The following is a 132,699-nucleotide window of genomic DNA, read 5'->3' as shown; positions in this document are numbered from 1 at the left end:
AAAGTTTAGGAAATGATATTTTTTCATCAGAAGTGTATTAAATGTAGCATTAAGATTAATTTAATTACTTTAGATATTTGTAATGACGATCCGATTACATATGTTGTCGGCCTGAAGAGTTATAAGGCAATGAAACGAAGCAAAAGACGGAAAACCTATTTTCTGTATTTTATCACTAACAATAAATGAGTAACAATAATTTTACAAGTTCCGAAATGACACTTGCTATGCAATATGACGCCTTATCAGCAATCGCACAGTTAGTCTTTATATATCTATGGACGTGGTTTCAATATTAACTGAATGCTTACCGTCTCTTTCTTTTTACTTGTTGATCCATTGTACTATAAAAGATTTAAGCTTTGTGTCAGATTTTTTACATTGATTGGAACAACAAATGTGCTACACATGTACGCCATTAATCTACAAACTTACCGTCAAAATTTGTTGTTAATTGTAGATAGTTTGGAACCTAAAGTACTCAAGGAGAATCATCGAAAAATTAAACGAATATTGATTAATACATGCATTATATACAATAATGATTTTAATTATTCAAAACTAAGTCAAAGTAAATCATCATATAGAGCAGAGACAGAAAAGATTAAAGTACAATGGAACAAGAACAATTGCCTTTGTATATTGGAGCTTTATTTACAACCAAAGCCAGAAAAGAATCGTCGACTACTTTTAAGCATAAAATCTCAATCTAAACTTTGCTAAAAGGATAACATGCTCGCCTAATTATCAGGTGCCTGTTGTATAAAGCTCTTAACTATTTTTGACTACACTATTTGCAGATAAAGGTAGTTAAATTTAACCACGCCAGTTAAGTCTGTTTGTATAAAAACTAATTGGCGTAACAGCAGTTAAAGGTAGTTAAAGTTAACATCCTATGGAGCATACTTAACTTTTGAAAACACAGTTAATTATGGCGGCTTAGCTTTGAACATGATGGTAACGATGCATTAACATGTCCTGTGTTGTTCACATCTAACTCATGCACTTTTGTACAACTCCGCCGCATAAAAGCCATAAAGACAGCTATAATACACATACACTAGTTCTTCTCAAAGCGATTTAAAATTGGTTCATTTAACCAAATCTTTCCCCAGTCAATCCTGGAATCAACACTCTCATGTAATGTGAAGAGAAGTAAAAAGATGCCTAAAGTCACTTTAAATATATTCACCTTGCTTTGATGAGCAAAACACATAAAAATACAGGATGTTCAAAATAACTCAAAACTAATTCAATGGAAGTTAGTTGCCTTAAAACATGGATAAAACTATCGCTTACCAGCACCAATGAAACAGGTTGGTATACACAGTTTCATGTAATATCAGATATATAAACATAAATACCAGCTCTGCATAAGAAGCAATATATTTATATTTCAGAATATTTTCAGTTACGTAAATTAAATTATTTGAAGCAAATAAAGCGCTCAATATCAGAGTTGAGCGTATATGACTAAATAAATAACAATTCTTAAAATGTTCTTACTCGAGTCTCATGCCAAAGCAATGAAAAAGCAATTTCAAACTTCATCTGAAGATTGCTTTGGCATAAAACTCCGAGTAGCGACTTTCTAATAATTGTAATTTATTTAATCTTTATATTTCAGATTATGTTTGATTAATATGGACAAATTTCTGTCACTTCAACAACCTAAAACATTAATGCAGCAAAACCTATGCACATTGGAGGCTAGAGCTATGGCACATATAAAATTCCGTAGTTTTATGAAACATTGAAATAATGCAAACTTCTAAAAACTATCTTGTGCCCATGGAGGGGAGCACTAAAAAGCATGAGCGACAATTACGTACAAAGAACAACATAAAATAAATACAAGAAATGTGGCAAAGCAATGCTTCATCTGGAAATTTGTAACTAAAATAATAAAATTCGTACCTCAAAGCCGTGAATTATAACAATTACAGGCAAGTATGTAACTTTTAGCGGTCATATCTCGGCTGACATGATCCGTTTATTATCGTTGTCACCAAAAAGCAATGATATAAACCTTGGCTTTCTGAGCAAGTATAAAATATTGCTTGATTAAAATGATTGAAGAATCTTCATTTCACCTACTATCGTTTTTCATCGCATTCCGAACGTTTACATTCTTATGCGCAGTCTAAAGAAAGTATCCGTTTAAAATGAGTTTGTCGTGAGACTTTCCACTTTCCACACGCTTAAAGTCAAGTAAGTTTAACCAATCACGGCAACGAAAGTCAAAGCCTTTGTAGTAGTCCGACCACTTAAGCCCGAAGTAAGTCCTGAGTCCTGACCAATTAAAATGCCAGAATAGATCACCCAGATCTGCGAATTTTAGTATTTAACAGTTATAGTAATTATTCTTTCTTACATGGCAAGCGTCACTTTCGGCAAACTTGCGCTTTGATTGGCTCAAGAACGGCCATTATTCTCGAAATGGACCACAGACCACATTTCAAAAGCTTAATTTTACAATACAAAACGAATTATTCTTGTACAAGAATTACTCGTGTGAGTTACTCGACTCACTAAATCCCTCCCTGGTTTCTAATGATGGGATCTATTCTCTCATGAGACGTCGAAGAAAGTATTGCTGCATAATTTTGTTCTCTGTAAAATATTTCACCAAAGTTTAGCCGGTACAGATACGACACATTAGCACCGAAGATTACCATCAAAATGAAAATCTTCATTTCAATTTCTCAAAACTTCGCCATCTTCGCTTTTTAACTTGTTTTTGGATCACGTCACATATACGACATACTTGGATATTTCGAAAAAATTCTGAATGATTTGGCAAGCTGTTCTTTCTTCTTACTATGATCATCGAGCAGTTTTTTTTTCTTGGGTAGTGTGTACGAGCTTGAAGAGCTCAACAAAAAGGATGAAGATAGATTCGTTAGTAAAAATTTTAACTCCCATGCAAGAAGTCAAAGTGAAATTTTACCTGTTCGAGCATTTCTACAGATAATTCGCCATCTTTATCTATGGTGAGAACAGCTCGCGCTAACTGTTTGTTAGAAGTATTTAGTTTGATAACAAAATTTGACAGTTCTAAACAAAGCAAGATCTCAATGAAAATTTTAATGCAACAACCACTTCTCAACTCAACATGTTTGATAGCATCACCGAACCTGGTCTTTCCTACTATCTATGATGTATGTTAAGCTTCCCAAGCCTCTGTCGCAATTCTTCAATTCTAAAATGCGACACATGTACCGAAGATTACCATCAAAATGAATATCTTCATTTCAATTTCTCAAACCTTCTTCATCTTCGCTTTGAACTGACATTTGTTGCATAACTAAATCCGCCAGTCCACAAATTTTTCTAATTTCTCTATTTTCGCCTAAATATATAGTTTACAGTGTTAAAGGTAAAGCTTTTAAATTCAAAAGACTCGTTTCCTTACTAAACCATCAAAGGCAGATAGATATAATAAATTATCAACTGCCTTCTTGTTAAAATATTCAACAAAGGTCAGTGGTGTAGCGGAGAAAAATGGGGCACTTGAAGTAACAAAACTTAACATACCCTACACCACCACGAAAAGATCACATGAATTCACTAAATACTTGGAAAATGAAGCAAATGTTGAAGAATTGATTGAAAATGCGGATATGCTTCAGTATGACTGATCCTGCTTTGGATCATCTCCATCATTTTCCCACAACTTTACAAGTCAATCGTTTGCTAAAAGAGAAATGATCAATTATCATATCGCTAACTTGATAAGAGCAAAGGTCTGTATGATAATATATGAAACCTCGCTTTCGCCCAGACAATTCCTTGCCTTAACAGAGCTTTAATTTAACTGTCAGATTATTCAACTCAAAAATGAGTTACTGTTGACCGTATACTAGAAATAATATGATTACCTGTAAATAGTTACTGTAAATGTTACACGTTTAAGAAACATATTACGAGTTACCGTGCGTAACTTGTATAGGTACATGTATGCTTTTGAAATTAGTTACTTTTGCAATAGTAACTTACAACATTTACCATATAAACTCTCTGAACAAGCTATGTTGTTTAACTAATCACTTTTGTAACAGTAACTTACAACATTTTACCATACAAACTCACTGAACAAGTGATGTTTATAGTGAATTAGTTCATTTTGACGACAATAAAGATACTTCAAAACTAACTACATCCCCATTACATCATCTGATATTTCTGTATTAAGGAAAACTGCTTTGATAAATCATTATTAAAATAATTACCTCTTCCTCTCTTTGTTCTTCATTTACATTACTGTTTTTCTCCTAAATTAGAGATGAAAGTAATAAGTTATACGTATTGGACAACATCGTCAGTGATTATGTTTTAAGATTAGGTAACAAAAGTAACTTGTTAAATCAGAACATCAGCCGGAAATGTTTTATCTACATCATACGCTCGTGTAACATATTCCATTTCGTCGCTGTATGAATTAATACCTTTAATTTGAATAACATTTAACAAGGACAATACACTAATTACACTAATTCTTAGTAAACTATTATTTTTAAAGAAAGATCTTTGGTAATTTGCCAGAATAAATAAAAAACATGCACATTTCTATTTTAAATTTAGCTTGTATATCAATAAATATTTTTCTGCGCTTTCACCGCAAGCAACAAACAAACACATCCATAAAACACAGAATGTTTAAGTGCTTTAAGAACACTATAGTTTTCATATTTGAAAAATTTGATTAGTTTCTGTGGCTTAGTCAGAGTGCAAGTTTTAGTACTGTCGTTCTGATATGTAAATTTTATGTTTTCACTGTCTGTTAGTATATGAGTAAATTGTTCTTTCTTCACTAGTGAATACAAAACAATTTATGTTGAAAGATAAAATTGCTTGGATAGCTAAAACATTGAAAATATACAAATAGCAGAGGCCAGAGCTAGCGCGGCAGCTTTGAATAACTCTAAAACATTGACGTGAGTGAAGATAAATATATATTCAAATCGCCTTGATATGACCAGTTAAAGGAGAATATGTTAATATAATTTTAATTCATTACAAAAGCTGTTTAAATTACTGGACTAGCTACAACTACTAATCTGAAAATAGACTTGATATAGTTTATTATATATACAAAATTCCTTAATGGTTACCCGGAGATATAAAAATTGCTAGAAATATAAACGTATTAAACATAGGTATATACATCTATAAGTAGCAGAAATAAGATTAAAAGATATATATATAAAATTATGTTATGAAAATGAATTTTTGTAGTTTTGCAAACTTATTGTTTGTAAGTTTCTCAATCAACATTTGTTAGAAAAACAAACATACAGCAATAATTTTGAGCATAAATTTGTGTGAATTCGTTGACATGACGGGAATTTGTGTAAAATTAGTCACTTGGTCAAATTCATCAATTTATTGCTAAAATTATCTGTTATGTTAACATCTAGCTGGTTGAACTTCATTTTGTGTATCATGATATGAAAATAGAACAATTAAAAATTTTACTGGTTGGTTGGCTGCTTTATTTTAACACGATTACGTGCATGGAAGTATTTAATAGGCATTACAGCAGTTTTTTAGAAGTAGTATAATGCTTGAATATGAGATTTTTACTTTTACTTCCATTATGTTCTAAAATGCCATATAAAATGTCAAATATATATTCATCAAATTTTATTAGAGATAATAGAAGTGAACAAAAATAACTTGTAGCTATAAACTGCAAAGCTGAAAGCAAAACACGAATCTTTTTTGTTTCTATTTGGCAAAAACAAATTTTAAAATAATTTACTATTAAATTATTATTAGTGTGTTTACGTGAACATTACAAACTTACTTTAAGAAAAACACAATTTTCAGTGTCTACAAACTTACACAAAACTTTGTTTTACATGATAAGGAAAATAATACCGTCACATGTTATATAAATTAATGAAGCAAAGAGATTCTTTCAAAGCGTTTAATTTTTAAGTCTTCACCTAAATTTTTTTAACCTTTCATGATGTCCAGGTAAATTACCGTTGTTGATTACATACGTTCAACCCTATTTCAAATATCAATTTTGTACAAAATCTAATAGTTTCTGTTAAAAAGTTTACGTACAAAGCCTATAATGTTCCAAGGAGAAACTCATGTAAATTATTGAATAGATCCAACTGAATTTTTTTGAAATAAACTCGTACTTGCTGCAATGTTTCAGATGTAAACAAATGAATGATGTCACTCTTTTTTACAGTATTCATGGTTAATATTTTCCATTTCAAAAAACGTATTCAATAGTAAGCTTATTAAAGACTGAATAAAGATCAGCCCCATTACCTTTAATGCAAAACACTTTTCTACTATAATTCTTTCTCTGAACAAAATCAATTTAATCATAAAAAGACTCGGCATAAACGTATTTACTAGTAAAGTCTCGTGTACTGTATATGTTTGCGCGAGTGATATACGTTCTTTCCCTCAGACACGCTGTTCTGTTGGTCATAATTGGCTAAGTCAATGAATTATTACGCTTTTATATTACAGGCAGCCTTCCATGTATTATGTAGTTCAATAGAAAATATCTCAATTTTGTAATATAATGACCTTTTTAGTCATCTTAAGCATAAATCATTGATGAAAAAAGTTATATAAATCAATTTGACAACAAAAGTTATCCGAATATCTTTAAAATACCGCATTTATGTTCAAATGCAAATTGCTCGTACAAGAATAGAATTTGCCCCATCGTTGCTAAGGCAAGATACTTCACAGCTAGGCTACCAGTTCAAAGGTTAAAAGTAACATTTTCCTTTTTAATTGCACTGCTTGCTCACATTGATTCTGTTGAATAAACCTGCATATTGAGTTCTCCTTTCAATTTTTGTAAATTATTTATACTTTTTGAAAGGTTTGCCAATGTTTCAAGAATTATAAATGTTTTAATTTTAAATTACATTAAGGATGGGATGATGAAATATTGCGACTCTTCAAAATTGAATTCTCTTTTAATCTTAACCTGTACACGTATATCTGAATATTTGTTGTTGTATTACTGGTTCATGGCCTACTCAAATTACACGGCCTGATATCTTGCCTGTAAAGGTCAAAATGCAAAGGCCATTGAATTTTCCGGCAGTGCTCTTCGAAATTTTGATCTTCTTCCTTCAAAATTGTTCATTGGCCTTACTTTGTGGTATAATGTTTTGGCTAAAGTCTAGCGATCATTTCAAGAGTTTATTGGCTGAAAATTGGTTCATTTTTCGCCGAAATCAAGTTTATAAATTGGTGCGATCGGCGGTTGTTTTGTTGATCGCGCGCTCGTCTTCGTTCGAAATTTTGGCTCTTAAATCTATCATTGGATTATCTATATTTGGTATCTACGTGTTCCTGGTAACCTCATCTACATTTCTAAAAGATTTTTTGGAGTCGAATTGTATACATTTTTCTTTTTATTTACGAAAATCTTCAAACCCATAATTAAAGCGATTTTGCTTCCTATTTTCAACGGTGTCCTTCCTACTCCAACTACGCTAAGAAAATTTAATGAATCAAACGATTTCATTTGGTAAATAATACTATCCCTTACTTTTTCAAGCTTCCTCATTAATTGGAAATCTTGGTATTGGTTCTTCTCCATCCTGGGACATCAATATAAACACTAAATCGATCAAACTTAAAAATAGAATGGTATGTTGAAAGAACAATAACAGTTCATGACGTTCCTAAATCTCTACTTAACATGCTATCAGCCTACAACCTTGTACAACACCTGGTCCTCCTCCTTTGCTGAAGAAACTGTCTTTCAAGTTTGAATAGAAACTACTCTCTGATGCTACTAACGCAACCTGAACAAGTTAAAACTCCATCTACTAACTTACCTTTCCATACTCCTGACTTTGGCTATACATCAACATCTAAATCTTATGTATATTCACACCCAATCCTCAACTCACAAACTCTTCCACAATCATGCTGCTTTCACTTTAATCCTCTCTCATACCCTTTACCATCAAGGTACTTTTCAGGTTAATAAAGTCCTGAAAGGACTGTTTTGTTGTTGTTGACTGACGTTTCGACAACCTTAGCGGTAGTCATCTTCAGAGTCAAACGAGGAGTAAACGTCAGGTTATACATAGAGTCACCGGGTTGTGGCTTAGAGAACCATGTGGAGAGGAGAGGCATACTGACTGCTGGAAAGAAGCGGATGATTCCAGATCAAGCATTTGTTGGAATTCTTTTTTGGCAATGTGTAAACGATCAGGTGGGAGACGGCATGGACGTGGAGAGCATGGGGGACCTTTCGGTAATAATGTGGTGTACTACTTGATGTTTCACTGGTGTTTCTTTGGTGGTGGGTTGAGTGATCTCTGGGAAGTCTTGTAATACTGTTGAAAAAGGTGTGGAGGATTGTGTAGCATGAACAAGAGAAGAATTGATGTGGCGATTCCATTGACTCGATGTGTGTTTCTGCATCAATGAGACTTCCTGAGCGAAGGTCGACGAGGAGGTTGAAATGGCGTAAAAATCAGCGCCAATGATTGCCTGGCGGACTTCAGCAATGGTGAAGATCCATTGAAATGGGGTCGGCGGAGTCAAAGTTGAGGGTGATTGACCTTTTGCCGTAGGTAGCAATTGTAGGAATTGGCTGCCTGGAGGTCATAAGCAGCGTTGTCGTCGATCTGCGGAAAGTGGTGGGATGACGCTAACTTCGGCACCTGTATCGATGAGAAATCGTCGTTTGGTGGTCTGATCGGTAATGAAGAACAAGCGGCTTTGTGTGGAAACGCCAGACGATGTACCCATGATCTATTGTCTGGCGTTGTAGTTTGACCGTAGCGATGTATGGAAATGTGCAAGGGTGAACACATTTGCGGGCAGTGGCGCCGAATTTGGCGTGATACCAGCAATAACCATTGGATGGTCTGTGAGTGGGATCATTCGGTTGCCGATTACGAGAGCGAGATGAACGGTTATTGACATCGGACGATGAAGGAAACGAAGATTGAGAGCCTGTGACGCAGCAAGATCAGAAATGGTCTTGCAAAGTTGATAAAGCTTCCCAGTATGGTGGAAGTTTGATGCTGATCATAGAAGCGGTTGGTGTGACAGATGAAGAATCTGTCCTGAAGAAGCGTTAGGTTCATCAGTTGTAGCCATTTCGCCAGTCAAGAATATCTTTCCAGGGTCACCAATTTGGTGGTATATATAATATCGTATGAGCTCCGTGAGTTCAATGTACTAGAACGCTGTTAAATTTTGTGATTATTTTATTCACTACGAAGAGTTATTTACAGCAATCGTGAGTGTTCTATCAGTTACAATTTATTTACAGGCTATTTTATATTTGGCTAAACAAGGTGCAGTTGTTACAAGGCGGATAATGTACTTGAAATTTGGAGTAGTTTTACGTAATTATAAAGTAAATGCGTTTTTGTAAGTACGTTGAGTAAAGTGTAGGTTAGCTATTTCCTCTATTGCTAATACACAAATCCTAGATAGAATAATATACGCGCGTTATGTGCGTCACTACAAGCGTAATCCAATGACAACAGAAAAAATTTTATGTCAAATTCCGAACAATAACTAGTTGCTGCATTTGTAAGACCAAAATCATCATAAAACAAAATATTTAGGAAAAGAGTGCTGGATCACGATCCAAGTCAAGCAATTAAATGTATTTTTGTTAACATATATTTTTTGAAAACAGTACTTTATCTACAGTGTTACAATGCTGGACTTAAAACGTGGATTCGCTTTGGTATCAAATGTCTAAAACATTTTTATTTTTTGAAGGGGTTAACCGTCCATTAAACTGATTACTTTGCTTGCAAAATATTAACCTGACCTACTTTATCAAAGTCGTACACAACAAAGGAAATGCCGAAGGTGTAAAATCCGCAGCTTATCAGATCACGCTTGCACAAAAATTAAGACAAAATAAAGATTGAAAATTTACACTTTTCTATGTGGAAACTTTCAATACAAGTGTAAGTAAGAGATGATGACATTTACATTCAATATATCTTCAACACTATAGACAAACACATATTACTTATATAAAACATGAAATTTCAAAACAAAATGAAAACAATAAAACTTTCTTAGATTAAAAACACACTTAAACTAAACAGTAATAACTCTGATTTCAAATAAGAAATAAGCGAAAGAAAGAAACAAAAGGCATTTTGTTTTCGCCTGGGGTGAAACCAAAGTTTAGATTAATTATGAAAGAAAGCAGGTGGCTTAAAGGCCGTGTCGAAGAGTTGAAATCAAATTTTCGAAAATGGATGTGGTTATACGGCGTGAGTCTTCTGAAAGGAACTACATCCACATGGTTATTCAACACAAATAAGATTAAGTTTTTTTCACGCTTACGTACATGTTTAAACAAACCTTATTTGCCGAAAATATTACTTGAGTGTGTCCCCCATACACACTGTCCTTCGTAACGGCCTGCGGTTAACTATAAATATAACTATACACTAAACAAAATTTACGTACATTTTACATGCATGCCTATATGGTTTGTTGTTGTGTTTTAATATCCTAACTGCAAACTGTACGAGAGCTTTAAAAGCTGTCACAGAAACTTAAAATTGATGTGGAAGTAGCTGTAACTATTTATGCAACATGGTTTTCAGATCTCTTACAGTGTGATCGAACAAGACATTTCTATAACATTTCACAAAATTTAACGCAAATGTTCGAAAGTATTTGGTCCTTAGGTAACCTGCTGGATTGAAGCAGGGTAAGATTCGAAAGTAAATGCACAAATTATTTTTTAAGTTTTGGCAAAATCAGGTCACATTATTTTTCAGAACTTAGCTACGTTGCTGCGCTACTTATCATAGTATCATCAAAAACAACACAAAATTGCCGAATATGTTAGCGAAATTAGTTTTCGTTTCCTTTGAGTATGGGTGTGATAACATTATGAGAATCTTCAATTTATGAAATTTTTCGTGGATAATGACACGTTGATGTAAGGCTTTAGCATTTAACGATAAAGCTAAACGTTCGGATGGACAAAGGAGTGCTGAAGACAAGAAGACAATACTAAACGTTCAGGATCGACAGAAGTGCAAGACAAGACAATCGCTAAACGTTCAGGATCGACAAAGTGCTGAAGACAAAGACAATAAGCCGTTCAGGATCGACAGAAGAGTGCTGAACAGAAGACGATAAAGCTAAACGTTCAGAAGGATCGACGAAGTGCAAAGACAAAGAAGGTATACGCTCGATCAGGATCGATAGAAAGTGCTAAGAACAAAGACAATCCATCAACGTTCAGGATCGAACAAAGTCACTGAACAAAGAAATAAACGTTAGGATCGACAAAGTGCTAAAAGACAAAGGCAATAAGGCTAGAACGTTCAGGATCGACAGAAAGTGCTGAAGACAGAAGACGATAAAGCTAAACGTTCAGGATCGACAGAAAGTGCTGAAGACAGAAGACGATAAAGCTAAACGTTCGGGATGGACGAAAGTGCTGAAGACGAAGACGATAAACCTAAACGTTCAGGATCGACAGAAAGTGCTGAAGACAGAAGACGATACCTACTTTGTTAACTAAAGCAAATTTCTTGTACAATTTAAAAGTTTTCCTCATAGTCGCTTTAAAATTTTACATTCATTTACATTTAAAACATTTAACCAGGGATAAAACAATGTACAAGATCGCTGTATATGAAATGGAACGTAATCAATATTTTTTCTTATGAAATCATTCTTACAGTTTACATACACCAAATCATATTGTGTTAAACCTTTATGGAAAAATAAAAAACAATTACAAGCATAAAATAAAGTAAAATTCGAGTTACCTAATGCGTAAAGAAACCAATCTCAGAACGCCAATTAATTTCACTGGTAACTGCTAATGTAAAAAAGTTTAACGATTGCCTTACGCTTTGAGGTGAAAAAAACGAATAAACAAAATCTGCCTGGTGATAGTTTTTCAAAATAATTGATATAAGAACTTTCCATGTCAATTTGGTATGTTTATTGTTTAAAAGTTGAAATATTTTTAAATATTTTCGTCCTGACTAACATTTCTTTCAACAGGGTTATTCAAGAAACATGAAAAAGATGATAAATGAAAGGTAAAAGCAAACTAGATACTTGAAATATTATGGGCTTTCAGTGAGGAAAACCTTCTTGATAACAATGATAGGGTTAAAGGCCATAGAAGCATCACTTTATCATGTTGCTTGAACTGTTTTATTTTTCCATAAAGTTTAACACATATGATTTGGTGTATGTAAACTGTAAGAATGATTTCATAAAGAAAAATATTGATTACGTTCATTTCATATCCAGCGATCTTGTACATTGTTTTATCCCTGGTTAAATGTTTTGAATGTAAATGAATGTAGTTTTAAAGCGACTATGAGAAACTTTTTAAATTGTACAAGAGAATTTGCTTTAGTTAACAAGTAGAGTATCGTCTTCTGTCTTCAGCACTTTCTGTCGATCCCGAACGTTTAGGTTTATCGTCTTCTGTCTTCAGCTTTCCGTCCATCCCGAACGTTGCTTTATCGTCTTCTGTCTTCAGCACTTTCTGTCGATCCCGAACGTTTAGCTTTATCGTCTTCTATCTTCAGCACTTTCTGTCGATCCCGAACGTTTAGCTTATCGTCTTCTGTCTTCAGCACTCTGTCGATCCCGAACGTTTGGCTTTATCGTCTTCCTTTCTATCGATCCAGACGTTTAGCTTTATCGTCTTCTGTCTTCAGCACTTTCCGTCGATCAGACGTTTAGCTTTATCGTTTTCTGTCTTCAGCACTTTCTGTCGATCCCGACGTTTAGCTTTATCGTCTTCTGTCTTCCAGCACTCTGTCGATCCAGACGTTTGGCTTTATCGTCTTCTGTCTTCAGCACTTTCTGTCGATCCCGAACGTTTGGCTTTATCGTCTTCTGTCTTCAGCACTTTCTGTCGATCCCGAACGTTTAGCTTTATCGTCTTCTGTCTTCAGCACTTTCTGTCCATCCAGACGTTTAGCTTTATCGTTAAATGCTAAAGCTACCATCAACGTGTCATTATCCACGTGAAAAAATTTCATAAATTGAAGATTCTCATAATGTTATCACACCCATACTCAAAGGAAATCGAAAAACTAATTCTCGCTACATATTCGGCAATTTTTGTTGTTTTTGATGATACTATGATAAATGGCGCAGCAACGTAGCTAAGTTCTGAAAAATAATGTGACCGATTTTGCCAAAACTTAAAATAATTTGTGCATTTACTTTCAGATCTTACCCACTTTCAATCCAGCAGGTTACCTAAGGACCGAAAATACTTTTCGAACATTTGCGTTAAATTTTGTGAAATGTTATAGAAATGTCTTGTTCGAAGATCACACTGTAAGAGATCTGAAAACCATGTTGCATAAATAGTTACAGCTACTTCCACATCAATTTTAAGTTTCTTGACAGCTTTTAAAGCTCTCGTACAGTTTGGTAAAGTTGTGGATATTAAAACACAACAACAAACCATATAGGCATGTGCATGTAAAATGTACGTAAATTTTGTTTAGTGTATAGTTATATTATAGTTAACCGCAGGCCGTTACGAGAAGGACAGTGTGTGCGGGCAGGGAGACACCTCAAGTAATATTTTCGGCTAAATAAGGCTTGTTTAAACATGTACGTAAGCGTGAAAAAACTTAATCTTATTTGTGTTGAATAACCATGTGGATGTAGTTCCTTTCAGAAGACCACGCCGTATAACCACATCCATTTTCGAAAATTTGATTTCAACTCTTCGACACGCCTTTGGTTAAGTCATCTCAAGCTTTCGTATTTCATAATTAATCTAAACTTTGGTTTCTCACTCCCAGGCGAAAACAAAATGCCTTTGTTTCTTTCTTTCCTTATTTCTTATTTGAAATCAGAGTTATTACTGTTTAGTTTAAGTGTGTTTTTTTAATCTAAGAAAGTTTTATTGTTTTCATTTTGTTTTGAAATTTCATGTTTTATATAAGTAATATGTGTTTGTCTATAGTGTTGAAGATATATTGAATGTAAATGTCATCATCTCTTACTTGCATTGAAATTTCCAATAATGAAAAGTGTAAATTTTCAATCTTTATTTGTCTTAATTTTTTGTGCAACGTGGATTCGATAAGCTGCGTGATTTTACACCTTTCGGCATTTGCTTTGTATGTACGACTTTGATAAAGTAGGTCAGGTTAATATTTTTGTCAAGTAAAGTAATCAGTTTAATGGACAGTTAACCCCAAAATAAAATGTTTTAGACATTTGATACCAAAGCGAATCCACGTTTTAAGTCCAGCATTGTAACACTGTAGATAAAGTACTGTTTTCAAAAATATATGTTAACAAAATACATTTAATTGTGACTTGGATCGTGATCCAGCACTCTTTTCCTAAATATTTTGTTTTGATGATGATTTTGGTCTTACATGCAGCAACTAGTTATTCGGAATTTGACATAAATTTTTCTGTTGTCATGGATTACGCTTGTAGTGACGTACATAACGTGCGTATATTCATCTAGATTTATTGTATGCAATAGAGAAACTAATCCTTACTCAAACGCGCTACTTAAACTTACGCACTTTACTTTATAATTCGTAAACTACTCAAATTTCAAATACATTATCCGCCTTGTAACAACTGCACCTTGTTTAGCCAAATATATAAAGCCTGTAAATGGTTGTGATAGACCTCACGATTGTTGTAAATAACTTCTTCGCTAGTGAATAAAATAATCACAAATTTAACAGCGTTTCTAGTACATTAGACTCACGTTCGGAGCTCATACGAAGACATATATAACACTAAATTGGTGACCCCGAAGATATTCTTGACTGGCAGAAATGCTACAACTGATGACCTAACTTCTTCAAGGACAGATTCTTCATCTGTCCACCAAGCCACTTCTATGATCAGCATCAAACTTCCACCATACTGGGAAGCTTCATCAACTTTGCAAGACCATTTCTGAATCGCTGCGTCAATTCTGAGCTCTCAATCTTCGTTTCTTGCTTCATCGTCCGATGTCAATATACCGTTCATCTCGCTCTCGTAATCAGCAACCGAAGATCCACTCACAGACCATCCAATAATGGTTATTGCTGGTATCACGCCAAATTCGGCGCCACTGCCCATAAATGTGTTCACCCTTGCGCATTTCCATACATCGCTACGGTCAAGCTACAACGCCAGACAATAGACGCGGCAACATCGTCTGGCGTTTACTCCGCTTGTTCTTCATTACCGATCAGACCGCAGAACGACGATTTCTCATCGATACAGGTGCCGAGATTAGCGTCATCCTTTCCGCAGATCGACAAAACAACGCCAAGCTTATGACCTCCAGGCAGCCAATTCCTCTACAATTGCTACCTACGGCAAAGGTCAATCACCCTCAACTTTGGATCCGCCGACCCCATTTTCAATGGATCTTCACCATTGCGAAGTCCGCCAGGCAATCGGTGGCGCTGATTTTTTTGCCATTTCAACCTCCTCGTCGACCTTCGCTCGGATCTCATTGATGCAGAAACACACATTCGAGTCAGTGGAATCGCCGCCACTATTCTTTCTCTTGTTCATGCTACACAATCCTCCACACATCTTTTCAACAGTATTACAAGACTTCCAGAGATCACTCAGCCCACCACCAAAGAACACCAGTGAAACATCAGTAGTACACCACATTATTACCGAAAGGTCCCCATGCTCTCCACGTCCATGCCGTCTCCCGCGATCGTTTACATTGCCAAGGAATTCCAACAAATGCTTGATCTTGGAATCATCCGCCCTTCCAGCAGTCAGTATGCCTCTCCTCTCCATGGTTCCCAAGCCACAGCGGTGACTCTATGTATAACCTGACGTTTACTCCTCGTTTGACTCGAAGATGACTACCGCTAAGGTTGTCGAAACGTCAGTCAACAACAAAAACAGTCCTTCTCAGGACTTTATTAACCTGAAAAGTACCTTGATGGTAAGGAGTGTATGGAGGTGAGAGGATTTAGAAAAGCAGCAGCATGATTGTGGAAGAGTTTGGTAGGAGTTGTGAGATTGGGTGGTGAATATACATACGATTTAGATGTTGATGTATAGCCAAAGTCAGGAGTATGGAAAGGTAAGTTAGTAGATGGAGTTTGCTTGTTCAGGTTGGTTAGCATCAGAGAGTATTTCTATTCAAACTTGAAAGACAGTTTCTCTTCAGCAAAGGAGGAGGACCAGGTAGGTTGTACAAGGTTGTAGGCTGATAGCATGTTAGTAGAGATTTAGGGAATTCATGAGAACTGTTATTGTTCTTTTCAACATACCATTCTATTTTAAGTTTGATCGATTTAGTGTTTATATTGATGTCCCAGGATGGAGAGAACCAATACCAAGATTTCCAATTAATGAGGAAGCTTGAAAAAGTAAGGATAGTATTATTTACCAATGAAATCGTTTGGATTCGATGAAATTTTCTTAGGCGTAGTTGGAGTAGGAAGGACACCGTTGAAAATAGGAAGCAAAATCGCTTTAATTATGGGTTTGAAGATTTTCGTAAATAAAAGAAAAATGTATACAATTCGACTCCAAAATCTTTTAGAAATGTAGATGAGTTACCAGGAACACGTAGATACCAAATATAGATAATCCACGATAGATTTAAGAGCTAAAATTTTCGAACGAAGACGAGCGCGTGATCAACAAAACAACCGCCGATCGCACCAATTTATAAACTTTGATTTCTCGGCGAAAAAATAGACCAATTTCAGCCAATAAACTCTTGAAATGATCGCTAGACTTTAGCTAAAACATTATACCAAAGTAAGGCCAATGAACAATTTTGAAGGAAGAAGATCAAAATTTCGAAGAGCACCGCCGGAAAATTCAATGGCCTTGCATTTTGACCTTGCTATGGCAAGATATCAGGCCGTGTAGAGTAGGCCATGAACTAGTAATACAACAACAAATATTCAGATATACGTTACAGGTTAAGATTAAAAGAGAATTCAATTTTTTGAAGAGTCGCAATATTTCATCATCCATCCTTAATGTAATTTAAAATTAAAACATTTATAATTCTTGAAACATTAAACCTTTCAAAAGTACAAATAACTTACAAAATCTTGAAAGGAGAACTCAATATGCAGGTTTATTCAACAGAATCAGCCTGTGAGCAAGCAGTAATTAAAAGGAAAATGTTATTTTTAACCTTTGAACTGGTAGCCTAGCTGTGAAGTATCTTGCCTTAGCAACGATGGGGCAAATTCTATTCTTGTACGAGCAATTTGCATTTGAACATAAATGCGGTATTTAAAGATATTCGGATAATTTTGTTGTCAAATTGATTTACGTAACTTTTTTCATCAATGACGTATGCTTAAGATGACCAAAAAAGGTCATTATATTACAAAATTGAGATTTTTTCTATTGAACTACATAATACATGGAAGGTTGCCTGTAATATAAAAGCGTAATAATTCATTGACTTGAAGCCAATTATGACCAACAGAACAGCGTGTCTGGAGGGGAAAGAACGTATATCACTCGCGCAAACATATACAGTACACGAGACTTACTAGTAAATACGTTTATGCCGAGTCTTTTATGATTAAATTGATTTTGTTCAGAAGAATTATAGTAGAAAAGTGTTTTGGCATTAAAAATGGGGCTGGATCTTTATTCAGTCTTTAAGAAGCTTACTATTGAATACGTTTTAGAAATGGAAAATATTAACCATGAATACTGTAAAAAAGTGACATCATTCATTTGTTTACATCTGAAACATTGCAGCAAGTACGAGTTTATTTCAAAAATTCAGTTGGATCTATTCAATAATTTACATGAGTTTCTCCTTGGAACATTATAGGCTTTGTACGTAAACTTTTAACAGAAACTATTAGATTTTGTACAAAATTGATATTTGAAATAGGGTTGAACGTATGTGTAACTTCAACAACAGTAATTTACCTGGACATCATGAAAGGTTAAAAAATTTAGGTGAAGACTTAAAAATTAAACGCTTTGAAGAATTTCCTGCCTTCATTAATTTATATAACATGTGACGGGTATTATTTTCCTTATCATGTAAAACAAAGTTTTGTGTAAGTTTGTAGACACTGAAAATTGTGTTTCTCAAAGTAAGTTGTACGTTCACGTAAACACACTAATAATAATTTAATAGTAAATTATTTTTAAAATTTGTTTTTGCCAAAATAGAAACAAGGATTCGTGTTTTGGTTTCGAAGCTTTGCAGTTTATAGCTACAAGTTATTTTTGTTCTTCTATTATCTTCAATAAAAATTTGATGAATATATATTTGACATTTTATATGGCATTTTAGAACATAATGGAAGTAAAAGTAAAAAAATCTCATATTCAAGCACATTATACTACTTAAAAAATCGCTGTAATGCCTATTAAATACTTCATGCACGTAATCGTGTTAAAATAAAGCAGTCAAATCAACCAGTAAAATTTTTTAATTGTTCTATTTTCATATCATGATACACAAAATGAAGTTCAACCAGCTAGATGTTAACATAACAGATAATTTTTAGCAATAAATTGATGAATTTGACCAAGTGACTAATTTACACAAATTCCCGTCATGTCAACGAATTCACACAAATTTATGCTCAAAATTATTGCTGTATGTTTGTTTTCTAACAAATGTTGATTGGAGAAACTTACAAAACAATAAGTTTGCAAAAACTACAAAATTCATTTTCATAACATAATTTTATATATATATCTTTTACCTCTTATTTCGCTACTTATAGATGTATATACCTATGTTTAATACGTTTATATTTCTGAAGCAATTTTATATCTCGGGTAACCATTAAGGAATTTTGCATATATAATAAACTATATCAAGTCTATTTTCAGATTAGTAGTTGTAGCTAGTCCAGTCAATTTAAACAGCTTTTGTAATGAATTAAAATTATATTAACATATTCCCTCTTTAACTGGTCATATCAAGTGCGATTTGAATATATATTTATCTTCACTCTCACGTCAATGTTTTAGAGTTATTCAGGCCGCGCTAGCTCTGCCTCTGCTATTTGTATATTTTCAATGTTTTAGCTATCCAAGCAATTTTATCCTTCAACATAAAATTGTTTTGTATTCACTAGTGAAAGAAGAACAATTTACCATATACTAACAGACAGTGAAAACATAAAATTTACATATCAGAACGACAATGCTAAAGCACTCTGACTGAAGCCACAGAAACTAATCAAATTTTTCAAATATGAAAAACTATAGTGTTAAAGCACTTAAACATTCTGTGTTTATGGATGTGTTTGCTTGTTGCTTGCGGTGAAAGCTGAAAATATTTGATGATAACAAGCAATTTAAAATAGAAATGCATGTTTTATTTATTCTGGCAAATTACAAGATCTTTCTTTAAAAATAATAGTTTACTAAAATTAGTGTATTAGTGTATTGTCCTTGTTAAATGTTATTCAAATTAAAGGGTATTAATTCATACAGCGTGAAATGGAATATATTTTGAGGTATGATGTGAGGATAAACATTTCCGGCTGATGTTCTGATTTAACAAGTTACTCTTTGTTACTAATCTTAAAACATAATCACTGACGATGTTGTCCAATACGTATAACTTATTACTTTCATTCTTAATTCAGGAGAAAACAGTAATGTAAATGAAGAACAAAGAGAGGAAGAAGTTAATTATTTTAATAATGATTTATCAAAGCAGTTTTCTTTCCTTAATACAGAAATATCAGATGATGTAATGGGGGATGTAGTTAGTTTTGAAATATCTTTATTGTCGTCAAAATGAACCACCACTATAAACATCCACTTGTTCAGTGAGTTTGTATGGTAAAATGTTATGAAAGTTACTGTTACAAAAGTGATTAGTTAAAACAACATAGCTTGTTCAGAGAGTTTATATGGTAAAATGTTGTAAGTTACTATTGCAAAAGTAACTAATTTCAAAATATTTACGTACCTATACAAGTTACGTTAACGGTAACTCGTAATATGTTTCTTAAACGTGTAACATTTACAGTAACTATTTACAGGTAATCATATTATTTCTAGTATACAGTCAGCAGTAACTCATTTTTAGGTTGAATAATTCGACAGTTAAATTAAAGCTCTGTTAAGGCGATTGTCTGGGCGAAAGCGAGGTTTCATATATTATCATACAGACCTTTGCTCTTATCAAGTTAGCGATATGATAATTGATCATTTCTCTTTTAGCAAAAGATTGACTTGCAAAGTTGTGGAAAATGATGGAGATGATCCAAGCAGGATCAGTCATACAGAAGCATATCCGCATTTTCAATCAATTCTTCAACATTTGCTTCATTTTCCAAGTATTTAGTCAGATTCATGTGGATCTTTTCATGAGTGGTGTAGGGTATGTTAAGTTTTGTTACTAAAGTGCCCCATTTTCTCCTTCACCACTGACCTTTTATTTTAGATATTTTAACAAGAAGGCAGTTGATAATTTATTATATCTATCTGCCTTTGATGGTTTAGTAAGTTAGAAACGAGTCTTTTTGAATTTAAAGTTTACCTTTAACACTGTAAACTATATATTTAGGCGAAAATAGAAATTAGAAAAATTTGTGGACTGGCGGTTTAGTTATCCAACAAATGTCAGTTCAAAGCGAGAGATGAAAGGTTTGAAAATTGAAATGAAGATATTCATTTTGATGGTAATCTTCGGTATTAATGTTCGTGCATTTGAATTGGAAGAATTGCGACAGAGGCTTGGGAAGCTTAACATCATCAGATAGTAGGAAAGACCAGGTTCGGTGATGCTATCAAATATGTTGAGTTGAGAAGTGGTTGTTGCATTAAAATTTTCATTGAGATCTTGTTTTTTTAGAACTGTCAAATTTTGTTATCAAACTAAATACTTCCTAACAAACAGTTGGCATGAGCTGTTCTCACCATAGATAAAGATGGCGAATTATCTGTAGAAATGCTCGAACAGGTAAATTTCCTTTGACTTCTTGCATGGGAGTTAAAATTTTTACTAACGAATCTATCTTCATCCTTTTGTTTAGCTCTTCAAGCTCGTACACACTACCAAGAAAAAACTGCTCGATGATCATAGTAAGAAGAAAAGAACAGCTTGCCAAATCATTCCAGAATTTTTTTCAAAATATCCAAGTATATCGTATATGTGATCAAAAATGACAGTTAAAAGCGAAGATGGCGAAGTTTTGAAATTGAAATGAAGATTTTCATTTTGATGGTAATCTTCAGTGCTAATGTGTCGTGTATCTGTACCGGCTAACCTTGGTGAAATATTTTACAGAGAACAAAATTATGCAGCAATACTTTCTTCGACGTCTCATGAGAGAATAGATCCATCATTAGAAACCAGGGCGGATTTAGTGTAGGTCAGGTAACTCACACGAGAAGTCAAAACGTTTGTACAAGAATAATTCGTTTTTGTATTGTAAAGAAAAGCTTTTTGAAATGTGGTCTGTGGTCCATTTCGAGAATAATGGCCCAAAAATGCTTCTGAGCCAATCAAAGCGCGCAAGTTTGCCGAAAGTGACGCTTGCCATGTAAGAAAGAATAATTACTATAAACTGTTAAATACTAAAATTCGCAGATTCGGGTGATCTATTCTGGCATTTGGTTGGTCAGGACTCAGGACTTACTTCGGGCTTAAGTGGTCGGACTACTACAAAGGCTTTGACTTTCGTTTCCATGTGATTGGTTAAACTTACTTGACTTTAAGCGTGTGAAAGGTGGAAAGTCTCGACAAACTCATTTTAAACGGGATACCACTTAGACTGCGCATAGAATGTAAACGTTCGGAATGCGATGAAAAACGATAGTAGGTGAATGTGAAGATTCTTCAATCATTTCTAATCAAGCAATATTTTGATACTTGCTCAGAGCCAAAGTTTATATCATTGCTTTTGATGACAACGATAATAAACGGATCATGTCAGCCGAGATATGACCGCTAAAAATTACATACTTGCCTGTAATTGTTATAATTCACGGCTTTGAGGTACGAATTTTATTATTTTAGTTACAAATTTCCAGATGAAGCATTGCTTTTGCCACATTTCTTGTATTTATTTTATGTTGTTCTTTGTACGTAATTGTCGCTCATGCTTTTTTTAGTGCTCCCTCCATGGGCACAAGATAGTTTTTAGAAGTTTGCATTATTTCAATGTTTCATAAAACTACGGAATTTATATGTGCCATAGCTCTAGCCTCCAATGTGCATAGGTTTTGCTGCGCATTAATGTTTTAGGTTGTTGAAGTGACAGAAATTTGTCCATATTAATCAAACATAATCTGAAATATAAAGAATTAAATAAATTACAATTATTAGAAAGTCGCTACTCAGGTTTTATGCCAAAGCAATCTTCAGATGAAGTTTGAAATTGCTTTTTCATTGCTTTGGCATGAGACTTCAGTAAATGAACACAAATTGTTATTTATTAGTCATATACATCAACTCTGATATTGAGCGCTTTTATTTTGCTTCAAATAATTTAATTTACGTAACTGAAAAATATTCTGAAATATAAATATGTTGCTTCTTATGCAGAGCTGGTATTTATGTTTATATATCTGATATTACATGAAACTGTGTATACCAACCTGTTTCATTGGTGCTGATAGTAGTTATGATAGTTTTATCCATGTTTTAAGGCAACTAACTTCCATTGAATTAGTTTTGAGTTATTTTGAACATCCTGTATTTTTATGTGTTTTGCTCATCAACAAGGTGAATATATTTAAAAGTGACTTTAGGCATCTTTTACTTCTCTTCACATTACATGAGAGTGTTGATTCAGGATTGACTGGGAAAGATTTGGTTAAAATGAACCAATTTTAAATCCTTTGAGAGAGAACTAGTGTATATGTGTATAAGCTGTCTTTTATGGCTTTTATGCGGCGAGTTGTACAAAGTGCATGAGTTAGATGTGAACAACACAGGACATGTTAATGCACGTTACCATCATGTTCAAAGAAGCTAAGCCGCCATAATTAACTGTGTTTTCAAAAGTTAAGTATGCTCCATAGGATAGTTAACTTTAACTACCTTTTAACTGCTGTTAGCGCCAATTAGTTTTTATACAACAGACTTAACCGCGTGGTTGCTTCTTTTATCTGCAAATAGTGTAGTCAAAAATAGTTAAGAGCTTTATACAGCAGGCACCTGATAATTAAGGCGAGCATGTTATCCTTTAGCAGTTAAGCCTAGATTGAGATTTTGCTTAAAGTAGTCGACGATTCTTTTCTGGCTTCAAGTTGTAAATAAAGCTCCAATATACAAAGGCAATTGTTCTTGTTCCATTGTACTTTAATCTTTTCGTTCTGCTCTATATGATGATTTACTTTGACTTAGTTTTGAATAATTAAAATCATCATTGTGTATATAATGCATGTATTAATCAATATTCGTTTAATTTTCGATGATTCTCCTTGGTACTTTAGTTCCAAACTATCTACAATTAACAACAAATTTTGACGGTAAGTTTGTAGATTAATGGCGTACATGCGTAGCATTTGTTGTTCCAATCAATGTAAAAATCTGACACAAAGCTTAAATCTTTTATAGTACAATGGATCAACAAGTAAAAAAGAGACAGTAAGCATTCAGTTAATATTGAAACCACGTCCATAGATATATAAAGACTAACTGTGCGATTGCTGATAAGCCGTCATATTGCGTAGCAAGTGTCATTTCGGAACTTGCAAAATTATTGTTACTCATTTACTGTTAGTGATAAAATACAGACAATAGGTTTTCCGTCTTTGCTTCGTTTCATTGCCTTATAACTCTTCAGGCCGACAACATATGTAATCGGATCGTCATTACAAATATCTAAAGTAATTAAATTAATCTTAATGCTACATTTAATATAATTCTGATGAAAATATCATTTCCTAAACTTTATGTTAATTGAAAACTTGGTAATTTTGGTGCGTATGCCCACCAATATGATGATTTTATTGGCATTTATCAATCATGAAACATATTACTTTAATGGATAAAGCATTTACAAAAAGTTGAAGATATATTACATAAAAACTTAGTACTTCCTACAATGCCCACACATTTTATAAAACCTAAAATGCCAAATTGATATTGTAGTTAAGAATGCAATCACTAATTTCTGGTAAAAGACATAATATACTTTTCAATATATGGCATGTAATTATAATGTTGAGTCTAATTGTGAAGCTTAAGTACATTATAAGTAAAAGTTGACATTGATGTAGAAAAGGGTAGTTAATTCTTCATGGTTTACTAACAACTAATCAAGCAAGAGACAATGCTGCAGGTTTGGCTAATGATATTTCTTCATTTTTTACTTATAGTACTATCAGTGGCATATCTATCAAATATTTTTTCGTTCAGGTCTTGTATACAAAGACCCATGCCATAAAATCATGATTTTCAATCATACGTAAAGTAAGACATAAGTACTTTATTGAAGTTTCATTTACAAATTGTAAATTAGAAACAAAAATTATAAAGGTTTCTAAGAAGTCAAAATAAAAATTACTGTCTTAGTTTTAGATATCAACTTTATAATAAAACCGTAACTTAGTAATACAACAACAAATATTCAGATACGTACAGGTTAAGATTAAAAGAGAATTCAATTTTTTAAGAGTCGCAATATTTCGTCATCCCATCCTTTATGTAACTTAAAATTAAAACATTTATAATTCTTGAAACATTGGCAAACCTTTCAAAAAGTACAAATAACTTACAAAAAATCTTGACAGGTGAACTTAAGATGCAGGTTTATTCAACAGAATCAGCCTGTGAGCCAAGCACAAAATGATAAGGAAAATGTTATTTTTTAACAACAATGCTATACCACTATTTAAATGAGCAGACATAAGGACAATATCAAAAGTTCTTACAATAAGACATCAACTCAGCTGTTTCTGTCGAAACTAGCATGCACAAATGAAAACTGTCATTAAGTTTCAACACCTTTAAATAGGACAAATACAAACAAATTATTCTTTATGGCTGCTTCAGTGAACTCCAAGTAACTAAAAAAAACTACAATTATCCATCACATATAAAAACTCCTTGTAACATCATGTTTAGTCCATCAATTAATTTATTTCGAAAGATGGGAAAGATTCCAGTTAACTGTCTATAATTTTCAAATAATCGTATAAGCCAAGCAACCACATTTTGAGAAAGTGAAACTTTGCACAATATCAAGAAATCCACAAAACTTTCCTTTATGAAAGCTATCATAAGACTCATCATGCACTTTGTATGCAAACTCTTGTCCAGACTGTAAATTGAATAAGCATTTTTATCATTATATCATACCTTTAATTACAAGCTTAAACCACTGATATGTATATTACACTGTATAACGCACCATGTATAAAATCATAGTTAAAACAAACATAGATTGCTGACGTGTATACAATTTATACGTAGCCACGTAGCTAATTGAATATTCCAAGATGGCGGCTCAAGCGAGCAAAAGGACTATAATTTCTATTACGAAAATGAGATTTTTGCATTTTAAGTCGTTGTACCCTTTGCATCATAAATATAGCCACTTTTTCGAAATGGGAAGACACGGAGTTTTTGGGATGTAACCTTGATGCATCAAAGGAATAACACGACAAATATTGCTTCGTGAAATTGTTAACGAATTGTCACCTGAGACCCATGATAGCACTTTTTAAGTCTAGATTTATTCCAAGTATTTTATGAGAAGGAAATAACTAAAAGTTAAAAATATTGGTGTGTGCTATTTGGACTTCTGATTTAATTGTTAACATACACCAAAAATGGCAGAAACATCCAAAGACCTTAATAGTCAAAACACTTGAGGCTGAGGCGGCTGCTAAGGAAGTACTAAGTTTTTATGTCAACAGTTATGAGGTTTGACCCATATATTAGTCTCACAGGAGAAGATGGATAATAATAAATGAGAATCAATGATCTGAAATTGGCTAAAATGCTTTTCAATTGATTTGGTAAAAGTTTACAAAACAAAGTCATCATTTATATTATTACATATTAGTCAAGATATATGAAAGCAGGAATAAATACTGAGACAAATGGATTCAATTCATAATGACAACACAATTACTTGTTTATGTTCATTTTGATACCATTCTTGATAATTAATTACATATGAAAATTTAAACTTTAACATTTCTGCTTGTCATCATCAATGATTTAGAAGTCATTGGATCCATGAAACATTGCTTATTTGCTCGTTTGGTTTTGTCCTTCATTATAAATCACCTTACAGAAGTTCACATTAAATGAAACTCGGTATTTCTTAAATTTTAATGCTCGATGGGATTAACATGACCACTTGGCACAAATTTGAAGAAGATATTTGTCGTGTTATTCCTTTGATGCATTCAAATTTACATTGCGTAATGAAATGTAGCATAAACAAGGTGAAATACCATAAACATTACATGTCACACGATTTCAACTTCAAGACAAATGTCGGTTGTGCGATGTTGCCATGTCCTAATCAGACAACAAATGTTGAAGTGGCTGTTTGCGTTCATGATGCTAAAGTACCAGAAATACACCAAACACGACAAGTAAAACATAACTTGCTTTGAAAGGTACAATAGAGTCAAGTGAAAATTTCTTTCTCAAGAAATGACAGTATAGACCTGTACAATAAATCACCAATGTGTTTGGGCTTAAAATAATGGATTTTTCGTCGTATTATCGAATGGAAAAAAAAGGGACCTTCATGGAGCCATAGCTAAAAAATTTCGCCTCTACTTCAGAATTTTAAGTAAAATACTTCTGAGAGTTTGCGAATCCTTTATAAATATATGACGTATATGGTATACCTACTTTTCTTTTCCCAATTTTGTAAAATGAGTATATGAGTAAATGCTCAGAATATGTGTGTTTGAACATGCTCAGATGTCATTTGCCAAGCAGTTAGAAATATTTTTCCACAAAATATATTGTATGGTATTGTATTGTCGACATATTGAGAGACCGATATAAGTTGCGAAAAGCGTTGAACCGACATTGTTGCTACGCATCTGCTCCCTGCTCACTATATTTGAGTGATCTCACTGATATGTATATTACACTGGATAAGGCATCCCGTGTATAAATATAGCACGAAAATTAAATTCGGAAGTTGGCTTATTTGCTTATGACCTTCGTTCCCACTTTATTAGAATTTTCTATTACAAAATCACAGTTTTTGTGTATTTATCCGTTCTACAAACTTTTGATTCCAGCAAAATTTTTATGAAAGGGACAGAATGACCGGCAAAGATATGCAATCCTAAAAATTTTGTCTTCTTGCCTTTTTTAATGTCAGAAAATTGACATGGTACAAAGTCGACCTGCATTGTTTTAAACCAAACTGGCGATTATATGATTCTGTGCGTCTAAAATGTGGAAGTATTACAGAATCCTAATAGTACCACCAAAATATTATCTGTAGTGACGTTCATGGAAGGTTGCTACAAATTACATATTTAACAACACGTTGTATCATGTTGTTATCACAAACATTATAATATATTCAAATTACGTAGTTGCAAAGCCAAGAAAACGGAGTTTTATGGTTAAAACACTCTATCTGTTTTCCTTTACATCTCATGAAAATTTTTCCTTTATCAGAAATTTTTAAATTGAAAAAAACGCGAAAACTGTGATTTTGTATTAAAAAAGTATATTAAATTGGGAAAAATTGGTAAAACATCCAATACGTTTTACAAAAGTTCGAGTGAATGGGACTGCTTTGGACATTTAGTCCATGTATTAGATTTGAGATCAGGAGGCTTTCATGGATCATTAGGTCTGGAGTGTAGGGTGAAGATGAGATGATAGTAAAGTCGTCAAAGGCAGCTGTGTGACCTGATATGTTGATGTGTGATAAGATGCTGGATGTTACAGAGCATTAAGCTGTTTTACTGTCAGGGGCGAAATCCCCAGTTGCTCTGAGATTCTAATGTAAAGATGGCGTGTGGTTTGACCAACATACGACGCGTTGCAGCGTCGACACTTAAAGAGATAAACAATACCAGATTTCAGGAACTTGGGAATATTATCCTTGAAGAGAAAAAAATAGGAAATTTGTGTAAAAGGACGGAAAACAAATATAATCCTTATGTGAGGGAAGACAGCTTTGCAGAGGCGGTTAAGTTGGGTGTGTATTTTGGAGAGACTGTATGCCTGTGTAGGGAAGGAGAAATAGACGAGGTTCTTGAGCATGGTGATAATAGGTGGTTTGGGGAAAAATAACACGTTTATTTATTATTACATTCTTATTGTTCTTATTGTTTTGATTTTTCTTTATTGTTATCATTATTATTAACATGCTCATTTTCTTTATTATTTTATTCTTTTAAAACACGCATTTTACAACACCAAGTTTTAAATTCTAAGAGATAGTATCAAAACCTATAATCAATGGTCCCCTCTGGTTGTTACTATTATCATTGTATAAATTATTATCATTATTATTTTTATTATTAATATTTGTTATCTTTCGCTGACTTAATACCGATTTTACGACAAAGAAACAAGTCATAACTAATGGCTAAAGTTTCTTTGCTTTTTGCTCTGCATGGAGGCGATTTAAACGTTAATTAACGAGGTAAACGCCTTTCATACAACCTGGCCCAGTTAGATAAACGCAACGCTAAACGGCGTGCATGCATCGCAGTTTTAACCATCGTTTTACTATCTGTCGGATTTAGAATATACACGTTGGATGACGGCTAAACGTCGTTTATTGTAAACGGCTTTCGTACAACCAGCCCCAGAAGTATCTAAGTTATATTAATAAATACAAACTTAAATTAACGTGATTTATGCAGTTGACTTCTGTATGGCTATGCTAAAATTTTCTTACTTCTTTATCTCACTGACCTAAGACTTGTTGATTTAATCTGCAAAGACAATTTCTTAGTAAAGTGACGGCGCCACGAATTTGACCCCGGGGGCGGCGCTACGGGACGGATTACATGAAATGAAAAATCACCACGGACATTGTATTATTTCCTTGGGAAGACGATTACATGGAACAAAAAAATCAACCTAGTCAATGCACATTTTTTAATGCATCTATGGTTTTTGTTACTTATTCATTTTGAATGATCATTTATTCACACGATTGTTTGGTGTTAAATAACTATTTAAGTATTCAATTATTTAGCAAATTGTTACGATCATAAATGGTGTTAAAAACTAATTTATATTTTTAAGGTTTTACACAAAAGAGGAAGATATGAAGTTGTTGTCGTACACAAAACAACATCAAAGAAAAGTGTACGGCAACGACTTTTGAAAAAATGGCAGAAGAAAATGTAATGCATTTACGATTATTTCGTAAAATGGGATCAGCACTTTGATATCATTTGTCTGATCTAAATTTTCTAGATTATTGAAGAAAGATCATGGAAGAGCCTACGAAACAGGTTCAACAATTATTTAAGTAAGTCAATTAATAAACACATGTTTCCTTTCAGTTGAGTAAATGTCAAAAAGATATAATAATTACATGTGAAGAAGATAAATATTTGTTTTCTATGGACTATTGAAGCTTAAGTTTGATTTTGATATCAAGAAACACACATTTAGGCTTTCTTTTTGTCTATTTCTTGATTACAGAAAACACGACTGAAGATAAGCAGTCGACTCAACTTTTGAAAGAGCCATCATGTAAGTTTTTTATGATTTTAAGAGGTCAATTACATGGAGCAATTTCAAACCGAGCTTAGTTTTAGCCCTGTTTGTCGTGCTGAAATTTCAGCCAGGTCCTGTTACAATATCATATGAAAATAGCTTGAAAACGATGGATAAAACCACAGCTTGAAATATTCACGTATGCGTAATTTCCTACCTATTGTTTATGATGACGACAACAAATTAACGACAACTGTTCAAGTCAATTATTAACAAACTTTAACACAAATACAATCTAACTAGTTCATCCAATGATTTCTCTCAATCTCCAACCATCAACCAAAATGTATCCAAATTTTGGATACCTTATCAAGGCTTACAAGGAACAAAAATTATTTATAAATTTCTTAAAAAAACTTTGTAAATATCTCATCAAACCACTTTAATTTATTATTATTTTGAAACAAAAAGTCGCTTTTTACTTCCAACAAAGACAAAATCTCACCACTGTCACGTTTCAATGTCGTATGACAAGTTACTTCCCGGTTGTAACAAATCTTACATTGCTAAAACTGAGAGATGCCATAAAACACGACTTTATGAGCATACCACACAACATGAAACAAGCGCTATTGTACAGAAGTTCTTAGAAACCAAAAGGACTGAACATTACATATCACAACAACGGCACACTTGATCATAAAAAATTTTTTGAAAAACCTAATTCAAACATTACCTAACTCGTACTTAACAACTATAAAATATTTTCTTCGTTACTTACTTTAACAGAAACCGACTCTTACTAATGAAAGCAATCTTTATTAAATAACACAAAGCAAAACTTAATAATGGAATTAAAGCCAGCAAAGAGCTGTCACTATTTGCTTTCACTGCCTCAATCAACTAATCATTCCCATCCAACACACATTCCCGACCTTCCGCTTAAATGACTTAACCTACATATAAGTAGAGCTTCTGTTGGCTTGTAAATATAGTCTGAATTTGTAACAATATCGAAATATTACTTTTCACATAAAATCCCTTTTTTCTTTCTCAAATATTGAGTTAAGCATGGGTCTTTTATTCGGAGTATGTTTCATATTATATTACCCAATCTTAAAACGTAATTAACTTTCATCACTGACCATTATATCTAATGATTACATTGTATTACTTTCAGTTTCAACTGCATTCAGCAGTACAAGAAATGATGTATTGGAAGAGGTAATTATTTATAAAATGATTTATCAATATAGAATGATTTATCAATATGATTTCTGCAATGCTGTACGTCTTGATAAATTTGTATATGCAATATCCACGACATCACACACATTATTAGTGTTTTCTGTCTGCTGCTTTTTGCAACTTGACTTTCGCATTTTGTCATAAAATTTTCGTAAAATAACTAAAAAGCTCTGCTGCTTGAGTTCAAATTAGCAACGAGACTGAGAATTTAACAGTTTTACATGTATTGCGGCTATTGCCTGTGATAAATCACCATTGAGCGTCTGGACACAGCGAATGATGTTAGGAATTCATTGTAATCGAGGAGCAAAGAGGATTTGGTTTCGTCTGTAAACAAGTTCTATGGTTTTGGTTTCCCATGTGTAGAATTGTTCTCTAAACACAAAAAAATCAAATGAATTGACTCAATGACTGGAGTTATTTTTTACTGGTGCATGTTTATTATTGCCTGTTATGTTTGTATAAATTATTTCCCAGTACAGCACTGATTTGTTACAAGTACCGCACTATATTCGTTATATATAACCGTACGTCTTGTTTCCCAAGTGCAGGAGTCACCATTGCACTGTGGTGATAGCCGGGAGGGCATGTTGTATATACACTTTGTATATACATATAGAGAAGTGTATAAAAAATTTTGTCTTTGCTGTGCCAAGGTTGCTTAAATTCGCGTGTATGTTTAGTCTGTGCGCGTCCGACTACTTCAGTTTCTGTCCAGTGAAATGTGCGGTTGTTTCCGTGGGTATGTTCTGCCGGTAGTGAGTTCGGACCTCGTCGTTTTATGGCGTTTTTGTGTGCTGGGAGTCTTTTTTTGATTTTCTTCAATGTTTGTCCTATGTATTGTTTTGAGCTGTCTTTACATAGTGTCATGTAGATCACGTCGGTTGTATTATGGATTGTTACAAGTATTAAATTTCAACAGCAATCATCCAACACAACACAAAATAAGCTGCGTTCGAACACTTTTTAACAGGATAAACAGTCATTGTAACACCGAAGAAGCCAAGAAATCCGAACGCACCTACTTACACTCCACATTTATTAAAAATATTTACGCTAGAAACTTTATAAACAAAACTATAAGCAAACTACAAGACAAAACACAAACCGACAAAGCAACAAGAACACGGACGAAACAGTAAAATCGTCACATTACCATACATAAACGGAACATCAAAATGACTGCCAGACTTCTTCGACCAAATATTATTAACTACGCCCTCAAACCTACAAAAAACTCAAATCATGTTTTACCAAACATAAAGACAAAACAACAATTCATTATACAACTGACGCGATCTACATGATACCATGTAAAGACGGTTCAAAGCAATACATAGGACAAACATCTAAGAAAATTGAAACAAGACTCACAGAACAGAATAACGTCATAAAACGACGAGATCCAAACTAACTACCGGCAGAGCATACCTATGGAAACAACCACACATTTCACTGGACAGTAACTGAAGTACTCGGACGCGCACGAACTAAACATGCACGCGAATTTAAAGAAGCTTGGTACACTAAAGACAACGACACAATAAACAGACATATCGACATACGCATCCTATACTCACAACTAAAGAATGGATTACCAATTTTAAAACTTATATATATATATATCTATATAGGAAGTTTTCATTTATTTGAATCTCCGTTATTACAGTGCTCGATACTTAGAGCAGAGCATAAATATTGATAGAAGAAGAAAATACACAAAAACTACAATTTCATCCCAACAAGCCTGTTTCGTGATTTCTCACTCTTCAGATGATAATATTAAATAAATACAAAAGCACGTGCTAACTATATATATATGAGGAAGTTAGGATAAAAATTAAGGTAGAATTACATAAAAAGCTAGGTGTACAATTACAAATTAGATAAAAGTGCCTTGTGTCCATGGCGACAAGAGGAGACAAGTTCGTTACGTTTGTTGAGTATATATATGTGTAAATATCCAAGGATTGCCTGTTAGACGGCATGACTGTTAGTGGAGCATTAATTTAATGGGGGACTCATGTATTCAGATGTGTTTGATTGATTTCTTTTAAAACTAAATTTCTTTAAAACAATCGGTTTCATGCAACAGAATATATGGGTAAACACCCAATACCCAAATTAGCGTTAAATAATGCGTCTATAAACAACTAGTCCATGATGTAATGCTAATTTTTCATTTAGATGTAAATTCTTATATAAAAAGCAAACTATGTTTCAATGATTTTGTTAAAGCGAGGATAGATATCAATTTTTTAAAATCATTTCTAAAAAAAGATTTGCATATACAGTGCATTGTCACATAAGTTAAGCAAGTTAGCCCCCCGTCATAGACATTATTCCTTCTTTCGGGGAATTCTTGTCGCCAAACTGGTAGTATGGTAAAAATTCCATTTTAATCATTTTCTTCATTTTTACGTAACAGGAAACAAAAATGGAAGTAGTTGATATGACCGAAACATATTGTGAATACGGTAAGTATAGCAGAAATGTTTACTTTATAGTTTTATATAGGGAAGTGTTGTTAGAGAGTAACACTAGGGCGTTTCTAGTATGTGCTAATTAAAGTCTTACTGCTTTTTTCTGTTTCATTTGAACATCTGTTGTAATAAATTAAAATATGATAACATATTCCCTCATAAACTGTCCAAATCAAGTGTGCTTTAAATATTCGTTTATCTTTATTCTCAAGTCAACGTGTATGAGTTATTTGTATATTTTTTCAGTGTTTTAGCTAACCAAGAAATTTTATCCTGCAATATAAATTGTTTTGTGTTCACTCAGTGCAGTAAGAACAATCTACTAAACAATCAAAGAAATAAAAATGTTCTAAAATTTACATAGCAGTACGGCAGTTCTAAAATTTGCCTGACTGAGCAGGCCACAGCTTTTTCTTGCTCACGCTTAGCGACTTTAAAGATTGAAAGTAATCAAGTTTTGTGAAAAATAAAAATCTAGAGTGCTCTAAAAGCATCTAATCATTCTATGTTAATGCTGACTTTTAATCCATCAGGATTCATTGTTTTATGCATTATGTGACTATAATATTTTATTTAGGGCCCATTCACACTAACACTTTAAATCGATTCGAAATCAATTCGAGTCCATATGAGGGCTAAAGTGAACACTTGTAAGTGATGCGGAAACAAATTCGATCCGAACTATTTTGGGCCACTTGAGAAGTTGGTCTCTAATCGGATTAGTTTAGTCTGCATGATAATGTGAACATGCAACACGAAAAGAATCGGATCAATCTTGATCAATTACGTGTTTTTAGCTTTGTTACCCAACTTTTCATGCGATCACACATATCACGTGATTCTTTCTACTGTGTTTGCTTGCAGCAATATTTTACAATTCAAAAAGTAACGCGATGCGACGCTTTGCATTCTTTTGTAAGTATTGCAGCATTTTTTGTATTATACTTGATCTTTTTGCTGATTTTTTACGTTCTTTTGGTATTCCCGTAAAAGTATGCCCATTGCAGTAATCTCCGCCATTTGTTTTCGTTAAATATTGTTATTATCAAAGATTCAAAGATGGTCTAGGAAAGGCGCCAAATTTTATGTCGATCATGTGAAGCAAATGCAAATAGTAATTTTATAAAAAATATAGATGCTAAAGTATGTACCCACAATACCCTATAATTTGACTAAAATACCTGCTAATTAATATCTATCCTATTGAGTTTCTTATGATACTATGTTATCAAGCGAAAAATAATGCGGATAAAACTTTAACTGTGAACACTTGTGTTTTTTTCCTTTTAAAAAGAATCGAATTCGAAACAACTAATTTGAGTAGCAAACTAATTAAGTGCGAATTACCATTAGTCCTAGGATGAGGGTTACTTAAAAATATATTTTTTGTATATATCATTGAACTAAAGTACATGGAACGCAACCTCAAGCAAATAATTAAAGACATATCTTACGCCAGACACGCGAGATTTTACCCCAGACACGCGTGTTTTGTGTTTCGAGATTCTCTCTCGGAGTATTACATGATTGACTACAAACGCGTGTCTGGGGTAAAATCACGGCTTAAAAAAATTATAATGGTTTTGTATTACAGGTAGTGATCCCTGTATTTTAGTTCAATGGGATATATTAATGTTGTTACCAGGTTTTTGTGATATTTTTTTACATGCTTAATTTTTTTATTGTGTAACCAACATATAAATTTTTGCGACAAATATTTGAATAAGGTAAATTACGGTAATCATACGTAGTTCACAACAATTTTGATTAAAGTGGCAAATTAACAAAGATCATTCAATAAGAATAATAATTTAACTAAGAATTAGTGTAATGTCCTAGTTAATTGCTAGTCAAATAAAAGGACTTCATGCAGCAAAACCATGGAATATGTCACACGAACGTATGATGTAAAGAGACATTGTTATGTATAGTAATATAAAGAATGTCGTGTGATGTTCTGATTTAACAAGTTACTCTTTGTTACCTAATCTTAAAAAAATCAGTGACTATTTTGTTCAATGCGTATAACCAATTTCTTTCAATCATAATTCAGGAGAAGGAGGAGGAGGTGATGAAGAGGAGGTAATTTTTTTATTACTGATTTATCAAAGCAGCCTGCTTTCTGTAGTAGTGAAATTTAAGACGATTTAAATTTTTTAATCGCTCAATTTAACTTTTGCGATAATGTAGGTCTTGTTATGATTTAATTTATATACGTATATATATCACAAGTCTTTTCTATGTTGGTATACGAATCAGTCATTTTCTTCCATAAACTGATATAAAAGTTTCATGTATAATATCATCATAAACTTTGCATGTTGTTGCAAAAAGAAAACATTCCACTATATGATAAAAGCAAAAAATGTAGAAATTTTACACACAAATCTGTTTATAAAATAATAAGTGGAAAATATTTGCAAAAAGTGTAATGAAATTATTATTGTACGCGTAGTTTACTATATCTTTACAGGATCAACAAAAAATCGTTCGTGCAATAAATAATGTTTTAAATTTTTGTTAGTTCATAATTTTTCTTGCAAGACCGAATGCAGCGTTTTGTATCTACTAATTTTCTTATTATTGAAGTTAAACGAGCATAGTTTTAAGTATTATTGCACAAATTGATGCATTAATTATTTTTATAATTCTTTACGTAACAGGCCACAAATAATATGCGCCATGTGATGGACATGGACATGACGAATTGTGATGGTAAAAAATCTATTTTAATCATTTTCTCCATTTTTCCTGCAGGCTACAAATAATAAAACGGTCGATATGATCGAAACATTTTGTGAATACGGTAAGTATAGCAAACATGTTCACTTTATAGTTGTAATAAGCAAGCTGTATTGTAGAGTATTTTATTTATATTTAACATTAAAGTGATGTCATGTTTTCAACGATTAGCTCGTTTCTAGTAATGTGCTATAGTTTTACCGTTTTTTTCCATATAAGTTAATCACTCGTTGTAATGAATTCGAATACATTGATATATTCCGTCTTAAAATCTCTTATCAATTGTAATTTTTTGAATATACATTTATGTTAACTCTCATGACTACGTCTCTGAGTTATTTGTATTGTTTTTAGTGTTGTAGCCATTGATCTGATAATAGACTTTATATAGCTTCTATATGTACCAAAAGTAAAGCCTAATTATATATGCGGAATTCGTTTCTGTTTACCCATTTGAGATACAATTGCTGTAGAAATATATGGCTGATAACGTTTACAAACAAATATTTTAAAATATTCAAGACATTTCGCGACCTTGTTCTTATGTCAAATATACGTCATAGATGAAACAAGTTATGTAAATCAATGTGACATCAAAATAATCCCGATATGTGAAAAATACCGGCCTTCGTAATCATTTGAAAATTGCTCGTCCAGGAAGACATGAATTTGACCCCTCATTGCCAAGATATGACAATTCACAGCTAGGTTGCTAAGTTCAGAGGCAGTAATGATCTAGAATAATATTCAATGCTTAAAATAATATTAATATTATGCATACACAGACATAAAATTGTCTGTGTATGAGTGCTGAATGCGGATGTTTTTTAATAATCAGTGATTCAATAACCGAGGAATAATCATTTTCATGTTATTCTTCGGTTGTAATGTGCCGTGTATTTTAGATTTGGAAGAAATGCGATATAAGTTAGATAAACTTGAAATAACCATTGAATCGACGTCACAAGAAAAGGTCCCTTTTTTTATTTTTTTTTTTACGTTATTTTTGTATAATTCCCATTAAACGTCTTGTTTTTTGTTAAAGGACGATGTATATGAAGAGATGGAAAAACTAAAAATTGAATTAGAACGTGAGACTGCAGAGAAGAACGAGGCATATAAAAGAATACAGGAGCTTGACGGCAAAGTTAACAGTGCTGCCATTCTTGTAAAGCAATTGTTAATGTTTTATGATATCATATTTTTGTTTCATGTGGAGATTTTTTTATTTACTAGCTTGAAGCTCACAAAAAAGTCTTGGAAAAACTTAAAGAGATCGTCGAAAAATCTGGTGGGAAGATTCCTGAAGACTGTAATGTTGAGCATTTTGTCAAGAATAGTACAAGTGCCCCACCGGAAATTCCTAATCTTGAAGCACATGCTGGTCCGCCTCCCCCTTCTCCGTTAGCTGGATTACTTACTTCTGGAGTACCACCACCTCCTAGCGGACCATCACCACCACAACCTTTATCAGGAGTGCCACCATCACCTCCACCTTTCGGGGGTGCAATACCAGGTGACATTTTTATTTGCGTAAAATAATTTTGATTATTGTGATGTTCTGAACTGAACAACTATCATTTGCTCTCTCTTGTTTTTCAAGGTCCACTACCTCCCCCAGGTGCCCCTGGCCTACCAGGCGCATTACAGGGAAAGGGAAAGAGAAATGTACCAAAGCCTTCGCAACCTTTGAAATCATTTAACTGGTCAAAACTGCCTGATGTAAGTGAAGTGTTATGTTAGGCATTGACATTGTCAGCGATGTCATTCAGTAACAATGTATATTGCCATGCATGTCTCTTTATGTACAAAATTTTCATTTCTAGACCAAAATAAAAGGAACAGTTTGGACGGTAATAGACGACTCGAAGGTACCGATTTTTTGTTCAGTTTCGAATGTTTTCAAAGCAATACTTTCTTGAAGGTTTTCATTCAATTTATTTAATTTTTGCTTGATCAGATTCATGAAATCATGGATTTTAACGACTTTGATCGCATGTTCTCGGCATATCAAAAATCTAAAAATGACCAGGTACATTTTGTGTTCGTTTTACACTTTCTTCAATGGTCTATATCCTTTGTTGAGAGCAATTTTAATTGTTCATTTTAGAAAGACGGTGGTGCAGAAGCTTGTGTGGCTCCGGAAACAAATGGCAAAGAATTGTCATTCGTAGATAGTAGAAAAGCCGAGGTTCCATGATGCTATCAAATATGTTGAGTTGAGAAGTTGTTTTTGCATTCAAATTTGCATCGAGATCTTGTTTTTGTTTAGAACTGTCAAATTTTGTTATCAAAACTGAAAACTTCTAACGAACAGTTTGCGCGAGCTGTTCTCACCATGGATAGGGATGGCGAATTATCTGTTGAAATGCTTGAACAGGTAAAATTTCACTTCGACTTCTTACATAGGAATTAAACATTTTTACTAACGAATCTATCTTCATCCTCTTTGTTTAGCTCTTAAAGCTCGTACCCACTACCCAAGAAAAAAATCTGCTCGATGATCATAGTAAGGAGAAAGAACAGTTTGCCAAAGCAGACAGATTTTTATACGAAATGTCCAAGTATGTCGTATATGTGAAGTGACTGCTTTAATTTCGTGTACCAAACGTACAAATCTTTTTTGCTTTTAGAATCAACCGTTACGAACAACGATTGGCAACTTTGTTTTACGTCAAACGTTTCCCAGAACGAATGGGCGATATAAAACAAAAGTTAAAGGTAAAAGATCATAGATTTTTGGGAGGAATTCCAATCTCCATACTTACATAAATAATAGCAAACGCAATTAGAATTTGTTTTAGATGCAGCAAACTTTCAAAGAAATTATCTCCAATTATGAAGTAGGAGTAAAATAGTTTAAAAAAATAAATCTGACATGACACGGTGACATCCTCAAAGCACCTTTTGAAATCTTATCCGAACGATAACAAGCCGTGCATTTCTTGAAAAGATGTCATTTTATTGTTTGAAGTAAATGTCTGTTGTACGTGACTACAATACCTTTATTTCAACAGCTGTGATAGAAGCGTCTAAGCAAGTGTTCCGCAGCAGAAAATTCCGTGATTTACTGGAAGTTGTATTGGCCTTTGGGAATTATATGAATCGTGGAGAAAGAGGAAACGCTACAGCGTTTAAAATTGCCAGTATCAATAAGATCATGGACACAAAATCGAGTTCGAACAGCAAAATTAATCTTTTAGATTACTTGGTCATGCTTTTGGATCAAAAGGTTAGTGTGGAAGAATTTATACTTTAGATTCACTTTAGATTCACATTAAAAAATTAGTTTTGATTGTCTCGTCTTGGGTTCTTGCAGTTTCCGGCCGTACTGCAGCTTGAGGAAGAAATGGGAGATGTTAGGACAGCTGCTAATGTCAGGTGAGGATAGAATGGGATCATAAATTATGGATTACCATCATTGATAGGAAAGATTGCTTGCTCCAACGACATTTTTTCCAGTCTTCTAGAGTTACAAAAAGACGTAAAGAAATTCAAAATAGAACTCAAAACAGTTGAAAAGGTTTGTAATTTGTCCTTAAAAAAATGTAAATGTCTTTAACTTACAACTGCTCCAATTTTTCTTACAGGAGTATGATTATCAGTGTAAAAATAAGGATAAATTATCTGGTGATAATTTCGTTAAAGAAACTGGAACTTTTCTCACAGCTGCACGAGCGTCGTTCAATGAACTTGATGATTCCTTGAAGGAGATGAAAACAAGAGTGAGAATTTTCATTTAGTTTAACCTTCGGCCATGAAAAAGGACACATTAAATATGTTTCTACTTTTAGTACGAGAAATCTGTTTCGGCGTTTGGTGAACAACCGAAGACCATTACCTCGAAAAATTTCTTTGGCATTTTTTACACGTTTTTAGTATCTTTTGCCGTAAGTCTCTTTTTGTTGTTTTAGTTCTGTTCAACGCATGCGCAGTAGATATAAAATAACGTTAAATTGACAGAACTGAGGCGAAGAATGAGAATGAAAAACGAAAGAAAAAGAAACTAGAGGAGGAAAAAAAAGCGAAAGATGAAGCTTAGGTTAGAAACAGTGGAAGTGTCCTTTTATACATTGAAGAGGGAGCTATCATAACGATTTCAGGGTAGACATGGGCGTCATTCCTGCAATAATAGGGAGGGACCATATTCATATATTCGGTTGTGCCAGGCTCATTTCTTTTGAAAATGAAATTGTTTTGAAAAGAACTTAGACAAGCATAGCAGAATATATGAATATGGTCCACCCTTCAATTAAGACAGGATTGACGCCCATGAGGGTGGATGATTTTGTCATGTGTTTTCAAGCTATAGTCTCTGGCCATAGGTCTGACATACTGTATTTTGTGGCTTACAACCGACGATTTGGTTTGATTCAATAATTAGAAATGTTAAAGAACAACTTTGAAAACATCGCATTTTCAGTACATGTTGGTACACGTTGTGATTGTACATGCAGACTTGCGCAGTCCTAAAAAAGGACTTGTAATGTTGGTATTAACTTCCGTTTCAATGTCTTAGTGTTAAACATCGCTGGTCATTTTGACTCTGAAAGACTGCACTAACTACACTAACTCTCGCTTGTCTCACTTGTCTCACTTCCGTTCCACTCATGTTTTCTATATTGTTCCTTATCGTCCCCGACGTACTCGAATGTACAATTGAAACCCAGGTTGGCTCAGCAAACTGAGTCATGAATAAATATCTATTTTTGTAATTTAGGACCTTGAGCAAGTTGCCTTAACTTTGTTAAAAACTGAAATGAAATTCATAAAGGTCTGATGCTTATAAATTCAAATATTTAGAGTAATCTCTGCTTTGTTTATCGTAAAATCATTCCCAAAATTCCCAACGTGAAAAAATCATATTAGTGAGTTGCTTCTTTTTTAAGGAACAAATACTATTTATGCCACTTTAGCAGTCTAAGCTTGTTATTAAAATTACATAAAAAAGGCAGTTACAGTATTTTTCACAATGTACTTGCTTTTTAAAGCATTTTATAGTGTATATGTTTGTAAATATTGAGCATTTTCATTTAGATATGTTTACGCAGAACTTTGTTCTTAGGTCTGAGAGAGTAAATATCGAACAACAACCTCGTTTTGCTCTAAAATTGCAAAATACTGTTTTTCTCCAGATTGTGACTTTGATACCTAAATTAGCGTATTTATGGAAAGCTGTGTATGGTTTGCTTTCATTCAAATACAAAAGTTACTGGTACCAGTTACATATGAAAGTTATTTGACCTAGAAAATGTGAAAAATCACTGTGTGATTTTTAACATGTGAAAAAACATCTTAAAATCTGTCTTTGTGCAAATACACAAAGTAAATGTAAGAATTCATTGTGTGTAAAAGATATCGAGCTCAAATCAGCTTGATAAAGGCGTTATTTGATCTATAGATTAATTGTACATTACATCATTTTATTTGGCAAAAAAGTTATTCCATTATCTTAGGAAGAAAAGTATGTTCAGAATCTTTTTTATCTCTAATTGTCGGAAATTATGTAAATAAATTATGATTGTTATTTGAGACTAGGAACTTATCGTTAAAGCGGAATAAGGAACTTATGATTATTGAGTATTTTATAAGGGTCAAATTAAGACGGCATTGTCTTTTGTTGATGCCTGTGAACAAGTAAGGAGCATGAATTGGAATTGACGTATAACTTTGACTAGAAATTTAAATTGATGACATTTGAGAGTTGTTTTTGACTGCGCGCTAGCTTTAGATAGTATACAGTCCCATAGAGAACCGGCGGACGCATAACTGCTTTGTGCTAACGTGCAAAGGAGAAATTTGCTACACCAAGAACTAAGGTACCTGTACGTACATCGCTGCTTTTTATCACAGAAACATATTTTGCAATTGTCAGTACAAATTTTAAAAAACTCAGTCTGCAGTTTATTCAGTTGAAAAAATAGTAAATTGGATATGTGTCCAACTTTACGGAATCAAAACTTTGAAATAAATTGTAGAATCCCAAGATAAAGAACAATGAAAAATACATCAATTTATGAAAAAGATATCGCGTGTACTTTTAAGTTGTCATGTCTTTTATGAAAAGAATTTTTGTAAAGGAAAAAGCCACAAATTGACAACAAAAAATCCCGTTTTCGGTCCATGCCTCGCGAGACCCCGAGATAATTGAGAACTAGACGTTAATTAAGGGAAATAGATAATCGTTGTTTTCCATGAGGCCCATGGATGGTTTGCTCGTGATACATGAGAAACAGTAAGTATAAAACGTTTAAGGTCTTCTTAACTTATAAGTGCCAAAAACGGCACAGTGTCAAAAGAAGTTAATTGAAACGTTGCTTGATTTATTTAATAAGAAGAACTTTTGTAAACAAAAAGATAGAACTCAAAAGCAAAAACCCCCGTTTTCGGTCCATGCTTCCCGATACCTTCTTAAGCGTAAGGCACTAGAACGCTGCATGTTAACGTTTCGGTAGAAGATTTCGGCCCCTTCCACGCTATCCTACTTGGGGATGTCAATAGCAAGCTTCCGCCCATCAGACCCCGAGATCACCTGCGATAGGCTTTGCTCGGGGTACGCAGGGAGAGTGCGGTCGCGACCCGAAACGTCTGGACCCCTAAGCCACTGCATACATATCGCACCCAGCTTCCACTGCTAGTTGACATATATTAAACATATATTTAGCTTTATATTTATATACATAAATTCAAAGCCTTACGATAGTTGTGGTATTATTGAAGTCACTACTGCGCATGCCCTGACGATTTCTTTAATAATTTGCGACTAAGTGAGCTAAATGCCACAACTTTAGTGCAAGTACATATGGTTAGTCGTTGCCATGACTATAAACAGTTAGTGGAGTGTACTGCGCATGCGCTAAAGCACTGCGGATGATTTCTTTATTAATTTGTTAGTAAGCATGCTATTTACGTCAAAATCGGTGCTAGTTGATGGAGTGTGGATGCAGTTGGTCGTTGCCATGACCATCAACTTGGGCAGTTGGTCAGGTTGAGTGCGCATGCGCAGCTGATTCATCTGAAAATTTGTGACTGAGCGAGCTAATCCTCGATAGTTGGTACTGGTACATACAGTTAGTCGCTGCTATGAACATGAACATGTCGTGGTCTTGTCGAATTTTTCACTAGTGGTTTAAAAAATTGTCTTTCGTTAAAGCGGTTTGCGAGTTCTCAACCGATTTAGCCAATAATTTACTTAAACTAAGACCTCGTTTACATTGCACCGGATTGTTACCAAGGAAGGTTTAATTTTCTATGTGTTAAAAGTCGGTGATAACGTCCAATATCAGAGACACAATTAAATAGATTGAATCTATCAACTCAATAAGAATTTAATCCAACCAGTTACCCTTTAAAGCAAATGAAGATGTTGTGATGAGCAAATCCGGTATAGCGCAAACGCAGCTTAAATGAAAGAAGGCAACTGCGTGTCTGAAAAATATAGTGACGACTGTTTGCATTGAAAGACAGTTTAATGAATAAACACTCATATATAAACATTTTGTGATTAAACTGTTACAATTCGACTTACAGCTAAAATTATTCAACGTGGAATTATATCCCTCGTCATATTTATCATTTTTTTAACAGTTCATCATCGATTCACACATTATACAGGCAAGCATAAAAACAATCGCGTCATCCTTAGCCAAAGTCTCCAGTCCTTACAAATAATGAAAACTAATGAAACAGATTGAGAAAAGGACAAAATGATAAGGATCTGGAACTTACATTAATGTGCTATTTCTGCACTGGTTTTCAGATGACATAATTTGTTGTGATTTGAGTAAGTTCCTTTGTGGCAAGTAATCAGTAAAATGCTGTTTTAGTTGGCTGGAAGTGTTTCAAATCTGGTTTTTAAAAGAATTCGGCAATCGTATCATCCATAAAAACCAATTTATTGATAATCATGATTTGTGTTTTCATACTGCACAACAATGAAACACAACAAACTACGACAAAGTATGTCATGTGAAAACAAGACCTATCGCATGTTTCTCTGTTGTGCATAAACATTGGATTCGTCTACAACAATTTGTGGGGTTCTTCAGTTTATCCTAAAGAGTCATGAAAGGTGATGATCTTTCCGCTGATTCCGTAGATGAATACTCTGTTTTATTATCCTCAAGTCTATCAGCATCTCTCATAACAAAATCATGTGGCGTAAACATATTTCCTTGAAAGTTTGTGTGCTTTGAAAATTCACGGGAAATTTCATCTTCATTTTGTTGCCTAGATAATATGACAAATTCGTCATGTAAGCCTGACTCAAGGCGCCCAAACAGAACCCATCCTATCCATCAGGGGCGGATCCAGGCTGGTGCAACTCATGCGAGTGCATCAATCATAAAATTGAATAGTTAATCTTTCACAACATATTATAACTTACAATCAATACGAGCAAAATGCAAGAAATATATCAGATTGGAACGTTTATAGTTTCTAAATGCTTCAAATACCTTAACACTGACAATATATTGACAACAAATGTACATTGATGATTGAGAAATATTGTTAAAAACCTTCGTCGATTGTTTACATGTGAGTATCCTTTTGATTACAGCCGCATTATTAAAAAATGCGTCGCTAAATATGGCGTTTTTATTTGTCGAAATTTTTAGCGAAAATTTGTTTCATCATCCAGCTACACTGAGCTGAATTTGTATTACTACGTTACGGTGGCTGGATAGTGAATCACTACGTCACGGTGCGGAAAAAGTGCAATAGTCCCGAGTCTCGAATTGTGGCCGAGTGATCCACCTAAACGTCACGAATTTCATTGTTTTTTAGCTCACATGGATATTGTGCTTTCAAAGTTACTTAATATACATAAAAAAATAAGAGCTAATAATTTAATATTACATTACTTCAGGATATTTCATAGATATTTAAATATTCCAGTAATATGTTGTAATATGTGCTCAATGTGACAGACAGAGAGGGCACATATTTCATACATTTTGCTTCTTTATAAATACTAACTTTCTGAGCTATGCAATGTGTTGAATGTAAGAGCTATGCTGGACCAACCATGTTATTCATTAGAGTTTTTCATTTTCATATCGCATGCCTAATGTTGTCAATTCCCTGAAATTTAGCAAAGCAAACTGTAATTACATATTATTTCAGCCACAACAATTCCTTATTATTTCTTCCACACCTAGCTTGATAATGACTTTCATATGAAGTTGAAATATTGCTTTGAATCTTCTCTGTTGCTGTTATAACTGGAATCTTGAGTTTACAAGATGATGTTTTTTTTAATTGTTTGCTCTCATTTACAATCATGCACAGTGTGCCAAATTTCTAAATTTACCATAAAACATTATGATCACAAAAGGGTGGGTACACAGCAAAGCATTTCATTTACATAGATTTCATGTTACTGTATTGTCTTTACATGATTATTATTATCTCAAAATTACCCACTATACATAAAGATACTAGATCAACAGTTCTATATTGTAATTCTTTAACATATTTCATTGTATATTACATCACCATATTTTATTATTGCATATGTGCATATGTGTATCCTGAGCCTTATGTATAAAAGTCCTCACCATTGCTATTTGATTAGAGCTAGGAGGGCACATAGTATTAGCTATTAGGTACGTATTTATATTCCCCTTGAAAGCTGGTCTCATGACTTTGGTTGGGAAAGTATAGCACTGGCATTATCATGCTTAGATTTAATTATCTAAAAAAATATCTATGGATTATTAAAGGCAATCCAAAAAATTACACTTTAAGGCTTGATGAATGTTCCCCTAAAAGGCTTTTCTTTATCAACATAGAGTCAATAGTGATTTTATTCGATAGACTTTGTAATTTTTATTGCTTGTGTAAAACTAGAGGTGATGGTAACTGCATGAACATTTCTTTGCTATATCTACGTATCTTTTTCTGCTGTTTGAGGCGTGATATTATCAATGAAAGAAGAATAACATTTATCATTACTTGTTGCCTGCCTTTGGTACGATGATTACATCGTGAACATTTCTTTGCTATGTCTACGTATGTTTTTCTCCTGTTGGAAGAGTGATATTATCAATGAAAGAAGAATAACATTTATCATTACTTGTTGCCTGCCTTTGGTACGATGATTACATCGTGAACATTTCTTTGCTATGTCTACGTATCTTTTTCTGCTGTTGGAATAGTGATATTATCAATGAAAGAAGAAGAATAACATTTATCATTACTTGTTGCCTGCCTTTGGTACGATGATTACATCGTGAACATTTCTTTGCTATGTCTACGTATGTTTTTCTCCTGTTGGAAGAGTGATATTATCAATGAAAGAAGAAGAATAACATTTATCATTACTTGTTGCCTGCCTTTGGTACGATGATTACATCGTGAACATTTCTTTGCTATGTCTACGTATCTTTTTCTGCTGTTGGAATAGTGATATTATCAATGAAAGAAGAAGAATAACATTTATCATTACTTGTTGCCTGCCTTTGGTACGATGATTACATCGTGAACATTTCTTTGCTATGTCTACGTATGTTTTTCTCCTGTTGGAAGAGTGATATTATCAATGAAAGAAGAAGAATAACATTTATCATTACTTGTTGCCTGCCTTTGGTACGATGATTACATCGTGAACATTTCTTTGCTATGTCTACGTATCTTTTTCTGCTGTTGGAATAGTGATATTATCAATGAAAGAAGAAGAATAACATTTATCATTACTTGTTGCCTGCCTTTGGTACGATGATTACATCGTGAACATTTCTTTGCTATATCTACGTATCTTTTTCTGTTGTTGGACGAGTGGTATTATCAATGAAAGAAGAAGAATAACATTTATCATTACTTGTTGCCTGTCTTTGGTACGATGATTACATCGTGAACATTTCTTTGCTATATCTACGTATCTTTTTCTGTTGTTGGACGAGTGATATTATCAATGAAAGAAGAAAAATAACATTTATCATTACTTGTTGCCTGCCTTTGGTACGATGATTACATCGTGAACATTTCTTTGCTATATCTACGTATCTTTTTCTGCTGTGGGACGAGTGGTATTAAGTGTGATTAATGGTTAAAAACTTGTGCTTCATTTGTGAGATATAAAAGGTTTCTTTGCGTTTCACGACAAAAAATATGCCAAGCTTCTGCCTTTTTAAAATCACTCGTGGATTGGAATGATACCTTACTGATTGTAAGTTTTGGCGAAAGTATGAAACTTGATAAATCTCATAATGGTAATGAAGATGTTAAAAGTTTAGTGGAATTTTAGATTTTATATCATTGAAATTTGCGAAAAGTTTACAAACTAAGTAAAGCCAAGTTTTTTTAAATTCTTTTGTCAAAACGCAGGAAATCACATTTCCGATGGTTTAAAATATAAAAATTTCCGGGGGGCATCCTCCCAGACCCCCTACAGAGCTAGCGCTTTTGGCGCTCGCAGTGGTGCATCAGTCACGAAAATTGCTGGATCCGCCCCTGAATACATGCCTGCTTTAGACAAGTGGAAAAAAAAGATTTCTGATTCAGCAATCAACTGTAGCACCATTCATAAACTCATACAACACGTACATCGTTTTTTGTTGACTCTCCAGTTTCTACATAATGCCACTTATAAGCACATATTGTCAATCTCAGATAATTTTCTTATCTTTCTACATTTTGAAATACAAATCATTTTAAAGTACAAATCAAACGAATAATTGCAACTTTATCCACAACACTGACCATAATGCATCGCAGACGCATAAATGTTTCCAGTTTTCTCCAGGCACCTTAGTGCCTCAGATCATAACATACCAGGTCGTACCAGAAATTTCGATGTTTCTTTTTATATAGAATTCTCACAAACATCTTTTGTTAAGCAAACTTTTTAGAACATCCGGTCATAGTGTTACAAGTACAACTGTCTTTCGCTACGTCTTTCTGTTTCTTCCGTGGATAATCGTAATAAGTCGCGATGCTTTCTCGTCAAAAGTTGATCAAGTGCTGTTATTTCGTTGCATTTATGGTAAGTTATAGGAAAGTAGTTTATTATAAGACATTCATTTACTAATTTTTCATTTTCTACGATATGTAAATTGATTGTGGTCGCGTTTCAGAATTATTCGGCAATTGAAACGAAACGGGGGATAAAGCTAGTCTCGTTTATGAGAATGTATTATATATTTTCTTTTTTAAAGGATTTGTTCGCAGTTGGTATGTTGCCACCATTGTTCAACCGTCGTGGTCGTGAACTTGAAGGGTCTCCTTCGATGATTGATCTCGTAGGTTAGAAACAGCCTTCTGTTGTATTTTATGGCCTTTTCTTCATCTACCAAACAATTTTCTTGTAAAATTTTACATTTGGTTACGTTCCAGGATCCATTTATGGCTGTTTACAGTTCTTGTCAAGCCCAATAATGGTATTTATATATTTATATACATAAAATTACATTTGGTAGTAAATATAGAATACTCTGCCACATACTAAACTACCTGCATGCCTGATCTGAATGCTAATCCTTCCCTTCTCATCACTGAGCTTGATTGTTGTGTGCAATCTTTGTGCCAATGTATTCTATACATGTTTGTAAATGTAGATTGTTCAGGTTGTATAGTCCTGAGAAGGACTGTTTTTGTTGTTGTTGACTGATGTTTCGACAACCTTAGCGGTAGTCAACTTCAGAGTTAATCTTTTGATCGTCGATCGTTATACCAACCTAGATGATCTACATTTACAAACATATATAAGGCAAGGCAAGTGATGTTTGGAGTCGGAAATCGGTCTTGCTTCTTAGCTTTATTGGTTGTTTCATTGGAAATTTATACATGGGTTTGGCAAGCACAATTCTCATGTATGCTCTGGCTCGATTACCTACAGGTTTGATAGTTTATAATGTACAGATCTTTGAACTTGTTTCCAAACTAGTTCATATATTAACATCAAAGAAAGTACTCCACCCACTGAACCCAGTTAAAAGAAGCAAATTGTACAATAAATGGACATGAAATTATTTCGAGAATGAGAAGAGAAAATTGTAAAAAATCTTTAGTTTGATTACTTTCTTTTTAATACTTCTTTTTAATGAAGCAATTTCAATAGCAAAATTTTTGTTTTATACGCTTTTAAACTCTATCACTCCAGGCAAAAAGCGTAAACTAAATGGTCACTTTTCTTTATGAAAGTAAGTTTAAAATCACCCAACAATTCTCAAAAAAATTTTTTTACGTCATTCAATATTGCATAACACATCTTATTTTTAAGGCATGCTGTCTCATGTATGTTCATAGTGTATATAGTTTTTAACTTATAATATGTTAAAGTTTTATTTTAGATACATGCTATTCGGCTGTTATGTAGTTCTTATAAAAAGCATCTTATCTACCAATTTTTAACATCTTATAGGCCTTTTAAAACATAGTCAGTCATCAGCAAAAGCTTATTTATCAGACATCAAATTACCTGAAGAAAGATCAGGTGTATTTGGTTGGTTCAATGCATTTGGAAGTTTTGGTTTCATAATCTCGCCCATTATTTGTGCTACTGTTGCTATGCACGATAATGGATACTTCAAGGTTTCACTTTTGAGCTGTAGTGTGTATTTTTCGCTATAATATTTGTGTGGCTTGTCTTAAATAAAATAAAGTAAAGTTGGAAAATAAAATAAAGTAGGAAAACTCCTACATGGATAAAACAGTTGTGGAAGTGTTGGAGGGTGATGAGAAGGTCAATATGAATCTTAACAGACGTAAAAAGTTTAAAATGGAAAGTGACTTGGTTAATGACAAACAGAATGACAAAGAGAAATCATTTTTCTCCAGAATCGTCAATGTTGTTGCTGTTTCATCAACTGTGAGCGTTTTTGACTTGTTGCTGATTCGTATCATTATGGCTTTAGATATGTTAATATATCGCAGTAATTTTACTGCTATGTTGGATTATCGTTATGGTGTAAATGCTAAAACAACAGGCTACATTATATCCTATGGTAGTATTGCTGGAGCAATATCTGGTATGTCATTGGGCTCTATATATAGCTACATACAAAGTGATGTAAATATGATGTCAATTGGTGGAAGTTTGATGATGTCATCTTTTTTGGGATAGCGATGTAACCAAATATTTATACAGTACTCATATGTATGATACTCTTCGTCACCATGACAAAGGCTCTGTTTTACAAATGATAGATTTTTAATATGAATCAGAGGTTTAGAAATAAAAATCGAGACATCCTTAAGTAGTCGTGAGGGTATTCCATCGAGACCTGTACCTTTGTTGTATTTCCAATTTTTCATTAAGTGTTTAAAAACTATGGAGTCTGATACGTGATGCAAAGTAAATTCACAACCAAAATCAAATTTATCTGGAATGGGTTGACTCCAGATGCAATCTTTTATCTTAAAGTATTTTACTTTTGAAAAACATGCAATTGTTGAAAAAATATCAGCAAACTCACTAACAATCGGGTGTTTATGGCCTGTCGTTTTTCCTTTATTTGAAATGATGTACAGGTACTTGTATTGGGGTTCTTTGACCGCATTTCTTCTCCTTTCAACCATCAACTGAAATCTGCTGAAAACTCCTACTTTAAAAATCTACTTGATGAGAATGCGTCATCTACGGAGAATTTCTGTACGTGCATCAAACAATTGTTTCCATCAAAGAACCCCAATCCAAGTATCTGTACAAAGTGTACATTGTTTAAAATAAACTTAATATAACAAGAAGAAGAAATAGGTAGCAAAGTCCTTTTGACACAAGTGTGTCTTGTTAAAATTTTGCACGCAATACTATAACTGAAACAAAAGAAACATCAACACAAAATGTGCTCTGTTAATGTGACGCTGTTGTGATAGCAAGATAAACATCGTACTAGATACAGAAATTAATAATCATTAATAGCATTCTGCGCTTTTTACTGACACATAAGTTAAAAATTTTAATGAAATATATACGTTTGCGGTTTAATAAAAAACATCGAAGGAATTCTTCCTATTTTTTTGCAAAATTGAAGTTTTTTTTGCCAGTGTTGCATAGGAAAAGAAAGCTCACAAAATGTGTCTTACTTTACAACTATACAACAACATTTTATGTTTGTTTTCAAAATATTACAAACGTTACAAGAAACTAAACTGAAGCCAGCTCGATTTTATTCATGCATTTAAAATATTTATATAGCTTTTTAAAAAACTTGCATTGTGTAGTTTCTAGTGAAAATTCGGCAGTCGAACTCTGTTACTCTGTATTGCTTTGTTACTCTCTATCGCTTCAGCATAGCCTCGTAAGGCACCCAAATTCATCCAAAAAACAGTATTTGCTTTTTTGTTTTTATTCTTTACCAGTATGAACAAGTACTCAATGATTTATTTTAGATTTCAATCACTCAGGAGATATCTATTACTGCTTTTAATATGAATTGCGGTCTACTATGTAATATGCTATAGATAGCTATATAATTAAATGAAATATAATTAAAAATTAGAAGATGTTTTAGCTACAATCAAACATCATTCGCACATTCATGGAAACAGCCACAGTTCTCTTCACCAAATAAATTTTCCAATGCAATATCTAGTTTGAAGCATAAGGCGTACTCATACTCAGGGTCGCAGATCTTTTCGTAATAATACGCACCAACACCATAACAAAAAGGAATTCTTTTACCATCTTCATCATGGAAAAATACCAGCACACCTGACTCACCCCTTTCAAGGAAAGTTTCATTGCACTGCACCAAAACAGCATCATCAATATCAATCTTGTTTTCAGGATCATGACAGGAATAAGAATCATTAACAATTTCTCCTTTCAAACGCCTATTGTCATATTTTTTCACTTCAACTAGCTCACGTGCTATGTTAACTCGTTCGTGCAGCTCCTCCCATACACTATTCCAAGTTGGGTTTTGTATTCCTTTTCGTCTACAATCCACTGTTTTGACAACATATCCATGGACTTCTATTGACAAAATGTCCGTATTCTTTTCTAAATTATAGCTGTTGAAATGCCCTAATGGACTTGTAGGCGATGTGTAGTGGTATTGATTTGAATTTAAATGTAATCTGAAATTATTTGGGTCATTTCTGTTCTGATTTAGCATTTCATATAATGTTTCATCACCATCTCCGTTGTAACAAACGTGACAACATGTCAACGCGTAATGTTTCCCGTTGTGACAACAGAACATTGTTAATGTGCCTCTTGAAACTTTCCCATTGTTACTTCCTACTTCAATATTTGATAGCAGTTGAAGCTTCGGTCTCGTTAATGGTTTCGGACGAAATTCAAAATACCTCAAAGCATAAGGTTCAAAATTCTTATTTATTTCATTTTTCAATAATTCTTCATTAAAATCTCCATTCTCATAATCAACTGTGATAAACAAATGTAAATATGGTATTTTCTCGTTTGGACCGACTTTTCCATACTCTCCCCGCATCCAAGGTAAACTGTAAAATAAAAAAGTGAAATGTTCAGCAAATAGCAATCATGTATGTGTAATCGAATTGTAAAAGTGAACATTGGGGGAGGGAGAGAACGTAATCAATTCTTGTTGATCGTACTTGTGTTAAATTTTACGGTAAAATACGTAATATTATTGATAACATGGCTGCGTCGAGATCTTCAGTTATCACAGGGACAGCTACTGATGTATTATCCCCTTAAACATACGATGAGGGACGTTTAGACTAAATATCCCCCATCAATATTAAAGCCAGTGATCCTTGTTTCCACATTTTATTCTCATTGCCTGTAGAATATATGCTGCTCCGCATTTTACGTCGTTGAGTGGTAACAGATGCTTGTCTTTTCTTTGCATTGGCAACTTCCTTGTCACTTATTTATGAAAACCGGTGATAAACCATAAACTACTTTGCTGGACAAAAATTAAAAACTGCTACAGAAGATTTAGTTTCAAGTTGTTTATCGAGGCTATGATTGAATTCATCCTTATGTATCAACTGTAGTCTTTTTAGACTTAAATAACTGTAGAGAAAAGTTCACCTTTTGAGCTTCATACGCACATCTTTTCGAATGGCAAATCTTTTATCAAGAAACATTTCTTCAAATAAACGATCATCATTGGATTTATGACGAGAGTACTTCTTTGACGTACTATAACCAGGGTTAACATCGATGGAATTTTCTTCGTTATAATCGTCTTTAAAACTGGCATTGTGATCAGGAAGACCTTAAAAAACATAATATATAACTTAAAATAATTAAAGTACTGAATTTGTAAACATATTCGTTGGTTCTGGCGAACCATGGTACGGATTGCTCAATTGACAATCTGAACAAACGTACATCAACACATGCTTTATGTACAACACAATTTAACAAAAGATGGAGTCGCATGATCTTGCCCACGAAGTCACAAAATACATTGTGACGCAACGACGCTTTATCTATTCCTTTATCTCTTTGAGTTCTTACAAAATATAAGATTTGTTACCAGATCGTCACCGTTTTAACGTGTCGAAGCGTATTGTTTCTTATCTTTGTTACAAAACATTGCGAAAGTACCTTTTGCCTTTGTTTCACATTCATCTTCAATATTCCCTCTCGTGGGATTTGGATCTTTCTCCCTTTTTATGACTTCTATGTCTGGTGACCAACGAAATTTCGATTTCTCTAGTGGCTCCGGTACAAATTCAAAGTATTGAGAAGCTTTCCATCCAAAAGTTTCATCAATTTCTTTTCTTAATGCTTCTTCGTCATTTTGTGTTTCTGCTGCTACAGTCACAAACAAAGAAAGACGAGGTTTCCACCGTACACCATATCCACCACAAATCCAAGAAAAACTATAAAACATTATTTTAAAAGTCAAAAAAATATTGAAAACAATTAATCTTAATACATAATCCACCATGTTAAAAGAATATTAATTTCATATTCATGATACAATAACTCAAAGTAGTGTCGTTCAGAGGTTACTATAGCGTTGGACAATTTTGGTACTGATATTATAGCAGTAAACTTAATTCAACAAGTCGCTTATAGAGACTCTGTATAATAAACAGAGTATCTTTACCGCTTAATTTGGTACGTCTTTTGTACAGCTAATAATTTTTAAAAATGCAAAATGTTTTACCAGTGAAAATACCGTTGTTAAAAGTCCTTCAACACAGGCTTTGTGCACGAAAAATTTATCGGAGAACAATTTAATCACCTTGAGTACAAATATTGACTGTTTAGCACAAACTATCAAAATTTTAAGCAATTTGGGACAAGCGCTGGCCATCGCGAGTTCTTTACAACATTTCCTCGACTGTTTTTCAGTTTTTCAACCTATTTTCATTCATATTTATGAGTTCAAAGCCAAAAAAATTCAAAATATTTACAGGGGAAGATATTCGGTGGGTTTGGGGGTTAGCAATCATATATGTGTAATCGAATTGTAAATAGTGAATATCGAATGGAGGGGGGGAGAGTGATCAACTCTTAATTTTAAGTTAAAATACGTAATATTATTAGTAACATGGTTCCTCGAGATCTTCTGTTATCACAGGGACAGCTACTGATGTAATATATTATCATATCAAACATCATCCGAAATCCACATGACAATACAAGCTTTTTGCCGAGGATTAAGAGACTATATATACATACAATATGTAGACTAACGAATCCAAAAAGGTCAATTTACAATATGAGTTCAATAAAAACCGCTACTATTTAGTCTAAAACATTAAAGTAAAACCCGTCAATAGTTAATTGCTTACGAAATTAATATGTTAATCTAGGGTTAAGAAATTTAATGTACCTAGCGAGTAGTGTTAAAGTTAATCCTTGTTTTAACACTAACCGAAGTTTGAGAAATGCAAATTAAACCAAGATAAACCTACTTGTCTATCAAGTGGTAGTGAGTTTTTCGAGTTTGCAAAGTTTTTGTTTTCAATAACAACCGATGATGTCATCAACAATAAAACTTAAATTTCTGCTTAGTGTGCGCACTTATCTTAACGAAATATTAAATTTAGAGGAAGTGTAAAAACGATTTCTCGAGACTTACCTGTTTAATTTGTCAAGAATCTCATCTCGAATAACGTTATGTTCGTCAAGAAAATTTTTAATAAAGAAATCATCATTGTTCTTTACATCATCAATGGGAGGTACATAATGCTTCTTCACGGTATCAACTGTGAGATCTAAATCTTTTGTTGTTTTTATGGAAAATCCCATGTCTAAAACAACAATTGTAATTGATTGTAATGATTGTAAAAAATTTAAAAGGTTATCTAATCAGTTAAGTAGAGATGTCAAATATGCATACATGGTTTTGCATACATGACGAATTAAGGTTCAAGTTAATTTGAAAAATAAAATTTGCTACGTTGATAATGTCTGCGTTAAACACTGAATGTTTTACGCATATTCAAAACGATCATCAAAAATTTCAAAACGGGAAAATGGAAACAGTGGGTTGATTTTAATCGTGAGTAACTTGTACATTCATCTCAATTAAAAAAAAGAAGAATACACAGGGTGTATCAAAAAAACTGAACATTGTAGAAAACATCACTAAAGTCATCAGTGCGCAAGATTTGCAAGAATCTTTGGAGAGAACAGTTAGTTGGACTTTCAACGGTTAATCTGAAAGTAAAATTTTTGCAAGTAGCTAATAACCATTATTAGAGTGAAAATTGTGTTATTAAGAACCATATATGAAATGGCTTACGCACAAAAATGAAACAGCTTAAAAAGCAATTGAAACACATAGGTGAAAATTTTGCACATGTTGCTAAAGCTAACAACATTTTAGGAAATTTGACTGATGCGTATGCGAACACTTAGCTTTCAAATAGCGGATTATTTTAAATTTTTCGTTTCCGCTATTATATTAAAATCCTCATCAATTATGCGTAAATTTAAGGGATTAGGAATTAGGTACACATTACCAAGATTGTTTAATGACGCAGCGACATCAACATGATTTGGACCTAACGATTTTTTTTTAATTTCCAGAGCTTTTTCATAATATTCTATAGCTTTGTCGTAGTTTCCAATTTCATATAACACCGCACCAAGATTGTTTAAAGACGTAGCGACATCAACATGATTTGGACCTAACGATTGTTTTTTAATTTCCAGAGCTTTTTCATAATACTCTATAGCTTTATCGTAGTTTCCAATTTCATATAACACCGCACCAAGATTGTTTAAAGACGTAGCGACAGCAACATGATTTGGACCTAACGATTGTTTTCGAATTTCCAGAGCTTTTTCATGAAACTCCATAGCTTTGTCGTAGTTTCCAGTATCTCTATACACATTACCAAGATTGTTTAAAGACGCAGCAACATCAACATGATTTGGACCTAACGATTGTTTTTGAATTTCCAGAGCTTTTTCGTGAAACTCTATAGCTTTGTCGTAGTTTCCAGTTTCATTAAACACATTACCAAGATTGTTTAAAGACGCAGCAACATCAACATGATTTGGACCTAACGATTGTTTTTGAATTTCCAGAGCTTTTTCGTGAAACTCTATAGCTTTGTCGTAGTTTCCAGTTTCATTAAACACATTACCAAGATTGTTTAAAGACTTAGCGACATCAACATGATTTGGACCTAACGATTGTTTTTTAATTTCCAGAGCTTTTTCGTGAAACTCTATAGCTTTGTCGTAGTTTCCAGTATCACTATACACCACACCAAGATTGTTTAAAGACATAGCGACATCAACATGATTTGGACCTAACGATTGTTTTTGAATTTCCAGAGCTTTTTCGTAAAACTCTATAGATTTGTCGTAGTTTCCAGTATCACTATACACAATACCAAGATTGTTTAAAGACGCAGTGACATCAACATCATTTGAACCTAACGATTGTTTTCGAATTTCCAGAGCTTTTTCGTAATAATTTTTAGCTTTGCTATACTTCCCGGTGTCATAGTATAAAACACCTAGGATATTAAAATACCAAGCTTTGTCAAAACTAGATTCTTCTGAGTTAAATTTATCCAATAGTTCAAGAGCAACATCGTATTTTCCAAAATGTGTTAATTTGTCAACAAAATATTGGAAAACTTGTAAAGTGTTCATGTTGATTTTTGTCTTGTTGGTCTTTAATAATTGAACAATTTTTTCAAGATGTGGCATTAATTTGATTTCGTCGTCTCTCTCTTTAAACATGTGAAGTGCTTTAGATATTTGATCAACGTTAGTTTCCATTTCATGTTCTTCATTTGAATGTTCAGATTGATAAACAATAATTGCTTTGTGAACAATGCGATGTAGACTAATGTCATTATTTTCTGAATGCAAGAACAATGAGCAGTCCTTTAAACAAAGACATACATCTTCCTTTGAGTGTTTGGGATCTATTTTTGAACATAAAAAACAATAATATCTCGTGGTATAGGATCAAACGATATCACGGAAAAAAAGTTAATAACATTTGCCAATATTAAGGATTCTTCAGCATTTTGTCTGACAGCTAAAAGTGAAGCTTGTAACATACTTCTAGGATATACCGAGTTAAATTTAACAAAAGTCGCGTCCATGTTTTCTTGTTCTTCTGAAGATATTTTCTTTAAATATTGTTTCCAAGTGAATGAGCAGTTTGCTTTGTTTACACGACTGACATAACAACCAGCGGCAGCCAAAGCCAGCGGTTGAGAATCTAATGCGTGCGATACTTCATTCAACAATTGATCATCAGTATCATCATCTTTAGTGTAATATTCCAACAGTTGACAACATTCTTTATCATTCATTCCACTTCTGATAGAAATACGTTTGTTAAACTCATCGTCTTGAGGTACGGCATCTGTGTTCTGGATAGTTACTATGATTTGTCCATTTATCCACATGGGATCACCAACTTGGGGGAGTAATGAAGAAATTTTGCTGAGCTGTGCCACGTTGTCTACAATGATCAACCAATTTTGCCAGAATTTTAATCGTGTGGATACTAATGATTGCAAATTCTTCACTTTGTCTGCGATTGAACAATTTTCATCTTCAAATTTTTTAATCATATACTTGTCGCAGTTTAAACGGTGTCCAAGTTCACAGTAAGTTTTTAAAAGAGATTCCTCATTTTTTCCATCGAGAGTCATTACAAACGAAGTTCTATTTTTCCAATCACAAGATATTTTTCCACAAACCTGTCTTGCAAGTTGTGATTTACCACTGCCAGGATTACCAGTGATGTAAAAATATGTCAGTTTATCATTGTTATCATTGCTTAATTTTTCAAGATCTTTTATAATTTTATCTCGTAATTCAGAGCGTTCAACGAAAAAATGATTAGGTTTTGAAGGAAGAACTTGAAATAAATAAAAACTGTCACGTTGATTTTTTATTTTATTGATTTCATCGAGAGAAAATTTCAAATCTTGAAATGATTTTCCAATGATGTTGACTATATCATCAAAATCATCATCTGAGCATTCCCTTTGATACCAATGTGCGTACTTGTTTCTTTCACAACGAAGTGCATGAACAGCATCCTTTGTTTTTTTGTCAAGGTGCTTTCCAATTGAATTTGAAAAAATTATTGCATCAAATAATATCGTACAGTCCCACTTACTGGTATCTCCATCTTGATATTTTTGTCGAGTTTTTTGGTCTAACTTTCTTCTTGATTCTAAATTGTAAAATTTGTTACCACTGATGTGTGTATCATCCCATTCTCCATAAGTTGATTTGTAACGAGAGTTCCATTGTTTAATGAAAAACTGAGCAAGTTCCTTTTGCACCACGTTAATTATTTGATGAATGTAAGACAGATTTCTTATTCCTGACGATTCCATCTGTACAAAAATTTAGTATATATCAACAAGATAAAAATCAAGCAAATAAAAAAATATTATACAACCCTTATTAGGTTCAATTGATTTAACTTTACCAAAAATCGTCTTAAAATTACAAAAGAACCTAAAAACTAATAATGACAGAGAGCATATATGCTACAGCTTTTACCAACTGCAGTATCCTGTCAAACAACCTTTAGAAAAATTAAAAAAAAACATGATATTTTACCTTAAAGTTTACGTTACAAAACAGACATAAGAATATATTCTTCAATAATTTGCATAGTCATTTGTGAAAGTCATGCCTCTGTATCTAAGAATATGTTATAATGATGTAGCTAATGGTCTTTTTTAAATTTACTAAGGTTTATGTTTATTTAATGTCATTGACTCTAACGCATTAATTGAAACTTGATTTTATAAATATATATGTTTTACAACATGTTGTAACACAAGATCTTGTTTTTCTTTGGCTATGTACGACAATTTATTGGCAATGGTAAAATTATTTATCAATTTTAAGACCATGAACCACTATTTCGATTAAATTTTAATATGAAATGAGAATTTTTAATCTATGTTCATAAACTAACGCGTTTTTAGGGGATCATTGACGTAAAGTCGAATGTTGAATATTGCCTATTGGTCGTGACTTTTTTAGAACGTGTATCTACAAATACGATAAAAGTTTTCAGATATAATTTCTATGAGCTTTTACAAAGACCTTTTAGTTCGCAAAATATTGTAGATCAGAATGTTCGTAATTTATAACAGGTCTCTATGGTACGCACCGACTGAAAAGAAAACTAAGAGATAGCAGATTCTAACAGTTTCAATAAGGAGAAATTAAAGATAGTTTCTTGTGATTGTGTGCTGCTGCGAACAGCATTGGCTATGTATAAAAAAGCATCATTTTGTGACGTTTTCGAGAATCATAAAAAATGAAATAACTTTTTTTATATTTGTAAGTGTTAAACATTATAGACAACGATGTTAACGAGGAAGTTTTATTCTGAAAGACAAGAAGAGAGGCTGTGAAACGTCAAAATGAGGATAAAAGGGAAAAAAGGAAGACAAATATTTACAGAAGAAGCTGGCATTCAGAGTAGGCATTTGCCGATTGTGCTAGTAAAAGTGGCATATTATGCTAGTGGCAGTGCTCGTTTTTTGCCCAAATTATGCTCAAATTATGCTCGCTTTTCAAAATTATGCTACTTTTTTAAAAAATTATTCTGTGCACAAACTTCAAAACTCACAAGACAAGTTTGAAAATGTATTTTATTAACCCTGGCCAAACGTTCTGGGCTCGGTTGTTCAAAACCTGGGTAACTTTATCCGGTGGTTGGGCCTATACGGCGAATAAATCTGCTATCCAGCGAACAAAAGTAGGTTGCACAAAGCAAGTGTGGTGGATAACTATCCGCAGATAGCTTGCTAGTTGCTAACCATCGCGTGTAGCAGAGCACGACACAGTTTGCGCAAGGTTTTGCACTCAAATGGCCTCCAGTTACCATGGTAAAGTATGCAAATTTCGAGTAAACAACAAACGGTGCGCGCGCTAGCAACAACGAACTGTGCGCGCTGGGTTTCAAAACAAATAAAAACAAATACAGTGAAAACTTAACCATGCAGTTTCTGACAAAGCCCTGGATAACAAATTTAACATTGAATAATCTCGCTCGTTTCTGAACCACGCAGTCCGGCTTGACTTCTCTAATTCGTTCTCCAACAGTTAATTAGCGCTTGTTATATTGAAGCATCACACTTGCTTGCAAGTAATCTGCAAGTGCACGATCTTGTTGATCGTTGAATGAAGCTGCCGGGATGCTGAATACTCTCTCTGCGGTAGCAGACGATGGTTGGACCAACAGTATTTTCTTCACTGCCATGGACCAATTTGGGAGACGGTCTGCGTGGGCCTGCCACCACTGCACCTTCTTTTCCTCTTGTTCAATGACCACATCCTGAGCAGCAGCGACGTACTGTGGAAGCTCTCTAATTAGGCCAGTGATAGTTGCATCATTGTCGAGGAAAGGGAAAATCCTTAGGGCTTGTATTGTGGCGGGTGTAGGCCTCATCCATTGAACGGCAACTGGACACATGATTCTTGCAGCTTTGAAGGCCGTGACGGTGTCATAGAGTTTCACGTTAAATTTCTGCAAGAACCAAAGTATAGCCGGCTGTACACAAGCTTTTGCCTTCGGTTCTAGAACCGCGGCTCTCTGAGTAGCATCTTCGTTGGCAATTGCGGCAGCAACTGTGCGTACATTAGGAAAGTGCGGAGCTTGGCATGCCTCGGCGACAGCCTTTAACTTCTCGTAGTATGAAAACACAAGGGGCCCGTCACCTTCCAAGTAGTATGTAGCTTTGACAAAATGCTCTCCTACATCAATGGTCACAGCCAACTCGAGCTTAAGATCGACAAGGCGCTGAGGATCTGAGAGTATAGCTCGAAGCTGTGCCACAATCTTTGGAGCAATGTTCTCTACTTCCGCATCATTCAGGAATCCAGCAACGTCTCCAAACTGCTCCAGTAGCTGCCTGTAAACTTCCCATTTTGACCACCAGCGTGTTTCGCTATACGATTTCGGCTTTCGATCGGTTAGATCCTGCCATGCCAACTTTGCTTTATGGCTGTGACTGAATAAGCGTACCCACAGGTTTCCAAACTCCAAAAGAGTAGGAATTTCCAGATGTTTGCCAACATTATCGAGCGTGTGGGAAAAGCAGACAATGTTCAACATCTTTGGGAAGATGAATGCTATCCGATCCAATGCTGCTTGATTGACACTTGCTCCATCCCTCATCGCTGCAAGCAAAGAGTTCGCCTTGATCCCAAATTCAACGCAAAGGGCTTCGTTGAGAACTCTTGCTAGTTCTTCTGAATTCACCGACTTTGAGCAAATGTCAATTCTTATAAGACGCTGTGTTATCATCCACTCATCATTAATAAAGCGAAGGATTATCGCAATAGCCTCACCTTGCCTGGTGCTCCCGTCAAATATTACTGAAACGTCCCTTGTCATATCTTCTCCTGGCAAAGACAGTTCCTTCTTTATTCTCTCAACCTCTTGCTTGAAAATAAGAGAAACATACTGTCCGAGATGCGCACTATGAGTGAGGCGATACCCATTTTTCTCTAGCAAAGGACGTAGCCTGTCTACCTTCCCGATTGGAATCCCTGCTTTCAAAAATTCCTCCACTACTTCCTGTCGGTATGCTTGCTCAGCCAACGGCAGCGTGTTGTCTTTACGAGTCTTCTATCTGCTGAGTGCCTCGGCTATCGTTTGTTCTCTTAACCTTTATCTCTTCAGCGCATCTTTCCCTTTGGCATGTTTTCTTGAACTACAATGTGATGCTAAAATGCTCTTTTTGGATGATACCATTTCTCTGCAAGCATTGCAAAAGATCTTTGTGCCTCTGACACTCAGGTGCTGATCAGGGAACTGATTAATACGATCTTGCAAAGGGACATTTTTCACATTAGTGACATTAATTGTTCCCCTTCCTCTTGTATTTTCCAGTGGTGGATTCGAGGCGTCTATCCCGGTCAAGTTGTGCAGGCTTTGGTCTATCCTCTCTGTTCTCGCAACCTTGTAAACTATCTGGATGTAAGTTCACTGCACTTGACTGGTTTGGCGTGGCGGCCGCCATTTTGAAACGAGCACTGGGAGAAAGACTAAGGAGTGTGGGACCGAGACACAGACTTCCGGTTCCGTTTCATCGAACTCCCGCGGTATCTCAACACAAGTAAAAAAAATCGAAAAATAGGAGTGGAAGCAACTGTTAATAGTAATCTATCGTTCTTAGTAGCTGAGATCTTCGTTTTCTTGAATTATTCTAAAATTGTGCTATTAAGACAAGAAAATATACGGATTATGCTAGCAGTGCTACTTTTGGAAAAAGGGCAAAATTATGCTCAATTCCTCAGATTATGCCAAAAATTATGCTAGCACAATCGGCAAGAGCCTAATTCAGAGGACATAACAAATCAAGCTTTAGTTTAAATAAGAACAACTATAGAGAGTTTCCAAAGTCATATGGAAATTTATGTTTTGTCTTTGTCTTGAATGCTAGAAGTGACGTAAGAAACGGCTGATGCACAGTTTGTGTTTTCACTGATGTATCACGTGATGTCCAGAATTATTTGATTGCCTAACTGTATTGATGAAGTTATAAAAATGTTCAACATCAGATTGATGAGGAAATCACAGAATTTCAGTTTTTTAATTATTTAATACGACGAAACTTTGCATAAATAAACCTTAGCATCAACAAAAGACATTTGCAAAGCTACAAAGATTATCTAAAGGCTGCATTTGAAGTCTGGAACTATAAGATTTAAAAAGAAATCTTTGATAGGGTACCTAACTTTAAGGTTTTAGCAATGAAGATATTCCTTCTCTCAGTGGTCTGTTGTTTTTTTTCCTACCACTAGGAGGTGTGATTACAATCTCAACTTAATTTCTAATTAGCAGCAATTTTAAAAAACACTTGAGAAAAACGACGATTTTTTTGAGAGCAAACATGTTTCGACATTATCAGAATGCCATCTTCAGTGCAGAATGATTAGTGTTAAGTAATATGATACATAATATGATATGAGTAAATTAATTACAATGAGTATTAAGTATTAATAACTATAACGTAAGTTCTAAAAATAAGTATTAAGAATTTATAACAAAAGTATTATTATAAAGTAAATATAGTGTTGTAGTGGTGAACTTGGATATTTAAATCGGGATTAGTTTTATTAATGTGTAGAGCTTCCTTGATTTTGAGTGAGAAAGTGGATTGATCAGTGTCGATGATTTTAAAACAGGAAGGTGAGAATTTGTTTTACATGAAGGAGAGGCTTGAAGATGTTTGTAGATAGTGGAGTTTTGTCTGTGTGAGTATGTTCCTTTATCCTGGTAGATAATTGGCGAGAAGTTTCACCAATATAACGGAATTACATCCCGCACATGAAAATTGATAAACTACCATAGATTTGGAAAGTTCGGGAAGTGGGTCTTTAAACGAAAATAAAGATTTTATTTTGAAAGATGTGAAAATAAGTTTAACGTCAATGTCAGTGCAGTAGCGTTTAATGATTTGTGTGAGTTTGCGTTGTGTGTGTCGTGAGTAATCACCTATGTAAGGTAGTTTGAAATAACGTTTATTGTCAGGTTGTTGTATATCGTTAGTGTTAGTTGTGGAGTTAGATGAGTCAGTGCTTTTCTTGTTGTCCAAATAGTGTTGTATAGTGTTGTTGATGAAATGAAAAGGAAAAGAATTACGTTGGAGAGTGAATATTAGTTTCTTTAAATCACGTTGAAAGCCGATGTCTGTGTTGTTGAGTTTCCGTGCTCTGTCGGTCAGTGTTCGTATCAGTCCAATTTTGTAATTTAATGGTGTGAAACTAAAAAAGTTAGTCAGTAGTCCTGTATATGTTGGTTTGTGGTACGTAGAGGTCATACAGTTTTCATGTGATTTAGTTAGTAAGATGTCAAGAAAGGGTAACTGATTGTCTTGTTCGGTTTCGTATGTAAAGTTTATGCTTTGATGTTGTTTGTTGATGTATTCGTAAAAGAGTAATGCTTCGTCTTTGTTATGAAAAATACAAAAAATGTCGTCAACGTATCTGTGGTAAAATAAAGGTTTGTTGTTGCTGTAGTTATTTAACCAGTTTCGTTCGTGAAAACCCTCAACTTAACCTTAACTTTGAACTCAGTATTTTACTTCACAGTAACTTAGTAGAAACTTCTTTGCAACTTCCTAATCACAAACACTGACTCCAGCATTTAGCATATATCGAATTTCACGATCCCTTCGCCTTTTTTATTCTGATATATCTGTAGACGGCGTCTTGTAGATCAGAATGTTCGTAATTTATAACACATCTCTATGGTACGCACCGACTGAAAAGAAAACTAAGAGATAGCAGATTCTAACAGTTTCAGTAAGGAGAAATTAAAGATAGTTTCTTGTGATTGTGTGCTACTGCGAACAGCATTGGTTATGTATCAAAAAGCATCATTTTGCGACGTTTTCGAGAATCATGAAAAAATGAAATAACTTTTTTTATATTTGCAAGTGTTAAACATTATGGACAACAATGTTAACGAGGAAGTTTTATTCTGAAAAACAAGAAGAGAGGCTGTGAAACGTCATAATGAGGAGAAAAGGAAAAAAAGGAAGACAAATATTTACAAAAGGAGCTGGCATTCAGAGGACATAACAAATCAAGCTTTAGTTTGAATAAGGACAACTATAGAGAGTTTCCAAAGTCATATGGAAATTTATGTTTTGTCTTTGTCTTGAATTAATTATTCTTACTTTATTATCGCATTTACATCGTGATAAAAATCCAGCTTTATTTATTATTGAAAAGTAATGACTAATCCAATGAATATCTCCTTGGTAACCAGATCAGTTGAATTTTAATTGACCTGGAATAACCGACTGATAAGCGGGGTGGCTTGACTGGTTCGACGGATAAAGGGCAAGCCAAAAACGGAAACGCAACGATCAACGGTCGACCAGCTCATATAATTCCAATGTACCTTTTTTTCCAACGTCGGGGCGGATATTTGCAAACCCGACCCCAACGACGCAACTATTATAAAAACCAACCCAAGAGGAAAGTCGAGACAGAGGGGAAAACACTTAGAAAGCAGAGACTCCTACTCTTGATCGTGTAAGATCTATTAAACGCGAGTGTAGTACTTCTATCATGTCTGGGGGAGACAATGATTGTAGTATAGTTGCAGGCCGGATACAGCAATTTATTGGGAAGTGAAGGGAGCTAACTCGTGATCCTTCCATTTTGTCAGCTGTAAATGGATACAAGATTGATTTTCTTATAGACCCAATCCAGCTGAAACAACCCAACTCTATGCAAATGTCTCCTTCGGAAGTCCAAAATGTCAATCGTCAAGTTACAAAATTTCCAGAGAAAGGTATCATTGTTACAAGTATGCATGAACAGGGCGAGTGTATCTCCAATATCTTTCTTAGAGCAAAGAAAGATGGATCCTTTAGAATGATATTAAACCTAAAAGAGCTCAACACATTTGTAACATATCACCACCTTAAAGTGGAATCCATCCATATTTGTACTCAACTCATGCGACCTTGGTGCAACATGGCATCCGTTGACCTTAGAGATGCCTATTACTCAATACCACTACACATAGAGCATTAAAAATTCTTAAAAGTTATGTAGAAAGATAATCTGTACCGATTCACGTGCCTTGCTCAAGGATTATCTTCCGCTCCACGTTTATTTACAAAGATACTCAAGCCTGTATATTCTAAGCTGAGGGAGCTTGGGCACATTTCTAGCGGTTACATTGATGACTCGTTTTTAATAGGCTACTCCTATTCAGAATGCGAGAAAAACGTACATGACACTCTACAATTGTTTCAGAAGTTAGGATTCCTACCCCGTAAAGATAAATCTGTTACAGAACCCACACAGATCTCACAACATTTAGGGTTTGTGTTCAACAGATATGACTATCATTATATCCATAGAGAAACACAACAAATTATGCGAGGATGCCAGGGGGCTGCTAAAATTTGACTGTCCTAGCCTACGGAAAGCGGCCAAGCTAATTAATATGATGGTAGCTTGTTTCCCTGGCGTTCAATATGGCCCACTGTTTTATCGTGATCTTGATAGGGACAAAACAACAACTCTTAAGTCTAACAGGGGTAACTTTGATGCGACATTGAAACTCTCTCCTTCGGCGCCGGAGGAAGTATCTTGGTGGATTAATAATGCACATGAGTCCAAAAAAACATCTGAATCACGGCAAGATTGACCACGTATTATATACGGACGTTTCTACCAAGGATGGGGCGCAAGTATTAACAAACAGTCCACCGGAGGCGAATGGACAATCGCTGAAAAAGACTCGCACATTACTTGTCTGGAATTAGTTGCTCATTAATTGTCTTGTCCACACCCGCATTAAAGTAATGACTGACAATACCACTGCCCTTGCATATATTACCACATGGGGGCGCCACTCTCACCATTGCGATAAAATTGCAAGAGAAATATGGGCGTGGTGCAGAATCAGGGACATATGGCAAACTGTCAGCTTTTCGCTGGGAAATTTAATGTGGTGGCTGACAAAGCTTCCAGAACATTTGATGATTCCAAAGAATGGAAGGTTGATGCTGAATCATTTCTTGAAATAACAGCACATTTTTGAGACCCCAGAAGTTGACATGTTTGCTTCTAGACTAAACTATCAACTTAAACCCTATGTCTTGTGGCACCCAGATCCACAGGCGTGGGCTTTTGACGCTTTTTTGCATTGATTGGAGTAAATTGTTTCTTTATGCTTTTCCACATTTTAGTGTTATACCACAAGTTTTATAAAAAGAAAAAATGGCCCAGGCACGGACAATTCTCATCGTGCGAATTGGCCAACTCAATCCTGGTACCCGATACTGGCAAGATTAATGATTCACCGACTCATTCTCCTACCCAAAAACAAAAGAAGCATGAGCTTACCATCCAATAAAACAAAAGAACATCTACTCGAAGGGAGTCTGAGACTGATAGCTTGTCTCTTATCAGGAGATCACTCTTAAGTAAGGGTATTTCACCACAGGCTCAAGCAACAATACTTAATTCCTGGCGGCCAGGAACACAAAAACAATATCCAGTTACCTTAACGAATGGCAACTCTATGTTGATGAACGGAATGCAGATCCCCTTTATCCAACTTTACAAGTAGTTCTAGACTTTCTACAGCACCTATTTGATCAAGGGATGAGTTACAGTTGCATAAACACTTGTTGAAGTATGTTATCTTTATTCGTTATTACTGAAGGGAATTCTACGATTGGTACACATTATATGGTTCAGAGATTTATGAAGGTAGTGTTTCAATCTAGACCAGCTCTACCAAGATATCAAGTGACCTGGAACACCTCCATTGTTTTATAGTATATAAAGACACATCCTGCAGTAGAAAACTTAACATTACAACAGCTTACTGATAAGTTGGTAATGCTCTGTGCATTAGTCACAGGGCAGCGTGCCCAATCACTCCACCTCATGAACCTCTTAACTGTAAAGAAAGAAGAGGACTCATACACCTTCTATATCGACCAACTTGTCAAACAGTCTGGACAAACACGCATTCAACCTACTTTAGTGATACCAAAGTTCCCTGCCGATCACCGACTATGTGTTGCCTCAGTCATGGAAGAATATATTAACGCACTGCTCCCATTCGGGGTTAGAAAAATCAACTATTTCTTAGCAAAATTCGACCCTTTTATAAAGTATCAAAGTCATCTATCTCGTGGGATAAAAGTTGTCATGCAAGCTGCAGGAATTGATACAGAAACGTGCAAACCACATAGTACACGAGCCGCAGCCACCAGTAAAGCGAAGCAATTTGATGTTTCGAGAAACTCTATACTGAAAGCTGCAAGTTGGAAGACTGATTGCGTTTTTCATCGGCTTTAAAATAAGAACGTTGTGTCTCAACGTGACAATGCGGAGTTTGAGAATGCCATTCTTTCAGCGTCTCAATAAGAAAGATATTGGATGAGAATTCTCTTTAGTTGAACTTGGCAGGTAGTTCAGAACACGTATACTTGCATGTATAGTGCAGAGAAGGAAATACTTTGAATTCATATTTGTTACTATTTCTGGGTATGTTTGATACATCTCCAATTAAAATATGTTTATAACTTAATGTCGTATTTGCGTGTAGGCATGAATTGTAGACATGACGTTCAAATCTCGTGCGATCTCTGCGGTAGATGCTAATAGAATTAGAAAATTGAACGAGACTTACCTGAAGTTGAAGTTCGATTGGGATTCTATTAGCATCTACAAAGCAGCGATTACACGCCCACGCATCATGTTACTGCCTTCCTGCATATCGTTCATATGCACATTTAGGCGGCTCATAAGTCCACTATCTTTGAAATATGACGAATGTGCGCATGCGTAGTATCTCGTGTAATCTCTGCTCTGCAGATGCTAATAGAATCCCAATCGAACTTCAACTTTAGGTAAGTCTCGTTGAATTTCCTAATTTTGTGTCAATATTAATGAATTTTATGTTGACATCAATTGAAATGCATCAAAGATAATTGTTTTTAGTTGATCATGCATAAGATTTTCAGCAAGAGAATTCAATAAGAAATAAAAAAATGTTGTTCCTCTTGCAGATAGTCATGTCAGAAAAATTAAAATCATTCCGTATAATGATATGCATAACTGAAATTCTGTGACGTGTCATTATTTTGACACATTTTGTTGATTTTTTAGAACAATATTTGAAATGAAGTATTTGAGTGTATTGCTAGCGATGATGCTGGAAAGTTTAGTGTTTTCCAACGTTAAATTATCTAAAATTTATTTGTGATTGTTTAAAAAAGTCCCATAAAAGGCACCAATTGTTAGTCATATCAAAAATGCCTTTCAACAAAGACAAAGATAGGACACAAAAATAGTGATCATGCAAATCTGTAGCAACTAATTGTTCCATAGATATCTAACGCAAAATTTGCAAAATATAAACATCTAGATAATAAACTTCATACTCTCTTTCGATGTAAAATTCTGGTCCTATATTGTATAAAATGTTGTACACGTTATGATAAAAGCCGGGGGGGGCTCAAGATTTTAGGGGCAATCTTCATTTAAGAAGGGAATATCAGAGTAATTAATCTCGAAGTCTTTAATTTGGAATAATTTTCTCACATCTCAGTAATCGAAAATTAATAGCGTTTGGACTTGACACTTCATCATGCAAAGTATTGTCATTTTGTGAACTTTTGAAGCAAACAAATATTTTAAATAGTCTATCTTACAACAAGTTGAACAATTATAGAACAGAAAAAAATCACATGTACTATCATGTGAAGAAATGAGCTTTTCACTCCAAGTAGGCGCAATTTCTAAAGACATACCTAGTAAAACGTTTTTATGTCATCATATGTGTTAGGAATACGATAAATAGATAGATGACTATATGAATGAGGAAAAAAATTTTTCTTGAGAAAATTCGTGTTAGATGAAATTAAAATTATTGCACATAATGATATGCATAACTGAAATTCTGTGACGTGTCATAACTTTGATTCATCTTGTTGACTTTTAGCCCTGCCGTAACAATGATATTTGAAAAGACTAGTGAGATTAATTGTTGGTGATAGTGCAAGAAAGGTCAGTATTTTGAAATGATAAATTATGCAATGTGTTACTGGGAAAATCACACCAAAGTCAACAAGTGTATCAATATAAAACATATGAAGTGCGAATTCCACCACGAAAATGACATTCAGGTTTTTTATGACAAATATAACAAAATTCTAGACATAAGAAAAAATAATGACACTATGATAGGTAAACTATTCAATCAACTTACCTTAACAAATTTCGAAAGATTAAAAACGACACAACCAACTACGTGATGTCTTTGCTTCTGCTTGATAATAAAGAAATTGGAATGTTCACTAAATGTTCAATTTTAATCACCTGCTGTTTTTATTGTAAAATATTGAATTCTGTTCATACCCAATAGAATATGAAATGCAAGCCAGCCTTTTACAAGAAAGATAGCTCAAAATTTAAAGATTTATGATTTAGTAAGTAAAAAATCATGGCGGCAATAAACAAAACTCCACGGCAATAAACAAAACTCCACGGCAATAAACAAAACTCCACGGCAATAAACAAAACTCCACGGCAATAAACAAACTCCACGGCAATAAACAAAACTCCACGGCAATAAACAAAACTCCACGGCAATAAACAAAACTCCACGGCAATAAACAAAACTCCACGGCAATAAACAAAACTCCACGGCAATAAACAAAACTCCACGGCAATAAACAAAACTCCACGGCAATAAACAAACTCCACGGTGGAAGTGAAATATACGAGACAATATACAATATGCCGCCCAACTATCAAATTTAAAATGGCGTCAAACGATTCAATTCGGTGGATTCAGAACTTTTTTATTTCATTTTTACCAATTTATTATAAAGTTCACTGATTCAGACTAGTTGCGCAAAGAATTCTCCCTTGAAAGACTTATCTTCTTTAATTTCTATAAAGTATTTAAGTATGAAGAAATTCGTATGTTTTTAAAAAAACTTCATGAAATACAGTATGTTAAGCATTTAGCATTTCTACAATTAAAAGGCTGTTTTGAGAGAAAAACGCGAAATATTGACTACAACTATGATGACCATGAGAGATAAATTTGGGAGTTCATTGACGCACTTGTTTGCTTAAAAAGATATTGTTCCGTTGGGCATAAACTTTAGTTAAACACAAGTGCACCCACATAAGTTCTTAATTATGCTGTGCAGTCAATTTTACTAGAAATTGACAAAGAAGGAACCTAGGGAAAAAAGGGTCATCGACTTAAAAGAAGAACTTGCTATAATCCGTCCTAACTACAACGTGATGGACACAAATAACGGATCTAGCGATGCATCTAGCACAACACATAGAATTGTTCTCATGTAATCGAGTACGCTATTTTGATAGGATACTATAACGGGCCCTGGCTGAAACTTAGCCCGGGCTGAAATTGCTTCATGTAATCGGTTCTTTACTTAGCTACAACTTTTGCCAGCCATTTTTATTGTTTTTTGTTACAATAACTGGAAGTGTTTTATTCGAAGATTTGTGCTAAGATTGATTAAACAATGTAGACTTACAATACAGTAATAACTAGGGGAACTAAAGCACATATATCAGCGAATAGGAAACAAAGTAAAAGGTTAAAAATGAACCAAGCAAGAAACTTCCTTTACATGAAGACAAATGTGCTGCTTTACAGCTTCCCTTTTCACTATTTGTTCGCATGTCTGCATTTTTCATTTAGTAACCGCCATGGCGAACAATTCTACCTATTAGTGGCCATTGCTTGCGCGAGCAACAATTACGAAGCGAAACTTAATTGAGAAAACATCTGGCCACAAGAGAGTCACAACAAGATGCTACACACATTATGTGTGTCCACCTAAAATTTCGTCAATCTCGAGTTCTTTAAAACAGACCGAATGGAGTAGTTATATTATGATGCATTTTACTACATATGGCCCTTAGAGGGTTAAGTACAAGTTTCGGTTAGTAAAAAATATACAACACTAACAGGGACCTGTTATGACTCACATCACAGCAGTTTTTCTCTAGAAATCCGCAGTCTGAAAATAGTGACATTTAAAACGGTAAGAATCTTATCCTGTGAGAATTGACGAACTTAGTAGCTATCATAAGAGCAACAAGAATCACTTTGGCAATATCGCCATTATATTTTTGAACGCTTTGTTAGTCATTTTATCAGACATCAGAAACGAAACAATTAAAAAAATTTTGTTCTTTGAACAAACGTCTCTACTTACATATGGCAAAATTCCTGTAAATCAGACGTACCTGTGTCGAGAGGAGTGAAGAACTTGTTCAAATCAGAAATTTTTCGATATACCGTAAAAAGTCTTGAGAAAAGTGATGCTATCTGTTTCAAAGTGATTGCTTTTAGAATTTGTGAAGCTCCTTATGATAGCAGACGTAGAGTCGCAGTCAAACACTGCAGGTTGCTAAGATAGAAGGAATGTTGATGAAATTGAACGAATCTTATTGGCTGGCAAATAATTAGTTATGCTACTAGCAACTGTTGCTACCATACAAGAAAAATCTTTAATTAAAAACAGTGGATTTCAGTAAATGGACAGCTGTTTTTACATTTGTAGTTCACCCATTTTATCTAAGCTCTCCGAAATTATGTAATGCTAAACACATTATGTGTGTCCTGTTAAATGTTTGTCAATCTTGAGTTTTTTAAAACAGACCGCATGGCGTAGTTATATTATGATGTATTTCACTACATATGGCCCTTAGAGGGTTAATTACAAGTTTCGGTTAGTAGAAAATATTTAACACTAACAGGGACCTGTTATGACTCACATCACAGCAGTTTTTCTCTAGAAATCCGCAGTCTGAAAATAGTGACATTTAAAACGGTACGAATCTTATACTGTGAGAATAGACGAACTTAGTAGCTATCATAAGAGCAACAATAATCACTTTGGCAATATCGCCATTATATTTTTGAACGCTTTGTTAGTCATTTTATCAGACATCAGAAACGAAACAATTAAAAAAATTTCTTCTTTGAACAAACGTCTCTATTAATATATGGCAAAATTCCTGTATATCAGACGTACCTGTGTCGAGAGGAGTGAAGAACTTGTTCAAATCAGAAATTTTTTGATATACCGTAAAAAGTCGTGAGAAAAGTGATGCTATCTGTTTCAAAGTGATTGCTTTTAGAATTTGTGAAGTTCCTTATGATGGCAGACGTAGAGTCGCAGTGAAACACTGCAGGTTGCTAAGATAGAAGGAATGTTGATAAAATTGAACGAATCTTATTGGTGGGCAATTAATTAGCTATGCTACTAGCAACTGTTGCTACTAAAATTTTTTAATTAAAAACAGTGGATTTCAGTAAATGGACAGCTGTTTTTACATTTGTAGTTCACTCATTTGGTCTAAACTCTCAGAAATTATTTCCTCTCATTTGTATTTAGCATTTCCTTGACATAAAGAATTAGCATATATTATAAAACATAAACAGTCTGCAAGCGAAGAATGTCAAGTCACGATAAAACTTTTACATACATAAATTATTCATAATGACAGGAGCACTACATGCGGTCGTTTCCATAAGAACTAGCTAATGCATGCTTGAAAATTCAACTAGCAATCTTATATTCTATAATAATAAAGTACGTTTTATCAAATGTCTCCAACTTATGCTATATTCGAGCATGTTTTATTTCAATTCTATATTTTGTGAAGTTTATTTGTTTAAGGTGTTTTAATGAAGATGTTAAACATTTATGTGCATGTATATATTGTACAAGACTTGTTAATTGCAAACTTTAGGTAGTTCCACTTCTTTTGTGGGCACGGTACGGCTTTTTAACCATGGCCGATTTAATGAAATATTGGGACTAAATTGCCTATTCTGTTTAGAGCTGAATTTCACACAACAAGGGAAAAATAGCTCGCTATGCAGCTAAATTGGTCCTCTTACCTGTGGCTGTCTCATCTACGTTTTGGAGGTAAAATTGGCAAAATAAACGGGGCCAAATTTGGCCACTCTTTAAAGGGCAAAACTAGGCTCCAAAATGGGCGGCAGTCCTGGGGTCAATATTATAAATATATATGTTTTACAACATGTTGTAACACAAGATCTTGTTTTTCTTTGGCTATGTACGACAATTTATTGGCAATGGTAAAATTATTTATCAATTTTAAGACCATGAACCACTATTTCGATTAAATTTTAATATGAAATGAGAATTTTTAATCTATGTTCATAAACTAACGCGTTTTTAGGGGATCATTGACGTAAAGTCGAATGTTGAATATTGCCTATTGGTCGTGACTTTTTTAGAACGTGTATCTACAAATACGATAAAAGTTTTCAGATATAATTTCTATGAGCTTTTACAAAGACCTTTTAGTTCGCAAAATATTATAGATCAGAATGTTCGTAATTTATAACACATCTCTATGGTACGCACCGACTGAAAAGAAAACTAAGAGATAGCAGATTCTAACAGTTTCAATAAGGGAGAAATTGAAGATAGTTTCTTGTGATTGTGTGCTGCTGCGAACAGCATTGGCTATTTATAAAAAAGCATCATTTTGTGACGTTTTCGAGAATCATAAAAAATGAAATAACTTTTTTTATATTTGCAAGTGTTAAACATTATGGACAACGATGTTAACGAGGAAGTTTTATTCTGAAAGACAAGAGAGGCTGTGAAACGTCATAATGAGGATAAAAGGAAAAAAAGGAAGACAAATATTTACAAAAGGAACTGGCGTTCAGAGGACATAACAAATCAAGCAAGGACAACTATAGAGAGTTTCCAAAGTCATATGGAAATTTATGTTTTGTCTTTGTCTTGAATGCCAGAAGTGACGTAAGAAACGGCTGTTGCACAGTTTGTGTTTTCACTGATGTATCACGTGATGTCCAGAATTATTTGATTGCCTAACTGTATTGATGAAGTTATAAAAATGTTCAATATCAGATTGATGAGGAAATCACAGAATTTCAGTTTTTTAATTATTTAATACGACGAAACTTTGCATAAATAAACCTTAGCATCAACAAAAGACATTTGCAAAGCTACAAAGATTATCTAAAGGCTGCAAAGTCTGGAACTATAAGATTTAAAAAGAAATCTTTTATAGGATACCTAACTTTAGGGTTTTAGCAATGAAGATATAGCTTCTCTCAGTGGTCTATTGTTTTTTTCTACCACTAGGAGGTTTGATTACAGTCTCAAGTTAACCTCAACTTTGAACTCAGTATTTTACTTCACAGTAACTTAGTAGAAACTTCTTTGCAACTTCCTAATCACAAAAACTGACTCCAGCATTTAGCATATATCGAATTTCACGATCCCTTCGCCTTTTTTATTCTGATATATGTGTAGACGGCGTCTTGTTCGTCACTCTTAACAACTCAACTTCTTTATTTTCATGTATACGTTGCGTTTGTTTTAAAAATTGCTTCATGTTTGTGTTGATTTTTGTTGCAATATATAAACATGACGAATTATTTCAGTGTTGCAGGACCGTCGACATTTCTGCACATGCACAGTTTTTTGTAAATTACTGCTTAAGTATTGTCGTTTACTAGAAATTTTGTTTTTATTACGATTATTTTGTGAACAGTTTTTTTTTAAATTCTTAGATTTTATAAACAAAACTCATATTTCATTACGGGGACATTTTTTTGGTCAACCACTGTAGATGTGTCGTATCACTATGTGTGAGAACACGTCAAAAATAACATCATTTCTTTCAAGCGTGGCCAAACAGAAGACATGATTGGTGATATAATCCTTTTGTCGGCAAATTACGTGTTTAATCTGTCTCTGTTTTAAGTGTCATCTCTAAAAATAGGGATGACATTGACCTTTTGCAATATTATAAATATAGCATGATTTGGAGGTTCTCATTTAGCAGACGTTGACACCTGACGAGCAGTCTGCCGAAATGCATAGTGTCTCTTTCTAGCTGTAAATAACGGTTCCTTTGAATTGTTGGGTTAGTGTTCTTGTTAAAACAGTTCTTTTAAGAACTATTACATTGTTATTATCACCATTCACCATGGTATTTGCTATTTTGAAATCCATCTTTATTCTTTAAGTTTGTTACCACGACAAAGTCTCTGTTTCATAATTAGTTAATCGGTCTAATTTTAACTAGAAAAGCCTCAAACGTGGCATAATTATATTAGAATTTCTGCTGTACACCACCATGTGGTCCAAAGGCTCTGTTTTTACAAATCAGAAATCAAAGATTTTCAGTATTTTTCTTTAATGCTATGAATTTGCATGTATCACCTTAGCGTTAACAGCTCGACGAAAGATAATTGCAACGTTACAAAACGACTAAATGTTTAAAATATCAATGATGGCATGAATGAGTCCATTTGCAATTTCAAACTCAATTCTCCTCCTGATTCATAAATGTCACGTCATACTATCACAAGCAGTGGCGTAGCTAGCGGTCTGGCTGTTGGGCCCAGCCCGACCAAATATTTTCCCAAAAATGAAAAATTTGTTTTCTTTAAAATTGGATTTGCGAAAATTTTAAATTCTGCGACTCTTTTTGGAATAATCCACAGTCTATTAGTGTAATATTTGTCAAATGCGTCGTTATTAGCAAAATTATTATATTTTTAAACGTTACTTAGCAACAATGACTTGTGCATTTCTAGTGCCAGGCATTACGCAGTTTAGTTGGGCTCTGAAAATTCAGCCCAGAGAACTCTACAACAACTGGAAAGCTAACTTGGACGTCATCTTTGAAGCCTGCATGAGCGCCGCCATTGAAGGTACGGAGGCGAAATACATCACTTCGAAATTGCAAGATTTTTTGCAAAAAACAGTGGTCTTCAAGCCAGCTTAATGTCTAAAAACCTTAAACAATGTTTGGACTTTAATATAAAACAAGTTTGAACGACATTTGTACATGTTTAAGCTTCTTTTTAGAAGGATGAAAGGCGAACTTTGTTTTGGCACGTGAAAACATGCCTTATAACTTGAATACAAAACTGACACCCCTCGTTTTTTTTCGTTAGAAGGATATAAAACACACTTGTCTATCCTTATAATATTGTTTGAATCTTTGAAAATGAAGCTGTCAGGGCAAAAAACGCTGTTTTTCGGTAATTTTTGTGTTTTCGAGCAAAACTAGCTCGCCCCAGTCCTTTTTGAAAGTTCAGAGCGTATACAAAAAAAAAAACACTTTGCAAAATATTTCAAAAAGTTAGCAAAAAAATATTTTGAGTTCGTTTTAAAAAAACTGTTACGCCATATTATTTTGTTATTATTAATTGCACCATTAAAGAGTCAAAAGGGTCAATACCCACTTATAAAAAAAGACAAAAACACAATTGACACTCCATATTCATAACTTTTGAAACACTTAAGTAAAAATTGTAATGTAACACAAGTATGAAAAAGATTATTAGTCTAACATTATAGAATCATCATATATTTTCACAAATATGACCAAACATTTTAAACACACATCCTAAAATTTAATATATTACATATACATTTATCATTATCTGTATTACAAGAAAAAACTAATTTTATATTCAATATGATATACTATAAAATTTTGATACATGATAAAGTTTTGCTTGCTTTATAATCATTTTTAAGCCCTGGTTCAAACCACTGAGGATGAGGGTTGCTTTTTGGCATTTATGTAGAGTAGGTTATATTAGCAATACTTGTCATACAATGTGGGCGCTGTGCTGTATACTTTGTGTTGATTTGTGTTATGAAATGTTATAGAAGAAACATATTGTACAAAAAGAATGATAGCACAACGCTATAACCAACAACTACTTTTTTCGTTTAGAAGGAAGAGGAGTGGAAGGTTAATTTCTCAAATGTTGTTAGATAAGGTCGTTATTGTTTGTAGTTGTTGGGTATAGCACTGTGCTATCATTCTTTTTGTTTAATAACATTCCAACTATTTAACCTTGTAAACATATTGTCGACAATGAACCTCATATTTTGTAAAAGCCAAATGAACATATAATACAATGTGGGCGCTGTGCTGTATACTTTGTGTTGATTTGTGTTATGAAATTTTATACAAGAAACATATTGTACTTATAGCGATTATTATGTCAAGGCTTTTGCCGCTGACCAGGAAGTTAATTGGCGCGTCCCGATCATCGCCCGTTATAGCAAACCCCGCTTTACTGGCTAAACCATCATAAACACAAAATGTAAACAACGACAAATCTTGTGTGTTTACGAAAAGAAATCAAGTTCATACAGCACACAACCAGCAGCTATGCGGCTCTTGGGAGAAGGGAATGTTAGCATGGATAGTCGCGATTATGAAACGGCTATTGAACATTACAAAAAATGTTTGAATTCTACCGACGAAAATAGCTTGAAAACGATTGCATATTTTGGCCTTGGTAATGCTTACACGCTCTCTGATGAAGGGAAGGAAGCAATAAACTGCTTTAATGATTGCTTAAATCTTTCTTCTGAACTGGAAATTAAATATTTTCAACATCAAATATACCTCGGGTTGGGGAGTATCCATTCTACCACTAAAAGATTAGAGGATGGTATAAAGAAAGAAGAAATGGTCTGTCTTTGTCATGTTGCATTGGGAGGATTGAATAAATTACTTGAAAATTATGAAAAATCCTTGGAGCATTATAGAAAAGGATTCTCTCTGATTGAAAATCAACATCTAGAAGCAGAAATGCAACATTTACAACTGGAGGAAAAGCAGCTAGGGAACCATGAAGAACATCTACAAGAACAAGAACAACATAAACAGTGTCATCGACCACAACGACAAAAAAAAGTTGGCGGTATTAACATTAGTAAAGATTTTGTCTACCATTACTTGAAGAACTTGTCTCTTGTTACCTCATTCGGAATCATGAATGGAGTGTTAGTTGTTTCTTGGGAATTAGCAGAATTGTTTGATAAACTTGAAAAATGGGGGGATGCAGTGTATATTTATGAAATATATCTGATGATAGTCACAGAAGATGAAGATATAGATAAAGAACAAAATGCTATTGAATGTCTAATACGAATATTCGAAGAAGAAGGGCGTGATTACTTTTTGGATTCAATGAAAGTGAGATTACGAGAGCTTGAAAAAAGAAAAAAGTGCAAAGGTACAGAATGAACATGAATTCAGCTTAAGACATAAAATTTTGTCCCTAATTCTTGTTTTCCCCAAGAATTATTTGATGTGGAAAATGCATTCATTTTTCAATGCAAATGCAAAATTTCAAAAGAATTACTTTTCAATTTTTTACAAAAAGCAGTTTTAATTGCTGTTGTTCCAATGAAAATTAAAGTATTTCCACAGCTTTAGTAAAAAGTTGACAGTGTGTGTCTGTATAAGAGATTTTAAAAGGATTAGCTGATCTATTTTTTTAATCTATAGTCCTGTTGTATTATATTCATTATATTTTTGTTGTCAACTATCCTCCACTCTTGCTAGAACTGTTTTTTTGAACAGGTGGTTTATTATGTAGTGGTTGCTTTTAGTTACTTTTAACAGATTGTACAGTCCCTATCCAATTTCTCATTGTAATAGTCTATCTTTAACTACTTTTATGTATTTTATTATTCCCATTCATTTCTAAATTTGATTTTTTTCCTTCAATTTTAGAATTGCAACTACAAGAATGGAAATATAATGATCCGTCAACAAAACACAAAGAATGCTTGTTAAAAATGATTGAGTATAGGCATAATCCTAATGTAAAAGTTGAACTTTTAAACAATGTTCTAGTAATTTTCTCAGATGAATTTTGCATTGGCAGAGGATGTGATGGAACCCGTGTTTATCTTGGACTGAGCAAGGATGGTTATGGAAAAGCAGTAAAACGAGTTCGTCGAGATAACTGTACCAAAGAAGCAGAGAACGAAATGAAAATTTTAAATGAAATCAAAGCTAAGAAGTCGAGTTATGTTGTGAATTATTACCACTTAGAAGAAGATACCGGACCTGAATATGTCTATTTGATACTTGACCTATGTGAAGAATCGCTGGAGGGTTTTGTAAAATCTTCCACTTTGGAGGATCTTCAAAAATCTCTTCCCGAAATTCTCAATCAAATTTTAAAAGGATTAGCTGATCTTCATAGCGAACCAAATCCTATTCTTCATCGTGATTTAAAACCATCTAATCTTCTTCGAGATGCACAAGAACAATATCTGATAGCTGACTTTGGTATTAGTCGAATGTTGAAAAATGGAGGTAAGACACATAAAAGCGATGTTACTAAGGGAACTCAATATTGGATGGCTCCTGAATCGTATGTTGTTAAAGAAGAGTCAGTTGACAAAGCACGATACAAACCAGAGTCTGATGTAATGGTGTGTGTAAAAATATAACCATTTGCAAATTACTTCCAAATTTTTTAGAAATGTTTTGTTGACACTGTTATGCTTTTATATATTTTAGAATGCAGGAATGGTTGCTTATTATGTTGCAACAAAAGGGAAACATCGTTTTGGACCTCGAGAGTATAGACTGAAAAACTTGTTAGATGGATACCCTGTTGGATTGGAAGAAATTGGTGACTTTAAACTTAGAGATCTTCTTTCATGGATGCTGCAACATACACCCGAACTCAGACCATCTGCCAAAAAAGCATTAAAACATCCATATCTGCAATCTGCTGAAGAGAACTTTGATATGTTGTGTGATGTGGTGAATCAACTGGAGATAGAGATAAGTGATCCTCTCCACTCAGATGTCCATAAGCAGTTAAATGATCCAGAAAATTGGATGGACCGTATCAACGGAGAAATTTTTAACAATTTCAATGACTTTGACCCTACATTGTTAGGCTGCTTAAAATTTTTACGAAACGTTCGCGAGCATTGGCAAAATGAACCTCACCCACAACTGCCGCCAAGTGAAAGCAACTATAAAAAGTATTTCCTGCAAGTTTTTCCAGAGCTTCCACTTCTGGTGCACAGAATCATAAGGTATATCGAAAGGAAATCCACTCCAGATCTGGGAGAACAATTTGCTAGTAAGTTAACTATTAAATTATTTCTTTTTCGTCAATGATGTAGCTAATCAATCTCAAAAATCTCTAAGTGTAAAAATGCAACCTAGTCAGTCAGTTTATACAGTCGATTATACAGTCGAAGTGTAAATTTTCTGCTATTTATTTGTCGCGATATGTTTGTTTATCTGTGCATCAAAGTTTGTCATGAACAAGCTAATCATTTTAACAATTTATCGCCGGCATCCCCTTTGACGGTATAAAATGGTTAAAATGCAAATATATTTTTAACATATACTAATATTGATATGGAGATAAACAAGGAGTAAGTGTTTGCAGTGACGGCGAAGCAACATTATGAAGTGTGGGGCTAAGCCTTCAATTCTACTATGGCGTCTTAAAATACCCCTCTAAACAACGACTTCAGCTCAGTCTAAATATATTTTTTGCAAAAAGTGGGGGCTTCAGCTCTCCCAGCCTGTATTTTAACTGTAAGGATTTTTACAGTTAGACAAAGTATGACCCTCACACTACAAAAAGTATTTATCTTGTTGATAAAGTTTTGAATGTTCCAATATCAGCAATGTACATAGCAATAGATAATGAACATTTCCTAAGAAATTTGTCTCCACAGGGGCAATACTTCCTAGTAAGTATGGTCCCACTTCGGAAATTTGGCCCCCCTTACAAACTTTAATATCTTATTCAAAAATGTTGCAATTTTTTTCAAAGCCAAGATCACAGACGATCTAACATAATACAAGTTATGTAGATCTATACATGACTCATTATATTTTATTGCTTATGTTCTCTAACGGTTCAATCAAAATTAGTATTTTACGAGTTTTTTGTCTCTGTATTGACGTATCATATGTAAATGAAAAAACAACTTTTATTCTTTATATTTCAGGAGAAATCAATCGAGGTTAGTAGCTATGCTCATGCAATAAAGTAAGGACGAATATTTTTATAGATATCACGATAACAAACGGAATATATTAAGATAAATTTTCTTCCCTCAACAAAACGTAAGTTAGTTTGAAATATTCATATGATTCTATCCTTCTTGGTTCTTATGTTTTTAGTACATGGATATTTATGGTTGTTTAAGGCAGTCTATATCCAATGAAATATAAAAGGTTTAAGGGGGAGTGTTCGACGTTGTGGGACCAACTTTATTTAGCGACTTTAATTAGCGGCTGACGCCAAAAAAAATGGAGGATTTGTTCCATTGCCGCTGAGATTTACCGACATTGACTGCTTTTCCAAAAATCTCACAATTTTTCTCTCCCCTCTTGAGAGAGAGTGAGGAAAAAGTATGTGTTTTTCGCATATTTGGCAAGCAATTTTATGACGAAAATCACTGTAAAAACATAAATTTCATAAAAGAGAGTCTACTGTGGTTGCCAGTTGTCAGCTTCTACGACGGATGCCTTTTTTAACTATTGACGAACGAGCTATATGTTGGCCACATATGAATGCAGATGTGCGCGTCGTAACTGTCGTTTAATGATTTGCTCGATCAAAGTTTGTAGTCTGCACGAAACAAATTGTATCAAATTTTATCAGTTTTAAATTTTATCAAATAAAGAGTTTATGTGTTTTACGCTACCTTTCATTTGTTTTAGAGTCAAGTTCATTTTCGTATACCTGTCTTGAAGAACCAAGAAGCAGTGCATCAACATTCAAAGGTATGTCTAATGTAGTGGGATTTTTTATTATTGAGAAAATCAATCAACAAACGTTGACTCGTAAACAAACAACCATTTACAGCTCCCAAAAATCTGTTAAAAAGTTAAATAGCCAGAAGGGAACTTTCTTTTTGTGTGATGTTTAACCAAATAAAAGCTTACATTTGTTGCAATACTTTTTAATAATATTATCATTCTTAAATGTTTCGTATTTACATTGCTTCAGCTTCTGAAGAAAAGAAATCTTTGCTATATCTTCTAAATGATAATGACAGTTATGCTGATATTGGTATAACGTCTTCTACATCAGGACCTACTAAGTATTGGAATTTTATATGCAAATATTTACACAAACGTAAACTGTATTGACTTTTGAAATGTTAAGTACAAACAAGAATGCAATGTAACCATTGAGATTCGTTTATATCTTCCTTATTCACATACTTTTGTTAACGGTCAAAAATGTGAGATGTAATGAAGAGTGAAATAACTCGGCAAGTATTCCTTTTATCTTGCTCTGATGTATTAACTGTATAATGTAATACATTAATTTCCAGCTTCTTACGAAAAGATATCTTTGCCATCTCCCATGAGTGACAACGACTATGACGACATTGACAAAACTACTTCTACAGCAGTACTTCGTAAGAAATTGTATTTTGTTAGCAAACATTTGCACAAACATCTTTACATTCCCTTTAAAAGTCAAACACAAACAATTAAGAGTCGTTATATCATGCGTATTATTTATACGTTTGTAAAGGGTCAGATGAGAGAGTTTTAGAATTTGTCATCATGCTGTAATGTTATTTAATTGCATTGCAAAATATTAATTTGATTTATCTATTAGATGATAATAACAGTGACGTCATCATTGGTGTTTCGCTTTCCACATCAAAACCTGCTAAGCAAAAGAATTTTGTTAACAAACACTTGCCCAAACATTTCCATGTTTTTCAACGTTAAATACAAACAATAATTTATAACCTAATAAATTAATTTTAAAAGGCATCGTTATACGTAGCCAACTAAAATCTTTTCATTTAAAAATAATGCAAATGTTGTGGATCAAAATCATGTAAAAATTTTTAACTTTATAAACATAGAAATTTAATCAATATGTATAGAAAGTGAAAACCGTCATGATCAACGTGTCAGTTACATGTATACGTTACACGTACAAAAATGAACTTAAATAGATTATTGTTGAAAAAATCCTTTTAAAACATATTATTTGATTATTGATAGTCAATAAAAGCCAATAATTATGTTTACGAATATATAGTTTCACTTAGCGTTTAGGTGGTTTCCTTTAACTTTTTTTTGTGACAAATAACTGTTTCAAGAGATATTTATGATGTGTTATGAAAAAATAAATTATTAGTTTTACGAAAAAACTTGCAATAAAACCCACGTTGTCGTTTTTCCACCCAAAAGATTAGAAACCACAAAGTAAGGTAGTTCAACTCACTGGTTCAACTCCCTCTTTGCAAACACACGGTATTAGCATAACCATGCATGTAATATTTGCAAGATCGAATAACATACAATAAATGGTTACGTAGATGCAACTTCTAAATAAATTATGGCTCGCTGAAAGGTTTGAGGGGGAGCGTTCTACGTCATGGGACCAACTTTATTGTGTCTTTATTGGATCAAATATCCCAAAATTTTAGTCGGACCGACATTTTTTTAGTCTTTTATGTGTTTGTGGACCGACATTTGATTCATATTTTACAAAAGCTGGGTAGTGTAACATGTGATATACACGTTTTTTTTCTTTATCATGTGTTTAGATGCAAATGGTAATTTGGATGAACACTTTTGGATGAACACAAGCTTTTCAGAAGGTAACCATAAAACATTACGTTCTTTAATTCTCCGAACTCTTTTCACCTCGACAGATGCTTTCATCTTTGATTTTTCAATCTCAATGTTTCCGCATTTAAAGTGAAAAGATCCTGACGTCTCTCAACGTCCTTTGAACTAAATATCCCTCATCCGTGTGTTTGGGAGCAGGGAAATACGCTGTTAATACAAATAAACTCAAAACAAGGCAAACATGCTGTTATGTTATTATATTATTATTTAGTAGCTAAATATAAAAGTCAGTTCACCTTAACTGCCAAAGCGGTGTAGGTATTTTATATCTTGTCTAATAGCCACATTTTCTTAATGTGCGTATAATTAGAAAATTAAATTGCTTCTTGATAAATTCAATTATTCCTTTCTAAATAATCTACTTTACTTTATAATTGAAGAATTGCTGTCTCAACCATGGAAATGTTATGATAAATCAATAATGCACCAGCAAAAGTTCAGAATGATGGAAGAATATAGGCAGGAAAATCCAAGAAAAGTTAAACTTGTAAATGGTGTAAAGGTTATTTGTTCTGAAGAGTTTTTGCTTGGTAAAGGAAGTGATGGAACTCGTGTTTACCTTGGACTCGGAAAAGATGGTTACGGAAAAGCAGTAAAACGATTGCTTCGAGATAACTGTGCGGAGTTAGCCAAACGAAAAAAAGATATTTTGAATGAGTTGAATGCCAAGCGTTCAAATTATGTTGTGAATTATTGGTATCTTGAAGAACAACCAGGCACAGATTATTTGTATTTGATATTAGATTTGTGTGAAGAATCGTTAGAAAGTTTTGTTAAATCTTCTACTTTGCAAGATCTTCAAAAAGCACTTCCTACAATTCTTAAGCAGATTTTAAAAGGTTTAGCTGATCTTCACAGTGGTCCGTGTCCTATTCTTCACAGGAATTTAAAACCCTCGAACGTTCTTCGAGATGTGGATGGAAATTTTTTAATCGCTGACTTTGGTACAAGTCATATGTTATCTGATGAAACTTCGACACATCGGAGCATACAAAGAGGAGCTAAATATTGGATAGCTCCAGAGTCATATGACAAATCAAATGCATCAATTGATAAAGTTCGTTACAAAAAAGAGTCTGACATTATGGTAAGTTCTTGAAGTAGAACTAGAGGTCCAACTACAGGTCAATGTTGTGTTTGCATTTGAATGTTGTATTTGGTAGGGATATCATTATCATTGCCACTGATATCATTATCACTTTTAAATAAAATTTTTGTTTACCTCCATTGTACAGTCATATAGTAGCGAAATACAAATTGTACTGTATAAAATATAAAAATATGTATATGTATGATAGTAAATTTATTGTTGTAATTGCCTTATTGGTTTTACGATTGTATGTCTCTCATTTAGATTGCTCTAAAAAATTTATGGCTACAATTTATAATTGGAGAAAATTATTCTGATTTTTCTCGAACTGAACTTGTATTTTTTGCAACTAACAAATAAATTAACTCCATTTTTTATTGAAAATAGAATGCCGGAATGGTGGCTTATTATGTTGCAACAAAGGGGAAACATCCTTTTGGAATTGAACGGCATAGACTGGACAACATTTTGAAAGGAAACCCAGTTGGCTTGAACGAAATCAAGGATGCCACGTTCAAAGACCTTTTAACGTGGATGCTACAGTTAATACCTGAAGACAGGCCATCTGCCAATGAGGCGTTAAAACACCCTTATCTACAAACCGATTAGGAGAATTTTGATTTGCTGTGTGATGTTGGGAATGAACCAGAAATAAAGAAATCATCTCCACATTCTCTTCCCTCAAATCTTCATGAGCAGTTGAATCTTTCAGTAGGTTGGATGGACCGTATCGATCCTGAATTCTTTAATCATTTCAATAAAGTATCCGACTCTACATGGTTAGGTTGCCTAAGATTTTTACGAAACGTTCGCCAGCGTTGGCATGATAAACCTCGTCCACAACTGTCATCATGTGTTAAAGATGGAAACTATCAAGAGTATTTTCTTCGACTTTTTATGGAACTGCCTCTTCTAGTTCACGGAACCATAGGATTGAGTGACTGGAAGTTAACACCTGTTCTAAAGGAACATTTTGCAGATAAGACACAGAAATGAATTTCCATTTTCGATAGCCAAGCTATAAATTAGGGGTCAATGACAATATATTTGTTATTTTCACTCTAGTTCTCCTCTTCATTTATTGTACCTAATGCATGTATGTTTTGAATTCTGTATATTGCCGTTGCAAACATTTTTCAGACAGTGCACATCCTGTAAAATTTGAAGAAGGCAAAGGAAAGAAAAGCGAAGCTGTTATTGATTACCTTGATCTTAACGGTAAATAGCCATGTAACAACAAAATAATGCTTTAACACTTTTCTTAAATATTCTACCAAAAACCGTAATCTCTCCTCTTGTATCTGGTGAATCATTTTCTAACTTTGTGCAACTGAAAATAACGGTTAAAACAAAGCAAAGAAAAGATTTTACGTTTTTATTAGTTGACTAAGTTGAGGGAAGCTTAGTACTTTCCCCGTGTTTCAAATAAATTCATTAAACTACGGTGAAGTAAACATATTGAAAATGGCTCTTGAAAATACGGTCGAATTATCCGAGAAATACGAAGCAGTTATGGTTCTCAGTGGAGTGGGGGATGCTCTAGGTTATAAGAATGGTTTGTGGGAATTCTGTTACAGTGGTACTCAAATTCATGAAGAACTAGAAAAACTCGGAGGACTTGATAAAATTGACATTAAAGGATGGAGGGTTAGTGACGACACTGTACTACACATTGCTACAGCAGAAGCGTTGGTTTCGGAATGGACAACAACGGAAGAATTATTGAGCATTATGGCTACAAAGTACAAGAAGAAATGTGCTGAGGATATGTGGGAAAGAGCTCCTGGGCAGACCACAACAAAAGCATGTTTCATGTTACGACCTTTTGAGGAAAAAGGTTACATTATACCATTTAATGAACGAGGTGGCGGATGTGGTGCAGCTATGAGATCCATGTGTATAGGTTTGAAGTTTCCTTGTGAAGATCAAATTGAAATGTTAATTGAAAGTGAAAGGATGACTCATAATCACCCCACAGGTATTCACCTTTCATAATAAAGCAACGATTTCAGATCACGTATCAATTATCAAGTCACTAATGTCTAGTGTTTTGTCTATCAACAAGTGTTGCTTTGTATAAAGTTTGCAAGGTTTTCCTGTTATCTGCATTGCTTTTCATTTTAACAAACCTTATAGTAATTTAGCTTTTCAATCCTTTTGCTTTTCTTAGATGTTTTATCTTCAACTCTTCCTTCGATTACTTCCTTGATCAAGCCATTACCGTGAATGTTTCATATCCTTTTATATAATATCAATTTATCAATGAAATAAAAGATGGTTCACCTTAGGTTTGCATATGTCTATGCAATCCATTATTTTCTAGAACCACATCTCAAATGCCTCCATCCTTCTAACATTGCTCACTTTAAATGACCATATCTTTCATCCATCCCTTTTATTGCTTTTCCACACTTCCAAATTTCTGTCTTCTAAAAACTGTTTGAATTGCCATTGCTGTTTTGCTTTAATGTCTTCAATACTACATCCATTCAATCCATGATCCATATCAAAATGCTGCTATTATGTAAATATGGTCATCATAATGTTAGTGACCTAAAATTAGCAATCTTTAAAGATAATGATTTTAATTATAGGTTATCTAGGGGCTGTTACTGCAGCTTTATTTACAGCCTATGCTATACAAAAGATGGCTCATAAAAAATGGGGAGCAGGACTTTTAAGCGTTTTACCCAAAGATTGGGAATACATTGAGAAGGTTGGTCGTGATGTAGAAGAAAACAAGAAATCTTGGGAAAAAATAGTTGGGAGTCATATCTTGAACTACGGGGATTAACAAATGGAACCCGCGAACCAAAGTTTCCAGTAACATATAACATACCTGAACGTGACGCTTTTTATAAATCTGTCAGTTTTGCAGGTTGGAGTGGGTCCAGTGGTCATGATGCACTAATGATTGCTTACAATGCTTTGATGATGGCAAAAGATTCCTGGTTTCAATTGTGTTCTTGTTCTATGTTTCATGGTGGAGATAGTGACAGTACAGGAATATTGGCTGCTGCATGGTGGGGTGGTATGTATGGTATGAAAGGTGTACCCCCTTGGAAATTATAGGAACCTGGAATATGGTCATAGGCTTATGGAGCTGGGTAAAAAATTATTGAATGTATCAAAAAATATGAACTACTAACAGGATAGTATTTATTTAACAAAATTCTGTCATCCCAATATACTTTAGTATGTTTGTAAATCATACAATAAAAATTACTACTTGGTTATAACATAAAAGCAAATTACTTTAGAAATAAAGTCTAAAGAAGAATGTCAGATTCAGGGCATGGGCAGTTCTAAGTTCTACTTAGGATGATTCCTGGGCTGTAGAGTAAGTTTATTGACTAGATATCAGTGAAACTATATATAAACAAAGATCATTACATCTTTAGGTTCATTTTACCTCACAAAATGCAAATTGCAAACGTTTTATTCACTACCAAAAATACCTTCTGAGGGAGAGCGGTGCTGACTTGGCAGGAGGAAGCCTTGCATTGCTCGTACGGTCTGTGTGTTGAAAATAGGCTTAACATAATTTAGAAGGCACAATTATCTTTAATACACGTAGCTACCAAAGTGTAACTGTAAAGCTTTGTCATATTTCCGAGTTTCATGATACAACACACCTAGATTTTTTAAAAGACTTAACAACATCAACCTGACTAGTTCCTAACGATTGTTTTTGAATCTCCAGAACTTTTTCATGAAACTCTATAGCCTTGTCGTAGTTTCCAGTATCACTATACAAATTTCCAAGATTGTTTAAAGACGTAGCGACATCAACATGATTTGGACCTAACGATTGTTTTTGAATTTCCAGAGCTTTTTTGTAAAATACTATAGCTTTGTCGTAGTTTTCAGTTTTTTTAAACAATAAACCAAGATTGTTTAAAGACGCAGCGACATCAACATGATTTGGACCTAACGATTCTATTTGAATTTCCAGAGCTTTTTCATAAAGCTCTACGGCTTTGTCGTAGTTTCCAGTTTCATGTAATACCGTACCAAGATTGTCTAAAGACGCAGTGACAGCAACATGATTTGGACCTAACGATTGTTTTCTAATTTCCAGAGCTTTTTCATGAAATTCTAAAGCTTTGTCGTAGTTTCCAGTATCATTATACACACAACCAAGATTGTTTAAAGACGCAGCAACATCAACATGATTTGGACCTAACGATTGTTTTCGAATTTCCAGAGCTTTTTCATGAAATTCTATAGCTTTGTCGTAATTTCCAGTTTCATGTAACACCGTACCAAGGTTGTTTAAAGACGCGGCGACAGCAACATGATTAGGACCTAACGATTGTTTTTGAATTTCCAGAGCTTTTTCATGAAATTCTATAGCTTTGGTGTTGTTTCCAGTATCACTATACACATTACCAAGATTGTTTAAAGACCTAGCGACATCAACATGATTTGGACCTAACGATTGTTTTAATTTCCAGAGCTTTTCATGAAATTCTATAGCTTTGTCGTAGTTTCCAGTTTCATGTAACACATACCAAGATTGTTTAAAGACGCAGCGACATCAACATGATTTGGACCTAACGATTGTTTTTAATTTCCAGAGCTTTTCGTAAAACTCTATAGCTTTGTCGTAGTTTCCAGTTTCATTATACACATTACCAAGATTGTTTAAAGACCTAGCGACATCAACATGATTTGGACCTAACGATTGTTTTTTAATTTCCAGAGCTTTTTCATGAAATTCTATAGCTTTGTCGTAGTTTCCAGTTTCATGCAACACCGTACCAAGATTGTTTAAAGACGCAGCGACAGCAACATGATTTGGACCTAACGATTGTTTTCGAATTTCCAGAGCTTTTTCGTAAAACTCTATCGCTTTGTCGTAGTTTCCAGTATCATTATACACATTACCAAGATTGTTTAAAGACCTAGCGACATCAACATGATTTGGACCTAACGATTGTTTTTGAATTTCCAGAGCTTTTTCATGAAATTCTATAGCTTTGTCGTAGTTTCCAGTTTCATGTAACACCGTACCAAGATTGTTTAAAGACGCAGCGACATCAACATGATTTGGACCTAACGATTGTTTTCTAATTTCCAGAGCTTTTTCATGAAATTCTATAGCTTTGTCGTAGTTTCCAGTTTCATGTAACACCGTACCAAGATTGTTTAAAGACGCAGCGACATCAACATGATTGGGACCTAATAATTGTTTTCGAATTTCCAGAGCTTTTTCGTGATGATTTTTAGCTTTGCTATACTTCCCGGTAACACAGTATAAAAGACCAAGGATATTAAAATACCAAGCTTTGTCATAACTAGATTCTTCTGATGTAAATTTATCCAATAGTTCAAAAGCAAGATGGTATTTTCCAAAATGTCTTAATTTGTCAACAAAATATTGGAAAATTTGTAAAGTGTTCATGCTGATTTTTGTCTTGTTGGTTTTTAATAATTGAACAATTTTTTTAAGATGTGGCATTAATTTGATTTCGTCGTCTCTCTCTTTAAACATGTAAAGTGCTTTAGATATTTTATCAACGTTAGTTTCCATTTCATGTTCTTCATTTGAATGTTCAGATTGATAAACAATAATTGCTTTGTGAACAATGCAATGTAGACTAATGTCATTATTTTCTGAATGCAAGAGCAATGAGCAGTCCTTTAAACAAAGACATATATCTTCCTTTGAGTGTTTGGGATCTATTTTTTGAACATAACAAATAATAATGTCTCGTGGTATAGGATCAAACGATATCACGGAAAAAAAGTTAATAACATTTGCCAATATTGAGGATTCTTCAGCCTTTTGTCTGACAGCTAAAAGTGAAGCTTGTAACATACTTCTACGATATACCGAGTTAAATTTAATAAAAGTGGCGTCCATCTTTTCTTGTTCTTCTGAAGATATTTTCTTTAAATATTGTTTCCAAGTAAATGAGCAGTTTGCTTTGTTTACACGACTGACATAGCAACCAGCGGCAGCCAAAGCCAGAGGTTGACGACCTAATACGTGCGATACTTCATTCAACAATTGATCATCAGTATTATCATCTTTAGTGTAATATTCCAACAGTTGACAACATTCTTTATCATTCATTCCACTTCTGATAGAAATATGTTTGTTAAACTCATCGTCTTGAGGTACGGCATCTGTGTTCTGGATAGTTACTATGATTTGTCCATTTATCCACATGGGATCACCAACTTGGGGGAGTAATGAAAAAATTTTGCTAAGCTGTGCCACGTTGTCTACAATGATCAACCAATTTTGCCAGAATTTTAATCGTGTGGATACTAACGATCGCAAATTCTTCACTTTGTCTGCGATGGAACAATTTTCATCTTCAAATTTTTTAATCATATCCTTGTCACAGTTTAAACGGTATCCAAGTTCACAGTAAGTTTTTAATAGAGATTCCTCATTTTTTCCATCGAGGGTCATTACAAATGAAGTTCTATTTTTCCAATCACACGATATTTTTTCACAAACCTGTCTTGCAAGTTGTGATTTACCACTGCCAGGATTACCAGTGATGTAGAAGTATGTCAGTTGATCATTGTTATCATTTCTTAATTTTTCAAGATCTTTTATAATTTTATTTCGTAATTCAGTGCGTTCAACAAAAAAATGATTAGATTTTGAAGGAAGAACTTGGAACGAATTAAAACAGTTTCGATGATTTTTTATTTCAATGATTTCATCAAGAGAAAATTTTAAATCTTGAAATGATTTTTCAATGATGTTGACTATATCATCAAAATCATCATCTGAGCATTCCCTTTCATACCAATGTGCGTACTTGTTTCTTTCAAACGAAGTGCATGAACAGCATCCTTTGTTTTTTTGTCAAGGTGCTTTCCAATTGAATATGAAAAAATTATTGCATCAAATAATATCGTACAGTCCCACTTACAGGTTTGTCCATCTTGATATTTTTGTCGAGTTTTTTGGTCTAACTTTCTTCTTGATTCTAAATTGTAAAATTTGTTACCACTGTTGTGTGTATCATCCCATTCTCCATGTGTTGATTTGTAATGAGAGTTCCATTGTTTAATGAAAAACTTAGCAAGTTCCTTTTGTACCACGTTAATTATTTGCTGAATGTAAGACAGATTTCTTATTCCTGACGATTCCATCTGTACAAAAATTTGTTATACATCAACAAGATAAAAATCAAGCAAATAAAAAAATATTATACAACCCTCATTAGGTTCCATTGATTTAACTTCACCAAAAATTGTCTTAAAATTACAAAAGAACCTAAAAACTAATAATTACAGAGAGCATGTATGCTACAGCTTTTACCAACTGCAGTATCCTGTCAAACAACCTTTAGAAAAATTAAAAAAACATGATATTTTACCTTAAAGTTTACGTTACAAAACAGACATAAGAATATATTCTTCAGTAATTTGCATAGTCATTTGTTAATGTCATGCCTCTGTATCTAAGAATATGTTATAATGTTGTAGCTAATGGTCTTTTTCAAATTTACTAAGGTTTATGTTTATTTAGTTTCATTGACTCTAACGCATTAATTGAAACTTGATTTTATAAATATATATGTTTTACAACATGTTGTAACACAAGATCTTGTTTTTCTTTGGCTATGTACGACAATTGTTTGGCAATGGTAAAATTCTTTATCAATTTTAAGAACATGAAACACTATTTTGATTAAATTTTAATATGAAATGAGAATTTTTAATCTATGTTGATAAACTAGCGCGTTTTGAGGGGATCATTAACGTAAACTCGAAAGTTGAATATTGCCTATTGGTCGTGACTTTTTTAGAACGTGTATCTACAAATACGATAAAAGTTTCCAGATATAATTTCTATGAGCTTTTACAAAGACCTTTTAGTTCGCAAAATATTATAGATCAGAATGTTCGTAATTTATAACACATCTCTATGGTACGCACCGACTGAAAATAAAACTAAGAGATAGCAGATTCTAACAGTTTCAATAAGGGAGAAATTAAAGATAGTTTCTTGTGATTGTGTGCTGCTGCGAACAGCATTGGCTATGTATTAAAAAGCATCATTTTGCGACGTTTTCGAGAATCATAAAAAAATGAAATAACTTTTTTCATAGTTGCAAGTGCTAAAATTTATGGACAACGATGTTAACGAGGAAGTGTTATTCTGAAAAACAAGAAGAGAGGCTGTGTAACGTCATAAAGAGGATAAAAGGAAAAAAAGAAAGACAAATATTTACAAAAGGAGCTGGCATTCAGAGGACATAACAAATCAAGCTTTAGTTTGAATAAGGCAACTATAGGGAGTTTCCAAAGTCATATGGAAATTTATGTTTTGCCTTAGTCTTGAATGCCAGAAGTGACGTAAGAAACGACTGTTGCACAGTTTGTGTTTTCACTGGTGTATCACGTGATGTCCAGAATTATTTGATTGCCTAACTTTATTGATGAAGTTATAAAAATGTTCAATATCAGATTGATGAGGAAATCACAGAATTTCAGTTTTTTCATTATTTAATACGACGAAACTTTGCATAAATAAACCTTACCATCGACAAAAGACATTTGAAAAGCTACAAAGATTATCTAAAGGCTGCATTTGAAGTCTGGAACTATAAGATTTAAAAAGAAATCTTTCATAGGGTACCTAACTTTAAGGTTTTAGCAATGAAGATATTCCTTCTCTCAGTGGTCTGTTGTTTTTTTCTACCACTAGGAGGTGTGATTACAATCTCAAGTTAACCTCAACTTTGAACTCAGTATTTTACTTCACAGTAACTTCTTTGCAACTTCCTAATCACAAACACTGACTCCAGCATTTAGCATATATCGAATTTCACGATCCCTTCGCCTTTTTTATTCTGATATATCTGTAGACAGCGTCTTGTTCGTCACTCTTAACAACTCAAGTTCTTTATTTTCATGTATACGTTGCGTTGGTTTTAAAAATTGCTTCATGTTTGTGTTGATTTTTGTTGCAATATATAAACATGACGAATTATTTCAGTGTTGCAGGACCGTCGACATTTCTGCACATGCACATTTTTTTGTAAATTACTGCTTAAGTATTGTCGTTTACTAGAAATGTTGTTTTTATTACGATTATTTCTTAACAGTTTTTTAAATTCATGAATTTTATAAACAAAACTCATATTTCATTACGGGCACATTTTTTTTTGTCAACCACTGTAGATGTGGCGTATCACTATGTGTGACAACACGTCAAAAATAACATCATTTCTTTCAAGCGTTGCCAAACAGAAGAAATGATTGGTGATATAATAACCAAAAGACTCTCAAAAGTTTAATATCAAAACTTTACAAAGCTATTGGGAGTATTTGAAGTCAAAGAACAATGATAAGTTTTAATTTTGTGTCATGAAGATTTGTTAGTTTTGTTAATCTGACTATTAAGTGAGTGTTAAAAGGAATTAATAAGTTGTAATATTCATATCTTAGGACACGTGACACGAATGACGTCACATATGCATGCTTCCTTTTACACACATGTTTACATGTGCTCAAAGGTTTGATTGCCTAGCTGTACTTATAAGGTAATCAAGTTGATAGGAAATCAGAGATCTTCAGTTTTGTATTATTTAATGCTATGAATTTGCATGTATCACCTTAGCGACGAAAGATAATTGCAACGTTACAAAACGACTAAATGTTTAAAAAAATCCGACTAAATATTTAAAATATCTATGATGGCATGCAAGAGTCCATTAGCAATTTCAAACTTAATTTTCCTCCTGATTCATAACTGTCACTTCATACTGTCACAAGTATAATGAAATAACACATATTTTACAAATATACCGTCCGGACCCAAAGATGAATATAATTGCATGCTAGCAAGCAATTTGAATTCCTTGGCAAACAAACACATCACGATAAACAGGCCTTCCTTTCGATGGCAGTAATTATTTTTCGTAAGTAAATTGTTTGTATTTGCAACTTCGTTTGATTGGTATACAATTACAGGATTACAAATTGCTACGGGTATCTATGATGTATATTTCATAGTACTAAGGTGGGACCAATATTTAGTAAAAATATATTAATTAAATATGACAAACATTTTGTATTTAAGGTCACATTTATACATCGTAAACACACATGATAATTCTTTATCTTTTGTCTTACAAACCTTTTGCTGGTCGACGGTTGGAGCTTTGAACATTCAATCTTTCAGATAAATTCAACGTTCTGAAGAGTTAAGCGTCAAATGTCTGCGTCGCTTGAGTGGATACGGGGCAAATAATTTTGGGCCTTTATTGTTATGTAAAACAAAGACACAGAATAGATTACGTTATCTATTCAGTGACGACAGTATCACTTTTTAATATACGTAGAAATTTGATAAAAAATAGGACAACTTCTTCTTACAAAGTTTCATTTTATCGTTAGAAACTACAATATTTAAGCAGCTTTGAGGCAATCGTTTGCTTTCTCAGTAAAACAATGCCGAAAATGATTTCCGACAAATTGGTATTAATTGTCATCGGGTCGTCGGTATGGTCGTCGGTCACAAACAATGATGACGTTCTACCTTTGACTGATGGAAACATGCAAACTAGTCAATATTCAATATGGCGTTTGAACGAATTCATTTTATTCATAGATATGTTGATAGGAGAGTTGCAGCATTATTAAACAGTTCCACTCTTTGGCATGATGATGTACTGACCTATATCAGTGGATACATAGCCAAGAAAATTACAAGTTGCATCAAGTGTGCTGAATGTGCAACTGCCTTAACCATAGAGAATGATGACCAACCTCTCATACCTGACCACTCATAGTATGATACTGTCATGAAGGTTCATTAAAGTCAAGCTTAACCGCTTTCAAGACCTATGGCAAGCTTACAAGTCCATCCTCCAGTTCCTCCTCATTGGTAAAAGTAGTAAAAGCAGCAGATAAAGCCCTTCGATGAAGATTAATTTTCCCATCTTTTTGTATGTATTCAATATCATGTATTTCAATATGGACGAACAATTATGGGAACTAAAGCAGACGAAATCCGTTTAGTTTGGTAGACAAACGCCTCGAGACAACCAAACGACCTATTTACACAACACTTCGCAAGCGATATTTTCGCCTGTATTCCAATAATAATTGTCTAATATGGCTTCAAAACATTTTTAATAACGCTTTGTTTCCAATAAAACTTGATTGTTTAAGTACAGCCTATCAAGATCGTTGATACCAAAGTTTGTATTCTGTCCAGACTTACCTATTTTCATGCAGTTTAATCATATAATATTGTTTTACTTCTATAGATAAATACTTAAATCAATTTGGTGGTGGTAATCAATATGCATATTATCACGAAGAAGATGAATCAACTTTCCATCTTGTTGACACAAGTTGACCACAAAAGCCTGTTTACATGCGCAATAGGAACAAATTCAGTCAGGTACAATAGAAAATGTTTCTATACTTTTAAGTCTCAAAATAAAATCACTTCTTTATTATATTTGTAAATTTCTTCATCTAAATTACTCCTTTTTATATGAACAACATTAACATAAAATTTTTTATTTTTTAGAGAAATAATTGACGTGATAAAGAGCGTCAGATGCCACGTCAACAAGCTGGGATGCAGAATTTGCTGAAGACTCGTGACAACAGACTCCTTCGTAAATTGCAGAAACAATTTGCCTACAGAAACAACTGGCAGGAGCGTAGAAATCAGGTTTGTGCTAAACATAGTTGAGAGGGAGGGAGGGTAAGTTTTAAGGTGAAACCTCAGTGAAGAAAGTGGACAAAAGAATTGTGATAGTGTGTTACATGTATGTAAACTTTGAACTCCAAAGGATACATTATAAATTTATAGTAATTATGCGACTTGCATAAGATATTATGGTGCACAAACCGATGTACCTCAACCATGAACACCTCAGAGGATACATAATAAATATATAATAACATGACTGGTACACTTATGGATATACTGTAATTTTATATCTATATATTTAACCTATATATAGACTCCTCAGAGGATACATAATAAATATATAGTAACATGACTGGTACACTTATGGATATACTGTAATTTTATATCTATATAGTTAACCTATATGTAGACTCCTCAGAGGACTCATAATAAATATATAGTAACATGACTGGTACACTTATGGATACATTTCCTAAGCATTTTTCTTTCTTAGATCACGATTCTTGTCTCAACAATTGTTCGAAAGAGAAGTCACTTTTAACCAACGATTTATGATGGTAAGATTTTTACATCAACAAAATAAACTCATGAGAAAGTTATGTTTATCTCAGGTGTTTAAATTAGCTATTGTAACTTTACAAAATTTCATTTTTTACAGATGAATAAAATTACGCCATTGTCAAACGCCCAAATTTCGACAATTTTTAATGTGAAAATCTTGTCGAATAAAAACATGGAATTTATCTTTATCAAAAAAACAAATTATAAAAATCCTAATTTTCTTACTGCAGTCAATATTTTCAATTTCATGCCGTGTGCGACATGCACAATTGTAAGAAATGGCCAATCTTGTTTCTGTGCTTGCCGTCGTCGACATGAAACTGGGGATGTTTGTCAGATAGCCTGAAAATTAGCTTGATACGATGGTTAATATCGTCCATTCTTTTTCTTCCGAAACAAGTTTAACTGTTTTCAGTATGTTGGTCCAAATGTCGAAAATCAAATGAAAAAAATAGTAATTTATCTTTTTGTGAAAGGACAATCCTTGCACATTATAGTGTTTTAGTCTGACTCTAGTCTTTACGTCTACTTTTGTGTCTACCTTTTTATTTCCATTAGTCTTCCTCTTTTTGTCTTTCGTGAATCTTTTTGTATATCTTTTTGCTTTATTTGTGTGACCTTTTTGTCTATGTTTTTGTCCACCTTTGTGTCTACTTTTTTGTCTAATTTAAATCAATCTCATTTCATTTAAACCTCATTTTTAATTTATATTTGATTTTCTTGGGATCAGAGATAACCACAACATTTTGTATTGTGATTTTGTGGTAAAATCATTTATGTAGCTAGGAGAATCATTTCAAAGCAATGTAAAGCAAAAGCAAGACATGAATGTCATAGCAATGAAAATGACTCATTACTGTCCATATTAGTAGTAAAGACACCAGTAGAAATGACTCATTTACTGTTCTTATTAGTTGTAAAGACATTAGCCAAAAATGTCTGGTCATGTCATTCACTCTTGAACATGGATACATACTTTAAAGGAGGGTGTTGACCTAGAAATGTATTCCTAATATAAACTTTTTATAGCTTGTACAAAACTTCTCTAATGTTCAAGTAATGTTTTGGAAAAAAAATAAGAAGTTCCTTGCAAAATGAAATGCTAACTGTTACTCTTCAAGATGCCCTGGGAATAAATGACATAGCAGACTCCTTATTTTGGGTAGGAGGCATATATTCATTTATTCATGTTCTGCCATATTAAGTTCCTTTGAAGTCCATTGTTTTCAAAGGAATAAGTCATGCATGTATGAATTTGTGCCCCCAATTAACAAGTATCCTGGGATTTTTTATATATTACTAAATCTGGTAGTCTAAATTCTGGTAGTCGGACACTTAAATGTGTCATTTTTACTTCTGTCAATGCTATGGCAAGGATATCCTGCTTTTTCTTCTTCAGGTTATTTATAACGTTTACTTTACATTGCCTTTATTGTTTGAACTATAATAAAGTATTATTGAATCAATCATTAAATGGTTAAATGTGTCATTAAATAAATATTTCCTCCAAAGTAAAAAAACAACAATGTCACAACAATTAAGATGTTAGTCCCCATGTAAAATATGATTGAATCAAATAACAATAACTGCATATCAATTTCAAACAACTACAATTCTCGTAAATAGAAAGCATATTTTTGTAAATTATATGAATGAATAGAAATAAATATAGAAAAGATTCATACCTATATAGCAAAGCAAATCTTGTGGGCTTTTCAGCATTTCAAAAAGGGATGTTACATGATCGTGGTTGCTGTAAGATCAGCATTTACTCTCATTATACAAGAAAATGACCCAACAACATTCATTTTAAGGAACTTCACTACTTCTGAATAGCTTGATTTTGGAAACTAAACCCATAAATATACTTTGATAGTTCCATACAAGTTTCTTAATAAAAACTGTTTCAGTAAATAAATGACAGTTGAAAACTCGAAATTACAAATATTTGAATATTGTCAATAATATGTTAAACCTTTTATAAATATACAACTGTTGTTATTTGAACCTTTGTTAAAATAACACTTCAATACAACTGTTTCTAATCAGCTTTAGTATAAAGAAGACAGACCTAAAAGGAAAAGAGAAATTGATTTTCTTCTTCATTGAAAATGAGCAATAAATTCATTTCCTCTTCTTCTATCTCCTTGTACGTTTTCTCAAAATAAGAATATTTTATCTTCTAGCCATAAAAAGATAAATAGAAGTCCAAAAGCTTCAGTTTCAATATCTATAGTTTGTTTATAACCAAATGAAGATTTTTGTATATTATTGCAGTACATGTTCAGGTCCAAATGTTGTTAAAATAACCATCGCTCGTTCAAAAAAATCTTTTCCTTTTTCGTACTCTCCCATTTTTATGTAAACCAAACCCATATTGCTGTACGTTGCCACATTATTAACATGGTCAGGTCCAAGTGCTTTCGTCAGAATTTTCATCGCTCGTTCATAAAAATCTTTTGCCTTTTCGTACTCCCCTATGTCATCGTAAACCAAACCCAGATTGTTGTACGTTGTCGCAATATTAACATGGTCAGGTCCAAATGCTTTCGTTTGAATTTCTATCACTCGTTCATAAAAACCTTTTGCTTTTTCGTACTCTCCCATATCACTGTAAACCGAACCCAGATTGTTGTACGTTGTCCCAATATTAACATGGTCAGGTCCAAATGTTTTTGTTTGAATTTTCATCGCTTGTTCATAAAAATCTTTTGCTTTTTCGTACTCTCCCATATTATCATAAACCGAACCCAGATTGTTGTACGTTGTCGCAATATTAACATGGTCAGGTCCAAATGTTTTTGTTTGAATTTTCATCGTTCGTTCATAAAAATCTTTTGCTTTGTCGTACTCTCCCATATTATAATAAACCGAACCCAGATTGTTGTACAATGCCGCAATAATAAAATGGTCATGTCCTTCTGCTTTTGTTTGAATTTTCATCGCTCGTTCATAAAAATCTTTTGCTTTTTCGTACAATCCCATATTACTGTAAACCAAACCCAGATTGTTGTATCCTATCGCAATACTAACATGGTCAGGTCCAAATGCTTTCGTTTCAATTTCTATCGCTCGTTCACAAAAATCTTTTGCTTTTTTGTACTCTCCCATTTTACTGTAAACCAAACTCAGATTGCAGTACGTTGTTACAATACTAACATTGTCAGGTCCAAATGCTTTTGTTTTAATTTCTATCACTCGTTCATAAAAACCTTTTGCTTTTTTGTACTCTCCCATATCACTGTAAACCGAACCCAGATTGTTGTAGGTTGTCCCAATATTAACATGGTCAGGTCCAAATGCTTTTGTTTCAATTTTCATCGCTCGTTCATGAAAATCTTTTGCTTTTTCGTACTCTCCCATACAAAAGTAAATCGAACCTAGATTGTTGTACGTTGCCGCAACATTAACATGGTCAGGTCCAAATGCTTTCGTGCAAATTTCTATCGCTCGTTCATAAAAAACTTTTGCTTTTTCGTATTCTCCCATATTTCTGTAAACCAAACCCAGATTGTTGCACGTTGCCGCAATATTAATATAGTCAGGTTCAAATGCTTTCGTTTGAATTTTCATCGCTCGTTCATAAAAATCTTTTGCTTTTTCGTACTCTCCCATTTTACTGTAAACCAAACCCAGATTGTTGTACGTGGTCGCAATATTAACATGGTCAGGTCCAAATGTTTTTGTTTGAATTTCCAACCTTCGTTCATAAAAACCTTTTGCTTTTTCGTACTCTCCTATATTATCGTAAACCAAACCCAGATTGTTATACGTAGTCGCAATATCAACATGGTCAGGTCCAAGTGTTTTTGCTTGAATTCGCATTGCTCGCTCCAGAAAATCTTTAGCATTTTCATATTCTCCATACTTCCAATGCAACTCACCCAGCTCGTTGTACGAATATGAAACATCAATATGATCAACACCGAGCACTTTAGTTTGAATTTCTGTTATTTCATAAAGTACTTTAGTTGCAAGTTTATAGTTGCAAAATCTTTCCAAAACATCTACAATATATTTGGCAAATTTCCAATTTCTTTCATCAAGTTTTTGTTTTGATGATTTTACATCGATTAACTTATTTAGGAAATGTTGAAATGATGAATTTGTTATGAATATAATTAGATGTGGAATTATTTTGATTTCATCTTCTCTGTCTTTAAAATGATTTAGTGTCCAAGAAACTTGACAGACAAGATCAACTGCAGACTTTTTAGAATTATTTTCGTTTTGTTTACAGCCAAAGGTCTGCGATGAATAATTTATGATGGCTTCGTGTACAACGCTGTGCAGGCGTATGTCGTTGTTTTCCGTTTGAAGGAATAAAGAACAGTGCTTTAATTGAAGACAGACATCTTCTGCAGATATTTGTGGATCAATGCTTTTAACAAATGATATTATAATATCTTGTGGTAAGGGATCGAAAGATATTATTGAGAAAAGTTTAAAAACATGTTCCAACAATATGGATTCTTCAGCATTTTTTTGTACTGCAAACATAACAGTTTTCATTCCTAAGTAAGCTGGGTTTATTTTTTGAAAATTGCCATCCATTTTCTGTCCCTCTCCTTCATTCAACTTATCAAAATATTGCTCCCAGGTGAATGTCGGATTTGCACTTTTTACACTACCTACGTAGGAAGCAGCATTTGCCAGGACCAATGGTTGACGATCTAATTTGTCTGATAGATCCTTTAAAAATTTTTCATCTTTATTATGAATATCAGAAAAGACAGATAAAAGTTGTCGACATTCTTCATTGTTCATACCAAGACTAACTGAAATGTGTTTATTTAGATTTCCATCTGGTGGTATAGCATCTGTATTTTGAACAGTTACTATAATTTGACCATTTTTCCAGCTATTATCACCAACTTGGGGTAATAATGGATAAATCTTATGAAGTTCAACCACGTTATCTACAACAATCCACCATGTTTGCCAAGATTTCAGTTGTTGTGTCAGCAATAATTGAAATTCTTTAATTTTGTCTTCGCTGCTTTTTGCTTCTTTCTGAATATATTCAATGACCATTTTATCATTGTTAAAGCGTTGACAAAGTTCAGCATAAGTTTTTAAAAGTGATTCTGCATTATTTCCTTCGAGTGTCATCACAAATGTTGTTCTATTTTCCCAGTCTACTGACTTAAACATTTCATCGCAAATTTGTCTGGCTAATTGAGATTTACCAGAACCAGGATTACCAGAAATATAGTAATATGTTAGTTCATTATTGTTAGTACTGCGCAAGTTATTGAGATCTGCTGTGATTTGATTCAGTAATTCTGTACGTTTTACGACATCGTGATTTGGTTTGCAAGGAAGTACTTGAAAAGAATTAAATCTGTTTCGTTGACATTTAATTTCATTAATTTCAGTGAATGAAAATGCTAGATCTTTAAATGACTTTTCAATATCACAAGCCACTTTGTCAAATTCGGTATCAGATACTCTTCCAGGATTATCATGAATAAATTTGTTTCTAACAATACGAAGTGCATCAACTGCAGATCTAACTTTTGGGTTAACTTTTGTTCCAATTGATTGGGAAAACAGTATTGCTGCAAATAGTGTTGTACAATCCCACTTGCTTGTGTCACCCACTTGAAACTTTGACAAAATATGGCTGTCAAAATTTCTCTTTTTTGTTCTTTCAATATTGAACAACTTCTGACCACTAACGTTTGTATTATCCCATTCTCCGTGGGATTTTTTGTAATTAATGTCCCACTCTTGGATAAATAAATCAACAAGTTTCTTCGTAACAACATCTGTAAGTATTTTCTGAATGTAGTAGTTATTCCTTTCTTCTCTTGACTCCATCTAAGGATTATAAAAGGATTAAGATGAACATGGATACAGTTCATTAATCATAATTTATGGACAACTGAAATATGTTGAATATTATCAGTTCGTAAATTTTCAGTTGTATATGAAAATGGTTAATGAAGCTGGTAGCCAAAAACAGCTTGTGAATATTTTTGTTTAAAGTTGTCCTGCATTTAGGCATTTCTGTGGAAGTTAGAGAAGTTTTTAAAAACCTTCATAAATAATAATACCTTGTATCGCTCCATGGTCATTCTACCGTGTCGTCAAGAAAAGTGAAGCAAGTTTAGTTTATAAGTTTTAGTTTATATAAATTTCTGCAACGACTGCGTATAGAAAAATAGACCAGGCGGAGAAATGTTATCGTCCCCCAACGCTGGAGTTTACTTCAGTAGACTTTTTGGTCAATTTTGGGGCGTTGATATCAAAAAACGATGTCATACGGGCAATTTTTGGGGGCTTCAAGCCTCCTTTCCATAAAAATTGTTATTTTAGCTTTATTTTCAATAGACATACACTATGACATCGTAAAACGTTTAAACTTATCAAAAGAACAAAAAATTAGTAAAGAAAGCCAAGAAGAAAAATAGAATAACGTTTTACCTTGAGATTTGTCTAAATGTTTAATGCTTTTTGGTGAACGTCATTTCCTGGCGTACGTCTGCAAAGAAATTTTTTGGAAACGAACTTTACCAGGGGCGCCAGAGCCACGAGGGCAGATGGTTACCCCTTTTCACATTTTGAACAAATGGCAGACGTATATTTTAATTCCCGATATGCGAGTTCCCCACTTACAGATTCTTTGACTTTTATCTGATTCGAAGACTTGTTAGCTAGTGTGTCTTTAATTCAGCTGTAATTTAGCGCGTTTTTCATAAACCATTTTTATTAGTATCTAAGGACGAAATAAACATTAATTTTGACGGCAGAGAATGTAATGTGTAAATACTGTTTACTTTGAAAAATTTACATGTTAAATTAGTAACGTTTTTGTTATGAGGAAAATAAATTTTCACGTTTGTGGGAACGGCAACTACACAGTCCAATTTTGCTGGCAGAATTTTTTATCACTTGTGTTGAGTCATGCTTATAAAGAGCAAAAATACGTTTAGGGAAATAGAATGTACATAGTTGGGTTTAGCAGTGTATCCGCTCCCATACGGTTAACACCCAACAAACACTTATTGACGTAATATATGACGTTATTGACGTCATATATGATGTCCTTATGTACCATATGTATATTAGATATTAAGTTTGAAAATTTGTAATCCAGGCATTTAATAAATGAAAGATAAAAGTTTCTCCGGATTTAAAGTGAGTTTTAATGAGCTTTCGACTCGTTGCTTCGAGCCTTGATCAGAATGAAAAATATTTTTCATTCTGATGAAGGCTCGAAGCAGTCTCACTTTAAAATCGGAAAACTTTATCTTTCATTTATATTAGATATTAGATAGAACAACTATTTGACCAATGATAATATTTGTTATTTGTAATGAATACTATATAAATATTGCTCTGTAAAACAATAAAATCAGTTCGTTCAATAAGTCGAAATTTGGAGCAATACCACGTGATTTACGAGCAAAGAAAGCTGCAAATAAAAAGAACAAGACAATTGCTGATACGAGTGGTCAAACCAATTAGCATCATTTTTTCATTCTAAAGAATTGGTGGAAAATTACACACGATAACGAAATATTAGAAAGGGAAGATCTCACCCCATCAACTAGCAGTACTGACTGTGACTCAGGCCGTGAAACATCAATGGTGAATTTTGATCCATGGATCAAAGTTATGAGCGACTTCAACGATGGAAAAAAGCTTCGAAGTAAAAATAAAGGAAGATTTTTACAGTCCAAATGGCTCAAAAAATTACTAATGGCTCTCATATCACTGCGAGAAGAGGGCAACATTTTGTAAAACGTGTACAGAATACAGGCAAGCGTACAATATTCACCATTCATCTTCACTCAATCTGGCACTGGTTTCTGTAACTGGAAGAAAGGCGTAGAACGTCTAACAGGTTACAACCAAAGCGGAATCCACAAAAATGCTACTAAACAGAAAAGAAATACCCAGCCTACAGTTGATTTGCAGGTAAGTAGCCATGTAAAAATGCAGCAACGTCTTAGGCGACAAGGCTTGGTGGCCCATTTGAATATATTAAAAACACTTCTTACACAGTGTGTAGCAAGTCAGAGTGATAAAGACGAGGAGTCGAACATCATTCAATTTAAAAAAGACATCGATCAAGAAGGATTACATCTCCTTTTAAAACAAAATCAATACATGTCTCATGATATTTTAGTTGAACAAGAAGAAAGATTGGTGCTGAGTGCAAGAAGAAGTCTTTTTAATGAAGTAAATAGTAGTAAATTTTATGCTATAATTTGCGATGAATCAAGTGACATTTCGAAAACTGAAATTATCTATTTCTGCTCACCATTGAACTGAAAACTACAACGTTTTAGAAGATTTTATTGGCGTCATGCCATGTGACGAGGGTTTATCATCTGAAGTCCTTTTTAAAGTATGTTAAAGACATATTGGTGCATTGCAATTTGCATCCTCAAAGAATGGCTGCTATGGCATTTGATGGAGCTTTAGCAATGAAAGGTTGGCGATGCTAATAAAAGATGAAGTTTGATGAGCATCTTAAACGTAAAGAGAAGAAAGAAGATAAGAAAGAAGAAAATGGATTATACAGGAGAAAAAAGGGAAACTACAATGAGGAAAAAGGCATGACTTTGCAAAAGTCAATGAAAGGCCTAGAGGAGAAATTTCACAATGCATCAAGCCAGGATGGAACATGGGAAGAGATGAACGAATGTGTGATTCCAATAAAGGAAGATATTTTACCTGCTTCAGATGTAACCAGGTGGGACACAGCAAGAATTTGTCCGTTGAATACAAACAATAAGAAAGAAGGAAGTTTATGTGTTATTGAAGGCAGTGACGTTGTTCTTATTCATGATATTAAACCCTCTGATGAATGATTCATCTATTTCGCTGCAGCAAAGCATATAACACACAACAAGGATTTTTTAGTCGACTATGTTGAATATCAAACACCAACCAAAGTGCAATTTGATGGAAATGATTGTATTGTATCAAAGAATAATAAAGATTATGTTATTGCCGAGTTAACAGATGGAATGTTACATACTGTGAAGGATCCTGAATATTCTCAATCGTCAATTCATACATCTCCTCAAATATGCCATCAAAGGTTAAGCCATCTAAATCATGATTACATAAAGAAAATGATGAAGAAAAATATGGTGAAGGGAGTAGATAATGGAGAAACGAGACAGCTGCAAGCAATTGTGAAGGATGCATCCACGGAAAGATGCACAGAAATCCTTCTCCTAAAGCAAGTCAACACTGAGATACTAAAGCAGATGAAGTTGTCCACAGTGATGTGTGGTCTCATGCAAGTTGAATCGAAGGTAGGCAGTAGATATATGGCAACATTTATTGACGACTATTCACGATTTGCAGTTGCATATTTCATCAAGCGCAAGAGTGAAGTACTCGCAAAGTTTAAAGAATTTGTTAATAATGTGAAAAACCAAAGTTCAAACAAATGACATGTGAAGATCTTAAAAAGTGACATTGGTGGGGAATACACATCAAACGATTTCGTGAATTATTGCGCCAATGAAAGAATAAATCAAGAATTCACAAGCCCATTTGCCCAGAACAGAACGGAGTGGCAGAGCGTCTCAACCGTACAACGCTGGAATCTGCCAGCTCTATGATATACACTGCTGCATTGCCATTGAACTTTTGAGCGGAAGCTTGTAATACCGCCATTTATCTTCATAATCGAAGTGCCACAGCTACATTAAAGAAAAAAAAACCGTTTGAATGCTTTTTTAGAGAGAAGCCTGATCTTTCAAACCTAAAGGTGTTTGGATGCAAATGTTTTTTACACGTCCAAAGCTGTAATCGTCGGAAGCTTGATCAAACATCAAACGAAGCAATCTTTGTTGGATATCCCTCGAGCACTAAAGGATACAAGGTATTGGACTTAAACCGAAACCGTTTTACAATCATTAGAGACGTAGTATTTCTTGAAAACAAATTTCCTTTTGCTGAACAATCACAGCAGAGGAATGTCGATATGTTAAGCGATACCGTCGTTCGTATGGACGAAGAAGATGTAACATCAGAAGAAAAACAGAATGAAGGAACCAACAAAAATGCTGACTCATTCAGAAGAGCAAGCGACACTTTTTATATGACTATAATTAATGAACAACACTCAAGCAGAGAAAATACTGAGCAAGTGGGAGAACATGTAGAACAACCAAATCGTAAGACATACGAAGATTCATTTATGGAAGATGTAAGGAATTTAGGACAAACAAGTGAAAGAAAAATCCCTCGTCGATTTCGTGAAGACGCATATCAAGTTGCTGAATCACTGATTTCAGACATAGATTATCCTAAAAGCGTTAATGAAGCACTGAATGGAAAGCATGCAGAATTATGGAAGAATGCCATTACAGAAGAATACTCATCTCTTATGGAGAATAACACTTGGGAATTGGTTGCACCATTGAAAGAGAAGAACATCATCGGTTCCAAATGGCTTTTCAAGGTAAAAAGGAATGAAAATGGATCCGTTGACAGATGTAAAGCCAGACTGGTTTCACAAGGATACTCATAATCGAAAGGAACAGATTACGAAGAAGTATTTTCTCCCGTGGCCAAATACACGTTAATCAGATCACTGTTATCTATGGGAAATGTTCAGAATCTTGAAATCCACCTGATGGATGTCAAAACAGCGTTTCTAAACGGCAATATAGATTACCAATTTTATATGTCTCAACCAGATGAATTCGTTGATCCACGGAAACCTAATCACGTATGTCGATTAAATAAAAGCATTTATGGCCTCAAGCAATCGACTCGATGTTGGTATGATACGCTTGATAAATATCTATTAATAATTGGCTATCGAAAGAATGATACAGACGGATGTATATATGTTAAATCAGTAAAGAAGGACAATGGGCACATTAGTTTTGTGATTCTAGGAGTTTACGTCAACGATATATTGCCAGTGTCCAACGATGTCGAGATGCTTAATGCAGAAAAACAAGCACTATGCCAAAACTTCAGGATTGATGATCGTGGAGAAGTTCACTTCTTATTGGGAATGCTGATCAATCGTGATCACAAGGCGAAGACAATAACAATAAGTCAACGAAATTATATGGAAAAGACATTGACAGGATTTGGTATGGAATCGTGCAAACCGATGTCCACACCGATGAAAAATGGTAAGAAATCTCATGAAGTGCAAGAAAACAATAAGGTTTGTTGATGTGCAGACATATTAACAAGCTATAGGATGTTTAACATATTTATCAGTAATTACCCGTCCCAATATCAGAGCAGCTGTAAATGTCCTATCTAAATACATGGCAAAACCAAGCGATGATCATTGGATCGGGGTGCAGCGTGTTCTTTGTTATCTAAAAGGAACGTTAAATTATGGACAGAAGGATACCGCTGATGATGACCCCAAATTAGTTGGTTTTTCAGATTCCGAATAGGCGGGAGATTTAGATTCGAGAAAATCTACATCAGATTACGTTTTTAAACTTGGAGGAAACACAGTGAGTTGGTCAAGTAAGAAGCAAGCTACTGTTGCCAAATCTTCTACTGAGGTGGAATATGTCGCATTGTCTATAGCAACGCAAGAAGCGATTTGGTTGAGAATGTTATTGAGCGATTTGGGATTAAACACGAAGACGCCCATCATTATTTTTGAAGATAACCAAGGTGCGCTAGAGTTAACCAAAAACCCAAGCCACCACAGCCGTACTAAACACATAGATGTATGTCATCAGTTTATTCGTGAAAGGATTTCGTCAAAGGAAATTAAAGTGGAATATTGTCCAACCGAAAGGATGATCTATTAAATCATGATGAAGTTTAGAAATCTATTAAATGTTTATTTAGTTTAAAGACGAAATTTCTCGCAAAACCATCAAGTGGGAGTGTTAGAATTATGATAGTTTGCGAGAAGAGATATTCAATAGTTAAAAGATATGTATATAGTTCAGTTTATTACATGGTCTTGTTGACAGTAAGAGGGCAAAATGTTAGTTTTAATTATACTCTTTTATAATTTTACCAGCAAGCGTCGACGTGCTATTTAAACAAATAAGAGCGATAGTTATTATTCAATTTGAATAACTGCATAATTTGTTTCCGAAAAATACAGAAGAGTGATTAACTATAGTTTTTGAATGAAAGTCATCTTTGGTTGATTTGAAATTTCTATGAACAGTGCACATAAATTTATCATGAAAATCTTTAACAATTGATCATTTCATAGTTATATAAATGAAAAATACATCGATAAAATTTGCACTAAACACTAATCTTGTAAATATATCTTATTTAATTGGTATAAATGTGGGAAAAGTCGGTATTTTCACAGTGTAAATCATTCAAAATTTATCGGTGTTTGAAAATCCCACAAAACTTAAGAATTGTTATCCATATAAAACATACGTGGCACTAATTTATAAGTTATATTTAACTACAATATTCGTGACATTAAAACAAAACAATTGATACATGGACACAAAACATTAAACCAGAAGGTTAAGCTACACCATTACATAAAGGCGAGTAAACTTTAAAATCAACATACCTCACAAATTGAGAAAGATTAAAAACGACGCAACCATCTACATGATGTGTTGCTTCTGCTTGATAATAAAGAAATTAAAAATTACTATTATTTATTTCAATATCTAAATATCCTGACTTACATGCAAACTAACTGAAATAATGATAAAGGAAGTCAGGCAGCCAGCCTTTTACAAGTAAGATAGCTCAAAAATTAAAGATTTATAATTCAGGAAGTTAAGAAAATCGATAAACAGAGCTTCTCTAAAATTCTCAGCGTTCCAACTTTGAAACGTGGTCAATGAAATTTTATCATTTTTTAAACTTTTGATACGGATAAACAAATAATTTGATCCGAGGCGTGAGAAGCAAGCAAAAGTTGGGGGGCTCGAGATCTTAGGGGCAATCTTTATTTAAGAAGGGAGTATCAGAGTAATTAATCTCGAAGTCTCTAATTTAGAATAATTTTGTCACATCTCAGTAATCATAGACACTACAAAACTGATAGCGTTTGGACTTGACACTTCATCTTGCAAAGTTTTGTCATTTTGTGAACTTTTGACGCAAACAAATATTTTAAATAGTCTATCTTACAACAAGTTGAACAAATATGAACCAGAAAAAATCACGTGTACTATCACGTGAAGAAGTGATCTTTTGACTCAAATTAGGCGCAATTTCTAAAGACATACCTAGCAAAACTTATTTATGTCATCATCTGTGTTACAAATACGATAAATAGATAGGTGACTGTATAAAAGAGGAAAAAAATTCATCTTGACAAAAGCCATGTTAGATAAAATTAAAATCATTCCGCATTTATGATATGCATAACTGAAATTCTGTGACGTGTCATGATTTTGATTCATCTTGTTGATTTTTTAGCCCTGCCGTACAAATGATATTTGAAAAAACTAGCGAAATTAATTGTTGGTGATAATGCAAGAAAGGTCGGTAATTTAAATTGATAAATTATCCAATGTGTTATTGGAAAAGTCCCACCAAAATCAACAGATGTATCAATATAAAACATATGAAGTGCGAATTCCACCACGAAAAGGACATTCAGGTATTTTATGACAAATATAACAAAATTCTAGACAGGTGAACTTTATAATCAACATACCTTAACAAATTTAGAAAGATTAAAGAAAACGCAACCAGCTACGTGATGCCCTTGCTTCTGCTTGATAATAAAGAAATTGGAATGTTCATTAAATGTTCAATTTGAATCAATTGCTGTTTTTATGGTAAAATAGTAAATTCTTTTTCTACCCAATAAAATATGAAATGCAAATTTTTTATTTTAGCTATGACTGGATTAAAAACAAAGAAGTTTTGATTTGGAAGCTTTATGCCAATAAACCTTTCACAATTTACTATTATTTCACAATTAACTCAAATAATCTGAAGATGTCTTAAGTTAAAGACGAAACGCTATTAATAAATCCTTCTCCATTTTATTATTGTGATGGCTTTTTTAAAAGTATTATGTTGGGCTATTATTCCATTGAAATTCTGTGACGTGTCATGATTTTGATTCATCTTGTTCATTTTCTAGCCTTGGCGTACCAATGATATTTAAAAAGACTAGTGAAATTAATTGTTGGTGATAATGCAAGAAAGGTCAGTATTTTGAAATGATATATTATCCAATGTGTTATTGGGGAAATCCCACCAAAATCAACAGATGTATCAATATAAAACATATGAAGTGCGAATCCCACCACGAAATTGACATTCCATTATTTATGACAAATATAAGAAAATTAAAGACATAAGAACAAACAATGACACTCTGATAGGTAAACTTTTCAATCAACATACCTTAACAAATTTAGAAAGATTAAAGACGACGCAACCAACTACGTGTTGTCTTTGCTTCTGCTTAATAATAAAGAAATCAGAATGTTACTAAGTGCTTGATTTTAATCACCTGCTGTTTTTATTGTAAAATATTGAATTCTGTTCATAACAGCGAGACGATAAAATGATATGAGCAAATTTTATATTTTAGCTATAATTGAAATATACACGACAGGGATTGATTTAAAAATTTATTGCAAATTTAATTTCAGTTCAACTCAATCAACTCATAAATGTTGTACACATTTAATTATTATTAATGTTCAGTATTGACATGGGTGTACGGGACCAAAAACATCAGGATGCGGACACTATTTTGCTCGACGAAAGCGGAAATCCTTTACATGCAGTGTCGTAGTTAGACATGAAGAAAGACATGAACTTCTGGGGAGCATATTTTCTAACGCCAAACGCGTGAGCCTTTCTAGTGAGGTCTCTAAGTCATGCTCACCCTTGGAAGATTTCTAAATTCCATCTAATCCCAAAAAGGTGATTACGATTACTTTGTATAAAGGTTTGATTATAAAATCTTTGATTGGCTAATCTATAATCTAAAACAAATATGGCGGATTCAACTCTCGTCTTTCGTCTTTCAAAAATTTTAATTGACGATATATTTTCTTACTTGGAACAACAGAATGTTTTCTGTTAGGATTGTAGATGCAGATTTTTACGTGGGAAACCTATAGATGGCTTAGATATTTTGTTTTCTAAATTTCGCGAGGCGAATGTTAACCGTGTTCCTGTTTTGAGGGTATTTGGCTCAACTCCTGGTGGACAGATAACTTGTGTTCATATTCATCAAGTATTTCCTTACTTATACATACCTTACGATGGAACTAAACCCACAGATAAATATCTGAAACAATTTACGACAAGTGTAGACTTTTCTGTTCAAGTTGCGTTTGGTAGAACTTTTGGTAGAACTTGTATATTCCAACAAATAACGTTTCAATGTTATTCACCCAAAATGATTTTATTTTTTAGACCATTTTATGGTTATCATGAGAACGAAGAAGAGTTTATTAAGATGGAGTTGTACAATCCAAGAATAATTTCCAAGTAAGATATATTTTTCATGTTGTTCTAACATAAAACAACATCAAAATTTTTCATTTTTTTCAGACTTGTTGATCTTCTTCAGAATGGAGCTATATTGAACAAGTCATTTCAACCACACGAAGCTCATGTTCCTTATATTCTACAGGTAATTATTGTTTTTTATTATTAATGAGGAAAAACTTATCTTTGATTGTTAAAACCCAGACTGGAGTGGTTAGTTTGTAAACTGTGCACCAGACAGGGGGCAAGGCCTGCAAAGTTTGTTGTTTATTTCTTTAGAAATTAATCTCATTCATTGTTTTTCAAAGTAATTGATTAAAGCAATATTTGTATTGTACATAGGAGTAAAAAATGGGCTGACATTTCTACCTACATCAGAGATGCAACATTTGCATGTATAGGTGCCCACTTTGCTATAATTATACATCAGATCTCAGGTGCCCAATAAAAACATTCCATTATGGATTATAGCTGTAAATTTCATGTGCAAAACATTTTGTCAATAAAGTGAATGGTTTGAACACATTGTGGAAGTATAGCTGCATGTTTGTTGATGTTGATCATAAAGGATACTACAGTATTGAGAAGGACTGTTGGGGGTAGTCTTGATTGTTGTTTTCACATCTAGATGAGATGATTACTGGTAACAATGTTAAAATGTCATTCAACACTAATGCCACTGACCTTCTTTAGTCTTTTCCTACCTGGATGGTCAGCTTCTATAGATTTTCACTAAGTTACATGATAAGAATTATATTGAAATATTGTTTATTTTAGTTTCTAATTGATTACAATCTTTATGGTACGAACTTACTTCATGTAAGAAAAATTCATTTTAGAGGAATTTCTTCAAAAACAGGAAAGTTTCATTATTGATTTTTTCAGCATTCTATAAAAATCTAACACCACAAATTATTATTTACTATCAAATTGAATTTTATAGATAAAAATCTTTCATATAATAATAAATCAATTCCACCCCATGGTTCATCTTTAAATTCATTTCTCAATTTTCCTTCATCTCAACACTGGAATGAAGACACTATTCCTAGGTTTGTTTGATTCATATATTTTACACTTGAAGATTAATTGAAACCAAAAGGATTTGTGTAAATCCTTAATCCTAAATTTGACACATGTGCGTACGATTTATCCCAAGATTTAGAGTCAATACCCAATCCAGATTACAGAATTAACATTCAAAAAATTAGTTTAACTTTGGAATGATTCTTTGTGATAACTTTCTTTACAGTTGATATTCATCATTTTAATGTTTGTTATTTGTCATTATTTAGAAATTTATGCCTGGATCCTACTGTGAAAGAAGTCAGTCGTTGTGAACTTGAAGTTGATGTTACTTATTGAAGACATCTTGAATCAAATAAATGTTGAAAGTAAAATTTACTTATCTTTATGTCTTCATTTTACTGTTTATACATCTTTAATAAGTTTATTATGTTTATGAAGGTTGTATTGGTCATAATCCTGGTATAACTGCTATGTGGGAAGATGAAAGACAACGAACAGGAGATATTGGACTATCTTCACAAGTTGCTCCTCCTGTTTCACAAGGTAAGGTACAAAAAAATACATGTCACATCATTGTATAGTTCACAATACATTTCATGAATTTTATATTGTTATGGCATTCAGTGGCTGTGACATGTTCATCTCAGAATGATGTTGTTTTATAGTCCATAAAATTTCATGTTTTGTTAAAGATGTGTTCAACTTTTCCTTTATTAATTTTTGTTTACTTTACAGTTAGCACTACACATAAAAATTCAATTTTTTTATCGTTAGATCATGTTGAGACATCCGTATTGACTTTTGAGAAAGAATTCAAAGAAAAAATCAAAGAAATTATGATGAAAGAAACAAAGTGATGTAAGATTTGATCTTGTGATGTTTAATGATTTGACTTTATATTTTTATAAATTTCAAATAAACTTGCAGTCAAAGTGAGTTGAAGACAATGGAAAAATCTCTTTTATCCGAAGACTTAAAGAATTTTCTCAAAGTATTTTGTCACAAGGCAAGCAACTGCAGTGTGAAACAACAATAAACCAAGGTTTGATGATTTTTGTCAACTTATTTCAAGTTATAATCATACAATAAAATATTTCTATTTTTTCTGTTTTAGATGTGGTTGTGGATAGTCCAGTTGTTGATCAGTCAGTTATAGATGTACTACAAGCCAGCCAGGCTAGCAATTCATATATTATTCACCAAAAATAATTCTTTCTCTCTCAAGGGTTCAAATTTTTATTAATATGAGACATTTATTTATCGGGAGAGTTGGATAAAGAATTGGTGGAGATTTTAATGAGTTTGAATAAGGATGACAATGAAACACTGCTGCATGAATGTTCTCATATTTCGGGCTCACAAAGTAAGGATAAACACTCCATTATATGAATATTGTATTGAGATCAAAACTACCATAATTAGACATGGATATCAATGGTGATTGTGTACACTTTTATTTGTGTTTAGTAAAATTTGTCTTATATGAAGTTTTTCAATTAATCTTTTTTATTTTATTGTTTATTTAGAAGGTAGTGATGATGAACATGATGAAGATATTGATGAAGATAAAGAATCAATATTAATGTCACAGCCATTTTGGAAAGATGATAAAGAGGAACATGATTCCCAAAGGTAAAAGTATCCATTTTTGTTTATAAAATAAAGACAGAAAAATGCGTGTGTTGATTTGTCTATAGTTGAGTTAACATTTGCTAACTTGGCATGAGCAAACCTATCTGAGCTCAATCAATTGAAATCAATCATAGAGAATTTCCAAATAAAGCATGAATACATGTTACAGGAAAAATTAAAACATTTGTTTTTATTTTGTCTGTTTTGTATTATCGTTGTTTTATAAAAGAAGTAAAAGATGTTTTTTGTGTTTACACAGGCTTATGTAAACCTCGGAGACGTTTGTGAGAACTTTGGAGCAGGTGCAAGCCTTTGACTCTGGTCATCACTGATTGAGTTCTCCCAAAGGTCTCCTTGCTTTTTATAATCCTGTGCAAACACTGTAAACATCTTTAATAAAAAACAATCAATCTTCTCTAAAGTTTTGAGTATCTGTCTTCTTCACTTGCAGTTCGGAGGAGGAAAAGGAAATGGACTGGAAACCACCTTTGTGTATGCCTCGAGTGGATAGTCCTAGTGATGACGAGGACTCCAGGGGACATGTGTAATCAATAAATTTTCACTCCACGAGAGAATCTCGAAACACTAAACACGCGTGTCTGGGTGTAATCTCGCTTGTCTGGATGTAATCTCGCGTGTCTGGATGTAAGATTTGGCTTTAATTATTTGCTTCAGGTAGCGTTCCATGTTCAATGGTAACAACATACATCATCTTAATGAAATTTTATTTGTTTAATTCCCACGCAGGCAGAAAGTTCTCTCTCATCCTTAATGTACAGCAGCCGTTCGACAATCATCATTTAGTAAAGATGGAAGGTAAATTTTACATGTTACGTTTCATCTCACGGGAACAATTTCTTTGTTTACCCATGTAAAATTATTGTTTTTTGAACATTTTTCAAAGTCAAGGAAAGCATGTGAAAAGAACATAGATAACATTTTCATAATGATAAAATAACATGTTTTTCTCATTAAAACTTTCACTTTGCGAAGATATTTTACTATTTGTTTTCCTGTGGCACATTTTTCATTTATCTACCAAGAACCCATTTCCAACGCGAAACTAAAAGTGACCGTTTTCGTTCATTGGTCATTGAGAAAAAGTTTTTGGGAGATTTTAGAGTTGATTTCACAGTATTTATACCTTGTAAATTGTCAAGTTTCTTAGAGCAAAGTCCACTATGACTGGATGGTAAATAATTTGCACAGCGAATATTTAACTTTCAACAACCTTAGCTGTAGTCATTTGACTTTGAATTTTCTGTTGAAAACACACGAATTTAAACATGTTAACGTTTCTTTAATTGACGTCATAACTAAAATTATTATTGTGATTGGCTCCTTAGCATGTCACTTCACAAAGACAACAAGTAATCCTTAATGCGTTTTTAGGCCTGTTTCAAACATTGCATTTACATGCGTAATGCATTTAAAACAAAAGATAATGAGATAAAATTCCTATTATCTTTTGTCTTAAATACATTCGGCACATGAAAATGCAATGTTTGAAACAGGCCTTAAAACGCATTGAAGGATTACTTGTTGTCTTTGTGAAAGTGACATCCTTAGGAGCCAATCACAATAATAATTTTCAAATTAAAGAAACGTTAACATGTTTAAATTCGTGTGTTTTACTTTAACAGAAAATTACTCACCTTAACGTTGTAGGAAGAAAGGTAAATTCTGTCTTTTTACTGACGAATACTGAAGTATGAGTTACATGGAATAATGAACTGGTCTTAGTGTAGGCCTCGTCATCTGAAAGCTTTCACTGTAAAATGCTTTCATCGCGAATATAAGCCTTTGATCATGTGAAAATGGTTGCATCGTTTAAACTCAACTGACTAAAGCTATTCGTGCAATGTAGGTGAATGTTCTACCATTAGGATAGTCCAGCAGAAAACATATTACAATTTGCTCATTCTCAATATATATGATTAAGAATTTAAAACGAAAACTAACGTCATATGCAGAGTTATTCATCATGAAATCTCATACATGTGTTTCATATTTTGTTATATTGTAGATCCCACAAGAATGGAGTTGTAAAAGTCCCTTTACCACCTGTGCCATTCACTTCAATTACTCTTACTAGTTTGTCATTACTCATGTGTCATGGTGATTCATGGCCAAGAATGTTCATTTGTAGTTTGGATTCTTTGTTGATGTCAGTTGTTTGTTCATATAATGATGATGGGCCCCATAGTTATATGAACCCGCCTAAAGGTGGTCAACTGGTACTCACAGAAGATCAACTCTGGACTAAGCATTCTTTGAGTAATGATATAACTAGATGTTGAAGGGCGGTCCCTTTCCTTCGCTTGAAGTTACCATAACAGTGCATTGTGAATTGTTGTCTATCGAAATGGCGATTCATCATATCAGTAGCTTCTTTATTGGTTGATGATGCTCCTTACTTCGTGTATGGAATGGTATCGACATGTTGAATGGACATCGCATAACGGCATATGTACGTATGAACATTTACATTGAAGTGATTGCACTATAAAAATGGACTACATTCTACGAAGATGGAAAACAAGCAAGTGGATAAACACGATCTATATCTTGTGGTTTGTAAGTTGAGTAGATATAAGTGTTAAAATTAACTTGTATGAGTAACTGCATGAGATAGTTAAAAAGGATCCTGATGGTCTATCTTTATAATTTGAAACTTAACCATGAAAAACACCCAACTTAAAAATAGTGTCAATAAAAGATGTCACTTGCTGTGAGAAAATAGCTGGCTTTCACTCGCTACTTTTTAGTAATTTAATTTAACGTTTATTAAGAAAATTGCAATGATGCAAGTAGGGTTCATTGAATTACTAAGATAAAAATTTTACAATTAATTTCAACAATACAACGTAAAAACTACGCGGTGAAAAAAAGGAAGAGACCGACCAAGTCGCCTGGATCAAACTGACCAGGACAACCCTTGGAAATCAGGTATTAAAGTTTTGTTCTTTTCAATATAATTAATTTCTGTTTTTGTTCCTTCATTATGCTGACATTTATAACGTGTTTTTTATAGAGTAGCTATGTCTGTAGGCCTTCTAACTGGACAATGAATGAACGACGAAGTCGGGCAGAAACACCAGGAAACAAGCGTCGTTATTATAAGATGCACACTTGCTAATTTATTTATCCATAATGTCTATCAGTATAACGTATTTTCAAATTTGACCGTTAAAAATTTCCGAATAACTAAATGTTCACAATTATTTAATTTTCTGACAAAACACACGAGTGAAAGCCTATTAATTAATGAGGCAACATAGAAAATTTCAATGGAATAAAGCCTAGCAGACATCAAAATTATTCTTATGCAAGTCATAACGTCTCTTTAGTCGTTTCATTTTTGTTATTGACAGGTGAATGGTCAGGTCCCTACGTACTCAATAATTTTTATACATGACTTATGGCTGCTTTTAGTTTTCGTTTTTCGTCTATTGATTACAATTTTTGTTAACACTCTGCGCTATTTCATTTTTTGTGCTCTACAAAGTTTGTGTTTCTTTTGTACGAACAAAAAATATTTGCTGTGTCAGTAGGGTAGTCAGCTCACATTTTTATTGCTTCGTAAATTTAAATTTTTTCTACGACTGTATAAGACGCACGATCTGACTACGCTGCATGTTAAAGTAGATCATCGGGATCATTGAAAACAACAAAAATATAAAACATCATAAAACACTACAAAAATTTGAAGCAATTCTTGTAAACTTTTTATTTTTTCTTTTATTGGAGGGTTTTTTTTTACCGGATCCGCCGGTTTTCCCTCCCATTTCGTTTTGGTTTGGAAAAAAACAGTGTCCACATTTGGGGCCAAGTGAAGGCATTTGTCATAACATTATTTCTCGTAGTTATCATGAATATTCACGTTTCTTTTCATTTCTTGGCTTTTGGGTACATCTCCCAAAACACTGCGTTTATTAAATACAATGGCATACATTTAAAAAAATTGGCACGCAATTCATACATGTTGGTAGCCTGCAATTATTTAGCTACTGAATGAAGTAGATTTAATCAACATAGTCAAAATAAAATTATATATTTAATATTATTTTACGTCAAACTTTTTCAAGATTTGAAAATGCCATTTAGTTTTATGATCAAGTAATTTTCTAACCCTGGAATCCAATGTTCTACACAGTAAAATAGATTGGTCAAAATGACCAAAAAATTGGTCATTTGAATGCACCTGAGAAGAATAATTTTTAGGTCAAAACAACCAATTCCTAAATTGGTCAAAATACCAAAACAAAAATGGTTAAATTTACCAATTTATTTGACCAATTTTATTTGGTTGTTTTTACCATTAAATAAGCATTTTTTTCAGGTGCATATCCATGACCATTTGAACAATATAGAGGATCTTTTTAACTAAGCTAAAGAAAATCAATCACACAATTATAAATAGAACATTTTTTGCAAACACAGAATACTTAAAATCTCTACTACATGCGATAAATTAACACTACAAAAGTTTTCTACTTCATAGAAGAAATAAAATGATCGACAAAAGTTGGCAATTGACACTTACAATTGCCATTCGAATTTAAAAGCAAATGTTCTAAAAGAATAAATACATTTTTGCAATGTCCATTAATGCCTTTAGGATACTCAGCATTAAAAGTATAAAAAGAACTAAGTAAAATAATTACTGCATTGACAATATTTTCTGTTTTCAGCTTTGCCACAATCATCCCCTCAGCCACCAACATTATTGAATGAATGTTTCTTAATGTTCCTGTTGATAGGAGTCTAGGAGACGAACTTTTGTGAATGATCTCTTGAACTTCCCCCAAGCTTTTGCCCTTCAACAGAGATAAAATTATTTATCAATTTTTTCACACATTTATGCAGAAAATATTATTTGTGATAATATCAACTCTTACATCAACAATGTCCCAAAATAGCTTTTTGTTCATATCTCGATGGGTGCATTGGTCATCTAACACATAAGGCAAACATGCCATTATACACTGGTTCTTGACCTCTAAAATAATCAACATAGCATAGAATGAATATATTACCATTATCACTCTCTAAAGCATTAACACTTCAGTATAAATAGGGATTTTAACTTATTGATTTTACACCAACCTTTCTCATCTTCAACTGGACAATCCTCCAGCTCTTCAAGGATACTGCTGACATTCTTTTGCTTTGTCTTTTAATAACAGACAGCATTTTATATTTGTGCAAATTCCATCGTTCCTTCATGTCTTACGAAGTTTTATTCCATCGTTCCTTCATAAACTTCTTGTGAAGTTTTATTCGAGGAATCGTCTGATAAATATCATGTGGCTCTAAATTGAAAAAATCCTCGCCGTCGACTTGATTAGCTTTAAAAATATAAGAAGCAAAACGTCAATGAAATTACGTTATTGCTGTTGGTATTCTCTAAAAGCGCTCGAGCAAATCTGCTAGCAAAACGTAAACAAGGCAAGTCATCTATAAATCTAATTTTGAATTATTTTCTACACTAGATTTATGCACGAGACAACAACCCTCACACATGCGACCTACATTTCAGGATGAGACAATACCTTTAAAATCTTCGACAATTTCATTCAATTTGTTGTTTTTCAAAAAAAGAATAATGTCAGCGACAGATGATTGTTTGTGATTTCCATTTTGCCCACAATACAAGAGTCTAAACGCTTAAATGCACTTCAACAAAGCACAAGAAGTTTAGAAACACGCCACGCGACTACATACATCGGCAAGTATATAGAAGTTATTGTTCCAGTTTATATTACAGTTCAATGGTGTCCCCACAGTACCCATGACTCCACGCGGCCAACTCAATAGAAATCCTCACTTCTTAACTTCTCCACTCGTTATTGTGTTCTTATTTCGTTGGAACTGGCAGAGTTGGCGAATATTTTATTTTATAGTCGAAATGACCGCGTTTTTACCGTCAAATCTTTTGGCATTATTTGCTGCTAGACCTCCCATACCATATCTTCCGCCTCTGGATAAACTAGGTCATCAGAAAAAGCCTTGGTCGTACAGTGGATCTGCGAGTATCGTTGCTGACTTCGAGGTATTAAATACGTCGATGATTTAATGTTGCAATACATTTTAACACTTCTGTGGGTGTTGTTGCGTTTTGAACACTAGAGGAATGGCTGATCACATTGTTGAATAGGAAATTATAAAAATGTAAATGCATTTCACTGCAATTTTAGAGCTGAAGTTTATATCCCTCTGGATTAAAAACAAAGATCAAATACACAGCTTTAATAGTACTCATTACATTTTTAATTTGTCATAAAAGCACAACGTTTTCTTTATAAAGTTTACTTTTCTCTGTAATATGTCTCTGCTAGTAATTAGACCTATTTGCATTTTATTTCAAGTGCTTAAAAAGTCTTGAAGATGCATAGTTTATCTTAAAAATACGTTTTCATTTTTGAGTTATTTAACAATATTATGACTTATGATTTTTGAGATAGGGCAAAAAGTTGTGTTGAGCTTTGCTTACATTTCAGAAAAATTTGAACTTTAATTAGTATTAATATATTCATGTCAGTATCAAAATGGTATGAAGGGGGTAAGATAAAAGGCTGGATCCACCACTGTTCTCATCGTACAACTTTTTAAAGAAGTTCAATAAACTTGTGAGAGGATCAGTTGTCAGAATAAACTTGTGAGAGGATCAGTTGTCAGAATAAACAGTTGTTATTTTATAGCATAATATATATATATCTAGTATACAATACGTAATGGTGGTGGCTGATGGTAAAATATTTAACTAGAGCTGCAGCTTACATGTTGTATTTTTTGAAAATAGAAATGTGAAAGAATTAAGAAAAAGAAAGCGGATTTGGAGAAAGCTGCAGAAGAATGTAAGTTGATCCTAAATTGTTATAAATGTTCTAAATTGTTTTATTTTATGTTGAAGGCTGTTGGTGAAGAGTAGTGATTAAATAAATCTTACGTGATGTTTACTTTGCACTAGAACTTAGCACCGAACCTTTAACATTGACAAAATGAAGTGCATTGTGAACATACCTGTATTTTTGTACCAATATAATTTAAAAAAAAGCCTAACTATATTGCCTTTAAGTCAACTAAAACAGGAATAAGCTGTATTAATACGAAAATTTGTCAGGCAAGCAACAAAATCATTTGCCACTGACTCTTAACACTCCACGAAAGATGGACACAGTCACTAGTGTTTTAGTGGTTTGTACTCCACTAAGAGGGGACAAAACTCAACATCATAAAAACTGTGAAATTTACGCACTGTATGATATTTCTTTTAATTATTTTAGGGGATCCTCACACTGATCCAAATGCTGTCACAGAGGCATTTAAAACTTTATTTGTCAGCAGACTGGTAAGCAATATTTTTTAGGAATAGGAGTTGAGCATTGCTTCGGGGCTGTTCATACGAGCCCAGCTAACTGGGATTCAGTGAGGCGTTAATTGATTTTGGCAAATGGAAACAATTCTATTCTTACATATCATTAGATAAATCTTCTAGAGCAACTTCACTATATTTTGATTTAATAAGTATGCAAAACATTTAAAATTGAAACAACCAGTTTGGCCGAATTTGAGAATTTCAACAGGAATGGCTTATGGCACTTAGCAAACAGCTGTAATCTTTACGCTTGAAGTTTTGCACCCTTTCAATGCCTCAAAATCAATTAACGCCTCGATGAATCCCGTGTAGCCAGGCTCATATGAACAGCCCCTTAATTAGATGAGTACATTGTTAATTGTTTCAATTATTCGTTATATGCATATCGTATGTAACCAGGTTTTTTTAGTTATTTACACCCACCATTACATGTATGTATAGTTAAGGTTATTATCGAGAGCTCACTATAACGGTCGGTCAACGGCAATGACCGCCCCAAAAAGCTTGTTGACCGGTTTGTTTACGTTACCGGTCATTTTGACCTACTTTATTTTTACGTCTTTCCAAGTACTCCAGTCGTGCGATGCATGGTAACAACTTTACAGCTTGAAACATCAACAGGAGAGTTTGTTTTCTCAAAAAATTATCTTTTCACCTTCTATGGTGCAAGTTGTGCCTAAAGTGAATGTTCGAACCAGGGAGTATTGTTACAAGGATCTTTATAGACTGTTGGTATTCCGATAAATTTGGCGGCATTCTTCTTCATAGCCAAACGTTGATTACTTCTAAAAGTTACTCCTTGCTTAACTCAGGAAATGACTCCTCACAGCTTGTCGGAATGTTAGCCTATTCAGACACCAACAATCGTTTTAAGGACTTCGCCAAGTTGAACTTTGTCCTTCTCGTCTACAAACATGTTTACATAATTGCGTAAAAGCACCTTCGTTAATACTTGTTTAATGTAAAAGACGAGTTTTTTCCAAATAGACATGTTTAGATATCCCATTCATTTGCGGCTGTGGACGTTTCTGTCGTTGTTTTGTGACCTGGTATGTTTATGAATGTATCTGAAAGGTTTTATCTTTTTTAGAATTACGATACATCTGAAAGGAAAATCCGGAGAGAGATTGAGGTTTATGGTCCTGTAAAATCGGTCAGTGTACTTAAAGTGCCTATATCGTGTTTTTGCATTTCTGCCATTTAAATAGTTCAGAGTACTTTAAAAATTTTTGTAATATATTTTATAGTTCGAAAATATGATTTTGCTGGATATTTTCGCACTCCAAGTTGAAAAATTGACCATTTTCATTGTTTGACCGCCAGAATAAAAAAACTGGCAACTAATGTTATTTTTGACGTCACATCGGGAATTCATCTGATGCGTTCTGTTTAAAATTGGATATATTTGAACATCCACGACACAAGATGTCATACACGTAGCAAATGCAACAATATAGCGATGCTTCTGAGGAAATTATGTGTAAAATACAGTGTTTTCTTAAAACGGGTTCCCGATATGACGTCAGATCTAGACATTCGCCCTAGTTTTTTTGATGTTAAGGTCAGGCAAATCATCACCGACTTTGAGCTCTAAAAAATGCACGAAGATCAAATTTTAGATATATAAAATATTGTCAACTTCTTTTTAGGACATGACGTTTTATAAGGAAGTATTTTTGGCTTATTGAAAGCAATAAGTTGTCTTCAAGGATAAGAACTTTGAGTGATTTTTATGATTGTCTGTATCTTCTCCGCATGTAGATTCAAATGGTGACCAATTCTACCACAGGAAAACCTCGTGGTTATTGTTTTGTCGAATTTGAACATGAAAGGGACATGCATAGTAAGTTCTACCATTACAAGTTCTACCATTTGTTTTGTAATTAACAATTTTAGTTCTTTAATGAGCGCAAAGTTTCGAAATCGTTTATTTTTCTAAATGACCGTGTTGTGGTAAGTTGTCTGTAATGGTAAGTCGTTGAACACAGCCTGGTTAGTACGATGTTGTTGTTGGAACAAAATCCTATTTTTTTATCACGTTTTTAATAATTTTCTCACTACAATGCCATCGATATCTACCACCATTTTTTTCCGGTGGTGTTTCCAACACTTTCAATTCCAATGCAATCAAAGTAATATGCTGCTATTATTAAATCATTGCAGTGCAAATACTGTCGATATTGCCAAGTGAATGGCAACAGACGATTGCTCGCTCCTATGCCATGGCTAACTCTACTTGATCATTTAAAATGTTTCATTTTAACTGGTGGGTATTTTGGTGGGTATAGGTTCGTATTACATTCGAATGCTTTTAAAACAAAGAAAATATTGTTTACTCTTAAAATATTGTAAAAAAGAAGAAAGAGTTAAATAAGTATATGGGTCGTGTAACTATAAAACATTTCCAAATCATGAACAAGTTCTATTTAAATAGTATTAAATATGCAATCTTATTTGAACTGTTTTCATTAAATCTACTTCATTTACTAGCCATGCACTTGATAGGCTACCCACATGTACGCATTTCGTACCTATTTTACCGTCCAGCCTACGTGATGCAAACCTCGACTGAAATAAATCATACAAAGCTGTTTCTCGATGTTTGCTACCAATATTTTTCGCTACAGTAAGCAAATATGGGGTAAGGTTGATTGGTCGGTTTATCTTCAAGTGTTGTCGATTTCTGGTCTCGGTGTATCCACCTGCCTACCTTATAAGCTATGTACTAGGCATTTTTTTGGTGTTTGTTTGAGTTAGTCCTTAGTTGTTTCGTACCATTGTAGCCGCTTATAAACATGCTGACGGTAAGAAGATTGACGGCAGGCGTATTGTAGTAGATGTGGAAAGAGGAAGAACAGTGAAGAACTGGAAACCTTGACGTTTAGGTAAATATGATGGTGATTTTTGAAAAAAATTTATTTATCAACGAGTGGAAGGAAACTGTCACAAAATGTAAAATAATTGGGGTATCAATCTAAGTTTTAGGAAATAATCAATCAATGTCAATCCTAAATTTTAGGAAGGATTTCAAGCCATAAGTAGGAACGTGTATTTTAGTATCCTAAATTTTTATCTGTTAGCCCTGGGCTCATATAAGTTCGTGAGTTCATTTTTATGGGCTAGAAAGGGAGTACTGCTGCTACACACTTGGTATATTTCAATTTCATATTTTTTGTGCTATAAGTTACGTCTTTTTGACTTTCTATCAAGGTGGAGGGCTAGGTGGCACACGAAATGGTGCTCCTGAAGCAAACATAAAGCATTCTGGCCGCGTAGAAAATTTTCACAGGTATGATGAATGTTCGTTAGCTGTAAATGATTTGCCATAATCGTAATTCAGTTACTTGTTTTAGTGCTATTTTTATTGTGGTTTGAAAATTATTGTTCAGCAAAAGATTAATCCCATAGTTAACCATGATGTAACGTGATGAAGTGATTTTTCCCCCGCATTAAGCCCGTTCACATCATCCGATTAGACGGATCACAAAAAACGGATCATGTGAGCACATACAAAGCGAGCTTTCGACAGTCGGATCCGTCAGTCTGAAAATTCGCCGATGTTACGGATGTTCTGTTTGTTTAAATTAATGTTCCAATTGTGTCGCAGAGAGTACTTAAAAATTTCTTTTGTTTATGCGGGGCGACAAATGTAATAACTGTCATTTAGATTTAAGATCTTAACTGTCGTTTAGACCTTAATTGCAAATTGCATCGATTTTTGAAGAATATTACCAAACTTTTACAATATACGAACAAGGTCGAGTTTCGTTCTGAGCCAATCATAGGTTAGTTTACGTTTTAAAAATTAGCCAATCAGAACTCGCAAAACGCGAAAATGTAAACAAAAGAATTGAGAAATTTGCACTTTGTTTGAAGCCTTTGGTGAGCTACGTTTTTGAGTAAATAAATATAAAAAGCAAAGATGCATATAAAGCAACACTTTTTCTTCAAATTCCTCTTGGACATTTTAAAATTGCGATCTAGAACGGAATTTATCGGCTGTTTAATAGCTACCATTTTACACTCGCGAAGTAGCATTGATTATGTGCTTGGTTTACAAGGGGTTCACCAGTCAGAGCGTATGTGGAACTTTTATTCTGGCGCAATTAGATTGCTCCAACTTTCCATTGCTCTATGGATTTTGCAGTCTTTACTTCAGGCTGGTTTTTAAAGTTACTGGTCGGTTAATGAAGTTTTCTAAAGGAAAGAATTTTTTTAACCGTTAAAATTTTCACGTGACGCTTTTCAATGTTTGTACTATGCAATTATTATAAAAACCACGTGTTTCATTTCATTAAAATTTTAAGTAGACAAGTATTGACATTTGCATTTCAACATGTGCAACTTGTACGGAACCTTAGGAAAACTAAAAACCAGCAGTCCCCAATATTTTAAATTCAAGTTATATTATTGTCAAATTTCCAGGTTTTGTCTGAGCAATCACAGTTTGTAGCATTTTTATTGGTGTTGAAAAACATTTGCACGAATGCTCGGGTTGGTATAAAGCGAAGTTCATTTTAATGACAATAAACATTTCATATGTCTCAAGACTTCACTTTTTACTCTGAAGCAATCATCTGGAATTGAAAGACCCTGCCTACTCATGCCTGCATGTTGGATGAGACAGCGCCTAAAATTGACCTGAAAATGGATTTTACTATTTTTTTAGGGATCGCGAGCGAGATGAACGTGATCGTGGTGGTGAATATCGTGACCGTTCAAGGCGTGATCGTGAACGAGACCGTGGCCGTGATAGAGATCGCGATAGACATGATCGTCGCCGAGAAAGGGATCGTGAGGTTCGGGATCGTGATGGTCGGGATCGCGAGGGTCGGGACCGTGAGTTTCGGGACCGTGAGGGTCGAGACCGTTGTTTTTGGACCACTAACATTGTTTCATTGTAACTCATTATTTTCGATATCAACAGACACATAAAGGCAAGCAAAAGATTAATTAAGCATAGACGAACAAACAACGAAGCATGCAACATACATATCAAAATAAGCCGAATAACAAATAGTGACTTTTAAACAACTTTCATGTTGATAAAATTTTTATTTCTTCAATTCATTTACCGTTTCATCAGGTTTGTTGCTGACGCTTTCGACAATTGCTTGTTTGATGTGCTTATAACATTTTAAATTTTCCTTTTAATAATTATACAGGATGTATCATTGAAACATTCTTTATACAATGATAATTTCTAAAAAATAGGCACTCGATGAGTACCTAAGGATTTGCTTTTTTATGATTGACAATTACAAAATACCAGTATGATTGATATATTCTGACATAAATGTGTGGGACTCGAAATGTTGAGTATCAAAACACAACACCATAACAAGGTTTTGCCAATACAACCACTACAACTTTGTTGTTTACATTTTCTATGTTATGTATCTGCATAATGTCAAAAACATCTCGCTATTGCCTGCGTTTCACTAGTCTATCGAACATTGGTGTCTACTATCAGATCTCTGAACAAACAAACGTTTAAATTAATAAAAATTTGGGAATGGTATATAAAAAAGTGGAAATATAAATTACACTATATCTTAGTAACGAGATGCCCCGATCCTTGTCGAAGACATTTCTCAATACTGCCTTTGTAAACGTTTTAACCTATGAATTAAAAAGCAAATAATGTTTCCTTACCATTATGTTATTTGCTTATACATTTTTAAAATCATCCCTGTTCCTCATCAGAAAATTTTAAATAATGACAAACATTAATGTCGAAATGTACGTTCAGGCGGTTAACGAATATTCGAGTTCTCGGAAAATACCGCCATTTTTTAAGTGCTTTTTATGTCATTGAGTTTACTATTTATCTTAGGCCTGTTTGAAACGTCGAATTTTACATGAGCCGAATGCATTTAAAACAAAAGATATCGAGGATTTTTTTCTCATTTTCTTTTGTTTTTAATGCATTTGGTTCATGTAAAATGCGACGTTTGAAACGGACCTTACCCTTACAACGACATAAAGAATTTTCTACTTAAGCCTGGTTCACATATGATTGAGACATGACTAAGACATTATTAAGGGCAAGCCTGAGATGCTTTCTGATCTTGTGGCTGAGGCAGGCCTGAGGTATGTCTGCGATACTTTTCAATGACATAATTCAAATCGCCGATAGACCACAAAAATTTAGCTGCAGTTTGAATTTGACAAAATAGTGCTTCGTAATTTTAAAATAGCGTTACTATTAGCAAGTTATGCGGCCTTTTAACAGTCATTTCAAAATACATCAAGGATGTGAGAGCCGGTTTGAAAAAAGAGAATCATTTGTATTTGACTTTTGGATTTTTTTACTCTGGACACGATTTATCATAAATAGCCCGATAGTTGCGTATTGTATCCATAACTTTTTATTTTTATCGTGAAGTGATTGGAATTTTTCTATTGAGTCTTTTTTGGTTCCATGTCTTGTGTTGAAAATTCATCCGCCATCTTTTTACCCAAATGCATGATGGGAAATAATGCCGCCAGTCAATCTGAGAAGCGTTCACATTTAACATAAATAACCAAAATAAGCTCCGTACACCGCTATTTAGCCGCCGACATGCCGGGAAACTTGAACACAACTCAACTCTTACGGCATATCGGCGGTATACTGCAGGTAACTCCTACGACTGCCTGAAACACCATTAGTGTGTCAGCGATGAGTGTTTACATTTGCCTTAAGAACAACGGAGGCATCGTCACAGGTATGCCTCGGTCATGTCTCAGTCATATGTGAACCAGGCTTTACGCAAGCAGCAAACCTTAAAAATTAAAGCGTTAGCTCATAAAAAACAAAAAGAAATGAGATGCAATTAGCAAGTCATTTTTGCTTGTGTACCATGTAGAATTAAGTACACGCCTAAGAACTGACCAATCAGAAAACACACGCTCCTCAGCTGGTTCACTAACACTCTTCGTTTTAAACCTTTTATTTTACAAGCTAAACAAGCTACACAAGTACATCACTGGATTATTCTTACGCTATCTATTAGAGTTCATTATTTACATGTTATTTATACTATAATTCGAGCTTTCCTTTACGTCATTGGCAGTACTCTTTCTTTTATTTGCGTTACAAGTTCTCACGCGTTGCAACAAAAAAGAACTAACTAAACAAACAAAGAACTTACAAAACGTACTTAAAATAAAGAAATGTCAAAGGGAAACTAACATAGTTACGACAATTTTATTGCTAAGCTCAAAAGAATGCAATATCCCACACACACCTCCTTGAACACTTATGGTTCAAGCATTGCTGAGGTTTTCCACAATATCCCCCACACACCTCTTTGAACACTTATGGTTCAAGCATTGCTGCGGTTTTCCACAATATCCCACACACACCTCCTTGAACACTTATGGTTCAAGCATTGCTGCGGTTTTCCACAATATCCCACACACACCTCCTTGAACACTTATGGTTCAAGCATTGCTGCGGTTTTCCACTCAGAGTCCAACGCTGTGGCTCGTGACGTTCTTTCTTCGCCAACCTGATTAGATTCACCTTTAAAAGTCTTATTTTTACGTGTCTCAACCTTATTCAAACAATCTTTACTTATTTCCAAGGGATACAGCTTTTGCAGTGGCCTGTTTAAAACCATTGATCATCCCTTCTCAACCATTAACAGCGGGTAAAACAGTGCTCTATGCTTTAATTTCTTCAAAATACTTCACAGTGTAGTTAAACATCTCGATCAATTTCAGCGTAGTGAGCGTACACTTGATGATCTTTTCAAATTTTTTGTAATCAAAATATCTTACAATATGTCTCAAAAGGACTGGTCCTCTTTGAAATCAGCCGATAGTTTGAAATTTGCATGATTCAGCGCCAATGATTGATCTCCACGCTAGGAGGTATAAATGTAATTAAAATAAGTTTCTCGACTGGGATTTTTATGCACTGTAGCTTCTATATTATACGTATGTAGTTATTAATTTATTGATAACTACATTGGCTCCTTGAGGATCAATTTTGCTGAATCATGGAAATTGTAAATGTCAGATAATTTCAAATATTGTCAAGGTTGAAAAATGAAACATCACCATGAAATATGTGATAGTCAGTCAACAAACCAGCAAAATCAAAGTGAAGCACCTTTCATGTTAATGGAAAAATGTTCAAAGGTGAAAGAATGCGACTTTACCAAAATTTTTCAACGTGCTTGCATTTCACTCATTTTCCTTCCAAATCGCAACAAACAACATAGCATTCCATAGCTAGAACCTAGAACTCTTTTTTTAAATATTTAAAACTGCATTTATTTATTCAGTAATTTACACACATCAGCAAATAATAGTTGGATTACCTTTTTTTGAAACACCCTGCATCAAGAACTTAGATCCTCAGACCGTGGGGGTTCCCCTTTGGATAAATGAACTTAAATGTATATTTTATTAAATACGTGTATAATTTACGGAAAATAAAAAAATAAGAATCAAAGGAAGATATCAGAATTCAGCCTTTAATAACACCACGACAACTCGTCGTGTATAGCAAGTCTAACCGGTGCTTTGAAAATAAATATTTTGTTGTTCAATAACTTTTTCGTTACTCACTACACTACATATGACATGACAACAGTAAATATGGGCCAGACACACATAATTAGAGTAAAAGCCCCATTTTTCTTGGCTACATCACTACCTAAAACATACATAAAGATAAATTACATTGTCAGGTGGTCACCAATTGCAGATAATTCAAAACGCTTGTCAGCAAAGAATTTTGATTGTGTTTAGTCTTTACAGAAAGGAATGGATTTGTGGCTCCATTTCAAGGAACAAGATGCTTTGTTAGCCCTGACTTTTGGTTATGTTTTCTTTCTCCTTTAGCTGACCAGCAACAGTTGTATTTTCAATTTCTGTAGGGAAAGGTTGAAATGAAATGTTTGTTTTGTTCTTTTTGTTGTTTAATAAGAAAAATCTTAACATGTACATTATTTACATGTAAAATTTATAGTGTTTAGTAAATTTTCTAAAAAGCCCAAACACTGGCTTTGCTGTGTAAATGAACAAATTTCTGTTCACTGTGATAAATAGTAATATATAATTTGTATTTAAAAGAATTGTGTGTGGAGAGAAGGTCAGTTGTTTGGTTACTTGATTCAACATTTCTTTCTATTTAAGGTTGGGGATTTACACCTTAATTGTTGTGACAATGTTCTTTTTTCGCTTACATTTAAATGTAGTAAATCTCATGTTTAATTTATATTTGATTGTCTTTGGATCAGAGATAACCACAACATTTTGTATTGTGATTTTGTGGTAAAATCATTTATGTAGCTGGGAGAATCAGTTTCAAAGCAATGTAAAGTATAAACTAAAGCAAAAGCAAGACATGAATGTCATAGCAATGAAAATGACTCATTACTGTCTATATCAGTAGTAAAGACACCAGTAGAAATGACTCATTTAATGTTCTTATCAGTTGCAAAGACATTAGCCAAAAATGTCTGGTCATGTCATTCACTCCTGAACATGGATACATACTTTAAAGGAGGGTG

The 132,699-nt window shown here is 33.7% G+C and overlaps 10 protein-coding genes and 6 long non-coding RNA genes across 22 annotated transcripts; 10 read left to right on the top strand and 6 right to left on the bottom strand.

Annotated features, from left to right (window-relative positions):
- The first annotated feature begins 37,108 nt into the window (after positions 1-37,108).
- LOC124457353 (disheveled-associated activator of morphogenesis 1-like) lies at positions 37,109-40,028 on the top strand. The gene is made up of 14 exons (XM_047007621.1): positions 37,109-37,213; positions 37,282-37,561; positions 37,649-37,767; positions 37,872-37,916; positions 38,006-38,077; positions 38,156-38,236; positions 38,318-38,425; positions 38,503-38,609; positions 38,679-38,765; positions 39,061-39,277; positions 39,365-39,426; positions 39,508-39,568; positions 39,636-39,770; positions 39,840-40,028. The coding sequence occupies exons 1-14, from the start codon at positions 37,109-37,111 to the stop codon at positions 39,957-39,959; spliced, it is 1,599 nt and encodes a 532-aa protein (XP_046863577.1). The 3' UTR covers positions 39,960-40,028.
- Positions 40,029-47,980: 7,952 nt separating this feature from the next.
- LOC124457352 (major facilitator superfamily domain-containing protein 9-like) lies at positions 47,981-50,110 on the top strand. The gene is made up of 6 exons (XM_047007620.1): positions 47,981-48,031; positions 48,204-48,291; positions 48,382-48,424; positions 48,753-48,883; positions 49,409-49,594; positions 49,701-50,110. Exons 1-6 carry the CDS (start codon positions 47,981-47,983, stop codon positions 50,108-50,110), a joined length of 909 nt encoding a protein of 302 aa, XP_046863576.1.
- A 1,209-nt stretch (positions 50,111-51,319) lies between these two features.
- Positions 51,320-57,825, bottom strand: LOC124457351. Its single transcript, XM_047007619.1, has 5 exons — positions 57,606-57,825; positions 55,023-55,194; positions 53,534-53,811; positions 53,012-53,198; positions 51,320-52,455 (listed from the first exon to the last, which is right to left on the bottom strand). Exons 1-5 carry the CDS (start codon positions 57,823-57,825, stop codon positions 51,507-51,509), a joined length of 1,806 nt encoding a protein of 601 aa, XP_046863575.1. The 3' UTR covers positions 51,320-51,506.
- A 15,843-nt stretch (positions 57,826-73,668) lies between these two features.
- Positions 73,669-74,877, top strand: LOC124457624. Its single transcript, XR_006952697.1, has 2 exons — positions 73,669-73,875; positions 74,520-74,877. It is a non-coding gene; the product is annotated as an uncharacterized LOC124457624 (long non-coding RNA).
- A 3,190-nt stretch (positions 74,878-78,067) lies between these two features.
- LOC124457602 (serine/threonine-protein kinase/endoribonuclease IRE1-like) lies at positions 78,068-86,720 on the top strand. Its single transcript, XM_047007824.1, has 8 exons — positions 78,068-79,007; positions 79,511-80,220; positions 80,309-80,885; positions 81,772-81,786; positions 82,490-82,552; positions 84,349-84,402; positions 84,814-85,520; positions 85,911-86,720. Exons 1-8 carry the CDS (start codon positions 78,155-78,157, stop codon positions 86,130-86,132), a joined length of 3,201 nt encoding a protein of 1,066 aa, XP_046863780.1. The 5' UTR covers positions 78,068-78,154; the 3' UTR covers positions 86,133-86,720.
- Positions 86,236-87,931, bottom strand: LOC124457625. The gene is made up of 2 exons (XR_006952698.1): positions 87,807-87,931; positions 86,236-86,483 (listed from the first exon to the last, which is right to left on the bottom strand). It is a non-coding gene; the product is annotated as an uncharacterized LOC124457625 (long non-coding RNA).
- On the top strand, positions 86,854-88,368 carry LOC124457603 (protein ADP-ribosylarginine hydrolase-like). Its single transcript, XM_047007825.1, has 2 exons — positions 86,854-87,501; positions 88,118-88,368. The coding sequence occupies exons 1-2, from the start codon at positions 86,988-86,990 to the stop codon at positions 88,315-88,317; spliced, it is 714 nt and encodes a 237-aa protein (XP_046863781.1). The 5' UTR covers positions 86,854-86,987; the 3' UTR covers positions 88,318-88,368.
- A 774-nt stretch (positions 88,369-89,142) lies between these two features.
- Positions 89,143-92,217, bottom strand: LOC124457350 (the record flags this gene model as incomplete). Its single annotated transcript, XM_047007618.1, has 2 exons — positions 89,143-89,272; positions 91,442-92,217. Coding segments are annotated over 2 exons (906 nt in total), but the record flags the coding sequence as incomplete, so codon positions are not given.
- Positions 92,218-96,665: 4,448 nt separating this feature from the next.
- Positions 96,666-97,772, top strand: LOC124457613. Its single transcript, XR_006952686.1, has 4 exons — positions 96,666-96,706; positions 96,776-96,912; positions 97,045-97,191; positions 97,667-97,772. It is a non-coding gene; the product is annotated as an uncharacterized LOC124457613 (long non-coding RNA).
- A 1,575-nt stretch (positions 97,773-99,347) lies between these two features.
- LOC124457622 lies at positions 99,348-100,003 on the bottom strand. Its single transcript, XR_006952695.1, has 2 exons — positions 99,806-100,003; positions 99,348-99,487 (listed from the first exon to the last, which is right to left on the bottom strand). It is a non-coding gene; the product is annotated as an uncharacterized LOC124457622 (long non-coding RNA).
- LOC124457349 (nephrocystin-3-like) lies at positions 100,003-103,814 on the bottom strand. Its single transcript, XM_047007616.1, has 6 exons — positions 103,794-103,814; positions 103,142-103,557; positions 101,050-101,434; positions 100,858-100,888; positions 100,044-100,751; positions 100,003-100,010 (listed from the first exon to the last, which is right to left on the bottom strand). The coding sequence occupies exons 1-6, from the start codon at positions 103,812-103,814 to the stop codon at positions 100,003-100,005; spliced, it is 1,569 nt and encodes a 522-aa protein (XP_046863572.1).
- A 7,323-nt stretch (positions 103,815-111,137) lies between these two features.
- LOC124457609 (DNA polymerase zeta catalytic subunit-like) lies at positions 111,138-116,407 on the top strand. Of its 3 annotated transcripts, none has more exons than XM_047007832.1 (8): positions 111,138-111,170; positions 113,074-113,148; positions 113,212-113,293; positions 114,092-114,200; positions 114,444-114,542; positions 114,616-114,720; positions 115,707-115,809; positions 116,261-116,407. In XM_047007832.1, the coding sequence occupies exons 5-8, from the start codon at positions 114,500-114,502 to the stop codon at positions 116,355-116,357; spliced, it is 348 nt and encodes a 115-aa protein (XP_046863788.1). In that variant the 5' UTR covers positions 111,138-111,170; positions 113,074-113,148; positions 113,212-113,293; positions 114,092-114,200; positions 114,444-114,499; the 3' UTR covers positions 116,358-116,407. The 3 variants fall into 3 exon arrangements, with proteins under 3 accessions (XP_046863788.1, XP_046863789.1, XP_046863787.1); XM_047007833.1 differs by lacking the exon at positions 111,138-111,170 and adding an exon at positions 112,607-112,891; XM_047007831.1 differs by lacking the exon at positions 111,138-111,170 and adding an exon at positions 112,607-112,984.
- Positions 116,408-116,452: 45 nt separating this feature from the next.
- On the top strand, positions 116,453-117,554 carry LOC124457620. The gene is made up of 3 exons (XR_006952693.1): positions 116,453-116,484; positions 116,557-116,625; positions 117,478-117,554. It is a non-coding gene; the product is annotated as an uncharacterized LOC124457620 (long non-coding RNA).
- Positions 117,555-118,126: 572 nt separating this feature from the next.
- LOC124457612 lies at positions 118,127-119,055 on the top strand. The gene is made up of 2 exons (XR_006952685.1): positions 118,127-118,758; positions 118,844-119,055. It is a non-coding gene; the product is annotated as an uncharacterized LOC124457612 (long non-coding RNA).
- A 1,167-nt stretch (positions 119,056-120,222) lies between these two features.
- On the bottom strand, positions 120,223-121,380 carry LOC124457606. Of its 4 annotated transcripts, XR_006952680.1 has the most exons (4): positions 121,365-121,380; positions 120,919-121,160; positions 120,711-120,811; positions 120,223-120,629 (listed from the first exon to the last, which is right to left on the bottom strand). XR_006952680.1 is itself a non-coding variant. In XM_047007827.1 (2 exons), exons 1-2 carry the CDS (start codon positions 120,849-120,851, stop codon positions 120,303-120,305), a joined length of 468 nt encoding a protein of 155 aa, XP_046863783.1. In that variant the 5' UTR covers positions 120,852-120,903; the 3' UTR covers positions 120,223-120,302. The 4 variants fall into 4 exon arrangements, 1 of the variants encoding a protein (XP_046863783.1); XR_006952679.1 differs by lacking the exon at positions 121,365-121,380 and having other exon boundaries at positions 120,919-121,235; XR_006952681.1 differs by lacking the exon at positions 121,365-121,380 and having other exon boundaries at positions 120,223-120,576; positions 120,919-121,235.
- A 263-nt stretch (positions 121,381-121,643) lies between these two features.
- On the top strand, positions 121,644-128,850 carry LOC124457605 (U1 small nuclear ribonucleoprotein 70 kDa-like). 2 transcript variants are annotated; one of them, XR_006952678.1, is made up of 9 exons: positions 121,644-121,864; positions 122,615-122,669; positions 123,099-123,163; positions 124,281-124,343; positions 124,952-125,033; positions 125,354-125,456; positions 125,974-126,075; positions 126,401-126,479; positions 127,860-128,850. XR_006952678.1 is itself a non-coding variant. In XM_047007826.1 (6 exons), exons 1-6 carry the CDS (start codon positions 121,721-121,723, stop codon positions 125,428-125,430), a joined length of 486 nt encoding a protein of 161 aa, XP_046863782.1. In that variant the 5' UTR covers positions 121,644-121,720; the 3' UTR covers positions 125,431-125,643. The 2 variants fall into 2 exon arrangements, 1 of the variants encoding a protein (XP_046863782.1); XM_047007826.1 differs by lacking the exons at positions 125,974-126,075; positions 126,401-126,479; positions 127,860-128,850 and having other exon boundaries at positions 125,354-125,643.
- Positions 128,851-132,699: the final 3,849 nt, after the last annotated feature.

The sequence above is a fragment of the Xenia sp. Carnegie-2017 genome, unplaced genomic scaffold (genome assembly GCF_021976095.1).
Source record: "Xenia sp. Carnegie-2017 unplaced genomic scaffold, XeniaSp_v1 HiC_scaffold_6, whole genome shotgun sequence".
In the NCBI taxonomy this organism is placed as follows: Eukaryota; Metazoa; Cnidaria; class Anthozoa; order Malacalcyonacea; family Xeniidae; genus Xenia; species Xenia sp. Carnegie-2017.
This window is presented reverse-complemented; position numbering and strand designations above follow the sequence as displayed.

Bases quoted from the DNA above. Each gene is read 5' to 3' on its own strand.
- LOC124457353 (XM_047007621.1), top strand. From the start codon at position 37,109: ATGGAAAAACTAAAAATTGAATTAGAACGTGAGACTGCAGAGAAGAAC. The intron at 38,426-38,502 runs GTAAAATTTCAC...CTCTTTGTTTAG, and splicing joins CTGTTGAAATGCTTGAACAG to CTCTTAAAGCTCGTACCCAC. The intron at 38,766-39,060 runs GGTAAAAGATCA...CTTTATTTCAAC, and splicing joins GATATAAAACAAAAGTTAAA to AGCTGTGATAGAAGCGTCTA.
- LOC124457352 (XM_047007620.1), top strand. From the start codon at position 47,981: ATGCTTTCTCGTCAAAAGTTGATCAAGTGCTGTTATTTCGTTGCATTT. The intron at 48,292-48,381 runs GTTAGAAACAGC...GTTACGTTCCAG, and splicing joins TTCGATGATTGATCTCGTAG to GATCCATTTATGGCTGTTTA. The intron at 48,425-48,752 runs GGTATTTATATA...CAAACATATATA, and splicing joins TTCTTGTCAAGCCCAATAAT to AGGCAAGGCAAGTGATGTTT.
- LOC124457351 (XM_047007619.1), bottom strand. From the start codon at position 57,825: ATGTGGATAAATGGACAAATCATAGTAACTATCCAGAACACAGATGCC. The intron at 53,812-55,022 runs GTAAGTCTCGAG...AATGTTTTATAG, and splicing joins ATTCTTGACAAATTAAACAG to TTTTTCTTGGATTTGTGGTG. The intron at 52,456-53,011 runs GTGAACTTTTCT...TTTATTTTACAG, and splicing joins GTGCGTATGAAGCTCAAAAG to TTTACCTTGGATGCGGGGAG.
- LOC124457602 (XM_047007824.1), top strand. From the start codon at position 78,155: ATGCGGCTCTTGGGAGAAGGGAATGTTAGCATGGATAGTCGCGATTAT. The intron at 80,221-80,308 runs GTGTGTGTAAAA...TATATATTTTAG, and splicing joins AACCAGAGTCTGATGTAATG to AATGCAGGAATGGTTGCTTA. The intron at 82,553-84,348 runs GTATGTCTAATG...TCATGTGTTTAG, and splicing joins CAGTGCATCAACATTCAAAG to ATGCAAATGGTAATTTGGAT.
- LOC124457603 (XM_047007825.1), top strand. From the start codon at position 86,988: ATGGCTCTTGAAAATACGGTCGAATTATCCGAGAAATACGAAGCAGTT. The intron at 87,502-88,117 runs GTATTCACCTTT...TTTTAATTATAG, and splicing joins GACTCATAATCACCCCACAG to GTTATCTAGGGGCTGTTACT.
- LOC124457349 (XM_047007616.1), bottom strand. From the start codon at position 103,814: ATGACCATGGAGCGATACAAG. The intron at 103,558-103,793 runs GTATTATTATTT...TATAATCCTTAG, and splicing joins TGACCATGGAGCGATACAAG to ATGGAGTCAAGAGAAGAAAG. The intron at 101,435-103,141 runs GTCATTTAAAGA...TTATGAACGAAG, and splicing joins GTGGCTTGTGATATTGAAAA to GTTGGAAATTCAAACAAAAA.
- LOC124457609 (XM_047007832.1), top strand. From the start codon at position 114,500: ATGTTACTTATTGAAGACATCTTGAATCAAATAAATGTTGAAA. The intron at 114,721-115,706 runs GTAAGGTACAAA...TTTATTTAGAAG, and splicing joins TGCTCCTCCTGTTTCACAAG to GTAGTGATGATGAACATGAT. The intron at 115,810-116,260 runs GTAAAAGTATCC...CTTCACTTGCAG, and splicing joins GAGGAACATGATTCCCAAAG to TTCGGAGGAGGAAAAGGAAA.
- LOC124457606 (XM_047007827.1), bottom strand. From the start codon at position 120,851: ATGGTAATATATTCATTCTATGCTATGTTGATTATTTTAGAGGTCAAG. The intron at 120,630-120,710 runs GTAAGAGTTGAT...TCTCTGTTGAAG, and splicing joins TATTTTGGGACATTGTTGAT to GGCAAAAGCTTGGGGGAAGT.
- LOC124457605 (XM_047007826.1), top strand. From the start codon at position 121,721: ATGACCGCGTTTTTACCGTCAAATCTTTTGGCATTATTTGCTGCTAGA. The intron at 122,670-123,098 runs GTAAGTTGATCC...TAATTATTTTAG, and splicing joins GGAGAAAGCTGCAGAAGAAT to GGGATCCTCACACTGATCCA. The intron at 124,344-124,951 runs GTCAGTGTACTT...CTCCGCATGTAG, and splicing joins TTTATGGTCCTGTAAAATCG to ATTCAAATGGTGACCAATTC.